The sequence below is a fragment of the Synchiropus splendidus genome, chromosome 13, assembly GCF_027744825.2.
Source record: "Synchiropus splendidus isolate RoL2022-P1 chromosome 13, RoL_Sspl_1.0, whole genome shotgun sequence".
NCBI lineage: Eukaryota > Metazoa > Chordata > Actinopteri > Syngnathiformes > Callionymidae > Synchiropus > Synchiropus splendidus.
In genome coordinates this window covers 23,114,291-23,258,469 of record NC_071346.1, presented here as the reverse complement: position 1 = coordinate 23,258,469, position 144,179 = coordinate 23,114,291, and positions in this window count along the sequence as shown.

The window sequence follows — 144,179 nt, the reverse complement described above, 5'->3', positions numbered from 1 at the left end:
CTGGCTTCCTGTACCTCCTTAGCATGCCTGGGCAAGGTTCCAGAAGTTGTAAAAATCCTCTTATTGTTGGTTAAATGCGGGTAGTTGTACACGTCTGGGCAGAATATTTTCCCCTTAGCCACTCTATCTTGTGGCCATATTTGCTCGGTCCACCACCTTCCCATGGAGGTGGATTCCCAATCTCTCTGGCTATAGCCTGGCAAGGATAGGCTCCCATCTCCAGACAAACGCAAGCCATCCTCCCACTTCCAAGGGAGAAAGTCTTCCCACTTCATGGTGGTATCCCTGGGGATGACTGAGAGTTTCTTTTCCTGTTTAGATGACAATTTGTCATAGCCAATAGTCATCACAGTCTGGTATATCAGAATGGGACAGTTCCAAGAATCTATGACACTGGCCCGTAAAGCAAACGGTGGCTGAGGAAGGTGATCGTTTGAGTGGAAACGATACCGCAGCGCCAAGAACTGTGCTGGGTTTATCTGCCAGGGGGTGCCAGTATCGCACACATTCCAAACCCCGTTACGTCGGCCACAGGTGCATGGCCCACAATGGGTGTCTTTGCGTAGTATTTGATATCGACATCCCCACGAGTCCCAGCAGCATTTGCGAAACGTGAAGGGGGCAGACCCCATTAATTCAATCCCGCACATCAAGTGTTCAGCGCCCACTTCCGCTCGCTTAGGACGGTGCTCATGCTTGTACTTTGCATCTCCAGACCAAATTAGGGCAAAAACGGGCGCAGCACAAAGGACACAGTCACCAGGCTCATAGTTAGACCATCTAGCACTGGTGGTGGGGTGAGTATAGGGCATAACAATCCCTTTTTTCCAGGAATGATTAACACCATCCCAGGCCATGACCAAAAGGCCATTATTTGGGAAGACTCGGTCGGGGAGCATCTTCACATAGTCCTCCCCAACCCCCTGAACCCAACCTGGCACATGGTCTCGGTCAGCTTCCATCCTGATTTTTATACTTAAGTCGTAGTTTCTTGGGGTGGTACCTGTGGCCATCTTTACCCGTAAGTACGTTCCCTTCGACTTTTACTATAGTGGTAGATTTTCCGGTGGCGAGTATCCACAACTCACTTCCCACCTATAACGATACAGAGGGCTTGTGAGAGTGGGCAGGGGTAGAACCCCGTAACTTGGGGAGACTGAGTTGTTGGTTAATGGCAAAGAGGTTTTCAGGTAAGTGCCATCTGTGCTTATACAGTAGTATTTGTGATTTTGCCGCGCGTACTGCACGTTCCGCGGACTCCGTTAGTGTTGGATTGATGCGGGATGGATAAGACATGTCGTATCCCTTCCTGCTCCAACCATGAACGAAAGTGCTTGGAAGTGCACACGGCGGCATTATCCATGGAAGCTCTTCTCGTAAGAGCTCCACCACTTTTTGGCACAACCTCTTTGCTCATTTCCATTTTTCAATCTAAGTCAAATTATTTTTAAGGAATTCACTTTACCGGCTATGAACAGTTTCCCGAACTATGCCGCTGCTTCCTGCTGCAGTTCCCCAGTTGTCCTTAGCGGACTCCTTACCATGGGGTGCCCGTTATAAGGCCTCACAGGACTTTTTGCTGTACTTCTGTATTCCAGCTATATTATATAGTTGTACTACAATTACCTTAATACTTTAACTATCCTGCTCGGGGTGATCAGTCCCAAGGGACAGTCTTTCGGTAGATTGTAGAGTCAACACGATCGTACGTTGTCGAGTGATAGAGCCTGAATCTTTCTCTTTGATTCAAAACTCAGAGATTGTAGGATCCATCTATTCACTACCGAACTTTTCCCGCCAGAATTTTAATCTGTGGTCCAGTTACTCACAAATAGATTGTACGTTTTTCAATCATGTCCCTGTTCGGGCGCCATGTCGTCGGGTTTAGGTTTTCAAGGTCTTGTATACAAGGCGATTAGCTATAACATAAGCCGTCCCTAGTTCCAAGCACACTACCTCCCTTTGCCTCTCTGGTAAAGGGCCCCTCGGTTGGTCAACTCAGTCAGCCTCTTGTTGCGGACACGGTTCTAAAACTATAATAAGCATATCAACTATACCTTATTATATTAGTGAGTAGTGTCGGCGCTTCACTGAGCGGGTTATTTAATTAGCCCGACCTGTTAAGAAACAGGTTCTTGACCTTACAATGCTACACCTCTTACCGTAGTCTCTTTACTTAACTTCGTTTAGGGACTCATGATCGGATCCTAAATCCATTCCTTTCAAATAACACTTTCCCCATAAATGCCTAAAACTACCACCTAATCATTGACGCAATAATTCAGGATGGAATAATGCTACCATGTGAGACACTCATTAAATGTGCAACAGGAGGAAATCAAACAATAACTCACCTATAACCCAATTGATGGTAGTAGGTAGGAGCCAGTTGATTCTTTAGTAGTCAGGGATCAACGCCGTTGTGCCTTTTCAGTACTTAATTCGTACTCAATTTTATTTTGTTTTTTGTCACAAAAATGTTTCTTCAAAAAATTAATAAAAGAATAGTAAAAACAGCAAAGTCAACCAAAAATAATAAAATCCATAAACTCAAGGGTATTGCCAGACGCTGATACCCAACAATATCAAAAGTACCGCCAGACGCTGGTACTAGTACATATACTTCAAAAACCATATAATCAAAAACACTTCAAAAACCGTATAATTAAGAATACTTCAAAACCATATAATCAAAACACTTCAATAAAAAGGATTAATTCAAAAATAGTAAAAGAGAAATAAAAGATGAGTTAAAATCAAATGGTCCGAGAGCAAACAGCAAGAGCACCGTCCCAAGATAAGATAAAAACTTACAGCGGACAGACGCGGGCGAAGATCCAAAAAGAGCAAGAAGCCAGGGTCACATCTCCGAGCGCTTATATAGCCACACACGGCTTTGAAGACATACCGACATCCGTTTTCTCACGCCAAGCCAATTAGTCATATCTATAACTTATCTTGTTTTTCTCCAGGTGGCCTTTTGAAGTCCTTCCCTCAAATGGATACATGTTCGGTGATAGATCATATTAGTGTCAATTGCGTCAGCACTTACATCATTTTTTACGTCACTGATGCCCGGTTCACCATATTAGGTCAGTACATCCACTCCATTTTGTCAGCACGTGCGCACAGGTTCAAACTAAGTTCAAGATGGCCACTTTGTCATGACTTCAAATGAGCGCGCCTTCAAGGTCATTCTCAGATCCAAGCACACAGCTGTTCGTGAGTTCAAACGCGCATGATCAAAAGCATACAGGTTCACTAAAGTTCGAAACATTAAACAATTAATGATAAAAAAAATCAGAAACAATATCAAATATTATTTAGCAGGTCCATTAATGATAAAAACAGAAACAATATCAAATATTATTTAGCAGGTTTTGATTATAATATTTTCGAACTTCCAGTGTATACAACAGCGTTCCGGAACCCACCTTATCTCAGGCTGAAAACGCGTTTTCTGCTTTGTGCCATAACTTTGCAGGGAAGCTTCAGAACATGAAATTTTCAACTCCCACTATAACAGACAGGGACTTTGTGGTCGTTGCACATCAAATCTGAGCTGTCTGAAGTGTTTATCGAAAGTTATCAACATTTTTGTTTGGCGTTCCGGAACCCACCTTATCTCAGGCTGTAAACGCGTTTTCTGCATTGTGCCACAACTTTGCAGGGAAGCTTCAGAACATGAAATTTTAACCACCCACTATAGCAGAAAGGGTCTTTCTAGTAGTTGCACATCATATCTAAGCTGTCTGAAGTGTTTTTCCAAAGTTATAAACATTTTTATGTTTGGCGTTCCGAAACCCACCTTATCTCAGGCTGAAAACGCGTTTTCTGCATTGTTCCTTAACTTTGCAGCGAAGCATCAGAACATTAAATTTTCAGCTCCCACTATGACAAACAAGTTCTTTCTAATAGTTGCACATCAAATATAATCTGTCTGAAGTGTTTTTCGTAAGTTATCAACATTTTTATGTTTGGCGTTCCGGAATCGACCTTATCTCAGGCTGAAAACGTGTTTTACGCATTGTCCCATAACTTTCCAGGGAAGCTTCAGAACATGAAATTTTGACCTCCCACTATGGCAAAAAGGGTCTTTCTATTAGTTGCACATCAAATCTAAGCTGTCTGAAGTGTTGTTCCAAAGTTATCAACATTTTTATGTTTGGCGTTCCGGATCCCACCTTATCTCAGGCTGAAAACGTGTTTTCTGCATTGTGCCATAACTTTGCAGGGAAGCTTCAGAAAATGAAATTTTAACCACCCACTGTAGCAGAAAGGCTCTTTCTAGTAGTTTCACATCAAATCTATGCTGTCTGAATTGTTTTACCAAAGTTATCAACAGTTTAATGTTTGGCGTTCCGGAACCCACCTTATCTCAGGCTGAAAACGCGTTTTCTACATTGTTCCTTAACTTTGCAGGGAAGCATCAGAACATAAAATTTTCAGCTCCCACTATGACAAACAGGGTCTTTCTAATAGTTGCACATCAAATCTAATCTGTCTGAAGTGTTTTTCGAAAGTTATCAACATTTTTATGTTTGGCGTTCCGGAACCCACCTTATCTCAGGCTGAAAATGTGTTTTCTTCATTGTCCCATAACTTTGAAGGAAAGCTTCACAACATGAAAGTTTCACCTCCCACTATAGCAGAAAGGGTTTTTCTAGTAGTTGCACATCAAATCTAAGCTGTCTGAAGTGTTTTTCGAAAGCTATCAACATTTTTATGTTTGGCGTTCTGGAACCCACCTTATCTCAGGCTGAAAACGCGTTTTTTGCATTGTGCCATAACTTTGCAGGGAAGCTTCAGAACATGAAATTTTGAACTTCCTCTAAAGCAGAAACAGTCTTTGTAGTAGTTGCACATCAAATCTAAGCTGTCTGAAGTGTTGTTCCAAAGTTATCAACATTTTTACGTTTGGCGTTCCGGAACCCACCTTATCTCAAGCTGAAAACGTGTTTTCCGCATTGTGCCATAACTTCTCAGGGAAGCTTCAGAACATGAAATTTTCACCTCCCACTATTGCAGAAAGGGTCTTTCTAGTAGTTGCACATCAAATCTAAGCTGTCTGAAGTGTTTTTCCAAAGATATCAACATTTTTGTGTTTGGCGTTCCGGAACCCACCTTATCTCAGGCTGAAAACGCGTTTTCTGCTTTGTGCCATAACTTTGCAGGGAAGCTTCAGAACATGAAATTTTCAACTCCCACTATAACAGACAGGGACTTTGTGGTCGTTGCACATCAAATCTAAGCTGTCTGAAGTGTTTTTCGAAAGTTATCAACATTTTTATGTTTGGCGTTCCGGAAACCACTTTGTCTCAGGCTGCAAACGCGTTTTCTGCATTGTGCCACAACTTTGCAGGGAAGCTTCAGAACATGAAATTTTCACCTCCCACTGTAGCAGAAAGGGTCTTTCTAGTAGTTGCACATCAAATCTAAGCTGTCTGAAGTGTTTTTCCAAAGTTATCATATTTCTATGTTTGGCGTTCCAGAATTGACCTTGTCTCATGCTGAAAACGTGTTTTCTGCATTGTGCCATAACTTTGCAGGGAAGTTTCAGAACATGAAATTTTCACCTCCCACTATAGCAGAAAGGGTCTTTCTAGTAGTTGCACATCAAATCTAAGCCGTCTGATGGGTTTTTCGAAAGTTATCAAAATTTTTTTGTTTTGCGTTCCGGAACCCACCTTATCACAGGCTGAAAACGCTTTTTCTGCCTTGTGCCATAACTTTGCATGGAAGCTTCAGAACATGACATTTTCACATCCCACTATAGCAGAAAGGGTCTTTCCAGTAGTTGCACATCAAATCTAAGCTGTTTGAAGTGTTTTTCCAAAGTTATCAACATTTTTATGTTTGGCGTTCCGGAACCCACCTTATCTCAGGCTGTGAGCGCGTTTTCTGCATTGTGCCATAACTTTGGAGGAAAGCTTCAGAACATGAAATTTTCAATTCCCATTATAGCAGAAAGGGTCTTTGTCGTACTTGCACTTCAAATCTAAACTGTCTGAAGTGTTTTTTGAAAGTTTTCAACATTTTTGTGTTTGGCGTTCCGCAATCGACCTTATTTCAGGCTGAAAACGCGTTTTCTGCAATGTGCCATAACTTTGCGGGGAAGCTTCAGAACATGACATTTTCAACTCCCACTATAGCAGAAAGGGTCTTTCTAGTAGTTGCACATCAAATCTAACCTGTCTGAAGTGTTTTTCCAAAGTTATCAATATTTTTATGCTTGGCGTTCTGAAACCCACCTTATCTCAGGCTGAAAACGCGTTTCCTGCATTGTGCCATAACATTGCAGGGAAGCTTCAGAACATGACATTTTCACATCCCACTATAGCAGAAAGGGTCTTTCTAGTAGATGCACATCAAATCTAAGCTGTTTGACGTGTTTTTCCAAAGTTATCAACATTTTTATGTTTGGCGTTCCGGAATCGACCTTATCTCAGGCTGAAAACGCGTTTTCTACATTGTTCCTTAACTTTGCAGGGAAGCATCAGAACATAAAATTTTCAGCTCCCACTATGACAAACAGGGTCTTTCTAATAGTTGCACATCAAATCTAATCTGTCTGAAGTGTTTTTCGAAAGTTATCAACATTTTTATGTTTGGCGTTCCGGAACCCACCTTATCTCAGGCTGAAAATGTGTTTTCTTCATTGTCCCATAACTTTGAAGGAAAGCTTCACAACATGAAAGTTTCACCTCCCACTATAGCAGAAAGGGTTTTTCTAGTAGTTGCACATCAAATCTAAGCTGTCTGAAGTGTTGTTCCAAAGTTATCAACATTTTTACGTTTGGCGTTCCGGAACCCACCTTATCTCAAGCTGAAAACGTGTTTTCCGCATTGTGCCATAACTTCTCAGGGAAGCTTCAGAACATGAAATTTTCACCTCCCACTATCGCAGAAAGGGTCTTTCTTTTAGTTGCACATCAAATCTAAGCTGTCTGAAGTGTTTTTCCAAAGATATCAACATTTTTGTGTTTGGCGTTCCGGAACCCACCTTATCTCAGGCTGAAAACGCGTTTTCTGCTTTGTGCCATAACTTTGCAGGGAAGCTTCAGAACATGAAATTTTCAACTCCCACTATAACAGACAGGGACTTTGTGGTCATTGCACATCAAATCTAAGCTGTCTGAAGTGTTTTTCGAAAGTTATCAACATTTTTATGTTTGGCGTTCCGGAAACCACTTTGTCTCAGGCTGTAAACGCGTTTTCTGCATTGTGCCACAACTTTGCAGGGAAGCTTCAGAACATGAAATTTTCACCTCCCACTGTAGCAGAAAGGGTCTTTCTAGTAGTTGCACATCAAATCTAAGCTGTCTGAAGTGTTTTTCCAAAGTTATCATATTTCTATGTTTGGCGTTCCGCAATCGACCTTATTTCAGGCTGAAAACGCGTTTTCTGCAATGTGCCATAACTTTGCGGGGAAGCTTCAGAACATGACATTTTCAACTCCCACTATAGCAGAAAGGGTCTTTCTAGTAGTTGCACATCAAATCTAAGCTGTCTGAAGTGTTTTTCCAAAGTTATCAATATTTTTATGCTTGGCGTTCTGAAACCCACCTTATCTCAGGCAGAAAACGCGTTTCCTGCATTGTGCCATAACATTGCAGGGAAGCTTCAGAACATGACATTTTCACATCCCACTGTAGCAGAAAGGGTCATTCTAGTAGATGCACATCAAATCTAAGCTGTTTGACGTGTTTTTCCAAAGTTATCAACATTTTTTTGTTTTGCGTTCTGGAACCCACCTTATCACAGGCTGAAAACGCTTTTTCTGCCTTGTGCCATAACTTTGCAGGGAAGCTTCAGAACATGACATTTTCACATCCCACTATAGCAGAAAGGGTCTTTCTAGTAGTTGCACATCAAATCTAAGCTGTTTGAAGTGTTTTTCCAAAGTTATCAACATTTTTATGTTTGGCGTTCCGGAATCAACCTTATCTCAGGCTGAAAACGCCTTTTCTGCATTGTGCCATAACTTTGCACGGAAGTATCAGAACATGAAATTTTCAACTCCCACTGTAGCAGAAAGGGTCTTTCTAGTAGTTGCACATCAAATCTAAGCTGTCTGAAGTGTTTTTCAAAATTTATCATATTTTTGTATTTAGCGTTCCGGAATTGACCTTATCTCTGGCTGAAAACGCGTTTTCTGCATTGTGCCATAACTTTGCAGGGAAGCTTCAGAACATGAAATTTTGAACTTCCTCTAAAGCAGAAACAGTCTTTGTAGTAGTTGCACATCAAATCTAAGCTGTCTGAAGTGTTGTTCCAAAGTTATCAACATTTTTACGTTTGGTGTTCCGGAACCCACCTTATCTCAAGCTGAAAACGTGTTTTCCGCATTGTGCCATAACTTCTCAGGGAAGCTTCAGAACATGACATTTTCAACTCCCACTATAGCAGAAAGGGTCTTTCTAGTAGTTGCACATCAAATCTAACCTGTCTGAAGTGTTTTTCCAAAGTTATCAATATTTTTATGCTTGGCGTTCTGAAACCCACCTTATCTCAGGCTGAAAACGCGTTTCCTGCATTGTGCCATAACATTGCAGGGAAGCTTCAGAACATGACATTTTCACATCCCACTATAGCAGAAATGGTCTTTCTAGTAGATGCACATCAAATCTAAGCTGTCTGAAGTGTTTTTCCAAAGTTATCAACATTTTTATGTTTGGCGTTCCGAAACCCACCTTATCTCACTCTGTAAGCGCGTTTTCTGCATTGTGCCATACCTTTGGAGGTAAGCTTCAGAATATGAAATTTTCACCTCCCACTATAGCAGAAAGGGTCTTTCTAGTGGTTGCACAACAAATTTAAGCTGTCTGAAGTGTTTTTCGAAAGTTCTCAAAATTTTTATGTTTGGCGTTTTGGAACCCACCTTATCTCAGGCTGAAAACGCGTTTTCTGCATTGTGCCATAACTTTGCAGGACAGCTGCAGAATATGAAATTTTCACTTCCCACTATAGCAGAAAGGGTCTTTCTAGTAGTTGCACATCAAATCTGAGCTGTTTGAAGTGTTTTTCCAAAGTTATTAACATTTTTAAGTTTGGCGTTCCGGAATCAACCTTATCTCAGGCTGAAAACGCGTTTTCTGCATTGTGCCATAACTTTGCAGGGAAGCTTCAGAACATTAAATTTTCAACTCCCACTATAGCAGAAAGGGTCTTTCTTGTAGTTGCACGTCAAATCTAAGCTGTCTGAAGTGTTTTTCCAAAGTTATCTACATTTTTATGTTTGGCATTCCAGAATCGACCTTATCTCTGGCTGAAAACGCGTTTTCTGCATTGTGATATAACTTTGCAGGGAAGCTTCAGAACATGAAATTTTAACCTGCCACTATAGCAGAAAGGGTCCTTCTAGTAGTTGCACATCAAATCTAACCTGTCTGAAGTGTTTTTCCAAAGTTATCAACAGTCTTATGTTTGGCGTTCAGTAATCAACCTTCTCTCAGGCTCAAAACGCGTTCTCTGCATTGTGCCATCACTTTGCAGGAAAGCTGCAGAATATGAAATTTTCACCTCCCACTATAGCAGAAAGGGTCTTTCTAGTAGTTGCACATCAAATCTGAGCTGTTTGAAGTGTTTATCCAAAGTTATTAACATTTTTATGTTTGGCGTTCTGAAATCAACCTCATCTCAGGCTGAAAATGCGTTTTCTGCATTGTGCCACAACTTTGCAGGGAAGCTTCAGAACATGATATTTTCATCTACCACTATAGCAGAAATTGTCTTTCTAGTCGTTGCACATCAAATCTAAGCTGTCTGAAGTGTTTTTCAAAAGTTAGCAACATTTTTATGTTTGCCGTTCTGAAATCAACCTCATCTCAGGCTGAAAACGAGTTTCACGCATTGTGCCAGAACTTTGCGGCGAAGCTTCAGAACATGAAATTTTCACCTCCCACTATAGCAGAAAGGGTCTTTCTCGTAGTTGCACATCAAATCTAAGCTGTCTGAAGTGTTTTTCGTAAGTTTTCAACATTTTTATGTTTGGTGTTCCTGAATCGACCTTATCTCAGGCTGAAAACGCATTTTACGCATTGTGCCATAACTTTGCAGGAAAGCTTCAGAACATGAAAATTTCACCTCCCACTATAGCAGAAAGGGTCTTTCTAGTAGTTGCACATCAAATCTAAGCTGTCTGAAGTGTTTTTACTAAGTTATCAACATTTTCATGTTTGGCGTTCCGGAATCGACCTTATGTGAGGCTGAAAACGCGTTTTCTGCATTGTGCCATAACTTTGCAGGGAAGCTTCAGAACAAAAATTTTTCACCTCACACTATAGCAGAAAGGGTCTCTCTAGTAGTTGCACATCAAATCTAACCTGTCTGAAGTGTTTTTCCAAAGTTATCAACATTTTTATGTTTGGCATTCCAGAATCGACCTTATCTCTGGCTGAAAGCGCGTTTTCTGCATTGTGCCATAACTTTGCAGGGAAACTGCAGAACATGAAATTTTCACCTCCCACTATAGCAGAAAGGGTCTTTCTAGTAGGTGCACATCAAATCAAAGCTGTTTGAAGTGTTTTTCCAAAGTTATCAACACTTTTATGTTTGGCGTTCCGGAATCGACCTTATCTCAGGCTGAAAACACGATTTACGCATTCTGCCATAACTTTGCAGGGAAGCTTCAGAACATGAAATTGTCATATCCCACTATAGCAGAAAGGGTCTTTCTAGTAGTTGCACATCAAATCTGAGCTGTTTGAAGTGTTTATCCAAAGTTATTAACATTTTTATGTTTGGCGTTCTGAAATCAACCTCATCTCAGGCTGAAAATGCGTTTTCTGCATTGTGCCACAACTTTGCAGGGAAGCTTCAGAACATGATATTTTCATCTACCACTATAGCAGAAATTGTCTTTCTAGTCGTTGCACATCAAATCTAAGCTGTCTGAAGTGTTTTTCCAAAGTTAGCAACATTTTTATGTTTGCCGTTCTGAAATCAACCTCATCTCAGGCTGAAAACGAGTTTCACGCATTGTGCCAGAACTTTGCGGCGAAGCTTCAGAACATGAAATTTTCACCTCCCACTATAGCAGAAAGGGTCTTTCTCGTAGTTGCACATCAAATCTAAGCTGTCTGAAGTGTTTTTCGAAAGTTTTCAACATTTTTATGTTTGGTGTTCCTGAATCGACCTTATCTCAGGCTGAAAACGCATTTTACGCATTGTGCCATAACTTTGCAGGAAAGCTTCAGAACATGAAAATTTCACCTCCCACTATAGCAGAAAGGGTCTTTCTAGTAGTTGCACATCAAATCTAAGCTGTCTGAAGTGTTTTTACTAAGTTATCAACATTTTCATGTTTGGCGTTCCGGAATCGACCTTATGTGAGGCTGAAAACGCGTTTTCTGCATTGTGCCATAACTTTGCAGGGAAGCTTCAGAACAAAAATTTTTCACCTCACACTATAGCAGAAAGGGTCTCTCTAGTAGTTGCACATCAAATCTAACCTGTCTGAAGTGTTTTTCCAAAGTTATCAACATTTTTATGTTTGGCATTCCAGAATCGACCTTATCTCTGGCTGAAAACGCGTTTTCTGCATTGTGCCATAACTTTGCAGGGAAACTGCAGAACATGAAATTTTCACCTCCCACTATAGCAGAAAGGGTCTTTCTAGTAGGTGCACATCAAATCAAAGCTGTTTGAAGTGTTTTTCCAAAGTTATCAACACTTTTATGTTTGGCGTTCCGGAATCGACCTTATCTCAGGCTGAAAACACGATTTACGCATTCTGCCATGACTTTGCAGGGAAGCTTCAGAACATGAAATTTTCATATCCCACTATAGCAGAAAGGGTCTTTCTAGTAGTCTCACATCAAATCTAAGCTGTCTGAAGTGTTTTTCCAAAGTTATCAACATTTTTATGTTTGGCGTTCTGGAACCCACCTTATCTCAGGCTGAAAACGTGTTTTCTGCATTGTGATATAACTTTGCAGGGAAGCTTCAGAACATGAAATTTTAACCTGCTACTATAGCAGAAAGGGTCCTTCTAGTAGTTGCACATCAAATCTAACCTGTCTGAAGTGTTTTTCCAAAGTTATCAACAGTCTTATGTTTGGCGTTCAGTAATCAACCTTCTCTCAGGCTCAAAACGCGTTCTCTGCATTGTGCCATCACTTTGCAGGAAAGCTGCAGAATATGAAATTTTCACCTCCCACTATAGCAGAAAGGGTCTTTCTAGTAGGTGCACATCAAATCTAAGCTGTCTGAAGTGTTTTTCGAAAGTTTTCAATATTTTTATGTTTGGTGTTCCTGAATCGACCTTATCTCAGGCTGAAAACGCATTTTACGCATTGTGCCATAACTTTGCAGGAAAGCTACAGAACATGAAAATTTCAACTCCCACTATATAAGAAATGGTCTTTCAAGTCGTTGCACATCAAATCTAAGCTGTCTGAAGTGTTTTTCCAAAGTTATAAACATTTTTATGTTTGGCGTTCCGGAACCCACCTTATCTCAGGCTGAAAACGCGTTTTCTGCATTGTTACTTAACTTTGCAGGGAAGCTTCAGAACATGAAATTTTCAACTCCCACCATAACAGACAGGGTCTTTCTAGTCGTTGCACATCAAATCTAATCTGTCTGAAGTGGTTTTCCAAAGTTATCAACATTTTTATGTTTGGCGTTCCAGAACCCACCTTATCTCAGGCTGAAAACGCGGTTTCTGCATTGTTCCTTAACTTTGCAGGGAAGCTTGAGACCATGAAATTTTCAACTCCCACTATAACAGACAGGGTCTTTCTAGTAGTTGCAGATCAAATCTAAGTTGTCTGAAGTGTTTTTCGAAAGCTATCAACATTTTTTAGGTTGGCGTTCCGGAAACGACCTTATCTCGGGCTGAAAACGCGTCTTCTGCATTGTGCCATAACTTTGCAAGGAAGCTTCAGAACATGAAATTTTAACCTCCCACTATAGCAGAAAGGGTCTTTCAAGTCGTTGCACATCAAATCTAAGCTGTCTGAAGTGTTTTTCCAAAGTTATAAACATTTTTATGTTTGGCGTTCCGGAACCCACCTTATCTCAGGCTGAAAACGCGTTTTCTGCATTGTTCCTTAACTTTGCAGGGACGCTACAGAACATGAAATTTTCAACTCCCACTATAACAGACAGGGTCTTTCTAGTAGTTGCACATCAAATCTAAGCTGTCTGAAGTGGTTTTCCAAAGTCATCAACATTTTTATGTTTGGCGTTCCGGAACCCACCTTATCTCAGGCTGAAAACGCGTTTTCTGCATTGTTCCTTAACTTTGCAGCGAAGCTTCAGAACATGAAATTTTCACCTCCCACTATAACAGACAGGGTCTTTCTAGTAGTTGCACATCAAATCTAAGTTGTCTGAAGTGTTTTTCGAAAGCTATCAACATTTTTTAGGTTGGCGTTCCGGAAACGACCTTATCTCGGGCGGAAAACGCGTCTTCTGCATTGTGCCATAATTTTGCAGGGAAGCTTCAGAACATGAAATTTTAACCTCCCACTATAGCAGAAAGGGTCTTTCAATTCGTTGCACATCAAATCTAAGCTGTCTGAATTGTTTTTCCAAAGTTATCAACATTTTTACGTTTGCCGCTCCGGAACCCACATTATCTCGGGCTGAAAACACGTTTTCTGCATTGTGCCATAACTTTGCGGGGAAGCATCAGAACATGAAATTGTCGGCTCCCACTATGACAAACAGGGTTCTTCTAATAGTTGCACATCAAATCTAATCTGTCTGAAGTGTTTTTCGAAAGTTATCAACATTTTTATGTTTGGCGTTCCGGAACCCACCTTGTCTCAGGCTGAAAACGCGTTTTCTGCTTTATGCCATAACTTTGCTGGGAATCTTCAGAACATGAAATTTTCACCTCCCACTATAGCAGAATGGGTCTTTCTAGTAGTTGCACATCAAATCTAAGCTGTCTGAAATGTTTTTTCCAAAGTTATCAACATTTTCATGTTTGGCGTTCCGGAACCCAACTTATCTCAGGCTGAAAACGCGTTTTCTGCATTGTGCCATAACTTTGCAGAGAAGTTCCAGAAAATGAAATTTTAACCTCCCACTATAGCAGAAAGGGTTTTTCTAGTAGTTGCACATCAAATCTAAGCTGTCTGAAGTGTTTTTCGAAAGTTATCAACATTTTTATGTTTGGTGTTCCGGAATCGACCTTATCTCAGGCTGAAAACGCGTTTTACGCATTGTCCCATAACTTTCCAGGGAAGCTTCAGAACATGAAATTTTTACCTCCCACTATGTCAGAAAGAGTCTTTCTAGTAGTTGCACATCAAATCTAAGCTGTCTGAAGTGTTGTTCCAAAGTTATCAACATTTTTACGTTTGGAGTTCCGGAACCCTCCCCCTGGAACTGCAACCTTATCGTGGTGGGGGAGTTTGTGTACCTTGAATGATCCTAGGAGCTATGTTGTCGGGGGCGTTATGCTCCTGGTAGGGTCTCCCATGGCAAACAGGTCCTAGGTGACGGGTCAGACTAAGAGCAGTTCAGAAGCCCCGATGACAAAACCAAAAACATCGAGGACCGTGACGTCGCCCGGCATGGCGCAGCCGGGGCCCCACCCTGGAGCCAGGCCTGGGGTTGGGGCTCGAATGCGAGCGCCTGGTGGCCGTGCCTCTGCCCATGGGGCCCGGCCGGGCCAAGCCCGAACGAATGACATGGGCCGTCCCTCCTGCGGACCCACCACCCACAGAGGGAGTCATAGGGGTCGGGTGCATAGAGAACTAGGTAGCAGTCGAGGCCGGGGGGCCCGACGACCTGGTTCGTGTGGACATTCTCTGGCTCTTGGGACATGGAATGTCACTTCGCTGGGGGGGAAAGAGCCTGAGCTTGTGCAGGAGGTTGAGAGGTACCGGCTAGATATAGTCGGGCTCTCCTCCACGCACAGCCTGGGCTCTGGAACCCAACTCCTTGAGAAAGGCTGGACCCTCTACTTTTCTGGAGTTGTCCGCGGGGAGAGGCGGCGGGCTGGCGTAGGCTTGCTCATAGCCCCGCAGCTCTGCAGCTTCGTGTTGGGGTTTACCCCGGTGAACGAGAGGGTCGCGTCCCTACGCCTACGGGTTGGGGACAGGTGTCTCACAGCGGTTGCGGCTTACGGGCCGAACAGCAGTGTAGACTACCCGGCTTTCTTGGAGTCAGTGGGAGGGGTACTCGACAGTGCCCCAAACCGGGACTCCATTGTTCTACTGGGAGACTTCAACGCCCACGTGGGCAATGACAGCAAGACCTGGAGGGGCGTGATTGGGAAGAACGGCCTACCCGATCTGAACCTGAGCGGTGTTCTATTACTGGACTTCTGTGCCACCCACAGTTTGTCCATAACGAACACCATGTTTGAGCACAAGGGTGTCCATAAGTGCTCATGGCACCAGGACACCCTTGGCCGGAGGTCTATGATAGACTTTGTGATCGTGTCATCTGACCTTCGGCCACGTGTCTCGGACACTCTGGTGAAGAGAGGGGCAGAGCTGTCAACCGATCACCACCTGGTGGTGACTGCGATCCGCTGGCAGGGGAGGAAGCCGGTCAGACCGGGCAGGCCCAAACGTATTGTGAGGGTCTGCTGGGAACGCCTGGCGGAACCCACTGTCAGTGGGGTCTTTAACTCCCACCTTCGGGAGAATTTCTCCCAGATCCCGAGGGAGGTAGGTGACATGGAGTCTGAGTGGTCCATGTTCTCCTCCTCCATTGTCAGTGCGGCTGCACGCAGTTGTGGTCGCTAGGTCTCCGGTGCCTGTCGCGGCGGCAATCCCCGAACCCGGTGGTGGACACCGAAAGTAAGGGATGCCGTCAGGCTGAAGAAGGAGTCCTATCGGGTCTTGATGGCCTGTGGGACTCCTGAGGCAGCTGACGTGTACCGGCAGGCCAGGCGTGCCGCTTCCCGTGCAGTCTTGGAGGCAAAAACTCGGGTCTGGGAGGAGTTCGGAGAGGCCATGGAGGAGGACTATTGGTCGGCCTCGAAGAAATTCTGGCAAACCGTCCGTCGCCTCAGAAGGGGGAAGCAGTGCCTCACCAGTGCTGTTTACAGCGAGGGTGGGAGACTGCTGACCTCGACTGGTGATGTTGTCGGGCGGTGGAAAGAATACTTCGAGGGTCTCCTCAATCCCGTCGTCACGTCTTCCACTCAGGAAGCGGGGACTGAGGACTCGGATGTCTCTCATCACCCGGGCCGAAGTCACCGAGGTTGTTCGTAAGCTCCTCGGTGGTAGGGCCCCGGGAGTGGATGAGATCCGTCCGGAGTATCTGAAATCCCTGGATGTTGTAGGGCTGTCGTGGCTGACACGTCTCTGCAACATCGCGTGGCAGTCGAGGACAGTGCCTCTGGATTGGCAGACCGGGGTGGTGGTCCCCCTGTTTAAGAAAGGGGACCGGAGGGTGTGTTCCAACTATAGGGGGATCACACTCCTCAGCCTCCCTGGAAAGGTCTATTCCAGGGTACTAGAGAGGAGACTTCGGCCAATAGTCGAACCTCGGATCCAGGAGGAACAGTGTGGTTTTCGTCCCGGTCGTGGAACACTGGACCAGCTCTATACCCTCCACCGGGTGCTCGAGGGTTCATGGGAGTTCGCCCAACCAGTCCACATGTGCTTTGTGGATTTGGAGAAGGCGTTCGACCGTGTCCCTCGCGATGTCCTGTGGGGGGTGCTCCGGGAATATGGGGTGCGGGACCCTCTGCTTGGGGCTGTCCGCTCCTTGTATGACCGGAGCAGGAGCATGGTTCGCATTGCCGGCAGGAAATCAGACCTGTTCCCGGTGCATGTTGGTCTCCGCCAGGGCTGCCCTTTGTCACCGGTTCTGTTCATCACTTTTATGGACAGAATTTCTAGGCGTAGCCAGGGGGCGGAGGGGATCCGGTTCGGGAACCACAGAATTTCATCTCTGCTATTTGCGGACGATGTTGTTCTGCTGGCCTCATCGGACCGGGACCTTCAGCATGCGCTGGGTCGGTTTGCAGCCGAGTGTGAAGCGGCCGGGATGAGGATCAGCACCTCCAAGTCTGAGGCCATGGTTCTCGGCCGGAACACGGTGGTTTGCTCTCTCCAGGTTGGTGGAGAGTTCTTGCCTCAAGTGGCGGAGTTTAAGTATCTCGGGGTCTTGTTCTCGAGTGAGGGAAAAAGGGAGCGTGAGATTGATAGACGGGTTGGTGCAGCGGCGGCAGTGATGCGGTCGCTGTATCGGACCGTCGTGGTGAAGAGAGAGCTGAGTCACAAGACGAAGCTCTCGATTTACCGATCGATCTACGTTCCCACCCTCACCTATGGTCACGAGCTTTGGGTAGTGACCAAAAGGATGAGATCGCGGATACAAGCGGCTGAGATGAGTTTCCTCCGCAGGGTGGCTGGGCGCACCCTTAGAGATAGGGTGAGGAGTTCGGTCATCCGGGAGGAGCTCGGGGTGGAGCCGCTGCTCCTCCACATCGAGAGGAACCAGCTGAGGTGGCTCGGGCATCTGATCCGGATGCCCCCTGGACGCCTCCCTGGGGAGGTGTTCCGGGCATGTCCTACCGGGAGGAGACCCCGGGGAAGACCCAGGACTCGCTGGAGAGATTATGTCTCCGGTCTGGCCTGGAAACGCCTCGGGATCCCCCGGGAGAGGCTGGAGGAGGTTTGTGCGGACCAGGAAGTTTGGGCTTCCTTGCTCCGAATGCTGCCTCCGCGACCCGACCCCGGATAAGCGGCAGAAGAAGGTGAAGGTGGTGAAGGTGAGTTCCGGAACCCACCTTATCTCAGGCTGAAAACGCATTTTGTGCATTGAGCCATTAATTCACAGGGAAGATTCAGAAAATGAAATTTTCACCCCCCACTATAGCAGAAAGGGTTTTTCTAGAAGTTGCACATCAAATCTAAGCTGTCTGAAGTGTTTTTCCAAAATTATCAACATTTTTATGTTTGGCGTTCCGGAACCCACCTTATCTCAGGCTGAAAACGCGTTTTCGGCATTGTGCCATAACTTTGCAGGGAAGCTTCAGAAAATGAAATTTTCACCTCCCACTACAGCAGAAAGGGTCTTTCTAGTAGTTGCAGATCAAATCTAAGTTGTCTGATGTGTTTTTCCAAAGTTATCAACATTTTTATTTTTGGCGTTCCGGAACCCACCTTATCTCAGGCTGAAAACGCGTTTTCGGCATTGTGCCATAACTTTGCAGGGAAGCTTCAGAAAATGAAATTTTCACCTCCCACTACAGCAGAAAGGGTCTTTCTAGTAGTTGCAGATCAAATCTAAGTTGTCTGATGTGTTTTTCCAAAGTTATCAACATTTTTATTTTTGGCGTTCCGGAATCGACCTTATCTTAGGCTGAAAACGCGTTTTAAGCATTGTGCCATAACTTTGCAGGGAAGCTTCAGAACATGAAATGTTCACCTCCCACTATAGCAGAAAGGGTCTTTCTAGTCGTTGCACATCAAATGTAAGCTGTCTGAAGTGTTTTTCCAAAGTTATCAACATTTTTATGTTTGGTGTTCCGGAATCGACCTTATCTCAGGCTGAAAACGCGTTTTACGCATTGTGCCATAACTTCGCAGGGAAGGTGCTGAAAATGAAATTTTCACCTCCCACTATAGCAGAAAGGGTATTTCTAGTAGTTGCACATTAAATCTAAGCTATCTGAAGTGTTGTTCCAAAGTTATCAACATTTTTACGTTTGGCCTTTCGGAAACCACCTTGTCTCAGGCTGAAAACGCGTTTTCTGCATTGTGCCATAACTTCTCAGGGAAGCTTCACAACATGAAATGTTCACCTCCTACTATAGCAGAAAGGGTCTTTCTAGTAGTTGCACCTCAAATCTAAGCTGTCTGATGTGTTTTTCGAAAGTTTTCAGCATTTTTATGTTTGGTGTTCCTGAATCGACCTTATCTCAGGCTGAAAACGCGTTTCCTGCATTGTGCCATAACTTTGCAAGGAATCTTCAGAACATGAAATTTTCACCTCCCACTACAGCAGAAAGGGTCTTTCTAGTAGTTGCACATCAAATCTAAGCTGTCTGAAATGTTTTTCCAAATTTATCAACATTTTTACGTTTGGCGTTCCAGAATCGACCTTATCTCAGGCTGAAAACGCGTTGTCTGCATTGTGCCATAACTTTGCATGGAAGCTTCAGAACATGAAATTTTCACGTCCCACTATAGCAGAAATGGTCTTTCTAGTAGTTGAACATCAAATCTAAGCTGTCTGAAGTGTTGTTCCAAAGTTATCAACATTTTTACGTTTGGCGTTTCGGAAACCACCTTATCTCAGGCTGAAAACGCGTTTTCGGCATTGTGCCATAACTTTGCTGGGAAGCTTCAGAACATGAAATTTTCACGTCCCACTATAGCAGAAAGGGTCTTTCTAGTATTTGCACATCAGATCTAAGCTGTCTGAAGTGTTTTTCGAAAGTTATCAACATTTTTATGTTTGGCGTTCCGGAATCGACCTTATCTCAGGATGAAAAATCGTTTTCTGCATTGTCCGATAACTTTGCAGGGAAGCTTCAGAACATGAAATTTTTACATCCCACTACAGCAGAAAGGGTCTTTCTAGTATTTGCACATGAAATCTAAGCTGTCTGAAGTGTTTTTCGAAAGATATCAACATTTTTATGTTTGGCGTTCCGGAACCCACGTTATCACAAGCTGAAAACGCGTTTTCTGCATTGTGCCATAACTTTGCAGGGAAGCTTCAGAACATGAAATTTTCAGGTCCCACTATAGCAGAATGGGTCTTTCTAGTAGATGCACATCAAATCTAAGCTGTATGAAGTGTTTTTCGAAAGTTATCAACATTTTTATGTTTGGCGTCCCGGAATCGACCTTATCTCAGACTGAAAATGCGTTTTCGGCATTGTGCCATAACTTTGCATGGAAGCTTTCGAACATGAAATTTTAACCTCCCACTATAGCAGAAAGGGTCTTTCTAGTATTTGAACATCAAATCTAAGCTGTCTAAAATGTTATTCGAAAGTTATCAACATTTTTATGTTTGGCGTTCTGGAACCCACCTTATCACAAGCTGAAAACGCGTTTTCTGCATTGTGCCATAACTTTGCAGGGAAGCTTCAGCACATGAAATTTTCACGTCCCACTATACCAGAAAGGGTCTTTCTAGTAGTTGCACATCAAATCTAAGCTGTCTGAAGTGTTTTTCGAAAGTTATGAACATTTTTATGTTTCGCGTTCCGTAATCGACCTTATCTGAGGATGAAAAATCGTTTTCTGCATTGTCCCATAACTTTCCATGGGAAGCTTCAGAACATGAAATTTTGACCTCCCACTATAGCAGAAAGGGTCTTTCTAGTAGTTGCACATTAAATCTAAGCTGTCAGAAGTGTTTTTCCAAAGTAATCAACATTTTTACCTTTGGCGATTTGGAAACCACCTTATCTCCGGCTGAAAACGCGTTTTCTGCATTGTGCCATAACTTCTCAGGGAAACTTCAGAACATGAAATGTTCACCTCCCACTATAGCAGAAAGGGTCTTTCTAGTAGTTGCACATCAAATCTAAGCTGTCTGAAGTGTTGTTCCAAAGTTATCAACATTTTTACGTTTGGCGTCCCGGAACCCACCTTATCTCAGGCTTAAAACGCGTTTTCTGCATTGTGCCATAACTTTGCAGGGAAGCTTCAGAACATGAAATTTTAACCTCCCACTATAGCAGAAAGGGTCCTTCTAGTAGTTGCACATCAAATCTAAGATGTCTGAAGTGTTTTTCGAAAGTTATCAACATTTTTATGTGTGGCTTTCCGGAATCTACCTTATCTCAGGATGAAAATGCATTTTCTGCATTGTCCCATAACTTTCCAGGGAAGCTTCAGAACATGAAATTTTGACCTCCCACTATAGCAGAAAGGGTCTTTCTAGTAGTTGCACGTCAAATCTCAGCTGTCTGAAGTGTTTTTCGAACCTTATCAACATTTTTATGTTTGGCGTTCCAGAATCGACCTTATCTCAGGCTGAAAACGCATTGTCTGCATTGTGACATAACTTTGCATGGAAGCTTCCGAACATGAAATTTTAACCTCCAACTATAGCAGAAAGGGTCTTTCTAGTAGTTGCACATCAAATCTAAGCTGTCTGAAGTGTTTTTCCAAAGTTATCAACATTTTTATGTTTGGCGTTCCGGAATCGACATTATCTCAGTCTGAAAACGCATTTTCTGCATTGTGCCATAACTTTGCAAGGAAGCTTCAGAACATCAAATTTTGACCTCCCACTATAGCAGAAAGGGTCTTTCTAGTAGTTGCACAGCAAATCTAAGCTGTCTGAAGTGTTTGTCGAAAGTTATCAACATTTTTTTGTTTGGCATTCCGGAATCGACCTTATCTCAGGATGAAAATGCATTTTCTGCATTGTCCCATAACTTTCCAGGGAAGCTTCAGAACATGAAATTTTGACCTCCCACTATAGCAGAAAGGGTCTTTCTAGTAGTTGCACGTCAAATCTCAGCTGTCTGAAGTGTTTTTCGAACCTTATCAACATTTTTATGTTTGGCGTTCCAGAATCGACCTTATCTCAGGCTGAAAACGCATTGTCTGCATTGTGACATAACTTTGCATGGAAGCTTCCGAACATGAAATTTTCACCCCCCACTATAGCAGAAAGGGTTTTTCTAGAAGTTGCACATCAAATCTAAGCTGTCTGAAGTGTTTTTCCAAAATTATCAACATTTTCATGTTTGGCGTTCCGGAACCCACCTTATCTCAGGCTGAAAACGCGTTTTCGGCATTGTGCCATAACTTTGCAGGGAAGCTTCAGAAAATGAAATTTTCACCTCCCACTACAGCAGAAAGGGTCCTTCTAGTAGTTGCAGATCAAATCTAAGTTGTCTGATGTGTTTTTCCAAAGTTATCAACATTTTTATTTTTGGCGTTCCGGAACCCACCTTATCTCAGGCTGAAAACGCGTTTTCGGCATTGTGCCATAACTTTGCAGGGAAGCTTCAGAAAATGAAATTTTCACCTCCCACTACAGCAGAAAGGGTCTTTCTAGTAGTTGCAGATCAAATCTAAGTTGTCTGATGTGTTTTTCCAAAGTTATCAACATTTTTATTTTTGGCGTTCCGGAATCGACCTTATCTTAGGCTGAAAACGCGTTTTACGCATTGTGCCATAACTTTGCAGGGAAGGTTCAGAAAATGAAATTTTCACCTCCCACTATAGCAGAAAGGGTATTTCTAGTAGTTGCACATTAAATCTAAGCTATCTAAAGTGTTGTTCCAAAGTTATCAACATTTTTACGTTTGGCCTTTCGGAAACCACCTTGTCTCAGGCTGAAAACGCGTTTTCTGCTTTGTGCCATAACTTCTCAGGGAAGCTTCACAACATGAAATGTTCACCTCCTACTATAGCAGAAAGGGTCTTTCTAGTAGTTGCACCTCGAATCTAAGCTGTCTGATGTGTTTTTCGAAAGTTTTCAACATTTTTATGTTTGGTGTTCCTGAATCGACCTTATCTCAGGCTGAAAACGCGTTTCCTGCATTGTGCCATAACTTTGCAAGGAATCTTCAGAACATGAAATTTTCACCTCCCACTACAGCAGAAAGGGTCTTTCTAGTAGTTGCACATCAAATCTAAGATGTCTGAAATGTTTTTCCAAATTTATTAACATTTTTACGTTTGGCGTTCCAGAATCGACCTTATCTCAGGCTGAAAACGCGTTGTCTGCATTGTGCCATAACTTTGCATGGAAGCTTCAGAACATGAAATTTTCACGTCCCACTATAGCAGAAATGGTCTTTCTAGTAGTTGCACATCAAATCTAAGCTGTCTGAAGTGTTGTTCCAAAGTTATCAACATTTTTACGTTTGGCGTTTCGGAAACCACCTTATCTCAGGCTGAAAACGCGTTTTCGGCATTGTGCCATAACTTTGCTGGGAAGCTTCAGAACATGAAATTTTCACGTCCCACTATAGCAGAAAGGGTCTTTCTAGTATTTGCACAACAGATCTAAGCTGTCTGAAGTGTTTTTCGAAAGTTATCAACATTTTTATGTTTGGCGTTCCGGAATCGACCTTATCTCAGGATGAAAAATCGTTTTCTGCATTGTCCGATAACTTTGCAGGGAAGCTTCAGAACATGAAATTTTCACATCCCACTACAGCAGAAAGGGTCTTTCTAGTATTTGCACATGAAATCTAAGCTGTCTGAAGTGTTTTTCGAAAGATATCAACATTTTTATGTTTGGCGTTCCGGAACCCACGTTATCACAAGCTGAAAACGCGTTTTCTGCATTGTGCCATAACTTTGCAGGGAAGCTTCAGAACATGAAATTTTCAGGTCCCACTATAGCAGAATGGGTCTTTCTAGTAGATGCACATCAAATCTAAGCTGTATGAAGTGTTTTTCGAAAGTTATCAACATTTTTATGTTTGGCGTCCCGGAATCGACCTTATCTCAGACTGAAAATGCGTTTTCGGCATTGTGCCATAACTTTGCATGGAAGCTTTCGAACATGAAATTTTAACCTCCCACTATAGCAGAAAGGGTCTTTCTAGTATTTGAACATCAAATCTAACCTGTCTAAAATGTTATTCGAAAGTTATCAACATTTTTATGTTTGGCGATCCGGAATCGACCTTATCTCAATCTGAAAACGCATTTTACGCATTGTGCCATAACTTTGCAGGGAACCTTTAGAACATGAAATTTTGACCTCCCACAATAGCAGAAAGGGTCTTTCCAGTAGTTGCACATCAAATCTAAGCTGTCTGAAGTGTTGTTCCAAAGTAATCAACATTTTTACGATTGGCGTTCCGGAACCCACCTTATCTCAGGCTGAAAGCGCTTTTTCTGCATTGTGCCATAGCTTCTCAGGGAAAGTTCAGAACATGAAATTTTCACCTCCCACTATAGCAGAAAGGGTCTTTCTAGTAGTTGCACATCAAATCTAAGCTGTCTGATGTGTTTTTCCAAAGTTATCAACATTTTTATGTATGGCGTTCCGGAATCGACCTTATCTCAGGCTGAAAACGCGTTTTCTGCATTGTGCCATGACTTCTCAGGGAAGCTTCAGAACATGAAATGTTCAACTCCCACTGTAGCAGAAAGTGTCTTTCTAGTAGTTGCACATCAAATCTAAGCTGTCTGAAGTGTTTTTCCAAAGTTATCAACATTTTTATGTTTGGCGTTCCGGAACCCACCTTATCTCAGGTTGAAAACGCATTTTCTGCATTGTGCCATAACTTTGCAGGGAAGCTTCAGAACATGAAATTTTAACCTCCCAGTATAGCAGAAAGGGTCTTTCTAGTAGTTGCACTTCAAATCTAAGCTGTCTGAAGTGTTTTTTGAAAGTTATCAACATTTTTATGTGTGGCGTTCTGGAATCTACCTTATCTCTGGATGAAAATGCATTTTCTGCATTGTCCCATAACTTTCCAGGGAAGCTTCAGAACATGAAATTTTGACCTCCCACTATAGCAGAAAGGTTCTTTCTAGTAGTTGCGCATCAAATCTAAGCTGTCTGAAGTGTTTTTCCAAAGCTTTCAACATTTTTATATTTGGCGTTCCGGAATCGACCTTATCTCAGTCTGAAAACGCGTTTTACGCATTGTGCCATAACTTTGCAGGGAACCTTTAGAACATGAAATTTTCACCTCCCACTATAGCAGAAAGGGTCTTTCTAGTAGTTGCACATCAAATCTGAGCTGCCTGAAGTGTTTTTCGAAAGTTATCAACATTTTTATGTTTGGCGTTCCGGAACCCACCTTATCTCAAGCTGAAAACGCGTTGTCTGCATTGTGCCATAACTTTGCAGGGAAGCTTCAGAACATGAAATGTTCACCTCCCACTATAGCAGAAAGGGTCTTTCTAGTAGTTGCACATCAGATCTAAGCTGTCTGAAGTGTTTTTCGAAAGTTATCAACATTTTAATGTTTGGCGTTACAGAATCGACCGTATCTCAGGATGAAAAATTGTTTTCTGCATTGTCCCATAACTTTCCAGGGAAGCTTCAGAACATGAAATTTTGACCTAACACTATAGCAGAAAGGGTCTTTCTAGTAGTTGCACATCAAATCTAAGCTGTCTGAAGTGTTTTTCGAAAGTTATCAACATTTTTATGTTTGTCGTTCCGGAATCGACCTTATCTCAGGCTGAAAATGCTTTTTAGGCTTTGTGCCATAACTTGGCATGGAAGCTTCCGAACATGAAATGTTCACCTCCCACTAAAGCAGAAAGGGTCTTTCTAGTAGTTGCACATCAAATCTAAGCTGTCTGAAGTGTTTTTCCAAAGTTATCAACATTTTTATGTTTGGCGTTCCGGAATCGACCTTATCTCTGGCTGAAAACGCGTTTTACGCATTGTGCCATAACTTTTCAGGGAAGCTTCAGAACATCAAATGTTCACCTAACATTATCGCAGAAAAGGTCTTTCCAGTAGTTGCACATCAAATCTAAGCTGTCTGAAGTGTTTTTCCAAAGTTTTGAACATTTTTATGTTTGGCGTTCCGGAATCGACCTTATCTCAGGCTGAAAACGCGTTTTACGTATTGTGCCATAACTTAGCAGGGAAGCTTCAGGACCTTGAATTTTCACCATCCACGATATCAGAAAGGGTCTTTCTAGTAGTTGCACCTCAAATCTAAGCTGTCTGAAGTGTTGTTCCAAAGTTATCAACATTTTTAAGTTTGGCGTTTCGGAAACCACCTTGTCTCAGGCTGAAAACGCGTTTTCTGCATTGTGCCATAACTTCTCAGGGAAGCTTCAGAACATGAAATGTTCACCTCCCACTATAGCAGAAAGGGTCTTTCTAGTAGTTGCACATCAAATCTAAGCTGTCTGAAGTGTTTTTCGAAAGTTTTCAACATTTTTATGTTTGGTGTTCCTGAATCGACCTTATCTCAGGCTGAAAACGCGTTTCCTGCATTGTGCCATAACTTTGCAGGGAATCTTCAGAACATGAAATTTTCACCTCCCACTACAGCAGAAAGGGTCTTTCTAGTAGTTGCACATCAAATCTAAGCTGTCTGAAATGTTTTTCCAAAGTTATCAACATTTTTACGTTTGGCGTTTCAGAATCGACCTTATCTCAGGCTGAAAACGCGTTGTCTGCATTGTGCCATAACTTTGTAGGGAAGGTTCAGAAAATGAAATTTTCACCTCCCACTATAGCAGAAAGGGTATTTCTAGTAGTTGCACATTAAATCTAAGCTGTCTGAAGTGTTGTTCCAAAGTTATCAACATTTTTACGTTTGGCGTTTCGGAAACCACCTTGTCTCAGGCTGAAAACGCGTTTTCTGCATTGTGCCATAACTTCTCAGGGAAGCTTCAGAACATGAAATGTTCACCTCCCACTATAGCAGAAAGGGTCTTTCTAGTAGTTGCACATCAAATCTAAGCTGTCTGAAGTGTTTTTCCAAAATTATCAACATTTTTATGTTTGGCGTTCCGTAACCCACCTTATCTCAGGCTGAAAACGCGTTTTCGGCATTGTGCCATAACTTTGCAGGGAAGCTTCAGAACATGAAATTTTCACCTCCCACTACAGCAGAAAGGGTCTTTCTAGTAGTTGCACATCAAATCTAAGCTGTCTGATGTGTTTTTCAAAAGTTATCAACATTTTTATGTTTGGTGTTCCGGAATCGACCTTATCTTAGGCTGAAAACGCGTTTTACGCATTGTGCATTAACTTTGCAGGGAAGCTTCAGAACATGAAATTTTAACCTCCAACTATAGCAGAAAGGGTCTTTCTAGTAGTTGCACATCAAATCTAAGCTGTCTGAAGTGTTTTTCCAAAGTTATCAACATTTTTATGTTTGGCGATCCGGAATCGACATTATCTCAGTCTGAAAACGCATTTTCTGCATTGTGCCATAACTTTGCAAGGAAGCTTCAGAACATCAAATTTTGACCTCCCACTATAGCAGAAAGGGTCTTTCTAGTAGTTGCACAGCAAATCTAAGCTGTCTGAAGTGTTTTTCGAAAGTTATCAACATTTTTTTGTTTGGCATTCCGGAATCGACCTTATCTCAGGATGAAAATGCATTTTCTGCATTGTCCCATAACTTTCCAGGGAAGCTTCAGAACATGAAATGTTGACCTCCCACTATAGCAGAAAGGGTCTTTCTAGTAGTTGCACGTCAAATCTCAGCTGTCTGAAGTGTTTTTCGAACCTTATCAACATTTTTATGTTTGGCGTTCCAGTTTCGACCTTATCTCAGGCTGAAAACGCATTGTCTGCATTGTGACATAACTTTGCATGGAAGCTTCCGAACATGAAATTTTAACCTCCAACTATAGCAGAAAGGGTCTTTCTAGTAGTTGCACATCAAATCTAAGCTGTCTGAAGTGTTTTTCGAAAGTTATCAACATTTTTATGTTTGTCGTTCCGGAATCGACCTTATCTCAGGCTGAAAATGCTTTTTAGGCTTTGTGCCATAACTTGGCATGGAAGCTTCCGAACATGAAATGTTCACCTCCCACTAAAGCAGAAAGGGTCTTTCTAGTAGTTGCACATCAAATCTAAGCTGTCTGAAGTGTTTTTCCAAAGTTATCAACATTTTTATGTTTGGCGTTCCGGAATCGACCTTATCTCTGGCTGAAAACGCGTTTTACGCATTGTGCCATAACTTTTCAGGGAAGCTTCAGAACATCAAATGTTCACCTAACATTATCGCAGAAAAGGTCTTTCCAGTAGTTGCACATCAAATCTAAGCTGTCTGAAGTGTTTTTCCAAAGTTTTGAACATTTTTATGTTTGGCGTTCCGGAATCGACCTTATCTCAGGCTGAAAACGCGTTTTACGTATTGTGCCATAACTTAGCAGGGAAGCTTCAGGACCTTGAATTTTCACCATCCACGATATCAGAAAGGGTCTTTCTAGAAGTTGCACCTCAAATCTAAGCTGTCTGAAGTGTTGTTCCAAAGTTATCAACATTTTTAAGTTTGGCGTTTCGGAAACCACCTTGTCTCAGGCTGAAAACGCGTTTTCTGCATTGTGCCATAACTTCTCAGGGAAGCTTCAGAACATGAAATGTTCACCTCCCACTATAGCAGAAAGGGTCTTTCTAGTAGTTGCACATCAAATCTAAGCTGTCTGAAGTGTTTTTCGAAAGTTTTCAACATTTTTATGTTTGGTGTTCCTGAATCGACCTTATCTCAGGCTGAAAACGCGTTTTCGGCATTGTGCGATAACTTTGCAGGGAAGGTTCAGAACATGAAATTTTCACCTCCCACTACAGCAGAAAGGGTCTTTCTAGTAGTTGCACATCAAATCTAAGCTGTCTGATGTGTTTTTCCAAAGTTATCAACATTTTTATGTTTGGTGTTCCGGAATCGACCGTATCTTAGGCTGAAAACGCGTTTTACGCATTGTGCCATAACTTTGCAGGGAAGCTTCAGAACATGAAATGTTCACCTCCCACTATAGCAGAAAGGGTCTTTCTAGTAGTTGCACATCAAATGTAAGCTGTCTGAAGTGTTTTTCCAAAGTTATCAACATTTTTATGTTTAGCGTTCCGGAATCGACATTATCTCAGGCTTAAAACGCGTTTCACGCATTGTGGCATAACTTTGCAGCGAAGGTTCAGAAAATGAAATTTTCACCTCCCACTATAGCAGAAAGGGTCTTTCTAGTAGTTGCACATTAAATCTAAGCTGTCTGAAGTGTTTTTCCTAAATTATCAACATTTTTATGTTTGGCGTTCCGGAACCCACCTTATCTCAGGCTGAAAACGCGTTTTCTGCATTGTGCCATAACTTTGCAGGGAAGCTTCAGGACATGAAATTTTCACCTCCCACTATACCAGAAAGGGTATTTCTAGTAGTTGCACCTCAAATCTAAGCTGTCTGATGTGTTTTTCGAAAGTTTTCAACATTTTTATGTTTGGTGTTCCTGAATCGACCTTATCTCAGGCTGAAAACGCGTTTCCTGCATTGTGACATAACTTTGCAGGGAAGCTTCAGAACATGAAATTTTAACCTCCCACTGTAGCAGAAAGGGTCTTTCTAGTAGTTGCACATCAAATCTAAGCTGTCTGAAGTGTTTTTCGAAAGTTTTCAACATTTTTATGTTTGGCGTTCCGGAATCGACCTTATCTTAGGCTGAAAACGTGTTTTACGCATTGTGCCATAACTTTGCAGGGAAGGTTCAGAAAATGAAATGTTCACCTCCCACTATAGCAGAAAGGGTATTTCTAGTAGTTGCACATCAAATCTAAGCTGTCTGAAATGTTTTTCCAAAGTTATCAACATTTTTACGTTTGGCGTTTCAGAATCGACCTTATCTCAGGCTGAAAACGCGTTGTCTGCATTGTGCCATAACTTCTCAGGGAAGCTTCAGAACATGAAATGTTCACCTCCCACTATAGCAGAAAGGGTCTTTCTAGTAGTTGCACATCAAATCTAAGCTGTCTGAAGTGTTTTTCGAAAGTTTTCAACATTTTTATGTTTGGTGTTCCTGAATCGACCTTATCTCAGGCTGAAAACGCGTTTCCTGCATTGTGCCATAACTTTGCAGGGAATCTTCAGAACATGAAATTTTCACCTCCCACTACAGCAGAAAGGGTCTTTCTAGTAGTTGCACATCAAATCTAAGCTGTCTGAAATGTTTTTCCAAAGTTATCAACATTTTTACGTTTGGCGTTTCAGAATCGACCTTATTTCAGGCTGAAAACGCGTTGTCTGCATTGTGCCATAACTTTGCAGGGAAGGTTCAGAAAATGAAATTTTCACCTCCCACTATAGCAGAAAGGGTATTTCTAGTAGTTGCACATTAAATCTAAGCTGTCTGAAGTGTTGTTCCAAAGTTATCAACATTTTTACGTTTGGCGTTTCGGAAACCACCTTGTCTCAGGCTGAAAACGCGTTTTCTGCATTGTGCCATAACTTCTCAGGGAAGCTTCAGAACATGAAATGTTCACCTCCCACTATAGCAGAAAGGGTCTTTCTAGTAGTTGCACATCAAATCTAAGCTGTCTGAAGTGTTTTTCCAAAATTATCAACATTTTTATGTTTGGCGTTCCGGAACCCACCTTATCTCAGGCTGAAAACGCGTTTTCGGCATTGTGCCATAACTTTGCAGGGAAGCTTCAGAACATGAAATTTTCACCTCCCACTACAGCAGAAAGCGTCTTTCTAGTAGTTGCACATCAAATCTAAGCTGTCTGATGTGTTTTTCCAAAGTTATGAACATTTTTGTGTTTGGTGTTCCGGAATCGACCTTATCTCAGGATGAAAAATCGTTTTCTGCATTGTCCCATAACTTTGCAGGGAATCTTCAGAACATGAAATTTTCACCTCCCACTACAGCAGAAAGGCTCTTTCTAGTAGTTGCACATCAAATGTAAGCTGTCTGAAGTGTTTTTCCAAAGTTATCAACATTTTTATGTTTGGCGTTCCGGAATCGACCTTATCTCAGGCTGAAAACGCGTTTCACGCATTGTACCATAACTTTGCAGGGAAGGTTCAGAAAATGAAATTTTCACCTCCCACTATAGCAGAAAGGGTCTTTCTAGTAGTTGCACATTAAATCTAAGCACTCTGAAGTGTTGTTCCAAAGTTATCAACATTTTTACGTTTGGCGTTTCGGAAACCACCTTGTCTCAGGCTGAAAACGCGTTTTCTGCATTGTGCCATAACTTCTCAGGGAAGCTTCAGAACATGAAATGTTCACCTCCTACTATAGCAGAAAGGGTCTTTCTAGTAGTTGCACATCAAATCTAAGCTGTCTGAAGTGTTTTTCCTAAATTATCAACATTTTTATGTTTGGCGTTCCGGAACCCACCTTATCTCAGGCTGAAAACGCGTTTTCTGCATTGTGCCATAACTTTGCAGGGAAGCTTCAGAACATGAAATTTTCAGCTGCCACTATAGCAGAAAGGGTCTTTCTAGTAGTTGCACATGAAATCTAAGCTGTCTGAAGTGTTTTTCGAAAGTTATCAACATTTTTATGTTTGGCGTTCCGGAATCGACCTTATCTCAGGATGAAAAATCGTTTTCTGCATTGTCCCATAACTTTGCAGGGAAGCTTCAGAACATGAAATTTTCACCTCCCACTACAGCAGAAAGGGTCTTTCTAGTAGTTGCACATCAAATCTAAGCTGTCTGATGTGTTTTTCCAAAGTTATCAACATTTTTATGTTTGGTGTTCCGGAATCGACCTTATCTTAGGCTGAAAACGCGTTTTACGCATTGTGCCATAACTTTGCAGGGAAGCTTCAGAACATGAAATGTTCACCTCCCACTATAGCAGAAAGGGTCTTTCTAGTAGTTGCACATCAAATGTAAGCTGTCTGAAGTGTTTTTCCAAAGTTATCAACATTTTTATGTTTGGCGTTCCGGAATCGACCTTATCTCAGGCTGAAAACGCGTTTCACGCATTGTGCCATAACTTTGCAGGGAAGGTTCAGAAAATGAAATTTTCACCTCCCACTATAGCAGAAAGGGTCTTTCTAGAAGTGGCACATTAAATCTAAGCTCTCTGAAGTGTTGTTCCAAAGTTATCAACATTTTTACGTTTGGCGTTTCGGAAACCACCTTGTCTCAGGCTGAAAACGCGTTTTCTGCATTGTGCCATAACTTCTCAGGGAAGCTTCAGAACATGAAATGTTCACCTCCTACTATAGCAGAAAGGGTCTTTCTAGTAGTTGCACATCAAATCTAAGCTGTCTGAAGTGTTTTTCCTAAATTATCAACATTTTTATGTTTGGCGTTCCGGAACCCACCTTATCTCAGGCTGAAAACGCGTTTTCTGCATTGTGCCATAACTTTGCAGGGAAGCTTCAGAACATGAAATTTTCAGCTCCCACTATAGCAGAAAGGGTCTTTCTAGTAGTTGCACATGAAATCTAAGCTATCTGAAGTGTTTTTCGAAAGTTATCAACATTTTTACGTTTGGCGTTCCGGAATCGACCTTATCTCAGGATGAAAAATCGTTTTCTGCATTGTGCCATAACTTTGCAGGGAAGCTTCAGAACATGAAATTTTCACCTCCCACTATACCAGAAAGGGTCTTTCTAGTAGTTGCACCTCAAATCTAAGCTGTCTGATGTGTTTTTCGAAAGTTTTCAACATTTTTATGTTTGGTGTTCCTGAATCGACCTTATCTCAGGCTGAAAACGCGTTTCCTGCATTGTGCCATAACTTTGCAAGGAATCTTTAGAACATGAAATTTTCACCTCCCACTACAGCAGAATGGGTCTTTCTAGTAGTTGCACTTCAAATCTAAGCTGTCTGTAGAGTTTTTCCTGAGTTATCAACATTTTTATGTTTGGCGTTCCGGAATCGACCTTATCTCAGGCTGAAAACACGATTTACGCATTCTGCCATAACTTTGCAGGGAAGCTTCAGAACATGAAATTTTCACCTCCCACTATAGCAGAAAGGGTCTTTCTAGTAGTTGCACATCAAATCTAAGCTGTCTGAAGTGTTTTTCCAAAGTTATCAACATTCTTATGTTTGGCGTTCCGGAATCAACCTTATCTCAGGCTAAAAACGCCTTTTACGCATTGTGCCATAACTTTGCAGGAAAGCTTCAGAACATGAAATTTTCAACTCCCACTATAGCAGAAAGGGTCTTTCTAGTAGTTGCACATCAAATCTAAGCTGTCTGAAGTGTTTTTCCAAAGTTATCAATATTTTTATGTTTGGCGTTCCGGAATCAACCTTATTTCAGGCAGAAAACGCGTTTCCTGCATTATGGCATAACTTTGTAGGGAAGCTTCAGAACATGAAATTTTCACCTCCCACAGTAGCAGAAAGGGTCTTTCTAGTAGTTGCACATCAAATCTAAGCTGTCTGTAGAGTTTTTCCTGAGTTATCAACATTTTTATGTTTGGGGTTCTGAATTCAACCTCATCTCAGGCTGAAAACGCGTTTTCTGCATTGTGCCATAAATTTGCAGGGAGACTTCAGAACATGAAATTTTCTCCTCCCACTATACCAGAAACGGTTTTTCTAATGGTTGCACGTTAAATCTAAGCTGTTTGAAGTGTTTTTCCAAAGTTATCAACGTTTTTATGTTTGGTGTTCCGGAATGGACCTTATCTCAGGCTGAAAACGTGTTTTACGCATTGTGCTATAACTTTGCAGGGAAGCTTCAGAACATGAAATTTTCACCTCCCACAATAGCATATAGGGTTTTTCTAATAGTTGCACATCAAATCTAAGCTGTCTGAAGTGTTTTTCCAATGTTATCAACATTTTTTTGTTTGGCGTTCCAGAATCGACCTTATCTCAGGCTAAAAACGCCTTTTAGACATTGTTTCATAACTTTGCAGGGAAGCTTCAGAACATCAAATTTTCACCTCCCACTATAGTAGAAAGGGTCTTTCTAGTAGTTGCACATCAAATCTAAGCTGTCTGAAGTGTTTTTCCAAAGCTATAAACATTTTTATGTTTGGCGTTCCGGAATCGACCTTATCTCAGGCTCAAAACGTGTTTTACGCATTGTCCCATAACTTTGCAGGGAAGCTTCAGAACATGAAATTTTCAAATCCCACTATAGCAGAAAGGGTCTTTCTAGTAGTTGCACATCAAATCTAAGCTGTCTGAAGTGTTCTTCCAAAGTTATCAAAATTTTAATGTTTGGCGTTCCGGAACCCACCTTATCTCAGGCTGAAAACGCGTTTTCTGCATTGTGGCATAACTTTGGAGGAAAGCTTCAGAACATGAAATTTTAAATTCCCATTATAGCAGAAAGGGTCTTTCTCGTGCTTGCACATCAAATCTAAGCTGTATGAAGTGTTTTTTGAAAGTTTTCAACATTTTTATGTTTGGCGTTCCTGAATCGACCTTATCTCAGGCTGAAAATGCGTTTTCTGCAATGTGCCATAACTTTGCAGGGAAGTTTCAGAACATGAAATTTTCCACTCCCACTATAGCAGAATGGGTCTTTCTAGTAGTTGCACATCAAATCTAAGCTGTCTGAAGTGTTTTTCCAAAGTTATCAACATTTTTATGTTTGGCGTTCCGGAATCGACCTTATCTCAGGCTGAAAACGCGTTTTACGCATTGTGCCATAACTTTGCATAAAGCTTCAGAACATTACATTTTCACATCCCACTATAGCAGAAAGGGTCTTTCTCGTAGTTGCACGTCAAATCTAAGCTGACTGATGTGTTTTTCCGAAGTTATCAACATTTTTATGTTTGGCGTTCCGGAATCAACCTTATCTCAGGCTGAAAACGCGTTTTACGCATTGTGCCATAACTTTGCAGGAAAGCTTCAGAACCTGAAATTTTCAATTCCCACTAAAGCAGAAAGGGCTTTTCTCCTACTTGCACATCAAATCTAAGCTGTCTGAAGTGTTTTTCGATAGTTTTAAACATTTTTATATTTGGCGTTCCTGAATCGACCTTATCTCAGGCTGAAAACACGTTTTCTGCATTGTGCCATAACTTTGCAGGGAAGCTTCAGAACATGAAATTTTCAACTCCCACTACAGCAGAAAGTGTCTTTCCAGTAGTTGCACGTCAAATCTAAGCTGTCTGAAGTGTTTTTCCAAAGTTATCAACATTTTTATGTTTGGCATTCCAGAATCGACGGTATCTCTGGCTGAAAACGCATTTTCTGCATTGTGCCATAACTTTGCAGGGAAACTTCAGAACATGAAATTTACACCTCCCACTATAGCAGAAAGGGTCTTTCTAGTAGTTGCACATCAAATCTAAGCTGTCTGAAGTGTTTTTTCAAAGTTATCATATTATTATGTTTGGCGTTCCGTAATTGACCTTGTCTCATGCTGAAAACGCGTTTTCTGCATTGTGCCATAACTTTGCAGGGAAGCTTCAGAACATGAAATTTTCAACTCCCACTATAGCAGAAAGGCTTTTTCCAGTAGTTGCACATTAAATCTAAGCTGTCTGAAGTGTTTTTCCAAAGTTATCAACATTTTTATGTTTGGCTTTCCGGAATCGACCTCATCTCTGGCTGAAAACGCGTTTTCAGCATTGTGCCATAACTTTGCAGGGAAGCCTCAAAACATGAAATTTTCACCTCCCACTATAGCAGAAAGGGTCTTTCTAGTAGTTGCACGTCAAATCTAAGCTGTCTGAAGTGTTTTTCCAAAGTTATCAACATTTTTATGTTTGGCATTCCAGAATCGACCTTATCTCTGGCTGAAAACGCGTTTTCTGCATTGTGCCATAATTTTGCAGGGAAACTTCAGAACATGAAATTTTCACCTCCCACTATAGCAGAAAGGGTCTTTCTAGTAGTTGCACATCAAATCTAAGCTGTCTGAAGTGTTTTTTCAAAGTTATCATATTTTTATGTTTGGCGTTCCGTAATTGACCTTGTCTCATGCTGAAAACGCGTTTTCTGCATTCTGCCATAACTTTGCAGGGAAGCTTCAGAACATGAAATTTTCAACTCCCACTATAGCAGAAAGGGTCTTTCTAGTAGTTGCACACCAAATCTAAGCTGTTTGAAGTGTTTTTCCAAAGTTAACACCATTTTTATGTTTGGCGTTCCAGAAACAACCTTATCTCAGGTTGAAAACGCGTTCTACGCAATTTGCCCTAACTTTGCAGGAAAGCTTCAGAACATGAAATTTTCACCTCCCACTATAGCAGAAAGTGTCTTTCTAGTAGTTGCACATCAAATCTAAGCTGTCTGAAGTGTTTTTCCAAAGTTATCAACATTTTTATGTTTGGCGTTCTGGAACCCACCTTATCTCAGGCTGAAAACGTGTTTTCTGCATTGTGCCATAACTTTGGAGGGAAACTTCAGATCATGAAATTTTCACCTCCAACTATAGCAGAAAGGTTCTTTCTAGTAGTTGCACATCAAATCTAAGCTGTCTGAAGTGTTTTTCCAAAGTTGTCAACATTTTTATGTTTGGCTTTCCGGAATCGACCTTATCTCAGGCTGAAAACGCGTTTCCTGCATTGTGGCATTACTTTGCAGGGATGCTTCAGAACATGAAATTTTCACCTCCCACTGTAGCAGAAAGGGTCTTTCTAGTAGTTGCACATCAAATCTAAGCTGTCTGAAGTGTTTCTCCAAAGTTATCAACATTTTTATGTTTGGCGTCCCGGAACCCTCCTAATCTCAGGCTGAAAACGCGTTTTCTGCATTGTGCCATAACTTTTCAGGGAAGCTTCAGAACATGAAATGTTAACCTACCACTATAGCGGATAGGGTCTTTCTAGTAGTTGCACATCAAATCTAAGCTGTCTGAAGTGTTTTTCCAAAGTTATCAACATTTTTATATTTGGCGTTCCGGAATCAACCTTATCTCAGACTGAAAACGTGTTTTCTGCATTGTGCCATAACTTTGCAGGGAAACTTCAGAACATGAAATTTTCAACTCCCACTATAGCAGAAAGGGTCTTTCTAGTAGTTGCACATCAAATCTAAGCTGTCTGAAGGGTTTTTCCAAAGTTATCATATTTTTATGTTTGGCGTTCCGTAATTGACCTTGTCTCATGCTGAAAACGCGTTTTCTGCATTCTGCCATAACTTTGCAGGGAAGCTTCAGAACATGAAATTTTCAACTCCCACTATAGCAGAAAGGCTTTTTCCAGTAGTTGCACATCAAATCTAAGCTGTCTGAAGTGTTTTTCCAAAGTTATCAACATTTTTATGTTTGGCTTTCCGGAACCCACCTTATCTCAGGCTGTAAAAGCGTTTTCTGCATTGTGCCATCACTTTGCAGGGAAGCTTAAGAACATGAAATTTTCACCTCCCACTATAGCAGAAAGGGTCTTTCTAGTAGTTGCACACCAAATCTAAGCTGTTTGAAGTGTTTTTCCAAAGTTAACACCATTTTTATGTTTGGCGTTCCAGAAACAACCTTATCTCAGGTTGAAAACGCGTTCTACACATTTTGCCCTAACTTTGCAGGAAAGCTTCAGAACATGAAATTTTCACCTCCCACTATAGCAGAAAGTGTCTTTCTAGTAGTTGCACATCAAATCTAAGCTGTCTGAAGTGTTTTTCCATAGTTATCAACATTTTTATGTTTGGCGTTCTGGAACCCACCTTATCTCAGGCTGAAAACGTGTTTTCTGCATTGTGCCATAACTTTGGAGGGAAACTTCAGATCATGAAATTTTCACCTCCAACTATAGCAGAAAGGTTCTTTCTAGTAGTTGCACATCAAATCTAAGCTGTCTGAAGTGTTTTTCCAAAGTTATCAACATTTTTATGTTTGGCGTTCCGGAATCAACCTTATCTCAGACTGAAAACGTGTTTTCTGCATTGTGCCATAACTTTGCAGGGAAACTTCAGAACATGAAATTTTCAACTCCCACTATAGCAGAAAGGGTCTTTCTAGTAGTTGCACATCAAATCTAAGCTGTCTGAAATGTTTTTCCAAAGTTATCAACATTTTTACGTTTGGCGTTTCAGAATCGACCTTATCTCAGGCTGAAAACGCGTTGTCTGCATTGTGCCATAACTTTGCAGGGAAGGTTCAGAAAATGAAATTTTCACCTCCCACTATAGCAGAAAGGGTATTTCTAGTAGTTGCACATTAAATCTAAGCTGTCTGAAGTGTTTTTCCAAAGTTATCAACATTTTTATGTTTGGCTTTCCGGAATCGACCTCATCTCTGGCTGAAAATGCGTTTTCAGCATTGTGCCATAACTTTGCAGGGAAGCCTCAAAACATGAAATTTTCACCTCCCACTATAGCAGAAAGGGTCTTTCTAGTAGTTGCACGTCAAATCTAAGCTGTCTGAAGTGTTTTTCCAAAGTTATCAACATTTTTATGTTTGGCATTCCAGAATCGACCTTATCTCTGGCTGAAAACGCGTTTTCTGCATTGTGCCATAATTTTGCAGGGAAACTTCAGAACATGAAATTTTCACCTCCCACTATAGCAGAAAGGGTCTTTCTAGTAGTTGCACATCAAATCTAAGCTGTCTGAAGTGTTTTTTCAAAGTTATCATATTTTTATGTTTGGCGTTCCGTAATTGACCTTGTCTCATGCTGAAAACGCGTTTTCTGCATTCTGCCATAACTTTGCAGGGAAGCTTCAGAACATGAAATTTTCAACTCCCACTATAGCAGAAAGGGTCTTTCTAGTAGTTGCACACCAAATCTAAGCTGTTTGAAGTGTTTTTCCAAAGTTAACACCATTTTTATGTTTGGCGTTCCAGAAACAACCTTATCTCAGGTTGAAAACGCGTTCTACGCAATTTGCCCTAACTTTGCAGGAAAGCTTCAGAACATGAAATTTTCACCTCCCACTATAGCAGAAAGTGTCTTTCTAGTAGTTGCACATCAAATCTAAGCTGTCTGAAGTGTTTTTCCAAAGTTATCAACATTTTTATGTTTGGCGTTCTGGAACCCACCTTATCTCAGGCTGAAAACGTGTTTTCTGCATTGTGCCATAACTTTGGAGGGAAACTTCAGATCATGAAATTTTCACCTCCAACTATAGCAGAAAGGTTCTTTCTAGTAGTTGCACATCAAATCTAAGCTGTCTGAAGTGTTTTTCCAAAGTTGTCAACATTTTTATGTTTGGCTTTCCGGAATCGACCTTATCTCAGGCTGAAAACGCGTTTCCTGCATTGTGGCATTACTTTGCAGGGATGCTTCAGAACATGAAATTTTCACCTCCCACTGTAGCAGAAAGGGTCTTTCTAGTAGTTGCACATCAAATCTAAGCTGTCTGAAGTGTTTCTCCAAAGTTATCAACATTTTTATGTTTGGCGTCCCGGAACCCTCCTAATCTCAGGCTGAAAACGCGTTTTCTGCATTGTGCCATAACTTTTCAGGGAAGCTTCAGAACATGAAATGTTAACCTACCACTATAGCGGATAGGGTCTTTCTAGTAGTTGCACATCAAATCTAAGCTGTCTGAAGTGTTTTTCCAAAGTTATCAACATTTTTATATTTGGCGTTCCGGAATCAACCTTATCTCAGACTGAAAACGTGTTTTCTGCATTGTGCCATAACTTTGCAGGGAAACTTCAGAACATGAAATTTTCAACTCCCACTATAGCAGAAAGGGTCTTTCTAGTAGTTGCACATCAAATCTAAGCTGTCTGAAGGGTTTTTCCAAAGTTATCATATTTTTATGTTTGGCGTTCCGTAATTGACCTTGTCTCATGCTGAAAACGCGTTTTCTGCATTCTGCCATAACTTTGCAGGGAAGCTTCAGAACATGAAATTTTCAACTCCCACTATAGCAGAAAGGCTTTTTCCAGTAGTTGCACATCAAATCTAAGCTGTCTGAAGTGTTTTTCCAAAGTTATCAACATTTTTATGTTTGGCTTTCCGGAACCCACCTTATCTCAGGCTGTAAAAGCGTTTTCTGCATTGTGCCATCACTTTGCAGGGAAGCTTAAGAACATGAAATTTTCACCTCCCACTATAGCAGAAAGGGTCTTTCTAGTAGTTGCACACCAAATCTAAGCTGTTTGAAGTGTTTTTCCAAAGTTAACACCATTTTTATGTTTGGCGTTCCAGAAACAACCTTATCTCAGGTTGAAAACGCGTTCTACACATTTTGCCCTAACTTTGCAGGAAAGCTTCAGAACATGAAATTTTCACCTCCCACTATAGCAGAAAGTGTCTTTCTAGTAGTTGCACATCAAATCTAAGCTGTCTGAAGTGTTTTTCCATAGTTATCAACATTTTTATGTTTGGCGTTCTGGAACCCACCTTATCTCAGGCTGAAAACGTGTTTTCTGCATTGTGCCATAACTTTGGAGGGAAACTTCAGATCATGAAATTTTCACCTCCAACTATAGCAGAAAGGTTCTTTCTAGTAGTTGCACATCAAATCTAAGCTGTCTGAAGTGTTTTTCCAAAGTTATCAACATTTTTATGTTTGGCGTTCCGGAATCAACCTTATCTCAGACTGAAAACGTGTTTTCTGCATTGTGCCATAACTTTGCAGGGAAACTTCAGAACATGAAATTTTCAACTCCCACTATAGCAGAAAGGGTCTTTCTAGTAGTTGCACATCAAATCTAAGCTGTCTGAAATGTTTTTCCAAAGTTATCAACATTTTTACGTTTGGCGTTTCAGAATCGACCTTATCTCAGGCTGAAAACGCGTTGTCTGCATTGTGCCATAACTTTGCAGGGAAGGTTCAGAAAATGAAATTTTCACCTCCCACTATAGCAGAAAGGGTATTTCTAGTAGTTGCACATTAAATCTAAGCTGTCTGAAGTGTTGTTCCAAAGTTATCAACATTTTTACGTTTGGCGTTTCGGAAACCAAATTGTCTCAGGCTGAAAACGCGTTTTCTGCATTGTGCCATAACTTCTCAGGGAAGCTTCAGAACATGAAATGTTCACCTCCCACTATTGCAGAAAGGGTCTTTCTAGTAGTTGCACATCAAATCTAAGCGGTCTGAAGTGTTTTTCCAAAATTATCAACATTTTTATGTTTGGCGTTCCGGAACCAACCTTATCTCAGGCTGAAAACGCGTTTTCGGCATTGTGCCATAACTTTGCAGGGAAGCTTCAGAACATGAAATTTTCACCTCCCACTACAGCAGAAAGGGTCTTTCTAGTAGTTGCACATCAAATCTAAGCTGTCTGATGTGTTTTTCCAAAGTTATCAACATTTTTATGTTTGGTGTTCCGGAATCGACCTTATCTTAGGCTGAAAACGCGTTTTACGCATTGTGCCATAACTTTGCAGGGAAGCTTCAGAACATGAAATGTTCAACTCCCACTACAGCAGAAAGGGTCTTTCTAGTAGTTGCACATTAAATCTAAGCTCTCTGAAGTGTTGTTCCAAAGTTATCAACATTTTTACGTTTGGCGTTTCGTAAACCACCTTGTCTCAGGCTGAAAACGCGTTTTCTGCATTGTGCCATAACTTCTCAGGGAAGCTTCAGAACATGAAATGTTCACCTCCTACTATAGCAGAAAGGGTCTTTCTAGTAGTTGCACAGCAAATCTAAGCTGTCTGAAGTGTTTTTCCTAAATTATCAACATTTTTATGTTTGGCGTTCCGGAACCCACCTTATCTCAGGCTGAAAACGCGTTTTCTGCATTGTGCCATAACTTTGCAGGGAAGCTTCAGAACATGAAATTTTCAGCTCCCACTATAGCAGAAAGGGTCTTTCTAGTAGTTGCACATCAAATCTAAGCTGTCTGAAGTGTTTTTCGAAAGTTATCAACATTTTTATGTTTGGCGTTCCGGAATCGACCTTATCTCAGGATGAAAAATCGTTTTCTGCATTGTCCCATAACTTTGCTGGGAAGCTTCAGGACATGAAATTTTCACCTCCCACTATACCAGAAAGGGTATTTCTAGTAGTTGCACCTCAAATCTAAGCTGTCTGATGTGTTTTTCGAAAGTTTTCAACATTTTTATGTTTGGTGTTCCTTAATCGACCTTATCTCAGGCTGAAAACGCGTTTCCTGCATTGTGCCATAACTTTGCAGGGAAGCTTCAGAACATGAAATTTTAACCTCCCACTGTAGCAGAAAGGGTCTTTCTAGTAGTTGCACATCAAATCTAAGCTGTCTGAAGTGTTTTTCGAAAGTTTTCAACATTTTTATGTTTGGCGTTCCGGAATCGACCTTATCTTAGGCTGAAAACGTGTTTTACGCATTGTGCCATAACTTTGCAGGGAAGGTTCAGAAAATGAAATGTTCACCTCCCACTATAGCAGATAGGGTATTTCTAGTAGTTGCACACCAAATCTAAGCTGTCTGAAATGTTTTTCCAAAGTTATCAACATTTTTACGTTTGGCGTTTCCGAATCGACCTTATCTCAGGCTGAAAACGCGTTGTCTGCATTGTGCCATAACTTCTCAGGGAAGCTTCAGAACATGAAATGTTCACCTCCCACTATAGCAGAAAGGGTCTTTCTAGTAGTTGCACATCAAATCTAAGCTGTCTGAAGTGTTTTTCGAAAGTTATCAACATTTTTATGTTTGGTGTTCCTGAATCGACCTTATCTCAGGCTGAAAACGCGTTTCCTGCATTGTGCCATAACTTTGCAGGGAATCTTCAGAACATGAAATTTTCACCTCCCACTACAGCAGAAAGGGTCTTTCTAGTAGTTGCACATCAAATCTAAGCTGTCTGAAATGTTTTTCCAAAGTTATCAACATTTTTACGTTTGGCGTTTCAGAATCGACCATATTTCAGGCTGAAAACGCGTTGTCTGCATTGTGCCATAACTTTGCAGGGAAGGTTCAGAAAATGAAATTTTCACCTCCCACTATAGCAGAAAGGGTATTTCTAGTAGTTGCACATTAAATCTAAGCTGTCTGAAGTGTTGTTCCAAAGTTATCAACATTTTTACGTTTGGCGTTTCGGAAACCACCTTGTCTCAGGCTGAAAACGCGTTTTCTGCATTGTGCCATAACTTCTCAGGGAAGCTTCAGAACATGAAATGTTCACCTCCCACTATAGCAGAAAGGGTCTTTCTAGTAGTTGCACATCAAATCTAAGCTGTCTGAAGTGTTTTTCCAAAATTATCAACATTTTTATGTTTGGCGTTCCGGAACCCACCTTATCTCAGGCTGAAAACGCGTTTTCGGCATTGTGCCATAACTTTGCAGGGAAGCTTCAGAACATGAAATTTTCACCTCCCACTACAGTAGAAAGGGTCTTTCTAGTAGTTGCACATCAAATCTAAGCTGTCTGATGTGTTTTTCCAAAGTTATCAACATTTTTATGTTTGGCGTTCCGGAATCGACCTTATCTCAGGCTGAAAACGCGTTTCACGCATTGTACCATAACTTTGCAGGGAAGGTTCAGAAAATGAAATTTTCACCTCCCACTATAGCAGAAAGGGTCTTTCTAGTAGTTGCACATTAAATCTAAGCTCTCTGAAGTGTTGTTCCAAAGTTATCAACATTTTTACGTTTGGCGTTTCGGAAACCACCTTGTCTCAGGCTGAAAACGCGTTTTCTGCATTGTGCCATAACTTCTCAGGGAAGCTTCAGAACATGAAATGTTCACCTCCTACTATAGCAGAAAGGGTCTTTCTAGTAGTTGCACATCAAATCTAAGCTGTCTGAAGTGTTTTTCCTAAATTATCAACATTTTTATGTTTGGCGTTCCGGAACCCACCTTATCTCAGGCTGAAAACGCGTTTTCTGCATTGTGCCATAACTTTGCAGGGAAGCTTCAGAACATGAAATTTTCATCTCCCACTATAGCAGAAATGGTCTTTCTAGTAGTTGCACATGAAATCTAAGCTGTCTGAAGTGTTTTTCGAAAGTTATCAACATTTTTATGTTTGGCGTTCCGGAATCGACCTTATCTCAGGATGAAAAATCGTTTTCTGCATTGTCCCATAACTTTGCAGGGAAGCTTCAGAACATGAAATTTTCACCTCCCACTACAGCAGAAAGGGTCTTTCTAGTAGTTGCACATCAAATCTAAGCTGTCTGATGTGTTTTTCCAAAGTTATCAACATTTTTATGTTTGGTGTTCCGGAATCGACCTTATCTTAGGCTGAAAACGCGTTTTACGCATTGTGCCATAACTTTGCAGGGAAGCTTCAGAACATGAAATGTTCACCTCCCACTATAGCAGAAAGGGTTTTTCTAGTAGTTGCACATCAAATGTAAGCTGTCTGAAGTGTTTTTCCAAAGTTATCAACATTTTTATGTTTGGCGTTCCGGAATCGACCTTATCTCAGGCTGAAAACGCGTTTCACGCATTGTGCCATAACTTTGCAGGGAAGGTTCAGAAAATGAAATTTTCACCTCCCACTATAGCAGAAAGGGTCTTTCTAGTAGTTGCACATTAAATCTAAGCTCTCTGAAGTGTTGTTCCAAAGTTATCAACATTTTTACGTTTGGCGTTTCGGAAACCACCTTGTCTCAGGCTGAAAACGCGTTTTCTGCATTGTGCCATAACTTCTCAGGGAAGCTTCAGAACATGAAATGTTCACCTCCTACTATAGCAGAAAGGGTCTTTCTAGTAGTTGCACATCAAATCTAAGCTGTCTGAAGTGTTTTTCGAAAGTTATCAACATTTTTATGTTTGGCGTTCCGGAATCGACCTTATCTCAGGATGAAAAATCGTTTTCTGCATTGTGCCATAACTTTGCAGGGAAGCTTCAGAACATGAAATTTTCACCTCCCACTATACCAGAAAGGGTCTTTCTAGTAGTTGCACCTCAAATCTAAGCTGTCTGATGTGTTTTTCGAAAGTTTTCAACATTTTTATGTTTGGTGTTCCTGAATCGACCTTATCTCAGGCTGAAAACGCGTTTCCTGCATTGTGCCATAACTTTGCAAGGAATCTTCAGAACATGAAATTTTCACCTCCCACTACAGCAGAATGGGTCTTTCTAGTAGTTGCACGTCAAATCTAAGCTGTCTGTAGAGTTTTTCCTGAGTTATCAACATTTTTATGTTTGGCGTTCCGGAATCGACCTTATCTCAGGCTGAAAACACGATTTACGCATTCTGCCATAACTTTGCAGGGAAGCTTCAGAACATGAAATTTTCACCTCCCACTATAGCAGAAAGGGTCTTTCTAGTAGTTGCACATCAAATCTAAGCTGTCTGAAGTGTTTTTCCAAAGTTATCAACATTCTTATGTTTGGCGTTCCGGAATCAACCTTATCTCAGGCTAAAAACGCGTTTTACGCATTGTGCCATAACTTTGCAGGAAAGCTTCAGAACATGAAATTTTCAACTCCCACTATAGCAGAAAGGGTCTTTCTAGTAGTTGCACATCAAATCTAAGCTGTCTGAAGTGTTTTTCCAAAGTTATCAATATTTTTATGTTTGGCGTTACGGAATCAACCTTATTTCAGGCAGAAAAAGCGTTTCCTGCATTATGGCATAACTATGTAGGGAAGCTTCAGAACATGAAATTTTCACCTCCCACAGTAGCAGAAAGGGTCTTTCTAGTAGTTGCACATCAAATCTAAGCTGTCTGTAGAGTTTTTCCTGAGTTATCAACATTTTTATGTTTGGGGTTCTGAATTCAACCTCATCTCAGGCTGAAAACGCGTTTTCTGCATTGTGCCATAACTTTGCAGGGAGACTTCAGAACATGAAATTTTCTCCTCCCACTATACCAGAAACGGTTTTTCTAATGGTTGCACGTAAAATCTAAGCTGTTTGAAGTGTTTTTCCAAAGTTATCAATATTTTTATGTTTGGTGTTCCGGAATGGACCTTATCTCAGGCTGAAAACGCGATTTACGCATTCTGCCATAACTTTGCAGGGAAGCTTCTGAACATGAAATTTTCAAATCCCACTATAGCAGAAAGGGTCTTTCTAGTAGTTGCACAACAAATCTAAGCTGTCTGAAGTGTTTTTCCAAAGTTATCAACATTCTTATGTTTGGCGTTCCGGAATCAACCTTATCTCAGGCTGAAAACGCGTTTTACGCATTGTGCTATAACTTTGCAGGAAAGCTTCAGAACATGAAATTTACACCTCCCACTATAGCAGAAAGGGTCTTTCTAGTAGTTGCACATCAAATCTAAGCAGTCTGAAGTGTCTGTCATAAGTTATCAACATTTTTATGTTTGGCGTTCCGGAATCAACCTTATCTCAGGCTGAAAACGCTTTTTCGACATTGTGCCATAACTTTGCAGGGATGCATCAGTACATGAAATTTTCACCTCCCACAATAGCATATAGGGTTTTTCTAATAGTTGCACATCAAATCTAAGCTGTCTGAAGTGTTTTTCCAATGTTATCAACATTTTTTTGTTTGGCGTTCCAGAATCGACCTTATCTCACGCTGAAAACGCCTTTTACACATTGTTTCATAACTTTGCAGGGAAGCTTCAGAACATCAAATTTTCACCTCCCACTATAGTAGAAAGGGTCTTTCTAGTAGTTGCACATCAAATCTAAGCTGTCTGAAGTGTTTTTCCAAAGCTATAAACATTTTTATGTTTGGCGTTCCGGAATCGACCTTATCTCAGGCTGAAAACGTGTTTTACGCATTGTCCCATAACTTTGCAGGGAAGCTTCAGAACATGAAATTTTCAAATCCCACTATCGCAGAAAGGGTCTTTCTAGTAGTTGCACATCAAATCTAAGCTGTCTGAAGTGTTCTTCCAAAGTTATCAAAATTTTTATGTTTGGCGTTCCGGAACCCACCTTATCTCAGGCTGAAAACGCTTTTTCTGCATTGTGGCATAACTTTGGAGGAAAGCTTCAGAACATGAAATTTTCAATTCCCATTATAGCAGAAAGGGTCTTTCTCGTGCTTGCACATCAAATCTAAGCTGTATGAAGTGTTTTTTGAAAGTTTTCAACATTTTTATGTTTGGCGTTCCTGAATCGACCTTATCTCAGGCTGAAAATGCATTTTCTGCAATGTGCCATAACTTTGCAGGGAAGTTTCAGAACATGAAATTTTCCACTCCCACTAAAGCAGAAAGGGTCTTTCTAGTAGTTGCACATGAAATCTAAGCTGTCTGAAGTGTTTTTCGAAAGTTATCAACATTTTTATGTTTGGCGTTCCGGAATCGACCTTATCTCAGGATGAAAAATCGTTTTCTGCATTGTGCCATAACTTTGCAGGGAAGCTTCAGAACATGAAATTTTCACCTCCCACTATACCAGAAAGGGTCTTTCTAGTAGTTGCACCTCAAATCTAAGCTGTCTGATGTGTTTTTCGAAAGTTTTCAACATTTTTATGTTTGGTGTTCCTGAATCGACCTTATCTCAGGCTGAAAACGCGTTTCCTGCATTGTGCCATAACTTTGCAAGGAATCTTCAGAACATGAAATTTTCACCTCCCACTACAGCAGAATGGGTCTTTCTAGTAGTTGCACGTCAAATCTAAGCTGTCTGTAGAGTTTTTCCTGAGTTATCAACATTTTTATGTTTGGCGTTCCGGAATCGACCTTATCTCAGGCTGAAAACACGATTTACGCATTCTGCCATAACTTTGCAGGGAAGCTTCAGAACATGAAATTTTCACCTCCCACTATAGCAGAAAGGGTCTTTCTAGTAGTTGTACATCAAATCTAAGCTGTCTGAAGTGTTTTTCCAAAGTTATCAACATTCTTATGTTTGGCGTTCCGGAATCAACCTTATCTCAGGCTAAAAACGCGTTTTACGCATTGTGCCATAACTTTGCAGGAAAGCTTCAGAACATGAAATTTTCAACTCCCACTATAGCAGAAAGGGTCTTTCTAGTAGTTGCACATCAAATCTAAGCTGTCTGAAGTGTTTTTCCAAAGTTATCAATATTTTTATGTTTGGCGTTCCGGAATCAACCTTATTTCAGGCAGAAAACGCGTTTCCTGCATTATGGCATAACTATGTAGGGAAGCTTCAGAACATGAAATTTTCACCTCCCACAGTAGCAGAAAGGGTCTTTCTAGTAGTTGCACATCAAATCTAAGCTGTCTGTAGAGTTTTTCCTGAGTTATCAACATTTTTATGTTTGGGGTTCTGAATTCAACCTCATCTCAGGCTGAAAACGCGTTTTCTGCATTGTGCCATAACTTTGCAGGGAGACTTCAGAACATGAAATTTTCTCCTCCCACTATACCAGAAACGGTTTTTCTAATGGTTGCACGTAAAATCTAAGCTGTTTGAAGTGTTTTTCCAAAGTTATCAACATTTTTATGTTTGGTGTTCCGGAATGGACCTTATCTCAGGCTGAAAACGCGATTTACGCATTCTGCCATAACTTTGCAGGGAAGCTTCTGAACATGAAATTTTCAAATCCCACTATAGCAGAAAGGGTCTTTCTAGTAGTTGCACAACAAATCTAAACTGTCTGAAGTGTTTTTCCAAAGTTATCAACATTCTTATGTTTGGCGTTCCGGAATCAACCTTATCTCAGGCTGAAAACGCGTTTTACGCATTGTGCTATAACTTTGCAGGAAAGCTTCAGAACATGAAATTTACACCTCCCACTATAGCAGAAAGGGTCTTTCTAGTAGTTGCACATCAAATCTAAGCAGTCTGAAGTGTCTGTCATAAGTTATCAACATTTTTATGTTTGGCGTTCCGGAATCAACCTTATCTCAGGCTGAAAACGCTTTTTCGACATTGTGCCATAACTTTGCAGGGATGCATCAGTACATGAAAATTTCACCTCCCACAATAGCATATAGGGTTTTTCTAATAGTTGCACATCAAATCTAAGCTGTCTGAAGTGTTTTTCCAATGTTATCAACATTTTTTTGTTTGGCGTTCCAGAATCGACCTTATCTCAGGCTGAAAACGCCTTTTACACATTGTTTCATAACTTTGCAGGGAAGCTTCAGAACATCAAATTTTCACCTCCCACTATAGTAGAAAGGGTCTTTCTAGTAGTTGCACATCAAATCTAAGCTGTCTGAAGTGTTTTTCCAAAGCTATAAACATTTTTATGTTTGGCGTTCCGGAATCGACCTTATCTCAGGCTGAAAACGTGTTTTACGCATTGTCCCATAACTTGGCAGGGAAGCTTCAGAACATGAAATTTTCAAATCCCACTATAGCAGAAAGGGTCTTTCTAGTAGTTGCACATCAAATCTAAGCTGTCTGAAGTGTTCTTCCAAAGTTATCAAAATTTTTATGTTTGGCGTTCCGGAACCCACCTTATCTCAGGCTGAAAACGCGTTTTCTGCATTGTGGCATAACTTTGGAGGAAAGCTTCAGAACATGAAATTTTCAATTCCCATTATAGCAGAAAGGGTCTTTCTCGTGCTTGCACATCAAATCTAAGCTGTATGAAGTGTTTTTTGAAAGTTTTCAACATTTTTATGTTTGGCGTTCCTGAATCGACCTTATCTCAGGCTGAAAATGCGTTTTCTGCAATGTGCCATAACTTTGCAGGGAAGTTTCTGAACATGAAATTTTCCACTCCCACTATAGCAGAATGGGTCTTTCTAGTAGTTGCACATCAAATCTAAGCTGTCTGAAGTGTTTTTCCAAAGTTATCAACATTTTTATGTTTGGCGTTCCGGAATCGACCTTATCTCAGGCTGAAAACGCCTTTTACACATTGTTTCATAACTTTGCAGGGAAGCTTCAGAACATCAAATTTTCACCTCCCACTATAGTAGAAAGGGTCTTTCTAGTAGTTGCACATCAAATCTAAGCTGTCTGAAGTGTTTTTCCAAAGCTATAAACATTTTTATGTTTGGCGTTCCGGAATCGACCTTATCTCAGGCTGAAAACGTGTTTTACGCATTGTCCCATAACTTTGCAGGGAAGCTTCAGAACATGAAATTTTCAAATCCCACTATCGCAGAAAGGGTCTTTCTAGTAGTTGCACATCAAATCTAAGCTGTCTGAAGTGTTCTTCCAAAGTTATCAAAATTTTTATGTTTGGCGTTCCGGAACCCACCTTATCTCAGGCTGAAAACGCTTTTTCTGCATTGTGGCATAACTTTGGAGGAAAGCTTCAGAACATGAAATTTTCAATTCCCATTATAGCAGAAAGGGTCTTTCTCGTGCTTGCACATCAAATCTAAGCTGTATGAAGTGTTTTTTGAAAGTTTTCAACATTTTTATGTTTGGCGTTCCTGAATCGACCTTATCTCAGGCTGAAAATGCATTTTCTGCAATGTGCCATAACTTTGCAGGGAAGTTTCAGAACATGAAATTTTCCACTCCCACTAAAGCAGAAAGGGTCTTTCTAGTAGTTGCACATGAAATCTAAGCTGTCTGAAGTGTTTTTCGAAAGTTATCAACATTTTTATGTTTGGCGTTCCGGAATCGACCTTATCTCAGGATGAAAAATCGTTTTCTGCATTGTGCCATAACTTTGCAGGGAAGCTTCAGAACATGAAATTTTCACCTCCCACTATACCAGAAAGGGTCTTTCTAGTAGTTGCACCTCAAATCTAAGCTGTCTGATGTGTTTTTCGAAAGTTTTCAACATTTTTATGTTTGGTGTTCCTGAATCGACCTTATCTCAGGCTGAAAACGCGTTTCCTGCATTGTGCCATAACTTTGCAAGGAATCTTCAGAACATGAAATTTTCACCTCCCACTACAGCAGAATGGGTCTTTCTAGTAGTTGCACGTCAAATCTAAGCTGTCTGTAGAGTTTTTCCTGAGTTATCAACATTTTTATGTTTGGCGTTCCGGAATCGACCTTATCTCAGGCTGAAAACACGATTTACGCATTCTGCCATAACTTTGCAGGGAAGCTTCAGAACATGAAATTTTCACCTCCCACTATAGCAGAAAGGGTCTTTCTAGTAGTTGTACATCAAATCTAAGCTGTCTGAAGTGTTTTTCCAAAGTTATCAACATTCTTATGTTTGGCGTTCCGGAATCAACCTTATCTCAGGCTAAAAACGCGTTTTACGCATTGTGCCATAACTTTGCAGGAAAGCTTCAGAACATGAAATTTTCAACTCCCACTATAGCAGAAAGGGTCTTTCTAGTAGTTGCACATCAAATCTAAGCTGTCTGAAGTGTTTTTCCAAAGTTATCAATATTTTTATGTTTGGCGTTCCGGAATCAACCTTATTTCAGGCAGAAAACGCGTTTCCTGCATTATGGCATAACTATGTAGGGAAGCTTCAGAACATGAAATTTTCACCTCCCACAGTAGCAGAAAGGGTCTTTCTAGTAGTTGCACATCAAATCTAAGCTGTCTGTAGAGTTTTTCCTGAGTTATCAACATTTTTATGTTTGGGGTTCTGAATTCAACCTCATCTCAGGCTGAAAACGCGTTTTCTGCATTGTGCCATAACTTTGCAGGGAGACTTCAGAACATGAAATTTTCTCCTCCCACTATACCAGAAACGGTTTTTCTAATGGTTGCACGTAAAATCTAAGCTGTTTGAAGTGTTTTTCCAAAGTTATCAACATTTTTATGTTTGGTGTTCCGGAATGGACCTTATCTCAGGCTGAAAACGCGATTTACGCATTCTGCCATAACTTTGCAGGGAAGCTTCTGAACATGAAATTTTCAAATCCCACTATAGCAGAAAGGGTCTTTCTAGTAGTTGCACAACAAATCTAAACTGTCTGAAGTGTTTTTCCAAAGTTATCAACATTCTTATGTTTGGCGTTCCGGAATCAACCTTATCTCAGGCTGAAAACGCGTTTTACGCATTGTGCTATAACTTTGCAGGAAAGCTTCAGAACATGAAATTTACACCTCCCACTATAGCAGAAAGGGTCTTTCTAGTAGTTGCACATCAAATCTAAGCAGTCTGAAGTGTCTGTCATAAGTTATCAACATTTTTATGTTTGGCGTTCCGGAATCAACCTTATCTCAGGCTGAAAACGCTTTTTCGACATTGTGCCATAACTTTGCAGGGATGCATCAGTACATGAAAATTTCACCTCCCACAATAGCATATAGGGTTTTTCTAATAGTTGCACATCAAATCTAAGCTGTCTGAAGTGTTTTTCCAATGTTATCAACATTTTTTTGTTTGGCGTTCCAGAATCGACCTTATCTCAGGCTGAAAACGCCTTTTACACATTGTTTCATAACTTTGCAGGGAAGCTTCAGAACATCAAATTTTCACCTCCCACTATAGTAGAAAGGGTCTTTCTAGTAGTTGCACATCAAATCTAAGCTGTCTGAAGTGTTTTTCCAAAGCTATAAACATTTTTATGTTTGGCGTTCCGGAATCGACCTTATCTCAGGCTGAAAACGTGTTTTACGCATTGTCCCATAACTTGGCAGGGAAGCTTCAGAACATGAAATTTTCAAATCCCACTATAGCAGAAAGGGTCTTTCTAGTAGTTGCACATCAAATCTAAGCTGTCTGAAGTGTTCTTCCAAAGTTATCAAAATTTTTATGTTTGGCGTTCCGGAACCCACCTTATCTCAGGCTGAAAACGCGTTTTCTGCATTGTGGCATAACTTTGGAGGAAAGCTTCAGAACATGAAATTTTCAATTCCCATTATAGCAGAAAGGGTCTTTCTCGTGCTTGCACATCAAATCTAAGCTGTATGAAGTGTTTTTTGAAAGTTTTCAACATTTTTATGTTTGGCGTTCCTGAATCGACCTTATCTCAGGCTGAAAATGCGTTTTCTGCAATGTGCCATAACTTTGCAGGGAAGTTTCTGAACATGAAATTTTCCACTCCCACTATAGCAGAATGGGTCTTTCTAGTAGTTGCACATCAAATCTAAGCTGTCTGAAGTGTTTTTCCAAAGTTATCAACATTTTTATGTTTGGCGTTCCGGAATCGACCTTATCTCAGGCTGAAAACGCGTTTTACGCATTGTGCCATAACTTTGCATAAAGCTTCAGAACATTACATTTTCACATCCCACTATAGCAGAAAGGGTCTTTCTCGTAGTTGCTCGTCAAATCTAAGCTGACTGATGTGTTTTTCCGAAGTTATCAACATTTTTATGTTTGGCGTTCCGGAATCAACCTTATCTCAGGCTGAAAACGCGTTTTACGCATTGTGCCATAACTTTGCAGGAAAGCTTCAGAACATGAAATTTTCAATTCCCACTAAAGCAGAAAGGGTTTTTCTCCTACTTGCACATCAAATCTAAGCTGTCTGAAGTGTTTTTCGATAGTTTTAAACATTTTTATATTTGGCGTTCCTGAATCGACCTTATCTCAGGCTGAAAACACGTTTTCTGCATTGTGCCATAACTTTGCAGGGAAGCTTCAGAACATGAAATTTTCAACTCCCACTACAGCAGAAAGTGTCTTTCTAGTAGTTGCACGTCAAATCTAAGCTGTCTGAAGTGTTTTTCCAAAGTTATCAACATTTTTATGTTTGGCATTCCAGAATCGACGGTATCTCTGGCTGAAAACGCATTTTCTGCATTGTGCCATAACTTTGCAGGGAAACTTCAGAACATGAAATTTACACCTCCCACTATAGCAGAAAGGGTCTTTCTAGTAGTTGCACATCAAATCTAAGCTGTCTGAAGTGTTTTTTCAAAGTTATCATATTTTTATGTTTGGCGTTCCGTAATTGACCTTGTCTCATGCTGAAAACGCGTTTTCTGCATTGTGCCATAACTTTGCAGGGAAGCTTCAGAACATGAAATTTTCAACTCCCACTATAGCAGAAAGGCTTTTTCCAGTAGTTGCACATCAAATCTAAGCTGTCTGAAGTGTTTCTCCAAAGTTATCAAGATTTTTATGTTTGGCTTTCCGGAATCGACCTTATCTCAGGCTGAAAACGCGTTTTCTGCATTGTGCCATAACTTTGCAGGGAAGCCTCAGAACATGAAATTTTCACCTCCCACTATAGCAGAAAGGGTTTTTCTAATAGTTGCACATCAAATCTAAGCTGTTTGAAGTGTTTTTCCAAAGTTATCAACATTTTTATGTTTGGCGTTCCGGAACCCACCTTATCTCAGGTTGTAAAAGCGTTTTCTGCATTGTGCCATAACTTTGGAGGGAAGCTTCAGAACATGAAATTTTCAACTCCCACTATAGCAGAAAGGCTTTTTCCAGTAGTTGCACATTAAATCTAAGCTGTCTGAAGTGTTTTTCCAAAGTTATCAACATTTTTATGTTTGGCTTTCCGGAATCGACCTTATCTCTGGCTGAAAACGCGTTTTCAGCATTGTGCCATAACTTTGCAGGGAAGCCTCAGAACATGAAATTTTCACCTCCCACTATAGCAGAAAGGGTCTTTCTAGTAGTTGCACGTCAAATCTAAGCTGTCTGAAGTGTTTTTCCAAAGTTATCAACATTTTTATGTTTGGCATTACAGAATCGACCTTATCTCTGGCTGAAAACGCGTTTTCTGCATTGTGCCATAACTTTGCAGGGAAACTTCAGAACATGAAATTTTCACCTCCCACTATAGCAGAAAGGGTCTTTCTAGTAGTTGCACATCAAATCTAAACTGTCTGAAGTGTTTTTTCAAAGTTATCATATTTTTATGTTTGGCGTTCCGTAATTGACCTTGTCTCATGCTGAAAACGCGTTTTCTGCATTCTGCCATAACTTTGCAGGGAAGCTTCAGAACATGAAATTTTCAACTCCCACTATAGCAGAAAGGCTTTTTCCAGTAGTTGCACATCAAATCTAAGCTGTCTGAAGTGTTTTTCCAAAGTTATCAACATTTTTATGTTTGGCTTTCCGGAACCCACCTTATCTCAGGCTGTAAAAGCGTTTTCTGCATTGTGCCATCACTTTGCAGGGAAGCTTAAGAACATGAAATTTTCACCTCCCACTATAGCAGAAAGGGTCTTTCTAGTAGTTGCACACCAAATCTAAGCTGTTTGAAGTGTTTTTCCAAAGTTAACACCATTTTTATGTTTGGCGTTCCAGAAACAACCTTATCTCAGGTTGAAAACGCGTTCTACGCAATTTGCCCTAACTTTGCAGGAAAGCTTCAGAACATGAAATTTTCACCTCCCACTATAGCAGAAAGTGTCTTTCTAGTAGTTGCACATCAAATCTAAGCTGTCTGAAGTGTTTTTCCAAAGTTATCAACATTTTTATGTTTGGCTTTCCGGAATCGACCTCATCTCTGGCTGAAAACGCGTTTTCAGCATTGTGCCATAACTTTGCAGGGAAGCCTCAAAACATGACATTTTCACCTCCCACTATAGCAGAAAGGGTCTTTCTAGTAGTTGCACGTCAAATCTAAGCTGTCTGAAGTGTTTTTCCAAAGTTATCAACATTTTTATGTTTGGCATTCCAGAATCGACCTTATCTCTGGCTGAAAACGCGTTTTCTGCATTGTGCCATAATTTTGCAGGGAAACTTCAGAACATGAAATTTTCACCTCCCACTATAGCAGAAAGGGTCTTTCTAGTAGTTGCACATCAAATCTAAGCTGTCTGAAGTGTTTTTTCAAAGTTATCATATTTTTATGTTTGGCGTTCCGTAATTGACCTTGTCTCATGCTGAAAACGCGTTTTCTGCATTCTGCCATAACTTTGCAGGGAAGCTTCAGAACATGAAATTTTCAACTCCCACTATAGCAGAAAGGGTCTTTCTAGTAGTTGCACACCAAATCTAAGCTGTTTGAAGTGTTTTTCCAAAGTTAACACCATTTTTATGTTTGGCGTTCCAGAAACAACCTTATCTCAGGTTGAAAACGCGTTCTACGCAATTTGCCCTAACTTTGCAGGAAAGCTTCAGAACATGAAATTTTCACCTCCCACTATAGCAGAAAGTGTCTTTCTAGTAGTTGCACATCAAATCTAAGCTGTCTGAAGTGTTTTTCCAAAGTTATCAACATTTTTATGTTTGGCGTTCTGGAACCCACCTTATCTCAGGCTGAAAACGTGTTTTCTGCATTGTGCCATAACTTTGGAGGGAAACTTCAGATCATGAAATTTTCACCTCCAACTATAGCAGAAAGGTTCTTTCTAGTAGTTGCACATCAAATCTAAGCTGTCTGAAGTGTTTTTCCAAAGTTGTCAACATTTTTATGTTTGGCTTTCCGGAATCGACCTTATCTCAGGCTGAAAACGCGTTTCCTGCATTGTGGCATTACTTTGCAGGGATGCTTCAGAACATGAAATTTTCACCTCCCACTGTAGCAGAAAGGGTCTTTCTAGTAGTTGCACATCAAATCTAAGCTGTCTGAAGTGTTTCTCCAAAGTTATCAACATTTTTATGTTTGGCGTCCCGGAACCCTCCTAATCTCAGGCTGAAAACGCGTTTTCTGCATTGTGCCATAACTTTTCAGGGAAGCTTCAGAACATGAAATGTTAACCTACCACTATAGCGGATAGGGTCTTTCTAGTAGTTGCACATCAAATCTAAGCTGTCTGAAGTGTTTTTCCAAAGTTATCAACATTTTTATGTTTGGCGTTCCGGAATCAACCTTATCTCAGACTGAAAACGTGTTTTCTGCATTGTGCCATAACTTTGCAGGGAAACTTCAGAACATGAAATTTTCAACTCCCACTATAGCAGAAAGGGTCTTTCTAGTAGTTGCACATCAAATCTAAGCTGTCTGAAGGGTTTTTCCAAAGTTATCATATTTTTATGTTTGGCGTTCCGTAATTGACCTTGTCTCATGCTGAAAACGCGTTTTCTGCATTCTGCCATAACTTTGCAGGGAAGCTTCAGAACATGAAATTTTCAACTCCCACTATAGCAGAAAGGCTTTTTCCAGTAGTTGCACATCAAATCTAAGCTGTCTGAAGTGTTTTTCCAAAGTTATCAACATTTTTATGTTTGGCTTTCCGGAACCCACCTTATCTCAGGCTGTAAAAGCGTTTTCTGCATTGTGCCATCACTTTGCAGGGAAGCTTAAGAACATGAAATTTTCACCTCCCACTATAGCAGAAAGGGTCTTTCTAGTAGTTGCACACCAAATCTAAGCTGTTTGAAGTGTTTTTCCAAAGTTAACACCATTTTTATGTTTGGCGTTCCAGAAACAACCTTATCTCAGGTTGAAAACGCGTTCTACACATTTTGCCCTAACTTTGCAGGAAAGCTTCAGAACATGAAATTTTCACCTCCCACTATAGCAGAAAGTGTCTTTCTAGTAGTTGCACATCAAATCTAAGCTGTCTGAAGTGTTTTTCCATAGTTATCAACATTTTTATGTTTGGCGTTCTGGAACCCACCTTATCTCAGGCTGAAAACGTGTTTTCTGCATTGTGCCATAACTTTGGAGGGAAACTTCAGATCATGAAATTTTCACCTCCAACTATAGCAGAAAGGTTCTTTCTAGTAGTTGCACATCAAATCTAAGCTGTCTGAAGTGTTTTTCCAAAGTTATCAACATTTTTATGTTTGGCGTTCCGGAATCAACCTTATCTCAGACTGAAAACGTGTTTTCTGCATTGTGCCATAACTTTGCAGGGAAACTTCAGAACATGAAATTTTCAACTCCCACTATAGCAGAAAGGGTCTTTCTAGTAGTTGCACATCAAATCTAAGCTGTCTGAAATGTTTTTCCAAAGTTATCAACATTTTTACGTTTGGCGTTTCAGAATCGACCTTATCTCAGGCTGAAAACGCGTTGTCTGCATTGTGCCATAACTTTGCAGGGAAGGTTCAGAAAATGAAATTTTCACCTCCCACTATAGCAGAAAGGGTATTTCTAGTAGTTGCACATTAAATCTAAGCTGTCTGAAGTGTTGTTCCAAAGTTATCAACATTTTTACGTTTGGCGTTTCGGAAACCAAATTGTCTCAGGCTGAAAACGCGTTTTCTGCATTGTGCCATAACTTCTCAGGGAAGCTTCAGAACATGAAATGTTCACCTCCCACTATTGCAGAAAGGGTCTTTCTAGTAGTTGCACATCAAATCTAAGCGGTCTGAAGTGTTTTTCCAAAATTATCAACATTTTTATGTTTGGCGTTCCGGAACCCACCTTATCTCAGGCTGAAAACGCGTTTTCGGCATTGTGCCATAACTTTGCAGGGAAGCTTCAGAACATGAAATTTTCACCTCCCACTACAGCAGAAAGGGTCTTTCTAGTAGTTGCACATCAAATCTAAGCTGTCTGATGTGTTTTTCCAAAGTTATCAACATTTTTATGTTTGGTGTTCCGGAATCGACCTTATCTTAGGCTGAAAACGCGTTTTACGCATTGTGCCATAACTTTGCAGGGAAGCTTCAGAACATGAAATGTTCACCTCCCACTACAGCAGAAAGGGTCTTTCTAGTAGTTGCACATTAAATCTAAGCTCTCTGAAGTGTTGTTCCAAAGTTATCAACATTTTTACGTTTGGCGTTTCGTAAACCACCTTGTCTCAGGCTGAAAACGCGTTTTCTGCATTGTGCCATAACTTCTCAGGGAAGCTTCAGAACATGAAATGTTCACCTCCTACTATAGCAGAAAGGGTCTTTCTAGTAGTTGCACAGCAAATCTAAGCTGTCTGAAGTGTTTTTCCTAAATTATCAACATTTTTATGTTTGGCGTTCCGGAACCCACCTTATCTCAGGCTGAAAACGCGTTTTCTGCATTGTGCCATAACTTTGCAGGGAAGCTTCAGAACATGAAATTTTCAGCTCCCACTATAGCAGAAAGGGTCTTTCTAGTAGTTGCACATCAAATCTAAGCTGTCTGAAGTGTTTTTCGAAAGTTATCAACATTTTTATGTTTGGCGTTCCGGAATCGACCTTATCTCAGGATGAAAAATCGTTTTCTGCATTGTCCCATAACTTTGCTGGGAAGCTTCAGGACATGAAATTTTCACCTCCCACTATACCAGAAAGGGTATTTCTAGTAGTTGCACCTCAAATCTAAGCTGTCTGATGTGTTTTTCGAAAGTTTTCAACATTTTTATGTTTGGTGTTCCTTAATCGACCTTATCTCAGGCTGAAAACGCGTTTCCTGCATTGTGCCATAACTTTGCAGGGAAGCTTCAGAACATGAAATTTTAACCTCCCACTGTAGCAGAAAGGGTCTTTCTAGTAGTTGCACATCAAATCTAAGCTGTCTGAAGTGTTTTTCGAAAGTTTTCAACATTTTTATGTTTGGCGTTCCGGAATCGACCTTATCTTAGGCTGAAAACGTGTTTTACGCATTGTGCCATAACTTTGCAGGGAAGGTTCAGAAAATGAAATGTTCACCTCCCACTATAGCAGAAAGGGTATTTCTAGTAGTTGCACACCAAATCTAAGCTGTCTGAAATGTTTTTCCAAAGTTATCAACATTTTTACGTTTGGCGTTTCCGAATCGACCTTATCTCAGGCTGAAAACGCGTTGTCTGCATTGTGCCATAACTTCTCAGGGAAGCTTCAGAACATGAAATGTTCACCTCCCACTATAGCAGAAAGGGTCTTTCTAGTAGTTGCACATCAAATCTAAGCTGTCTGAAGTGTTTTTCGAAAGTTATCAACATTTTTATGTTTGGTGTTCCTGAATCGACCTTATCTCAGGCTGAAAACGCGTTTCCTGCATTGTGCCATAACTTTGCAGGGAATCTTCAGAACATGAAATTTTCACCTCCCACTACAGCAGAAAGGGTCTTTCTAGTAGTTGCACATCAAATCTAAGCTGTCTGAAATGTTTTTCCAAAGTTATCAACATTTTTACGTTTGGCGTTTCAGAATCGACCATATTTCAGGCTGAAAACGCGTTGTCTGCATTGTGCCATAACTTTGCAGGGAAGGTTCAGAAAATGAAATTTTCACCTCCCACTATAGCAGAAAGGGTATTTCTAGTAGTTGCACATTAAATCTAAGCTGTCTGAAGTGTTGTTCCAAAGTTATCAACATTTTTACGTTTGGCGTTTCGGAAACCACCTTGTCTCAGGCTGAAAACGCGTTTTCTGCATTGTGCCATAACTTCTCAGGGAAGCTTCAGAACATGAAATGTTCACCTCCCACTATAGCAGAAAGGGTCTTTCTAGTAGTTGCACATCAAATCTAAGCTGTCTGAAGTGTTTTTCCAAAATTATCAACATTTTTATGTTTGGCGTTCCGGAACCCACCTTATCTCAGGCTGAAAACGCGTTTTCGGCATTGTGCCATAACTTTGCAGGGAAGCTTCAGAACATGAAATTTTCACCTCCCACTACAGTAGAAAGGGTCTTTCTAGTAGTTGCACATCAAATCTAAGCTGTCTGATGTGTTTTTCCAAAGTTATCAACATTTTTATGTTTGGCGTTCCGGAATCGACCTTATCTCAGGCTGAAAACGCGTTTCACGCATTGTACCATAACTTTGCAGGGAAGGTTCAGAAAATGAAATTTTCACCTCCCACTATAGCAGAAAGGGTCTTTCTAGTAGTTGCACATTAAATCTAAGCTCTCTGAAGTGTTGTTCCAAAGTTATCAACATTTTTACGTTTGGCGTTTCGGAAACCACCTTGTCTCAGGCTGAAAACGCGTTTTCTGCATTGTGCCATAACTTCTCAGGGAAGCTTCAGAACATGAAATGTTCACCTCCTACTATAGCAGAAAGGGTCTTTCTAGTAGTTGCACATCAAATCTAAGCTGTCTGAAGTGTTTTTCCTAAATTATCAACATTTTTATGTTTGGCGTTCCGGAACCCACCTTATCTCAGGCTGAAAACGCGTTTTCTGCATTGTGCCATAACTTTGCAGGGAAGCTTCAGAACATGAAATTTTCATCTCCCACTATAGCAGAAATGGTCTTTCTAGTAGTTGCACATGAAATCTAAGCTGTCTGAAGTGTTTTTCGAAAGTTATCAACATTTTTATGTTTGGCGTTCCGGAATCGACCTTATCTCAGGATGAAAAATCGTTTTCTGCATTGTCCCATAACTTTGCAGGGAAGCTTCAGAACATGAAATTTTCACCTCCCACTACAGCAGAAAGGGTCTTTCTAGTAGTTGCACATCAAATCTAAGCTGTCTGATGTGTTTTTCCAAAGTTATCAACATTTTTATGTTTGGTGTTCCGGAATCGACCTTATCTTAGGCTGAAAACGCGTTTTACGCATTGTGCCATAACTTTGCAGGGAAGCTTCAGAACATGAAATGTTCACCTCCCACTATAGCAGAAAGGGTCTTTCTAGTAGTTGCACATCAAATGTAAGCTGTCTGAACTGTTTTTCCAAAGTTATCAACATTTTTATGTATGGCGTTCCGGAATCGACCTTGTCTCAGGCTGAAAACGCGTTTCACGCATTGTGCCATAACTTTGCAGGGAAGGTTCAGAAAATGAAATTTTCACCTCCCACTATAGCAGAAAGGGTCTTTCTAGTAGTTGCACATTAAATCTAAGCTCTCTGAAGTGTTGTTCCAAAGTTATCAACATTTTTACGTTTGGCGTTTCGGAAACCACCTTGTCTCAGGCTGAAAACGCGTTTTCTGCATTGTGCCATAACTTCTCAGGGAAGCTTCAGAACATGAAATGTTCACCTCCTACTATAGCAGAAAGGGTCTTTCTAGTAGTTGCACATCAAATCTAAGCTGTCTGAAGTGTTTTTCGAAAGTTATCAACATTTTTATGTTTGGCGTTCCGGAATCGACCTTATCTCAGGATGAAAAATCGTTTTCTGCATTGTGCCATAACTTTGCAGGGAAGCTTCAGAACATGAAATTTTCACCTCCCACTATACCAGAAAGGGTCTTTCTAGTAGTTGCACCTCAAATCTAAGCTGTCTGATGTGTTTTTCGAAAGTTTTCAACATTTTTATGTTTGGTGTTCCTGAATCGACCTTATCTCAGGCTGAAAACGCGTTTCCTGCATTGTGCCATAACTTTGCAAGGAATCTTCAGAACATGAAATTTTCACCTCCCACTACAGCAGAATGGGTCTTTCTAGTAGTTGCACGTCAAATCTAAGCTGTCTGTAGAGTTTTTCCTGAGTTATCAACATTTTTATGTTTGGCGTTCCGGAATCGACCTTATCTCAGGCTGAAAACACGATTTACGCATTCTGCCATAACTTTGCAGGGAAGCTTCAGAACATGAAATTTTCACCTCCCACTATAGCAGAAAGGGTCTTTCTAGTAGTTGCACATCAAATCTAAGCTGTCTGAAGTGTTTTTCCAAAGTTATCAACATTCTTATGTTTGGCGTTCCGGAATCAACCTTATCTCAGGCTAAAAACGCGTTTTACGCATTGTGCCATAACTTTGCAGGAAAGCTTCAGAACATGAAATTTTCAACTCCCACTATAGCAGAAAGGGTCTTTCTAGTAGTTGCACATCAAATCTAAGCTGTCTGAAGTGTTTTTCCAAAGTTATCAATATTTTTATGTTTGGCGTTACGGAATCAACCTTATTTCAGGCAGAAAAAGCGTTTCCTGCATTATGGCATAACTATGTAGGGAAGCTTCAGAACATGAAATTTTCACCTCCCACAGTAGCAGAAAGGGTCTTTCTAGTAGTTGCACATCAAATCTAAGCTGTCTGTAGAGTTTTTCCTGAGTTATCAACATTTTTATGTTTGGGGTTCTGAATTCAACCTCATCTCAGGCTGAAAACGCGTTTTCTGCATTGTGCCATAACTTTGCAGGGAGACTTCAGAACATGAAATTTTCTCCTCCCACTATACCAGAAACGGTTTTTCTAATGGTTGCACGTAAAATCTAAGCTGTTTGAAGTGTTTTTCCAAAGTTATCAATATTTTTATGTTTGGTGTTCCGGAATGGACCTTATCTCAGGCTGAAAACGCGATTTACGCATTCTGCCATAACTTTGCAGGGAAGCTTCTGAACATGAAATTTTCAAATCCCACTATAGCAGAAAGGGTCTTTCTAGTAGTTGCACAACAAATCTAAGCTGTCTGAAGTGTTTTTCCAAAGTTATCAACATTCTTATGTTTGGCGTTCCGGAATCAACCTTATCTCAGGCTGAAAACGCGTTTTACGCATTGTGCTATAACTTTGCAGGAAAGCTTCAGAACATGAAATTTACACCTCCCACTATAGCAGAAAGGGTCTTTCTAGTAGTTGCACATCAAATCTAAGCAGTCTGAAGTGTCTTTCATAAGTTATCAACATTTTTATGTTTGGCGTTCCGGAATCAACCTTATCTCAGGCTGAAAACGCTTTTTCGACATTGTGCCATAACTTTGCAGGGATGCATCAGTACATGAAATTTTCACCTCCCACAATAGCATATAGGGTTTTTCTAATAGTTGCACATCAAATCTAAGCTGTCTGAAGTGTTTTTCCAATGTTATCAACATTTTTTTGTTTGGCGTTCCAGAATCGACCTTATCTCACGCTGAAAACGCCTTTTACACATTGTTTCATAACTTTGCAGGGAAGCTTCAGAACATCAAATTTTCACCTCCCACTATTGTAGAAAGGGTCTTTCTAGTAGTTGCACATCAAATCTAAGCTGTCTGAAGTGTTTTTCCAAAGCTATAAACATTTTTATGTTTGGCGTTCCGGAATCGACCTTATCTCAGGCTGAAAACGTGTTTTACGCATTGTCCCATAACTTTGCAGGGAAGCTTCAGAACATGAAATTTTCAAATCCCACTATAGCAGAAAGGGTCTTTCTAGTAGTTGCACATCAAATCTAAGCTGTCTGAAGTGTTCTTCCAAAGTTATCAAAATTTTTATGTTTGGCGTTCCGGAACCCACCTTATCTCAGGCTGAAAACGCTTTTTCTGCATTGTGGCATAACTTTGGAGGAAAGCTTCAGAACATGAAATTTTCAATTCCCATTATAGCAGAAAGGGTCTTTCTCGTGCTTGCACATCAAATCTAAGCTGTATGAAGTGTTTTTTGAAAGTTTTCAACATTTTTATGTTTGGCGTTCCTGAATCGACCTTATCTCAGGCTGAAAATGCGTTTTCTGCAATGTGCCATAACTTTGCAGGGAAGTTTCAGAACATGAAATTTTCCACTCCCACTATAGCAGAAAGGGTCTTTCTAGTAGTTGCACATGAAATCTAAGCTGTCTGAAGTGTTTTTCGAAAGTTATCAACATTTTTATGTTTGGCGTTCCGGAATCGACCTTATCTCAGGATGAAAAATCGTTTTCTGCATTGTGCCATAACTTTGCAGGGAAGCTTCAGAACATGAAATTTTCACCTCCCACTATACCAGAAAGGGTCTTTCTAGTAGTTGCACCTCAAATCTAAGCTGTCTGATGTGTTTTTCGAAAGTTTTCAACATTTTTATGTTTGGTGTTCCTGAATCGACCTTATCTCAGGCTGAAAACGCGTTTCCTGCATTGTGCCATAACTTTGCAAGGAATCTTCAGAACATGAAATTTTCACCTCCCACTACAGCAGAATGGGTCTTTCTAGTAGTTGCACGTCAAATCTAAGCTGTCTGTAGAGTTTTTCCTGAGTTATCAACATTTTTATGTTTGGCGTTCCGGAATCGACCTTATCTCAGGCTGAAAACACGATTTACGCATTCTGCCATAACTTTGCAGGGAAGCTTCAGAACATGAAATTTTCACCTCCCACTATAGCAGAAAGGGTCTTTCTAGTAGTTGTACATCAAATCTAAGCTGTCTGAAGTGTTTTTCCAAAGTTATCAACATTCTTATGTTTGGCGTTCCGGAATCAACCTTATCTCAGGCTAAAAACGCGTTTTACGCATTGTGCCATAACTTTGCAGGAAAGCTTCAGAACATGAAATTTTCAACTCCCACTATAGCAGAAAGGGTCTTTCTAGTAGTTGCACATCAAATCTAAGCTGTCTGAAGTGTTTTTCCAAAGTTATCAATATTTTTATGTTTGGCGTTCCGGAATCAACCTTATTTCAGGCAGAAAACGCGTTTCCTGCATTATGGCATAACTATGTAGGGAAGCTTCAGAACATGAAATTTTCACCTCCCACAGTAGCAGAAAGGGTCTTTCTAGTAGTTGCACGTAAAATCTAAGCTGTTTGAAGTGTTTTTCCAAAGTTATCAACATTTTTATGTTTGGTGTTCCGGAATGGACCTTATCTCAGGCTGAAAACGCGATTTACGCATTCTGCCATAACTTTGCAGGGAAGCTTCTGAACATGAAATTTTCAAATCCCACTATAGCAGAAAGGGTCTTTCTAGTAGTTGCACAACAAATCTAAACTGTCTGAAGTGTTTTTCCAAAGTTATCAACATTCTTATGTTTGGCGTTCCGGAATCAACCTTATCTCAGGCTGAAAACGCGTTTTACGCATTGTGCTATAACTTTGCAGGAAAGCTTCAGAACATGAAATTTACACCTCCCACTATAGCAGAAAGGGTCTTTCTAGTAGTTGCACATCAAATCTAAGCAGTCTGAAGTGTCTGTCATAAGTTATCAACATTTTTATGTTTGGCGTTCCGGAATCAACCTTATCTCAGGCTGAAAACGCTTTTTCGACATTGTGCCATAACTTTGCAGGGATGCATCAGTACATGAAAATTTCACCTCCCACAATAGCATATAGGGTTTTTCTAATAGTTGCACATCAAATCTAAGCTGTCTGAAGTGTTTTTCCAATGTTATCAACATTTTTTTGTTTGGCGTTCCAGAATCGACCTTATCTCAGGCTGAAAACGCCTTTTACACATTGTTTCATAACTTTGCAGGGAAGCTTCAGAACATCAAATTTTCACCTCCCACTATAGTAGAAAGGGTCTTTCTAGTAGTTGCACATCAAATCTAAGCTGTCTGAAGTGTTTTTCCAAAGCTATAAACATTTTTATGTTTGGCGTTCCGGAATCGACCTTATCTCAGGCTGAAAACGTGTTTTACGCATTGTCCCATAACTTGGCAGGGAAGCTTCAGAACATGAAATTTTCAAATCCCACTATAGCAGAAAGGGTCTTTCTAGTAGTTGCACATCAAATCTAAGCTGTCTGAAGTGTTCTTCCAAAGTTATCAAAATTTTTATGTTTGGCGTTCCGGAACCCACCTTATCTCAGGCTGAAAACGCGTTTTCTGCATTGTGGCATAACTTTGGAGGAAAGCTTCAGAACATGAAATTTTCAATTCCCATTATAGCAGAAAGGGTCTTTCTCGTGCTTGCACATCAAATCTAAGCTGTATGAAGTGTTTTTTGAAAGTTTTCAACATTTTTATGTTTGGCGTTCCTGAATCGACCTTATCTCAGGCTGAAAATGCGTTTTCTGCAATGTGCCATAACTTTGCAGGGAAGTTTCTGAACATGAAATTTTCCACTCCCACTATAGCAGAATTGGTCTTTCTAGTAGTTGCACATCAAATCTAAGCTGTCTGAAGTGTTTTTCCAAAGTTATCAACATTTTTATGTTTGGCGTTCCGGAATCGACCTTATCTCAGGCTGAAAACGCGTTTTACGCATTGTGCTATAACTTTGCATAAAGCTTCAGAACATTACATTTTCACATCCCACTATAGCAGAAAGGGTCTTTCTCGTAGTTGCTCGTCAAATCTAAGCTGACTGATGTGTTTTTCCGAAGTTATCAACATTTTTATGTTTGGCGTTCCGGAATCAACCTTATCTCAGGCTGAAAACGCGTTTTACGCATTGTGCCATAACTTTGCAGGAAAGCTTCAGAACATGAAATTTTCAATTCCCACTAAAGCAGAAAGGGTTTTTCTCCTACTTGCACATCAAATCTAAGCTGTCTGAAGTGTTTTTCGATAGTTTTAAACATTTTTATATTTGGCGTTCCTGAATCGACCTTATCTCAGGCTGAAAACACGTTTTCTGCATTGTGCCATAACTTTGCAGGGAAGCTTCAGAACATGAAATTTTCAACTCCCACTACAGCAGAAAGTGTCTTTCTAGTAGTTGCACGTCAAATCTAAGCTGTCTGAAGTGTTTTTCCAAAGTTATCAACATTTTTATGTTTGGCATTCCAGAATCGACGGTATCTCTGGCTGAAAACGCATTTTCTGCATTGTGCCATAACTTTGCAGGGAAACTTCAGAACATGAAATTTACACCTCCCACTATAGCAGAAAGGGTCTTTCTAGTAGTTGCACATCAAATCTAAGCTGTCTGAAGTGTTTTTTCAAAGTTATCATATTTTTATGTTTGGCGTTCCGTAATTGACCTTGTCTCATGCTGAAAACGCGTTTTCTGCATTGTGCCATAACTTTGCAGGGAAGCTTCAGAACATGAAATTTTCAACTCCCACTATAGCAGAAAGGCTTTTTCCAGTAGTTGCACATCAAATCTAAGCTGTCTGAAGTGTTTCTCCAAAGTTATCAAGATTTTTATGTTTGGCTTTCCGGAATCGACCTTATCTCAGGCTGAAAACGCGTTTTCTGCATTGTGCCATAACTTTGCAGGGAAGCCTCAGAACATGAAATTTTCACCTCCCACTATAGCAGAAAGGGTTTTTCTAATAGTTGCACATCAAATCTAAGCTGTTTGAAGTGTTTTTCCAAAGTTATCAACATTTTTATGTTTGGCGTTCCGGAACCCACCTTATCTCAGGTTGTAAAAGCGTTTTCTGCATTGTGCCATAACTTTGGAGGGAAGCTTCAGAACATGAAATTTTCAACTCCCACTATAGCAGAAAGGCTTTTTCCAGTAGTTGCACATTAAATCTAAGCTGTCTGAAGTGTTTTTCCAAAGTTATCAACATTTTTATGTTTGGCTTTCCGGAATCGACCTTATCTCTGGCTGAAAACGCGTTTTCAGCATTGTGCCATAACTTTGCAGGGAAGCCTCAGAACATGAAATTTTCACCTCCCACTATAGCAGAAAGGGTCTTTCTAGTAGTTGCACGTCAAATCTAAGCTGTCTGAAGTGTTTTTCCAAAGTTATCAACATTTTTATGTTTGGCATTACAGAATCGACCTTATCTCTGGCTGAAAACGCGTTTTCTGCATTGTGCCATAACTTTGCAGGGAAACTTCAGAACATGAAATTTTCACCTCCCACTATAGCAGAAAGGGTCTTTCTAGTAGTTGCACATCAAATCTAAACTGTCTGAAGTGTTTTTTCAAAGTTATCATATTTTTATGTTTGGCGTTCCGTAATTGACCTTGTCTCATGCTGAAAACGCGTTTTCTGCATTCTGCCATAACTTTGCAGGGAAGCTTCAGAACATGAAATTTTCAACTCCCACTATAGCAGAAAGGCTTTTTCCAGTAGTTGCACATCAAATCTAAGCTGTCTGAAGTGTTTTTCCAAAGTTATCAACATTTTTATGTTTGGCTTTCCGGAACCCACCTTATCTCAGGCTGTAAAAGCGTTTTCTGCATTGTGCCATCACTTTGCAGGGAAGCTTAAGAACATGAAATTTTCACCTCCCACTATAGCAGAAAGGGTCTTTCTAGTAGTTGCACACCAAATCTAAGCTGTTTGAAGTGTTTTTCCAAAGTTAACACCATTTTTATGTTTGGCGTTCCAGAAACAACCTTATCTCAGGTTGAAAACGCGTTCTACGCAATTTGCCCTAACTTTGCAGGAAAGCTTCAGAACATGAAATTTTCACCTCCCACTATAGCAGAAAGTGTCTTTCTAGTAGTTGCACATCAAATCTAAGCTGTCTGAAGTGTTTTTCCAAAGTTATCAACATTTTTATGTTTGGCGTTCTGGAACCCACCTTATCTCAGGCTGAAAACGTGTTTTCTGCATTGTGCCATAACTTTGGAGGGAAACTTCAGATCATGAAATTTTCACCTCCAACTATAGCAGAAAGGTTCTTTCTAGTAGTTGCACATCAAATCTAAGCTGTCTGAAGTGTTTTTCCAAAGTTGTCAACATTTTTATGTTTGGCTTTCCGGAATCGACCTTATCTCAGGCTGAAAACGCGTTTCCTGCATTGTGGCATAACTTTGCAGGGATGCTTCAGAACATGAAATTTTCACCTCCCACTGTAGCAGAAAGGGTCTTTCTAGTAGTTGCACATCAAATCTAAGCAGTCTGAAGTGTTTCTCCAAAGTTATCAACATTTTTATGTTTGGCGTCCTGGAACCCTCCTAATCTCAGGCTGAAAACGCGTTTTCTGCATTGTGCCATAACTTTTCAGGGATGCTTCAGAACATGAAATGTTAACCTACCACTATAGCGGATAGGGTCTTTCTAGTAGTTGCACATCAAATCTAAGCTGTCCGAAGTGTTTTTCCAAAGTTATCAACATTTTTATGTTTGGCGTTCCGGAATCAACCTTATCTCAGACTGAAAACGTGTTTTCTGTATTGTGCCATAACTTTGCAGCGAAACTTCAGAACATGAAATTTTCAACTCCCACTATAGCAGAAAGGGTCTTTCAAGTAGTTGCACATCAAATCTAAGCTGTCTGAAGTGTTTTTCCAAAGTTATCAACATTTTTATGTTTGGCTATCCGGAACCCACCTTATATCAGGCTGTAAAAGCGTTTTCTGCATTGTGCCATCACTTTGCAGGGAAGCTTAAGAACATGAAATTTTCACCTCCCACTATAGCAGAAAGGGTCTTTCTAGTAGTTGCACACCAAATCTAAGCTGTTTGAAGTGTTTTTCCAAAGTTAACACCATTTTTATGTTTGCCGTTCCAGAAACAACCTTATCTCAGGTTGAAAACACGTTCTACGCAATTTGCCCTAACTTTCAGGAAAGCTTCAGAACATGAAATTTTCACCTCCCACTATAGCAGAAAGTGTCTTTCTAGTAGTTGCACATCAAATCTAAGCTGTCTGAAGTGTTTTTCCAAAGTTATCAACATTTTTATGTTTGGCGTTCTGGAACCCACCTTATCTCAGGCTGAAAACGTGTTTTCTGCATTGTGCCATAACTTTGGAGGGAAACTTCAGATCATGAAATTTTCACCTCCAACTATAGCAGAAAGGTTCTTTCTAGTAGTTGCACATCAAATCTAAGCTGTCTGAAGTGTTTTTCCAAAGTTGTCAACATTTTTATGTTTGGCTTTCCGGAATCGACCTTATCTCAGGCTGAAAACGCGTTTCCTGCATTGTGGCATAACTTTGCAGGGATGCTTCAGAACATGAAATTTTCACCTCCCACTGTAGCAGAAAGGGTCTTTCTAGTAGTTGCACATCAAATCTAAGCTGTCTGAAGTGTTTCTCCAAAGTTATCAACATTTTTATGTTTGGCGTCCTGGAACCCTCCTAATCTCAGGCTGAAAACGCGTTTTCTGCATTGTGCCATAACTTTTCAGGGAAGTTTCAGAACATGAAATGTTAACCTACCACTATAGCGGATAGGGTCTTTCTAGTAGTTGCACATCAAATCTAAGCTGTCTGAAGTGTTTTTCCAAAGTTATCAACATTTTTATGTTTGGCGTTCCGGAATCAACCTTATCTCAGACTGAAAACATGTTTTCTGCATTGTGCCATAACTTTGCAGGGAAACTTCAGAACATGAAATTTTCAACTCCCACTATAGCAGAAAGGGTCTTTCTAGTAGTTGCACATCAAATCTAAGCTGTCTGAAGTGTTTCTCCAAAGTTATCAACATTTTTATGTTTGGCGTCCTGGAACCCTCCTAATCTCAGGCTGAAAACGCGTTTTCTGCATTGTGCCATAACTTTTCAGGGAAGCTTCAGAACATGAAATGTTAACCTACCACTATAGCGGATAGGGTCTTTCTAGTACTTGCACATCAAATCTAAGCTGTCTGAAGTGTTTTTCCAAAGTTATCAACATTTTTATGTTTGGCGTTCCGGAATCAACCTTATCTCAGACTGAAAACGTGTTTTCTGCATTGTGCCATAACTTTGCAGGGAAACTTCAGAATATGAAATTTTCAACTCCCACTATAGCAGAAAGGGTCTTTCTAGTAGTTGCACATCAAATCTAAGCTGTCTCAAGTGTTTTTCCAAAGTTATCAATATTTTTATGTTTGGCGTTCCGGAATCGACCTTATCTCAGGCTGAAAACGCGTTTCCTGCATTGTGGCATAACTTTGCAGGGATGCTTCAGAACATGAAATTTTCACCTCCCACTGTAGCAGAAAGGGTCTTTCTAGTAGTTGCACATCAAATCAATGCTGTCTGTAGAGTTTTTCCTGAGTTATCAACATTTTTATGTTTGGCGTTCTGAAATCAACCTCATCTCAGGCTGAAAACGCGTTTTACGCATTGTGCCATAACTTTGCAGGGAAGCTTCAGAACATGATATTTTCACCTCCCACTGTAGCGGAAAGGTTCTTTCCAGTCGTTGCACATCAAATCTAAGCTGTCTGAAGTGTTTTTCGAAAGTTTTCAACATTTTTTTTGTTTGGTGTTCCTGAATCGACCTTATCTCAGGCCGAAAACGCGTTTTGTGCATTGTGCCATAACTTTGCAAGGAAGCTTCAGAACATGAAATTTTCACCTCCCACTATGGCAAAAATGGTCTTTCTAGTAGTTGCACTTCAAATCTAAGCTGTCTGAAGTGTTTTTCCAAAGTTATCAACATTTTAATGTTTGGCGTTACAGAATCGACCGTATCTCAGGATGAAAAATTATTTTCTGCATTGTCCCATAACTTTCCAGGGAAGCTACAGAACATGAAATTTTGACCTAACACTATAGCAGAAAGGGTCTTTCCAGTAGTTGCACATCAAATCTAAGCTGTCTGAAGTGTTTTTCCAAAGTTATCAACATTTTTATGTTTGGCTTTCCGGAACCCACCTTATCTCAGGCTGTAAAAGCGTTTTCTGCATTGTGCCATCACTTTGCAGGGAAGCTTAAGAACATGAAATTTTCACCTCCCACTATAGCAGAAAGGGTCTTTCTAGTAGTTGCACACCAAATCTAAGCTGTTTGAAGTGTTTTTCCAAAGTTAACACTATTTTTATGTTTGGCGTTCCAGAAACAACCTTATCTCTGGTTGAAAACGCGTTTTACGCAATTTGCCCTAACTTTGCAGGAAAGCTTCAGAACATGAAATTTTCATCTCCCACTATAGCAGAAAGTGTCTTTCTAGTAGTTGCACATCAAATCTAAGCTGTCTGAAGTGTTTTTCCAAAGTTATCAACATTTTTATGTTTGGCGTTCTGGAACCCACCTTATCTCTGGCTGAAAACGTGTTTTCTGCATTGTGCCATAACTTTGGAGGGAAACTTCAGATCATGAAATTTTCACCTCCAACTATAGCAGAAAGGTTCTTTCTAGTAGTTGCACATCAAATCTAAGCTGTCTGAAGTGTTTTTCCAAAGTTGTCAACATTTTTATGTTTGGTTTTCCGGAATCGACCTTATCTCAGGCTGAAAACGCGTTTCCTGCATTGTGGCATAACTTTGCAGGGATGCTTCAGAACATGAAATTTTCACCTCCCACTGTAGCAGAAAGGGTCTTTCTAGTAGTTGCACATCAAATCTAAGCTGTCTGAAGTGTTTCTCCAAAGTTATCAACATTTTTATGTTTGGCGTCCTGGAACCCTCCTAATCTCAGGCTGAAACCGCGTTTTCTGTTTTGTGCCATAACTTTTCAGGGAAGCTTCAGAACATGAAATGTTAACCTGCCACTATAGCGGATAGGGTCTTTCTAGTAGTTGCACATCAAATCTAAGCTGTCTGAAGTGTTTTTCCAAAGTTATCAACATTTTTATGTATGGCGTTCCGGAATCAACCTTATCTCAGACTGAAAACGTGTTTTCTGCATTGTGCCATAACTTTAAAGGGAAGCTTCAGAACATGAAATTTTGACCTAACACTATAGCAGAAAGGGTCTTTCCAGTAGTTGCACATCAAATCTAAGCTGTCTGAAGTGTTGTTGCAAAGTTATCAACATTTTTACGTTTGGCGTTCCAGAATCGACCTTATCTCAGGCTGAAAACACGTTTTACGCATTGTGCCATAACTTTGCAGGGAAGCTTCAGAACATGAAATTTTCACCTCCCACTATAGCAGAAAGGGTCTTTCTAGTACTTGTACATCAAATCCTAGCTGTCTGAAGTGTTTTTCCGAAGTTATGAACATTTTTATGTTTGGCGTTCCGGAATTGACCTTATGTGAGGCTGAAAACGCGTTTTCTGCATTGTGACATAACTTTGTAGGGAATCTTCAGAACATGAAATTTTAACCTCCCACTATAGCAGAAAGGGTCTTTCTAGTAGTTGCACATCAAATCTAAGCTGTCTAAAGAGTTTTTCCAAAGTTATCAATATTTTTATGTTTGGCGTTTCGGAACCCACCTTATCTCTGGCTGAAAACGCGTTTTCTGCATGGTCCCATAACTTTCCATGGAAGATTGAGAACATGAAATTTTGACCTCCCACTATAGCAGAAAGGGTCTTTCTAATAGTTGCACATCAAATCTAAGCTGTCTGAGGTGTTTTTCCAAAGCTATCAACATTGTTATGTTTGGCGTTCCGGAAACGACATTATCTCGGGCTGAAAACGCGTTTTCTGCATTGTGCCATAACTTTGCAGGGAAGGTTCAGAACATGAAATTTTCACCTCCGACTATAGCAGAAAGGGTTTTTATAGTAGTTGCTCATCAAATCTAAGCTGTCTGAAGTGTTTTTCCAAAGTTATCAACATTTTTATGTTTGGCGTTCCGGAACTCACCTTATCTCAGGCTGAAAACGCGTTTTCTGCATTGTTCCTTAACTTTGCAGAGAAGCTTCAGAACATGAAATTTTCAACTCCCACTATAACAGACAGGGTCTATCGAGTAGTTGCACATCAAATATAAGTTGTCTGAAGTGTTTCTCGAAAGCTATCAACATTTTTATGTTTGGCGTTCCGGAAACGACCTTCTCTCGGGCTGAAAACGCGTTTTCTGCATTGTGCCATAACTTTGCAGGGAAGCTTCAGAACATGAAATTTTCACCTCCCACTATAACAGACAGGGTCTTTCTAGTAGTTGCACATCAAATCTAAGCTGTCTGAAGTGGTTTTCCAAAGTTATCAACATTTTTATGTTTGGCGTTCCGGAATCCACCTTATCTCAGGCTGAAAACGCGTTTTCTGCATTGTTCCTTAACTTTGCAGAGAAGCTTCAGAACATGAAATTTTCAACTCCCACTATAACAGACAGGGTCTTTCGAGTAGTTGCACATCAAATATAAGTTGTCTGAAGTGTTTCTCGAAAGCTATCAACATTTTTATGTTTGGCGTTCCGGAAACGACCTTATCTCGGGCTGAAAACGCGTTTTCTGCATTGTGCCATAACTTTGCAGGGAAGCTTCAGAACATGAAATTTTCACCTCCCACTATAACAGACAGGGTCTTTCTAGTAGTTGCACATCAAATCTAAGCTGTCTGAAGTGGTTTTCCAAAGTTATCAACATTTTTATGTTTGGCGTTCCGGAATCCACCTTATCTCAGGCTGAAAACGCGTTTTCTGCATTGTGCGATAACTTTGCAGGGAAGCTTCAGAACATGAAATTTTCACCTTCCACTACAACAGACAGGGTCTTTGTAGTAGTTGCACATCAAATCTAAGCTGTCTGAAGTGTTTTTCGAAAGTTATCAACATTTTTATGTTTGGCGTTCCGGAACCAACCTTATCTCAGGCTGAAAACGCGATTTCTGCATTGTGCCATAACTTTGCAGGGAAGCTTCAGAACATGAAATTTTCACCTCCCACTATAGCAGAAAGGGTCTTTCTAGTAGTTGCACATCAAATCTAAGCTGTCTGAAGTGTTTTTCGAAAGTTATCAACATTTTTATGTTTGGCGTTCCGGAATCGACCTTATCTCAGGCTGAAAACGCGTTTCACGCATTGTCCCATAGCTTTCCAGGGAAGCTTCAGAACATGAAATTTTGACCTCCCACTATAGCAGAAAGGGTCTTTCTAGTAGTTGCACATCAAATCTAAGCTGTCTGAAGTGTTGTTCCAAAGTTATCAACATTTTTACGTTTGGCGTTCCGGAACCCACCTTATCTCAGGCTGAAAACGTGTTTTCTGCATTGTGCCATAACTTCTCAGGGAAGCTTCAGAACATGAAATGTTCACCTCCCACTATCGCAGAAAGGGTCTTTCTAGTAGTTGCACATCAAATCTAAGCTGTCTGAAGTGTTTTTCCAAAGATATCAACATTTTTGTGTTTGGCGTTCCGGGAACCCACCTTATCTCAGGCTGAAAATGCGTTTTCTGCATTGTGCCATAACTTTGCAGGGAGGCTTAAGAACATGAAATGTTCACCTCCCACTGTAGCAGAAAGGGTCTTTCTAGTAGTTGCACATCAAATCTAAGCTGTCTGAAGTGTTTTTCCAAAGTTATCAACATTTTTCTGTTTGGCGTTCCAGAACCCACCTTGTCTAAGGCTGAAAACGTGTTTTCTGCATTGTGCCATAACTTTGACGGAAAGTTTCAGAACATGAAAGTTTCACCTCCCACTATAGCAGAAAGAGTCTTTTTAGTAGTTACACATCAAATCTAAACTGTCTGAAGTGTTTTTCCAAAGTTATCAACATTTTTATGTTTGGCGTTCCTGAACCCACCTTATCTCTGGCTGAAAACGCGTTTTCTGCTTTATGCCATAACTTTGCTGGGAATCTTCAGAACATGAAATTTTGACATCCCACTATAGCAGAAAGGGTCTTTCTAGTAGTTGCACATCAAATCTAAGCTGTCTGAAGCGTTTTTCGAAAATTATCAACATTTTTATGTTTGGCGTTCCGGAACACACCTTATCTCAAACTGAAAACGCGTTTTCTGCATTGTGCCATTACTTTGCAGGGAAGCTTCGGAACATGAAATGTTCACCTCCCACTATAGCAGAAAGGGTCTTTCGAGTAGTTGCACATAAAATCTAAGCTGTCTGAAGTGTTTTTCCAAAGTTAACAACATTTTTATGTATGGCGTTCCGGAATCGACCATATCTCAGGCTGAAAACGCGTTTTACGCATTGTGCCATAACTTTGCAGGGAAGCTTCAGAAAATGAAATTTCCACGTCCCACTATAGCAGAAAGGGTCTTTCTAGTAGTTGCACATCAAATCTAAGCTGTATGAAGTTTTTTTCCAAAGTTATCAACATTTTTATGTTTGGCGTTCCGGAATCAACCTTATCTCAGGCTGAAAACGCGTTTTCTGCATTTTGCCATAACTTTGCAAGGAAGTTTCAGAACATGAAATTTTCACCTCCCACTATAGCAGAAAGGGTCTTTCTAGTAGTTGCACATCAAATCTAAGCTGTCTGAAGTGTTGTTCCAAAGTTATCAACATTTTTACGTTTGGCGTTCCGGAACCCACCTTATCTCAGGCTGAAAACGCGTTTTCTGCTTTATGCCATAACTTTGCTGGGAATCTTCAGAACATGAAATTTTCACCTCCCACTATAGCAGAAAGGGTCTTTCTAGTAGTTGCACATCAAATTTAAGCTGTCTGAAGTGTTTTTCCAAAGTTATCAACATTTTTATGTTTGGCGTTCCGGAATCGACCTTATCTCAGGCTGAAAACGCGTTTCACGCATTGTCCCATAACTTTCCAGGGAAGCTTCAGAACATGAAATTTTGACCTCCCACTATAGCAGAAAGGGTCTTTCTAGTAGTTGCACATCAAATCTAAGCTGTCTGAAGCGTTTTTCGAAAATTATTAACATTTTTATGTTTGGCGTTCCGGAACCCACCTTATCTCAGGCTGAAAACGTGTTTTCTGCAATGTGCCATAACTTCTCAGGGAAGCTTCAGAACATGAAATGTTCACCTCCCACTATCGCAGAAAGGGTCTTTCTAGTAGTTGCACATCAAATCTAAGCTGTCTGAAATGTTTTTTCCAAAGTTATCAACATTTTTATGTTTGGCGTTCCGGAACCCACCTTATCTCTGGCTGAAAACGCGTTTTCTGCTTTATGCCATAACTTTGCTGGGAATCTTCAGAACATGAAATTTTCACCTCCCACTATAGCAGAAAGGGTCTTTCTAGTAGTTGCACATCAAATCTAAGCTGTCTGAAGTGTTTTTGGAAAGTTATCCACATTTTTATGTTTGGCGTTCCGGAATCGACCTTATCTCAGGCTGAAAACGCGTTTCACGCATTGTCGCATAACTTTCCAGGGAAGCTTCAGAACATGAAATTTTGACCTCCCACTATAGCAGAAAGGGTCTTTCTAGTAGTTGCACATCAAATCTAAGCTGTCTGAAGCGTTTTTCGAAAATTATTAACATTTTTATGTTTGGCGTTCCGGAACACACCTTATCTCAAACTGAAAAGGCGTTTTCTGCATTGTGCCATAACTTTGCAGGGAAGCTTCAGAAAATGAAAATTTCACCTCCCACTATAGCAGAAAGGGTCTTTCTAGTAGTTGCACATCAAATCTAAGCTGTCTGAAATGTTTTTACCAAAGTTATCAACATTTTTATGTTTGGCGTTCCGGAACCAACCTTATCTCAGGCTGAAAACGCGATTTCTGCATTGTGCCATAACTTTGCAGGGAAGCTTCAGAACATGAAATTTTCACCTCCCACTATAGCAGAAAGGGTCTTTCTAGTAGATGCACATCAAATCTAAGCTGTCTGAAGTGTTTTTGGAAAGTTATCAACATTTTTATGTTTGGCGTTCCGGAATTGACCTTATCTCAGGCTGAAAACCCGTTTCACGCATTGTCCCATAACTTTCCAGGGAAGCTTCAGAACATGAAATTTTGACCTCACACTATAGCAGAAAGGGTCTTTCTAATAGTTGCACATCAAATCTAAGCTGTCTGAAGTGTTGTTCCAAAGTTATCAACATTTTTACGTTTGGCGTTCCGGAACCCACCTTATCTCAGGCTGAAAACGTGTTTTCTGCAATGTGCCATAACTTCTCAGGGAAGCTTCAGAACATGAAATGTTCACCTCCCACTATCGCAGAAAGGGTCTTTCTAGTAGTTGCACATCAAATCTAAGCTGTCTGAAGTGTTTTTCCAAAGATATCAACATTTTTGTGTTTGGCGTTCCGGAACCCACCTTATCTCAGGCTGAAAACGCGTTTTCTGCATTGTGCCATAACTTTGCAGGGAAGCTTTAGAACATGAAATGTTCACCTCCCACTATAGCAGAAAGGGTCTTTCTAGTAGTTGCACATCAAATCTAAGCTGTCTGAAATGTTTTTTCCAAAGTTATCAACATTTTTATGTTTGGCTTTCCGGAACCCACCTTATGTCAGGCTGAAAACGCGATTTCTGCATTGTGCCATAACTTTGCAGGGAAGCTTCAGAACATGAAATTTTCACCTCCCACTATAGCAGAAAGGGTCTTTCTAGTAGTTGCACATCAAATCTAAGCTGTCTGAAGTGTTTTTGGAAAGTTATCAACATTTTTATGTTTGGCGTTCCGGAATTGACCTTATCTCAGGCTGAAAACCCGTTTCACGCATTGTCCCATAACTTTCCAGGGAAGCTTCAGAACATGAAATTTTGACCTCACACTATAGCAGAAAGGGTCTTTCTAATAGTTGCACATCAAATCTAAGCTGTCTGAAGTGTTGTTCCAAAGTTATCAACATTTTTACGTTTGGCGTTCCGGAACCCACCTTATCTCAGGCTGAAAACGTGTTTTCTGCAATGTGCCATAACTTCTCAGGGAAGCTTCAGAACATGAAATGTTCACCTCCCACTATCGCAGAAAGGGTCTTTCTAGTAGTTGCACATCAAATCTAAGCTGTCTGAAGTGTTTTTCCAAAGATATCAACATTTTTGTGTTTGGCGTTCCGGAACCCACCTTATCTCAGGCTGAAAACGCGTTTTCTGCATTGTGCCATAACTTTGCAGGGAAGCTTTAGAACATGAAATGTTCACCTCCCACTATAGCAGAAAGGGTCTTTCTAGTAGTTGCACATCAAATCTAAGCTGTCTGAAATGTTTTTTCCAAAGTTATCAACATTTTTATGTTTGGCTTTCCGGAACCCACCTTATGTCAGGCTGAAAACGCGATTTCTGCATTGTGCCATAACTTTGCAGGGAAGCTTCAGAACATGAAATTTTGACCTCCCACTATAGCAGAAAGGGTCTTTCTAGTAGTTGCACATCAAATCTAAGCTGTCTGAAGTGTTTTTGGAAAGTTGTCAACATTTTTATGTTTGGCGTTCCGGAACCCACCTTATCTCAGGCTGAAAACGTGTTTTCTGCATTGTGCCATTACTTTGCAGGGAAGCTTCGGAACATGAAATGTTCACCTCCCACTATAGCAGAAAGGGTCTTTCGAGTAGTTGCACATCAAATCTAAGCTGTATGAAGTGTTTTTCCAAAGTTATAAACATTTTTATGTTTGGCGTTCCGGAATCAACCTTATCTCAGGCTGAAAACGCGTTTTCTGCATTTTGCCATAACTTTGCAAGGAAGTTTCAGAACATGAAATTTTCATCTCCCACTATAGCAGAAAGGGTCTTTCTAGTAGTTGCACATCAAATCTAAGCTGTCTGAAGTGTTGTTCCAAAGTTATCAACATTTTTACGTTTGGCGTTCCGGAACCCACCTTATCTCAGGCTGAAAACGTGTTTTCTGCATTGTGCCATAACTTCTCAGGGAAGCTTCAGAACATGAAATGTTCACCTCCCACTATCGCAGAAAGGGTCTTTCTAGTAGTTGCACATCAAATCTAAGCTGTCTGAAGTGTTTTTCGTAAGATATCAACATTTTTGTGTTTGGCGTTCCGGAACCCACCTTATCTCAGGCTGAAAACGCGTTTTCTGCATTGTGCCATAACCTTGCAGGGAAGCTTCAGAACATGAAATGTTCACCTCCCACTATAGCAGAAAGGGTCTTTCTAGTAGTTGCACATCAAATCTAAGCTGTCTGATGTGTTTTTCCAAAGTTATCAACATTTTTATGTTTGGCGTTCTGGAATCAATCTTATCTCAGGCTGAAAACGCGTTTTCTGCATTGTGCCATAACTTTGCAGGGAAGCTTCAGATCATGAAAGTTTCACCTCCCACAATAGCAGAAAGGGTCTTTCTAGTAGTTACACATCAAATCTCAGCTGTTTGAAGTGTTTTCCCAAAGTTATCAACATTTTTATGTTTGCCGTTCCGGAACCCACCTTATCTCAGGCTGAAAACGCGTTTTCTGCTTCATGCCATAACTTTGCTGGGAATCTTCAGAACATGAAATTTTAACCACCCACTGTAGCAGAAAGGCTCTTTCTAGTAGTTGCACATCAAATCTAAGCTTTCTGAAGTGTTTTTCTGAAGTTATCAACATTTTTATGTTTGGCGTTCCGGAACCCACCTTATCTCAGGCTGAAAACGCGTTTTGTGCATTGAGCCATTAATTCTCAGGGAAGATTCAGAAAATGAAATTTTCACCTCCCACTATAGCAGAAAGGATCTTTCGAGTAGTTGCACATCAAATCTAAGCTGTCTGAAGTGTTTTTCCAAAGTTATCAACATTTTTATGTTTGGCGTTCTGGAATCGACCTTATCTCAGGCTGAAAACGCATTTTCTGCATTGTGCCATAACTTTGCAGGGAAGCTTCAGAACATGAAATTTTAACCTCCCACTATTGCAGAAAGGGTCTTTCGAGTAGTTGCACATCAAATCTAAGCTGTCTGAAATGTTTTTCCAAAGTTATCAACATTTTTATGTTTGGCGTTCCGGAATCAACCTTATCTCAGGCTGAAAACGCGTTTTCTGCATTGTGCCATAACTTTGCAGGGAAGCTTCAGAACATGAAATTTTCACCCCCTACTATAGCAGAAAGGGTCTTTCTAGTAGTTGCACATCAAATCTAAGCTGTCTGAAGTGTTGTTCCAAAGTTATCAACATTTTTACGTTTGGCGTTCCGGAACCCACCTTATCTCAGGCTGAAAACGCGTTTTGTGCATGTGCCATTAATTCTCAGGGAAGATTCAGTAAATGAAATTTACACCTCCCACTATAGCAGAAAGGGTTTTTCTAGTAGTTGCACATCAAATCTAAGCTGTCTGAAGTGTTTTTCGAAAGTTATCAACATTTTTATGTTTGGCGTCCCGGAATCGGCCTTATGTCAGGTTGAAAAATTGTTTTCTGCATTGTCCCATAATTTTCCAGGGAAGCTTCAGAACATGAAATTTTGACCTCCCACTATAGCAGAAAGGGTCTCTCTAGTAGTTGCACATCAAATCTAAGCTGTCTAAAGTGCTTTTCGAAAAATATCAACATTTTTATGTTTGGCGTTCCGGAATCGACCTTATCTCAGGCTGAAAACGCGTTTTACGCATTGTGCCATAACTTTGCAGGGAAGCTTCAGAAAATGAAATTTTCACCTCCCACTATAGCAGAAAGGCTAGTAGTTGCACATCAAATCAAAGCTGTCTGAAGTGGTTTTCCAAAGTTATCAACATTTTTATGTTTGGCGTTCCGGAACCCACCTTGTCTCAGGCTGAAAACGCGTTTTCTGCTTTATGCCATAACTTTGCTGGGAATCTTCAGAACATGAAATTTTCACCTCCCACTATAGCAGAAAGGGTCTTTCTAGTAGTTGCACATCAAATCTAAGCTGTCTGAAATGTTTTTTCCAAAGTTATCAACATTTTCATGTTTGGCGTTCCGGAACCAACCTTGTCTCAGGCTGAAAACGCGTTTTCTGCTTTATGCCATAACTTTGCTGGGAATCTTCAGAACAAGAAATTTTAACGTCCCACAATAGCATTAAGGGTCTTTCTAGTAGTTGCACATCAAATCTAATCTGTCTGAAGTGTTTTTCCAAAGTTATCAACATTTTTATGTTTGGAGTTCCGGAACCCACGTTATCTCAGGCTGAAAACGCGTTTTGTGCATTGAGCCATTAATTCTCAGGGAAGATTCAGAAAATGAAATTTTCACCTCCCACTATAGCAGAAAGGCTAGTAGTTGCACATCAAATCTAAGCTGTCTGAAGTGGTTTTCCAAAGTTATCAACATTTTTATGTTTGGCGTTCCGGAACCCACCTTGTCTCAGGCTGAAAACGCGTTTTCTGCTTTATGCCATAACTTTGCTGGGAATCTTCAGAACATGAAATTTTCACCTCCCACTATAGCAGAAAGGGTCTTTCTAGTAGTTGCACATCAAATCTAAGCTGTCTGAAATGTTTTTTCCAAAGTTATCAACATTTTCATGTTTGGCGTTCCGGAATCAACCTTGTCTCAGGCTGAAAACGCGTTTTCTGCTTTATGCCATAACTTTGCAAGGAAGCTTCAGAACATGAAATTTTAACCACCCACTGTAGCAGAAAGGCTCTTTCTAGTAGTTGCGCATCAAATCTAAGCTGTCTGAAGTGTTTTTACAAAGTTATCAACAGTTTTATGTTTGGCGTTCCGGAACCCACCTCATCTCAGGCTGAAAACGCGTTTTCTGCATTGTTCCTTAACTTTGCAGGGAAGCATCAGAACATAAAATTTTCAGCTCCCACTATGACAAACAGGGTCTTTCTAATAGTGGCACATCAAATCTAATCAGTCTGAAGTGTTTTTCGAAAGTTATCCACATTTTTATGTTTGGCGTTACGGAACCCACCTTATCTCAGGCTGAAAATGCGTTTTCTGCATTGTCCCATAACTTTGAAGGAAAGCTTCAGAACATGAAAGTTTCACCTCCCACTATAGCAGAAAGGGTCTTTCTAGTAGTTGCACATCAAATATAAGCTGTCTGAAATGTTTTTTCAAAGTTATCAACATTTTTATGTTTGGCGTTCCGGAATCGACCTTATCTCAGGCTGAAGACGCGTTTTACGCATTGTGCCATAACTTTGCACGGAAGTTCCAGAAAATGAAATTTTCACCTCCTACTATAGCAGAAGGGGTTTTCCTAGCAGTTGCACATCAAATCTAAGCTGTCTGAAGTGTTTTTCGAAAGTTATCAACATTTTTATGTTTGGCGTTCCGGAATCGACCTTATCTCAGGCTGAAAACGCGTTTTACGCATTGTCCCATAACTTTCCAGGGAAGCTTCAGAACATGAAATTTTTACCTCCCACTATGGCAGAAAGAGTCTTTCTAATAGTTGGACATGAAATCTAAGCTGTCTGAAGTGTTGTTCCAAAGTTGTCAACATTTTTACGTTTGGCGTTCCGGAACCCACCTTATCTCAGGCTGAAAACGCGTTTTGTGCATTGAGCCATTAATTCTCAGGGAAGATTCAGAAAATGAAATTTTCACCTCCCACTATAGCAGAACGGGTCTTTCTAGTAGTTGCACATCAAATCTAAGCTGTCTGCAGTGTTTTTCCAAAGTTATCAACATTTTTATGTTTGGCGTTCTGGAATCGACCTTATCTCAGGCTGAAAACGCATTTTCTGCATTGTGCCATAACTTTTTAGGGAAGCTTCAGAACATGAAATTTTAACCTCCCTCTATTGCAGAAAGGGTCTTTCGAGTAGTTGCACATCAAATCTAAGCTGTCTGAAATGTTTTTCCAAAGTTATCAACATTTTTATGTTTGGCGTTCCGGAATCAACCTTATCTCAGGCTGAAGACGCGTTTTACGCATTGTGCCATAACTTTGCAGGGAAGTTCCAGAAAATGAAAATTTCACCTCCCACTATAGCAGAAAGGGTTTTTCTAGTAGTTGCACATCAAATCTAAGCTGTCTGAAGTGTTTTTCGAAAGTTATCAACATTTTTATGTTTGGCGTTCCGGAATCGACCTTATCTCAGGCTGAAGACGCGTTTTACGCATTGTGCCATAACTTTGCACGGAAGTTCCAGAAAATGAAATTTTCACCTCCAACTATAGCAGAAGGGGTTTTCCTAGCAGTTGCGCATCAAATCTAAGCTGTCTGAAGTGTTTTTCGAAAGTTATCAACATTTTTATGTTTGGCGTTCTGGAATCAATCTTATCTCAGGCTGAAAATGCGTTTTCTGCATTGTGCCATAACTTTGCAGGGAAGCTTCAGATCATGAAAGTTTCACCTCCCACAATAGCAGAAAGGGTCTTTCTAGTAGTTACACATCAAATCTCAGCTGTTTGAAGTGTTTTTCCAAAGTTATCAACATTTTTATGTTTGGCGTTCCGGAACCCACCTTATCTCAGGCTGAAAACGCGTTTTCTGCTTCATGCCATAACTTTGCTGGGAATCTTCAGAACAAGAAATTTTAACCTCCCACAATAGCATAAAGGGTCTTTCTCGTAGTTGCACATCAAATCTAAGCTGTCTGAAGTGTTTTTCCAAAGTTATCAACACTTTTATGTTTGGCGTTCCGAAACCCACCTTATCTCAGGCTGAAAAGCGTTTTTACGCATTGTGCCATTAATTCTCAGGTAAGATTCAGAAAATGAAATTTTCACCTCCCACTATAGCAGAAAGGATCTTTCGAGTAGTTGCACATCAAATCTAAGCTGTCTGAAGTGTTTTTCCTAAGTTATCAACATTTTTATTTTTGGCGTTCTGGAATCGACCTTATCTCAGGCTGAAAACGCATTTTCTGCATTGTGCCATAACTTTGCAGGGAAGCTTCAGAACATGAAATTTTAACCTCCCACTTTTGCAGAAAGGGTCTTTCGAGTAGTTGCACATCAAATCTAAGCTGTCTGAAATGTTTTTCCAAAGTTATCAACATTTTTATGTTTGGCGTTCCGGAATCAACCTTATCTCAGGCTGAAAACGCATTTTCTGCATTGTGCCATAACTTTGCAGGGAAGCTTCGGAACATGAAATTTTCACCTCCCACTATAGCAGAAAGGGTCTTTCTAGTAGTTGCACATCAAATCTAAGCTGTCTGAAGTGTTGTTCCAAAGTTATCAACATTTTTACGTTTGGCGTTCCGGAACCCACCTTATCTCAGGCTGAAAACGCGTTTTGTGCATGTGCCATTAATTCTCAGGGAAGATTCAGTAAATGAAATTTATACCTCCCACTATAGCAGAAAGGGTTTTTCTAGTAGTTGCACATCAAATCTAAGCTGTCTGAAGTGTTTTTCGAAAGTTATCAACATTTTTATGTTTGGCGTCCCGGAATCGGCCTTATGTCAGGTTGAAAAATTGTTTTCTGCATTGTCCCATAACTTTCCAGGGAAGCTTCAGAACATGAAATGTTGACCTCCCACTATAGCAGAAAGGGTCTTTCTAGTAGTTGCACATCAAATCTAAGCTGTCTAAAGTGCTTTTCGAAAAATATCAACATTTTTATGTTTGGCGTTCCGGAATCGACCTTATCTCAGGCTGAAAACGCGTTTTACGCATTGTGCCATAACTTTGCAGGGAAGCTTCAGAAAATGAAATTTTCACCTCCCACTATAGCAGAAAGGCTAGTAGTTGCACATCAAATCTAAGCTGTCTGAAGTGGTTTTCCAAAGTTATCAACATTTTTATGTTTGGCGTTCCGGAACCCACCTTGTCTCAGGCTGAAAACGCGTTTTCTGCTTTATGCCATAACTTTGCTGGGAATCTTCAGAACATGAAATTTTCACCTCCCACTATAGCAGAAAGGGTCTTTCTAGTAGTTGCACATCAAATCTAAGCTGTCTGAAATGTTTTTTCCAAAGTTATCAACATTTTCATGTTTGGCGATCCGGAACCAACCTTGTCTCAGGCTGAAAACGCGTTTTCTGCTTTATGCCATAACTGTGCAAGGAAGCTTCAGAACATGAAATTTTAACCACCCACTGTAGCAGAAAGGCTCTTTCTAGTAGTTGCACATCAAATCTAAGCTGTCTGAAGTGTTTTTACAAAGTTATCAACAGTTTTATGTTTGGCGTTCCGGAACCCACCTTATCTCAGGCTGAAAACGCGTTTTCTGCATTGTGGCATAACTTTGGAGGAAAGCTTCAGAACATGAAATTTTCAATTCCCATTATAGCAGAAAGGGTCTTTCTCGTGCTTGCACATCAAATCTAAGCTGTATGAAGTGTTTTTTGAAAGTTTTCAACATTTTTATGTTTGGCGTTCCTGAATCGACCTTATCTCAGGCTGAAAATGCGTTTTCTGCAATGTGCCATAACTTTGCAGGGAAGTTTCAGAACATGAAATTTTCCACTCCCACTATAGCAGAATGGGTCTTTCTAGTAGTTGCACATCAAATCTAAGCTGTCTGAAGTGTTTTTCCAAAGTTATCAACATTTTTATGTTTGGCGTTCCGGAATCGACCTTATCTCAGGCTGAAAACGCGTTTTACGCATTGTGCCATAACTTTGCATAAAGCTTCAGAACATTACATTTTCACATCCCACTATAGCAGAAAGGGTCTTTCTCGTACTTGCACGTCAAATCTAAGCTGACTGATGTGTTTTTCCGAAGTTATCAACATTTTTATGTTTGGCGTTCCGGAATCAACCTTATCTCAGGCTGAAAACGCGTTTTACGCATTGTGCCATAACTTTGCAGGAAAGCTTCAGAACCTGAAATTTTCAATTCCCACTAAAGCAGAAAGGGCTTTTCTCCTACTTGCACATCAAATCTAAGCTGTCTGAAGTGTTTTTCGATAGTTTTAAACATTTTTATATTTGGCGTTCCTGAATCGACCTTATCTCAGGCTGAAAACACGTTTTCTGCATTGTGCCATAACTTTGCAGGGAAGCTTCAGAACATGAAATTTTCAACTCCCACTACAGCAGAAAGTGTCTTTCTAGTAGTTGCACGTCAAATCTAAGCTGTCTGAAGTGTTTTTCCAAAGTTATCAACATTTTTATGTTTGGCATTCCAGAATCGACGGTATCTCTGGCTGAAAACGCATTTTCTGCATTGTGCCATAACTTTGCAGGGAAACTTCAGAACATGAAATTTACACCTCCCACTATAGCAGAAAGGGTCTTTCTAGTAGTTGCACATCAAATCTAAGCTGTCTGAAGTGTTTTTTCAAAGTTATCATATTTTTATGTTTGGCGTTCCGTAATTGACCTTGTCTCATGCTGAAAACGCGTTTTCTGCATTGTGCCATAACTTTGCAGGGAAGCTTCAGAACATGAAATTTTCAACTCCCACTATAGCAGAAAGGCTTTTTCCAGTAGTTGCACATCAAATCTAAGCTGTCTGATGTGTTTCTCCAAAGTTATCAAGATTTTTATGTTTGGCTTTCCGGAATCGACCTTATCTCAGGCTGAAAACGCGTTTTCTGCATTGTGCCATAACTTTGCAGGGAAGCCTCAGAACATGAAATTCTCACCTCCCACTATAGCAGAAAGGGTTTTTCTAATAGTTGCACATCAAATCTAAGCTGTTTGAAGTGTTTTTCCAAAGTTATCAACATTTTTATGTTTGGCGTTCCGGAACCCACCGTATCTCAGGTTGTAAAAGCGTTTTCTGCATTGTGCCATAACTTTGGAGGGAAGCGTCAGAACATGAAATTTTCAACTCCCACTATAGCAGAAAGGCTTTTTCCAGTAGTTGCACATTAAATCTAAGCTGTCTGAAGTGTTTTTCCAAAGTTATCAACATTTTTATGTTTGGCTTTCCGGAATCGACCTTATCTCTGGCTGAAAACGCGTTTTCAGCATTGTGCCATAACTTTGCAGGGAAGCCTCAAAACATGAAATTTTCACCTCCCACTATAGCAGAAAGGGTCTTTCTAGTAGTTGCACGTCAAATCTAAGCTGTCTGAAGTGTTTTTCCAAAGTTATCAACATTTTTATGTTTGGCATTCCAGAATCGACCTTATCTCTGGCTGAAAACGCGTTTTCTGCATTGTGCCATAACTTTGCAGGGAAACTTCAGAACATGAAATTTTCACCTCCCACTATAGCAGAAAGGGTCTTTCTAGTAGTTGCACATCAAATCTAAGCTGTCTGAAGTGTTTTTTCAAAGTTATCATATTTTTATGTTTGGCGTTCCGTAATTGACCTTGTCTCATGCTGAAAACGCGTTTTCTGCATTCTGCCATAACTTTGCAGGGAAGCTTCAGAACATGAAATTTTCAACTCCCACTATAGCAGAAAGGGTCTTTCTAGTAGTTGCACACCAAATCTAAGCTGTTTGAAGTGTTTTTCCAAAGTTAACACCATTTTTATGTTTGGCGTTCCAGAAACAACCTTATCTCAGGTTGAAAACGCGTTCTACGCAATTTGCCCTAACTTTGCAGGAAAGCTTCAGAACATGAAATTTTCACCTCCCACTATAGCAGAAAGTGTCTTTCTAGTAGTTGCACATCAAATCTAAGCTGTCTGAAGTGTTTTTCCAAAGTTATCAACATTTTTATGTTTGGCGTTCTGGAACCCACCTTATCTCAGGCTGAAAACGTGTTTTCTGCATTGTGCCATAACTTTGGAGGGAAACTTCAGATCATGAAATTTTCACCTCCAACTATAGCAGAAAGGTTCTTTCTAGTAGTTGCACATCAAATCTAAGCTGTCTGAAGTGTTTTTCCAAAGTTGTCAACATTTTTATGTTTGGCTTTCCGGAATCGACCTTATCTCAGGCTGAAAACGCGTTTCCTGCATTGTGGCATTACTTTGCAGGGATGCTTCAGAACATGAAATTTTCACCTCCCACTGTAGCAGAAAGGGTCTTTCTAGAAGTTGCACATCAAATCTAAGCTGTCTGAAGTGTTTCTCCAAAGTTATCAACATTTTTATGTTTGGCGTCCCGGAACCCTCCTAATCTCAGGCTGAAAACGCGTTTTCTGCATTGTGCCATAACTTTTCAGGGAAGCTTCAGAACATGAAATGTTAACCTACCACTATAGCGGATAGGGTCTTTCTAGTAGTTGCACATCAAATCTAAGCTGTCTGAAGTGTTTTTCCAATGTTATCAACATTTTTATGTTTGGCGTTCCGGAATCAACCTTATCTCAGACTGAAAACGTGTTTTCTGCATTGTGCCATAACTTTGCAGGGAAACTTCAGAACATGAAATTTTCAACTCCCACTATAGCAGAAAGGGTCTTTCTAGTAGTTGCACATCAAATCTAAGCTGTCTGAAGTGTTTTTCCAAAGTTATCATATTTTTATGTTTGGCGTTCCGTAATTGACCTTGTCTCATGCTGAAAACGCGTTTTCTGCATTCTGCCATAACTTTGCAGGGAAGCTTCAGAACATGAAATTTTCAACTCCCACTATAGCAGAAAGGCTTTTTCCAGTAGTTGCACGTCAAATCTAAGCTGTCTGAAGTGTTTTTCCAAAGTTATCAACATTTTTATGTTTGGCTTTCCGGAACCCACCTTATCTCAGGCTGTAAAAGCGTTTTCTGCATTGTGCCATCACTTTGCAGGGAAGCTTAAGAACATGAAATTTTCACCTCCCACTATAGCAGAAAGGGTCTTTCTAGTAGTTGCACACCAAATCTAAGCTGTTTGAAGTGTTTTTCCAAAGTTAACACCATTTTTATGTTTGGCGTTCCAGAAACAACCTTATCTCAGGTTGAAAACGCGTTCTACGCAATTTGCCCTAACTTTGCAGGAAAGCTTCAGAACATGAAATTTTCACCTCCCACTATAGCAGAAAGTGTCTTTCTAGTAGTTGCACATCAAATCTAAGCTGTCTGAAGTGTTTTTCCAAAGTTATCAACATTTTTATGTTTGGCGTTCTGGAACCCACCTTATCTCAGGCTGAAAACGTGTTTTCTGCATTGTGCCATAACTTTGGAGGGAAACTTCAGATCATGAAATTTTCACCTCCAACTATAGCAGAAAGGTTCTTTCTAGTAGTTGCACATCAAATCTAAGCTGTCTGAAGTGTTTTTCCAAAGTTATCAACATTTTTATGTTTGGCGTTCCGGAATCAACCTTATCTCAGACTGAAAACGTGTTTTCTGCATTGTGCCATAACTTTGCAGGGAAACTTCAGAACACGAAATTTTCAACTCCCACTATAGCAGAAAGGGTCTTTCTAGTAGTTGCACATCAAATCTAAGCTGTCTGAAGTGTTTTTCCAAAGTTATCATATTTTTATGTTTGGCGTTCCGTAATTGACCTTGTCTCATGCTGAAAACGCGTTTTCTGCATTCTGCCATAACTTTGCAGGGAAGCTTCAGAACATGAAATTTTCAACTCCCACTATAGCAGAAAGGCTTTTTCCAGTAGTTGCACATCAAATCTAAGCTGTCTGAAGTGTTTTTCCAAAGTTATCAACATTTTTATGTTTGGCTTTCCGGAACCCACCTTATCTCAGGCTGTAAAAGCGTTTTCTGCATTGTGCCATCACTTTGCAGGGAAGCTTAAGAACATGAAATTTTCACCTCCCACTATAGCAGAAAGGGTCTTTCTAGTAGTTGCACACCAAATCTAAGCTGTTTGAAGTGTTTTTCCAAAGTTAACACCATTTTTATGTTTGGCGTTCCAGAAACAACCTTATCTCAGGTTGAAAACGCGTTCTACGCAATTTGCCCTAACTTTGCAGGAAAGCTTCAGAACATGAAATTTTCACCTCCCACTATAGCAGAAAGTGTCTTTCTAGTAGTTGCACATCAAATCTAAGCTGTCTGAAGTGTTTTTCCAAAGTTATCAACATTTTTATGTTTGGCGTTCTGGAACCCACCTTATCTCAGGCTGAAAACGTGTTTTCTGCATTGTGCCATAACTTTGGAGGGAAACTTCAGATCATGAAATTTTCACCTCCAACTATAGCAGAAAGGTTCTTTCTAGTAGTTGCACATCAAATCTAAGCTGTCTGAAGTGTTTTTCCAAAGTTATCAACATTTTTATGTTTGGCGTTCCGGAATCAACCTTATCTCAGACTGAAAACGTGTTTTCTGCATTGTGCCATAACTTTGCAGGGAAACTTCAGAACAAGAAATTTTCAACTCCCACTATAGCAGAAAGGGTCTTTCTAGTAGTTGCACATCAAATCTAAGCTGTCTGAAATGTTTTTCCAAAGTTATCAACATTTTTACGTTTGGCGTTTCAGAATCGACCTTATCTCAGGCTGAAAACGCGTTGTCTGCATTGTGCCATAACTTTGCAGGGAAGGTTCAGAAAATGTAATTTTCACCTCCCACTATAGCAGAAAGGGTATTTCTAGTAGTTGCACATTAAATCTAAGCTGTCTGAAGTGTTGTTCCAAAGTTATCAACATTTTTACGTTTGGCGTTTCGGAAACCAAATTGTCTCAGGCTGAAAACGCGTTTTCTGCATTGTGCCATAACTTCTCAGGGAAGCTTCAGAACATGAAATGTTCACCTCCCACTATTGCAGAAAGGGTCTTTCTAGTAGTTGCACATCAAATCTAAGCGGTCTGAAGTGTTTTTCCAAAATTATCAACATTTTTATGTTTGGCGTTCCGGAACCCACCTTATCTCAGGCTGAAAACGCATTTTCGGCATTGTGCCATAACTTTGCAGGGAAGCTTCAGAACATGAAATTTTCACCTCCCACTACAGCAGAAAGGGTCTTTCTAGTAGTTGCACATCAAATGTAAGCTGTCTGAAGTGTTTTTCCAAAGTTATCAACATTTTTATGTTTGGCGTTCTGGAATCAACCTTATCTCAGACTGAAAACGTGTTTTCTGCATTGTGCCATAACTTTGCAGGGAAACTTCAGAACACGAAATTTTCAACTCCCACTATAGCAGAAAGGGTCTTTCTAGTAGTTGCACATCAAATCTAAGCTGTCTGAAGTGTTTTTCCAAAGTTATCATATTTTTATGTTTGGCGTTCCGTAATTGACCTTGTCTCATGCTGAAAACGCGTTTTCTGCATTCTGCCATAACTTTGCAGGGAAGCTTCAGAACATGAAATTTTCAACTCCCACTATAGCAGAAAGGCTTTTTCCAGTAGTTGCACATCAAATCTAAGCTGTCTGAAGTGTTTTTCCAAAGTTATCAACATTTTTATGTTTGGCTTTCCGGAACCCACCTTATCTCAGGCTGTAAAAGCGTTTTCTGCATTGTGCCATCACTTTGCAGGGAAGCTTAAGAACATGAAATTTTCACCTCCCACTATAGCAGAAAGGGTCTTTCTAGTAGTTGCACACCAAATCTAAGCTGTTTGAAGTGTTTTTCCAAAGTTAACACCATTTTTATGTTTGTCGTTGCAGAAACAACCTTATCTCAGGTTGAAAACGCGTTCTACGCAATTTGCCCTAACTTTGCAGGAAAGCTTCAGAACATGAAATTTTCACCTCCCACTATAGCAGAAAGTGTCTTTCTAGTAGTTGCACATCAAATCTAAGCTGTCTGAAGTGTTTTTCCAAAGTTATCAACATTTTTATGTTTGGCGTTCTGGAACCCACCTTATCTCAGGCTGAAAACGTGTTTTCTGCATTGTGCCAAAACTTTGGAGGGAAACTTCAGATCATGAAATTTTCACCTCCAACTATAGCAGAAAGGTTCTTTCTAGTAGTTGCACATCAAATCTAAGCTGTCTGAAGTGTTTTTCCAAAGTTATCAACATTTTTATGTTTGGCGTTCCGGAATCAACCTTATCTCAGACTGAAAACGTGTTTTCTGCATTGTGCCATAACTTTGCAGGGAAACTTCAGAACATGAAATTTTCAACTCCCACTATAGCAGAAAGGGTCTTTCTAGTAGTTGCACATCAAATCTAAGCTGTCTGAAATGTTTTTCCAAAGTTATCAACATTTTTACGTTTGGCGTTTCAGAATCGACCTTATCTCTGGCTGAAAACGCGTTGTCTGCATTGTGCCATAACTTTGCAGGGAAGGTTCAGAAAATGAAATTTTCACCTCCCACTATAGCAGAAAGGGTATTTCTAGTAGTTGCACATTAAATCTAAGCTGTCTGAAGTGTTGTTCCAAAGTTATCAACATTTTTACGTTTGGCGTTTCGGAAACCAAATTGTCTCAGGCTGAAAACGCGTTTTCTGCATTGTGCCATAACTTCTCAGGGAAGCTTCAGAACATGAAATGTTCACCTCCCAGTATTGCAGAAAGGGTCTTTCTAGTAGTTGCACATCAAATCTAAGCGGTCTGAAGTGTTTTTCCAAAATTATCAACATTTTTATGTTTGGCGTTCCGGAACCCACCTTATCTCAGGCTGAAAACGCGTTTTCGGCATTGTGCCATAACTTTGCAGGGAAGCTTCAGAACATGAAATTTTCACCTCCCACTACAGCAGAAAGGGTCTTTCTAGTAGTTGCACATCAAATGTAAGCTGTCTGAAGTGTTTTTCCAAAGTTATCAACATTTTTATGTTTAGCGTTCCGGAATCGACATTATCTCAGGCTGAAAACGCGTTTCACGCATTGTGGCATAACTTTGCAGCGAAGGTTCAGAAAATGACATTTTCACCTCCCACTATAGCAGAAAGGGTCTTTCTAGTAGTTGCACATTAAATCTAAGCTCTCTGAAGTGTTGTTCCAAAGTTATCAACATTTTTACGTTTGGCGTTTCGTAAACCACCTTGTCTCAGTCTGAAAACGCGTTTTCTGCATTGTGCCATAACTTCTCAGGGAAGCTTCAGAACATGAAATGTTCACCTCCTACTATAGCAGAAAGGGTCCTTCTAGTAGTTGCACAGCAAATCTAAGCTGTCTGAAGTGTTTTTCCTAAATTATCAACATTTTTATGTTTGGCGTTCCGGAACCCACCTTATCTCAGGCTGAAAACGCGTTTTCTGCATTGTGCCATAACTTTGCAGGGAAGCTTCAGAACATGAAATTTTCAGCTCCCACTATAGCAGAAAGGGTCTTTCTAGTAGTTGCACATGAAATCTAAGCGGTCTGAAGTGTTTTTCGAAAGTTATCAACATTTTTATGTTTGGCGTTCCGGAATCGACCTTATCTCAGGATGAAAAATCGTTTTCTGCATTGTCCCATAACTTTGCAGGGAAGCTTCAGGACATGAAATTTTCACCTCCCACTATACCAGAAAGGGTATTTCTAGTAGTTGCACCTCAAATCTAAGCTGTCTGATGTGTTTTTCGAAAGTTTTCAACATTTTTATGTTTGGTGTTCCTGAATCGACCTTATCTCAGGCTGAAAACGCGTTTCCTGCATTGTGCCATAACTTTGCAGGGAAGCTTCAGAACATGAAATTTTAACCTCCCACTGTAGCAGAAAGGGTCTTTCTAGTAGTTGCACATCAAATCTAAGCTGTCTGAAGTGTTTTTCCAAAGTTTTCAACATTTTTATGTTTGGCGTTCCGGAATCGACCTTATCTTAGGCTGAAAACGTGTTTTACGCATTGTGCCATAACTTTGCAGGGAAGGTTCAGAAAATGAAATGTTCACCTCCCACTATAGCAGAAAGGGTATTTCTAGTAGTTGCACATCAAATCTAAGCTGTCTGAAATGTTTTTCCAAAGTTATCAACATTTTTACGTTTGGCGTTTCCGAATCGACCTTATCTCAGGCTGAAAACGCGTTGTCTGCATTGTGCCATAACTTCTCAGGGAAGCTTCAGAACATGAAATGTTCACCTCCCACTATAGCAGAAAGGGTCTTTCTAGTAGTTGCACATCAAATCTAAGCTGTCTGAAGTGTTTTTCGAAAGTTTTCAACATTTTTATGTTTGGTGTTCCTGAATCGACCTTATCTCAGGCTGAAAACGCGTTTCCTGCATTGTGCCATAACTTTGCAGGGAATCTTCAGAACATGAAATTTTCACCTCCCACTACAGCAGAAAGGGTCTTTCTAGTAGTTGCACATCAAATCTAAGCTGTCTGAAATGTTTTTCCAAAGTTATCAACATTTTTACGTTTGGCGTTTCAGAATCGACCTTATTTCAGGCTGAAAACGCGTTGTCTGCATTGTGCCATAACTTTGCAGGGAAGGTTCAGAAAATGACATTTTCACCTCCCACTATAGCAGAAAGGGTATTTCTAGTAGTTGCACATTAAATCTAAGCTGTCTGAAGTGTTGTTCCAAAGTTATCAACATTTTTACGTTTGGCGTTTCGGAAACCACCTTGTCTCAGGCTGAAAACGCGTTTTCTGCATTGTGCCATAACTTCTCAGGGAAGCTTCAGAACATGAAATGTTCACCTCCCACTATAGCAGAAAGGGTCTTTCTAGTAGTTGCACATCAAATCTAAGCTGTCTGAAGTGTTTTTCCAAAATTATCAACATTTTTATGTTTGGCGTTCCGGAACCCACCTTATCTCAGGCTGAAAACGCGTTTTCGGCATTGTGCCATAACTTTGCAGGGAAGCTTCAGAACATGAAATTTTCACCTCCCACTACAGCAGAAAGGGTCTTTCTAGTAGTTGCACATCAAATCTAAGCTGTCTGATGTGTTTTTCCAAAGTTATCAACATTTTTATGTTTGGCGTTCCGGAATCGACCTTATCTCAGGCTGAAAACGCGTTTCACGCATTGTACCATAACTTTGCAGGGAAGGTTCAGAAAATGAAATTTTCACCTCCCACTATAGCAGAAAGGGTCTTTCTAGTAGTTGCACATTAAATCTAAGCTCTCTGAAGTGTTGTTCCAAAGTTATCAACATTTTTACGTTTGGCGTTTCGGAAACCACCTTGTCTCAGGCTGAAAACGCGTTTTCTGCATTGTGCCATAACTTCTCAGGGAAGCTTCAGAACATGAAATGTTCACCTCCAACTATAGCAGAAAGGGTCTTTCTAGTAGTTGCACATCAAATCTAAGCTGTCTGAAGTGTTTTTCCTAAATTATCAACATTTTTATGTTTGGCGTTCCGGAACCCACCTTATCTCAGGCTGAAAACGCGTTTTCTGCATTGTGCCATAACTTTGCAGGGAAGCTTCAGAACATGAAATTTTCAGCTCCCACTATAGCAGAAATGGTCTTTCTAGTAGTTGCACATGAAATCTAAGCTGTCTGAAGTGTTTTTCGAAAGTTATCAACATTTTTATGTTTGGCGTTCCGGAATCGACCTTATCTCAGGATGAAAAATCGTTTTGTGCATTGTCCCATAACTTTGCAGGGAAGCTTCAGAACATGAAATTTTCACCTCCCACTACAGCAGAAAGGGTCTTTCTAGTAGTTGCACATCAAATCTAAGCTGTCTGATGTGTTTTTCCAAAGTTATCAACATTTTTATGTTTGGTGTTCCGGAATCGACCTTATCTTAGGCTGAAAACGCGTTTTACGCATTGTGCCATAACTTTGCAGGGAAGCTTCAGAACATGAAATGTTCACCTCCCACTATAGCAGAAAGGGTCTTTCTAGTAGTTGCACATCAAATGTAAGCTGTCTGAAGTGTTTTTCCAAAGTTATCAACATTTTTATGTTTGGCGTTCCGGAATCGACCTTATCTCAGGCTGAAAACGCGTTTCACGCATTGTGCCATAACTTTGCAGGGAAGGTTCAGAAAATGAAATTTTCACCTCCCACTATAGCAGAAAGGGTCTTTCTAGTAGTTGCACATTAAATCTAAGCTCTCTGAAGTGTTGTTCCAAAGTTATCAACATTTTTACGTTTGGCGTTTCGGAAACCACCTTGTCTCAGGCTGAAAACGCGTTTTCTGCATTGTGCCATAACTTCTCAGGGAGACTTCAGAACATGAAATTTTCTCCTCCCACTATACCAGAAACGGTTTTTCTAATGGTTGCACGTAAAATCTAAGCTGTTTGAAGTGTTTTTCCAAAGTTATCAACATTTTTATGTTTGGTGTTCCGGAATGGACCTTATCTCAGGCTGAAAACGCGATTTACGCATTCTGCCATAACTTTGCAGGGAAGCTTCTGAACATGAAATTTTCAAATCCCACTATAGCAGAAAGGGTCTTTCTAGTAGTTGCACAACAAATCTAAGCTGTTTGAAGTGTTTTTCCAAAGTTATCAACATTCTTATGTTTGGCGTTCCGGAATCAACCTTATCTCAGGCTGAAAACGCGTTTTACGCATTGTGCTATAACTTTGCAGGAAAGCTTCAGAACATGAAATTTACACCTCCCACTATAGCAGAAAGGGTCTTTCTAGTAGTTGCACATCAAATCTAAGCAGTCTGAAGTGTCTTTCATAAGTTATCAACATTTTTATGTTTGGCGTTCCGGAATCAACCTTATCTCAGGCTGAAAACGCTTTTTCGACATTGTGCCATAACTTTGCAGGGATGCATCAGTACATGAAATTTTCACCTCCCACAATAGCATATAGGGTTTTTCTAATAGTTGCACATCAAATCTAAGCTGTCTGAAGTGTTTTTCCAATGTTATCAACATTTTTTTGTTTGGCGTTCCAGAATAGACCTTATCTCAGGCTGAAAACGCCTTTTACACATTGTTTCATAACTTTGCAGGGAAGCTTCAGAACATCAAATTTTCACCTCCCACTATAGTAGAAAGGGTCTTTCTAGTAGTTGCACATCAAATCTAAGCTGTCTGAAGTGTTTTTCCAAAGCTATAAACATTTTTATGTTTGGCGTTCCGGAATCGACCTTATCTCAGGCTGAAAACGTGTTTTACGCATTGTCCCATAACTTTGCAGGGAAGCTTCAGAACATGAAATTTTCAAATCCCACTATAGCAGAAAGGGTCTTTCTAGTAGTTGCACATCAAATCTAAGCTGTCTGAAGTGTTCTTCCAAAGTTATCAAAATTTTTATGTTTGGCGTTCCGGAACCCACCTTATCTCAGGCTGAAAACGCGTTTTCTGCATTGTGGCATAACTTTGGAGGAAAGCTTCAGAACATGAAATTTTCACCTCCCACTATAGCAGAAAGTGTCTTTCTAGTAGTTGCACATCAAATCTAAGCTGTCTGAAGTGTTTTTCCAAAGTTATCAACATTTTTATGTTTGGCGTTCTGGAACCCACCTTATCTCAGGCTGAAAACGTGTTTTCTGCATTGTGCCATAACTTTGGAGGGAAACTTCAGATCATGAAATTTTCACCTCCAACTATAGCAGAAAGGTTCTTTCTAGTAGTTGCACATCAAATCTAAGCTGTATGAAGTGTTTTTTGAAAGTTTTCAACATTTTTATGTTTGGCGTTCCTGAATCGACCTTATCTCAGGCTGAAAATGCGTTTTCTGCAATGTGCCATAACTTTGCAGGGAAGTTTCAGAACATGAAATTTTCCACTCCCACTATAGCAGAAAGGGTCTTTCTAGTAGTTGCACATGAAATCAAAGCTGTCTGAAGTGTTTTTCGAAAGTTATCAACATTTTTATGTTTGGCGTTCCGGAATCGACCTTATCTCAGGATGAAAAATCGTTTTCTGCATTGTGCCATAACTTTGCAGGGAAGCTTCAGAACATGAAATTTTCACCTCCCACTATACCAGAAAGGGTCTTTCTAGTAGTTGCACCTCAAATCTAAGCTGTCTGATGTGTTTTTCCAAAGTTATCAATATTTTTATGTTTGGCGTTACGGAATCAACCTTATTTCAGGCAGAAAACGCGTTTCCTGCATTATGGCATAACTATGTAGGGAAGCTTCAGAACATGAAATTTTCACCTCCCACAGTAGCAGAAAGGGTCTTTCTAGTAGTTGCACATCAAATCTAAGCTGTCTGTAGAGTTTTTCCTGAGTTATCAACATTTTTATGTTTGGGGTTCTGAATTCAACCTCATCTCAGGCTGAAAACGCGTTTTCTGCATTGTGCCATAACTTTGCAGGGAGACTTCAGAACATGAAATTTTCTCCTCCCACTATACCAGAAACGGTTTTTCTAATGGTTGCACGTAAAATCTAAGCTGTTTGAAGTGTTTTTCCAAAGTTATCAACATTTTTATGTTTGGTGTTCCGGAATGGACCTTATCTCAGGCTGAAAACGCGATTTACGCATTCTGCCATAACTTTGCAGGGAAGCTTCTGAACATGAAATTTTCAAATCCCACTATAGCAGAAAGGGTCTTTCTAGTAGTTGCACAACAAATCTAAGCTGTCTGAAGTGTTTTTCCAAAGTTATCAACATTCTTATGTTTGGCGTTCCGGAATCAACCTTATCTCAGGCTGAAAACGCGTTTTACGCATTGTGCTATAACTTTGCAGGAAAGCTTCAGAACATGAAATTTACACCTCCCACTATAGCAGAAAGGGTCTTTCTAGTAGTTGCACATCAAATCTAAGCAGTCTGAAGTGTTCTTCCAAAGTTATCAAAATTTTTATGTTTGGCGTTCCGGAACCCACCTTATCTCAGGCTGAAAACGCGTTTTCTGCATTGTGGCATAACTTTGGAGGAAAGCTTCAGAACATGAAATTTTCACCTCCCACTATAGCAGAAAGTGTCTTTCTAGTAGTTGCACATCAAATCTAAGCTGTCTGAAGTGTTTTTCCAAAGTTATCAACATTTTTATGTTTGGCGTTCTGGAACCCACCTTATCTCAGGCTGAAAACGTGTTTTCTGCATTGTGCCATAACTTTGGAGGGAAACTTCAGATCATGAAATTTTCACCTCCAACTATAGCAGAAAGGTTCTTTCTAGTAGTTGCACATCAAATCTAAGCTGTATGAAGTGTTTTTTGAAAGTTTTCAACATTTTTATGTTTGGCGTTCCTGAATCGACCTTATCTCAGGCTGAAAATGCGTTTTCTGCAATGTGCCATAACTTTGCAGGGAAGTTTCAGAACATGAAATTTTCCACTCCCACTATAGCAGAAAGGGTCTTTCTAGTAGTTGCACATGAAATCAAAGCTGTCTGAAGTGTTTTTCGAAAGTTATCAACATTTTTATGTTTGGCGTTCCGGAATCGACCTTATCTCAGGATGAAAAATCGTTTTCTGCATTGTGCCATAACTTTGCAGGGAAGCTTCAGAACATGAAATTTTCACCTCCCACTATACCAGAAAGGGTCTTTCTAGTAGTTGCACCTCAAATCTAAGCTGTCTGATGTGTTTTTCCAAAGTTATCAATATTTTTATGTTTGGCGTTACGGAATCAACCTTATTTCAGGCAGAAAACGCGTTTCCTGCATTATGGCATAACTATGTAGGGAAGCTTCAGAACATGAAATTTTCACCTCCCACAGTAGTAGAAAGGGTCTTTCTAGTAGTTGCACATCAAATCTAAGCTGTCTGTAGAGTTTTTCCTGAGTTATCAACATTTTTATGTTTGGGGTTCTGAATTCAACTTCATCTCAGGCTGAAAACGCGTTTTCTGCATTGTGCCATAACTTTGCAGGGAGACTTCAGAACATGAAATTTTCTCCTCCCACTATACCAGAAACGGTTTTTCTAATGGTTGCACGTAAAATCTAAGCTGTTTGAAGTGTTTTTCCAAAGTTATCAACATTTTTATGTTTGGTGTTCCGGAATGGACCTTATCTCAGGCTGAAAACGCGATTTACGCATTCTGCCATAACTTTGCAGGGAAGCTTCTGAACATGAAATTTTCAAATCCCACTATAGCAGAAAGGGTCTTTCTAGTAGTTGCACAACAAATCTAAGCTGTCTGAAGTGTTTTTCCAAAGTTATCAACATTCTTATGTTTGGCGTTCCGGAATCAACCTTATCTCAGGCTGAAAACGCGTTTTACGCATTGTGCTATAACTTTGCAGGAAAGCTTCAGAACATGAAATTTACACCTCCCACTATAGCAGAAAGGGTCTTTCTAGTAGTTGCACATCAAATCTAAGCAGTCTGAAGTGTTCTTCCAAAGTTATCAAAATTTTTATGTTTGGCATTCCGGAACCCACCTTATCTCAGGCTGAAAACGCGTTTTCTGCATTGTGGCATAACTTTGGAGGAAAGCTTCAGAACATGAAATTTTCACCTCCCACTATAGCAGAAAGTGTCTTTCTAGTAGTTGCACATCAAATCTAAGCTGTCTGAAGTGTTTTTCCAAAGTTATCAACATTTTTATGTTTGGCGTTCTGGAACCCACCTTATCTCAGGCTGAAAACGTGTTTTCTGCATTGTGCCATAACTTTGGAGGGAAACTTCAGATCATGAAATTTTCACCTCCAACTATAGCAGAAAGGTTCTTTCTAGTAGTTGCACATCAAATCTAAGCTGTATGAAGTGTTTTTTGAAAGTTTTCAACATTTTTATGTTTGGCGTTCCTGAATCGACCTTATCTCAGGCTGAAAATGCGTTTTCTGCAATGTGCCATAACTTTGCAGGGAAGTTTCAGAACATGAAATTTTCCACTCCCACTATAGCAGAAAGGGTCTTTCTAGTAGTTGCACATGAAATCAAAGCTGTCTGAAGTGTTTTTCGAAAGTTATCAACATTTTTATGTTTGGCGTTCCGGAATCGACCTTATCTCAGGATGAAAAATCGTTTTCTGCATTGTGCCATAACTTTGCAGGGAAGCTTCAGAACATGAAATTTTCACCTCCCACTATACCAGAAAGGGTCTTTCTAGTAGTTGCACCTCAAATCTAAGCTGTCTGATGTGTTTTTCGAAAGTTTTCAACATTTTTATGTTTGGTGTTCCTGAATCGACCTTATCTCAGGCTGAAAACGCGTTTCCTGCATTGTGCCATAACTTTGCAAGGAATCTTCAGAACATGAAATTTTCACCTCCCACTACAGCAGAACGGGTCTTTCTAGTAGTTGCAAGTCAAATCTAAGCTGTCTGTAGAGTTTTTCCTGAGTTATCAACATTTTTATGTTTGGCGTTCAGGAATCGACCTTATCTCAGGCTGAAAACACGATTTACGCATTCTGCCATAACTTTGCAGGGAAGCTTCAGAACATGAAATTTTCACCTCCCACTATAGCAGAAAGGGTCTTTCTAGTAGTTGCACATCAAATCTAAGCTGTCTGAAGTGTTTTTCCAAAGTTATCAACATTCTTATGTTTGGCGTTCCGGAATCAACCTTATCTCAGGCTAAAAACGCGTTTTACGCATTGTGCCATAACTTTGCAGGAAAGCTTCAGAACATGAAATTTTCAACTCCCACTATAGCAGAAAGGGTCTTTCTAGTAGTTGCACATCAAATCTAAGCTGTCTGAAGTGTTTTTCCAAAGTTATCAATATTTTTATGTTTGGCGTTCCGGAATCAACCTTATTTCAGGCAGAAAACGCGTTTCCTGCATTATGGCATAACTATGTAGGGAAGCTTCAGAACATGAAATTTTCACCTCCCACAGTAGCAGAAAGGGTCTTTCTAGTAGTTGCACATCAAATCTAAGCTGTCTGTAGAGTTTTTCCTGAGTTATCAACATTTTTATGTTTGGGGTTCTGAATTCAACCTCATCTCAGGCTGAAAACGCTTTTTCTGCATTGTGCCATAACTTTGCAGGGAGACTTCAGAACATGAAATTTTCTCCTCCCACTATACCAGAAACGGTTTTTCTAATGGTTGCACGTAAAATCTAAGCTGTTTGAAGTGTTTTTCCAAAGTTATCAACATTTTTATGTTTGGTGTTCCGGAATGGACCTTATCTCAGGCTGAAAACGCGATTTACGCATTCTGCCATAACTTTGCAGGGAAGCTTCTGAACATGAAATTTTCAAATCCCACTATAGCAGAAAGGGTCTTTCTAGTAGTTGCACAACAAATCTAAACTGTCTGAAGTGTTTTTCCAAAGTTATCAACATTCTTATGTTTGGCGTTCCGGAATCAACCTTATCTCAGGCTGAAAACGCGTTTTACGCATTGTGCTATAACTTTGCAGGAAAGCTTCAGAACATGAAATTTACACCTCCCACTATAGCAGAAAGGGTCTTTCTAGTAGTTGCACATCAAATCTAAGCAGTCTGAAGTGTCTTTCATAAGTTATCAACATTTTTATGTTTGGCGTTCCGGAATCAACCTTATCTCAGGCTGAAAACGCTTTTTCGACATTGTGCCATAACTTTGCAGGGATGCATCAGTACATGAAATTTTCACCTCCCACTATAGCATATAGGGTTTTTCTAATAGTTGCACATCAAATCTAAGCTGTCTGAAGTGTTTTTCCAATGTTATCAACATTTTTTTGTTTGGCGTTCCAGAATCGACCTTATCTCAGGCTGAAAACGCCTTTTACACATTGTTTCATAACTTTGCAGGGAAGCTTCAGAACATCAAATTTTCACCTCCCACTATAGTAGAAAGGGTCTTTCTAGTAGTTGCACATCAAATCTAAGCTGTCTGAAGTGTTTTTCCAAAGCTATAAACATTTTTATGTTTGGCGTTCCGGAATCGACCTTATCTCAGGCTGAAAACGTGTTTTACGCATTGTCCCATAACTTGGCAGGGAAGCTTCAGAACATGAAATTTTCAAATCCCACTATAGCAGAAAGGGTCTCTCTAGTAGTTGCACATCAAATCTAAGTTGTCTGAAGTGTTCTTCCAAAGTTATCAAAATTTTTATGTTTGGCGTTCCGGAACCCACCTTATCTCAGGCTGAAAACGCGTTTTCTGCATTGTGGCATAACTTTGGAGGAAAGCTTCAGAACATGAAATTTTCAATTCCCATTATAGCAGAAAGGGTCTTTCTCGTGCTTGCACATCAAATCTAAGCTGTATGAAGTGTTTTTTTAAAGTTTTCAACATTTTTATGTTTGGCGTTCCGGAATCGACCTTATCTCAGGCTGAAAACGCGTTTTACGCATTGTGCCATAACTTTGCATAAAGCTTCAGAACATTACATTTTCACATCCCACTATAGCAGAAAGGGTCTTTCTCGTAGTTGCTCGTCAAATCTAAGCTGACTGATGTGTTTTTCCGAAGTTATCAACATTTTTATGTTTGGCGTTCCGGAATCAACCTTATCTCAGGCTGAAAACGCGTTTTACGCATTGTGCCATAACTTTGCAGGAAAGCTTCAGAACATGAAATTTTCAATTCCCACTAAAGCAGAAAGGGTTTTTCTCCTACTTGCACATCAAATCTAAGCTGTCTGAAGTGTTTTTCGATAGTTTTAAAAATTTTTAAATTTGGCGTTCCTGAATCGACCTTATCTCAGGCTGAAAACACGTTTTCTGCATTGTGCCATAACTTTGCAGGGAAGCTTCAGAACATGAAATTTTCAACTCCCACTACAGCAGAAAGTGTCTTTCTAGTAGTTGCACGTCAAATCTAAGCTGTCTGAAGTGTTTTTCCAAAGTTATCAACATTTTTATGTTTGGCATTCCAGAATCGACGGTATCTCAGGCTGAAAACGCATTTTCTGCATTGTGCCATAACTTTGCAGGGAAACTTCAGAACATGAAATTTACACCTCCCACTATAGCAGAAAGGGTCTTTCTAGTAGTTGCACATCAAATCTAAGCTGTCTGAAGTGTTTTTTCAAAGTTATCATATTTTTATGTTTGGCGTTCCGTAATTGACCTTGTATCATGCTGAAAACGCGTTTTCTGCATTGTGCCATAACTTTGCAGGGAAGCTTCAGAACATGAAATTTTCAACTCCCACTATAGCAGAAAGGCTTTTTCCAGTAGTTGCACATCAAATCTAAGCTGTCTGAAGTGTTTCTCCAAAGTTATCAAGATTTTTATGTTTGGCTTTCTGGAATCGACCTTATCTCAGGCTGAAAACGCGTTTTCTGCATTGTGCCATAACTTTGCAGGGAAGCCTCAGAACATGAAATTTTCACCTCCCACTATAGCAGAAAGGGTTTTTCTAATAGTTGCACATCAAATCTAAGCTGTTTGAAGTGTTTTTCCAAAGTTATCAACATTTTTATGTTTGGCGTTCCGGAACCCACCTTATCTCAGGTTGTAAAAGCGTTTTCTGCATTGTGCCATAACTTTGGAGGGAAGCTTCAGAACATGAAATTTTCAACTCCCACTATAGCAGAAAGGCTTTTTCCAGTAGTTGCACATTAAATCTAAGCTGTCTGAAGTGTTTTTCCAAAGTTATCAACATTTTTATGTTTGGCTTTCCGGAATCGACCTTATCTCTGGCTGAAAACGCGTTTTCAGCATTGTGCCATAACTTTGCAGGGAAGCCTCAGAACATGAAATTTTCACCTCCCACTATAGCAGAAAGGGTCTTTCTAGTAGTTGCACGTCAAATCTAAGCTGTCTGAAGTGTTTTTCCAAAGTTATCAACATTTTTATGTTTGGCATTACAGAATCGACCTTATCTCTGGCTGAAAACGCGTTTTCTGCATTGTGCCATAACTTTGCAGGGAAACTTCAGAACATGAAATTTTCACCTCCCACTATAGCAGAAAGGGTCTTTCTAGTAGTTGCACATCAAATCTAAGCTGTCTGAAGTGTTTTTTCAAAGTTATCATATTTTTATGTTTGGCGTTCCGTAATTGACCTTGTCTCATGCTGAAAACGCGTTTTCTGCATTCTGCCATAACTTTGCAGGGAAGCTTCAGAACATGAAATTTTCAACTCCCACTATAGCAGAAAGGCTTTTTCCAGTAGTTGCACATCAAATCTAAGCTGTCTGAAGTGTTTTTCCAAAGTTATCAACATTTTTATGTTTGGCTTTCCGGAACCCACCTTATCTCAGGCTGTAAAAGCGTTTTCTGCATTGTGCCATCACTTTGCAGGGAAGCTTAAGAACATGAAATTTTCACCTCCCACTGTAGCAGAAAGGGTCTTTCTAGTAGTTGCACACCAAATCTAAGCTGTTTGAAGTGTTTTTCCAAAGTTAACACCATTTTTATGTTTGGCGTTCCAGAAACAACCTTATCTCAGGTTGAAAACGCGTTCTACGCAATTTGCCCTAACTTTGCAGGAAAGCTTCAGAACATGAAATTTTCACCTCCCACTATAGCAGAAAGTGTCTTTCTAGTAGTTGCACATCAAATCTAAGCTGTCTGAAGTGTTTTTCCAAAGTTATCAACATTTTTATGTTTGGCGTTCTGGAACCCACCTTATCTCAGGCTGAAAACGTGTTTTCTGCATTGTGCCATAACTTTGGAGGGAAACTTCAGATCATGAAATTTTCACCTCCAACTATAGCAGAAAGGTTCTTTCTAGTAGTTGCACATCAAATCTAAGCTGTCTGAAGTGTTTTTCCAAAGTTGTCAACATTTTTATGTTTGGCTTTCCGGAATCGACCTTATCTCAGGCTGAAAACGCGTTTCCTGCATTGTGGCATAACTTTGCAGGGATGCTTCAGAACATGAAATTTTCACCTCCCACTGTAGCAGAAAGGGTCTTTCTAGTAGTTGCACATCAAATCTAAGCTGTCTGAAGTGTTTCTCCAAAGTTATCAACATTTTTATGTTTGGCGTCCTGGAACCCTCCTAATCTCAGGCTGAAAACGCGTTTTCTGCATTGTGCCATAACTTTTCAGGGATGCTTCAGAACATGAAATGTTAACCTACCACTATAGCGGATAGGGTCTTTCTAGTAGTTGCACATCAAATCTAAGCTGTCCGAAGTGTTTTTCCAAAGTTATCAACATTTTTATGTTTGGCGTTCCGGAATCAACCTTATCTCAGACTGAAAACGTGTTTTCTGCATTGTGCCATAACTTTGCAGGGAAACTTCAGAACATGAAATTTTCAACTCCCACTATAGCAGAAAGGGTCTTTCAAGTAGTTGCACATCAAATCTAAGCTGTCTGAAGTGTTTTTCCAAAGTTATCAACATTTTTATGTTTGGCTATCCGGAACCCACCTTATCTCAGGCTGTAAAAGCGTTTTCTGCATTGTGCCATCACTTTGCAGGGAAGCTTAAGAACATGAAATTTTCACCTCCCACTATAGCAGAAAGGGTCTTTCTAGTAGTTGCACACCAAATCTAAGCTGTTTGAAGTGTTTTTCCAAAGTTAACACCATTTTTATGTTTGGCGTTCCAGAAACAACCTTATCTCAGGTTGAAAACACGTTCTACGCAATTTGCCCTAACTTTCAGGAAAGCTTCAGAACATGAAATTTTCACCTCCCACTATAGCAGAAAGTGTCTTTCTAGTAGTTGCACATCAAATCTAAGCTGTCTGAAGTGTTTTTCCAAAGTTATCAACATTTTTAGGTTTGGCGTTCTGGAACCCACCTTATCTCAGGCTGAAAACGTGTTTTCTGCATTGTGCCATAACTTTGGAGGGAAACTTCAGATCATGAAATTTTCACCTCCAACTATAGCAGAAAGGTTCTTTCTAGTAGTTGCACATCAAATCTAAGCTGTCTGAAGTGTTTTTCCAAAGTTGTCAACATTTTTATGTTTGGCTTTCCGGAATCGACCTTATCTCAGGCTGAAAACGCGTTTTCTGCTTTGTGGCATAACTTTGCAGGGATGCTTCAGAACATGAAATTTTCACCTCCCACTGTAGCAGAAAGGGTCTTTCTAGTAGTTGCACATCAAATCTAAGCTGTCTGAAGTGTTTCTCCAAAGTTATCAACATTTTTATGTTTGGCGTCCTGGAACCCTCCTAATCTCAGGCTGAAAACGCGTTTTCTGCATTGTGCCATAACTTTTCAGGGAAGTTTCAGAACATGAAATGTTAACCTACCACTATAGCGGATAGGGTCTTTCTAGTAGTTGCACATCAAATCTAAGCTGTCTGAAGTGTTTTTCCAAAGTTATCAACATTTTTATGTTTGGCGTTCCGGAATCAACCTTATCTCAGACTGAAAACGTGTTTTCTGCATTGTGCCATAACTTTGCAGGGAAACTTCAGAACATGAAATTTTCAACTCCCACTATAGCAGAAAGGGTCTTTCTAGTAGTTGCACATCAAATCTAAGCTGTCTGAAGTGTTTCTCCAAAGTTATCAACATTTTTATGTTTGGCGTCCTGGAACCCTCCTAATCTCAGGCTGAAAACGCGTTTTCTGCATTGTGCCATAACTTTTCAGGGAAGCTTCAGAACATGAAATGTTAACCTACCACTATAGCGGATAGGGTCTTTCTAGTACTTGCACATAAAATCTAAGCTGTCTGAAGTGTTTTTCCAAAGTTATCAACATTTTTATGTTTGGCGTTCCGGAATGAACCTTATCTCAGACTGAAAACGTGTTTTCTGCATTGTGCCATAACTTTGCAGGGAAACTTCAGAACATGAAATTTTCAACTCCCACTATAGCAGAAAGGGTCTTTCTAGTAGTTGCACATCAAATCTAAGCTGTCTCAAGTGTTTTTCCAAAGTTATCAATATTTTTATGTTTGGCGTTCCGGAATCGACCTTATCTCAGGCTGAAAACGCGTTTCCTGCGTTGTGGCATAACTTTGCAGGGATGCTTCAGAACATGAAATTTTCACCTCCCACTGTAGCAGAAAGGGTCTTTCTAGTAGTTGCACATCAAATCAATGCTGTCTGTAGAGTTTTTCCTGAGTTATCAACATTTTTATGTTTGGCGTTCTGAAATCAACCTCATCTCAGGCTGAAAACGCGTTTTACGCATTGTGCCATAACTTTGCAGGGAAGCTTCAGAACATGATATTTTCACCTCCCACTGTAGCAGAAAGGTTCTTTCCAGTCGTTGCACATCAAATCTAAGCTGTCTGAAGTGTTTTTCGAAAGTTTTCAACATTTTTTTTGTTTGGTGTTCCTGAATCGACCTTATCTCAGGCCGAAAACGCGTTTTGTGCATTGTGCCATAACTTTGCAAGGAAGCTTCAGAACATGAAATTTTCACCTCCCACTATGGCAGAAATGGTCTTTCTAGTAGTTGCACTTCAAATCTAAGCTGTCTGAAGTGTTTTTCCAAAGTTATCAACATTTTAATGTTTGGCGTTACAGGATCGACCGTATCTCAGGATGAAAAATTATTTTCTGCATTGTCCCATAACTTTCCAGGGAAGCTTCAGAACATGAAATTTTGACCTAACACTATAGCAGAAAGGGTCTTTCCAGTAGTTGCACATCAAATCTAAGCTGTCTGAAGTGTTTATCCAAAGTTATCAACATTTTTATGTTTGGCTTTCCGGAACCCACCTTATCTCAGGCTGTAAAAGCGTTTTCTGCATTGTGCCATCACTTTGCAGGGAAGCTTAAGAACATGAAATTTTCACCTCCCACTATAGCAGAAAGGGTCTTTCTAGTAGTTGCACACCAAATCTAAGCTGTTTGAAGTGTTTTTCCAAAGTTAACACCATTTTTATGTTTGGCGTTCCAGAAACAACCTTATCTCAGGTTGAAAACGCGTTTTACGCAATTTGCCCTAACTTTGCAGGAAAGCTTCAGAACATGAAATTTTCATCTCCCACTATAGCAGAAAGTGTCTTTCTAGTAGTTGCACATCAAATCTAAGCTGTCTGAAGTGTTTTTCCAAAGTTATCAACATTTTTACGTTTGGCGTTCTGGAACCCACCTTATCTCTGGCTGAAAACGTGTTTTCTGCATTGTGCCATAACTTTGGAGGGAAACTTCAGATCATGAAATTTTCACCTCCAACTATAGCAGAAAGGTTCTTTCTAGTAGTTGCACATCAAATCTAAGCTGTCTGAAGTGTTTTTCCAAAGTTGTCAACATTTTTATGTTTGGTTTTCCGGAATCGACCTTATCTCAGGCTGAAAACGCGTTTCCTGCATTGTGGCATAACTTTGCAGGGATGCTTCAGAACATGAAATTTTCACCTCCCACTGTAGCAGAAAGGGTCTTTCTAGTAGTTGCACATCAAATCTAAGCTGTCTGAAGTGTTTCTCCAAAGTTATCAACATTTTTATGTTTGGCGTCCTGGAACCCTCCTAATCTCAGGCTGAAACCGCGTTTTCTGCATTGTGCCATAACTTTTCAGGGAAGCTTCAGAACATGAAATGTTAACCTACCACTATAGCGGATAGGGTCTTTCTAGTAGTTGCACATCAAATCTAAGCTGTCTGAAGTGTTTTTCCAAAGTTATCAACATTTTTATGTTTGGCGTTCCGGAATCAACCTTATCTCAGACTGAAAACGTGTTTTCTGCATTGTGCCATAACTTTCCAGGGAAGCTTCAGAACATGAAATTTTGACCTAACACTATAGCAGAAAGGGTCTTTCCAGTAGTTGCACATCAAATCTAAGCTGTCTGAAGTGTTGTTGCAAAGTCATCAACATTTTTACGTTTGGCGTTCCAGAATCGACCTTATCTCAGGCTGAAAACACGTTTTACGCATTGTGCCATAACTTTGCAGGGAAGCTTCAGAACATGAAATTTTCACCTCCCACTATAGCAGAAAGGGTCTTTCTAGTACTTGTACATCAAATCCTAGCTGTCTGAAGTGTTTTTCCGAAGTTATGAACATTTTTATGTTTGGCGTTCCGGAATTGACCTTATGTGAGGCTGAAAACGCGTTTTCTGCATTGTGACATAACTTTGTAGGGAATCTTCAGAACATGAAATTTTAACCTCCCACTATAACAGAAAGGGTCTTTCTAGTAGTTGCACATCAAATCTAAGCTGTCTAAAGAGTTTTTCCAAAGTTATCAATATTTTTATGTTTGGCGTTTCGGAACCCACCTTATCTCTGGCTGAAAACGCGTTTTCTGCATTGTCCCATAACTTTCCATGGAAGATTGAAAACATGAAATTTTGACCTCCCACTATAGCAGAAAGGGTCTTTCTAATAGTTGCACATCAAATCTAAGCTGTCTGAGGTGTTTTTCCAAAGTTATCAACATTGTTATGTTTGGCGTTCCGGAAACGACATTATCTCGGGCTGAAAACGCGTTTTCTGCATTGTGCCATAACTTTGCAGGGAAGGTTCAGAACATGAAATTTTCACCTCCGACTATAGCAGAAAGGGTTTTTATAGTAGTTGCTCATCAAATCTAAGCTGTCTGAAGTGTTTTTCCAAAGTTATCAACATTTTTATGTTTGGCGTTCCGGAACTCACCTTATCTCAGGCTGAAAACGCGTTTTCTGCATTGTTCCTTAACTTTGCAGAGAAGCTTCAGAACATGAAATTTTCAACTCCCACTATAACAGACAGGGTCTATCGAGTAGTTGCACATCAAATATAAGTTGTCTGAAGTGTTTCTCGAAAGCTATCAACATTTTTATGTTTGGCGTTCCGGAAACGACCTTATCTCGGGCTGAAAACGCGTTTTCTGCATTGTGCCATAACTTTGCAGGGAAGCTTCAGAACATGAAATTTTCACCTCCCACTATAACAGACAGGGTCTTTCTAGTAGTTGCACATCAAATCTAAGCTGTCTGAAGTGGTTTTCCAAAGTTATCAACATTTTTATGTTTGGCGTTCCGGAATCCACCTTATCTCAGGCTGAAAACGCGTTTTCTGCATTGTTCCTTAACTTTGCAGAGAAGCTTCAGAACATGAAATTTTCAACTCCCACTATAACAGACAGGGTCTTTCGAGTAGTTGCACATCAAATATAAGTTGTCTGAAGTGTTTCTCGAAAGCTATCAACATTTTTATGTTTGGCGTTCCGGAAACGACCTTATCTCGGGCTGAAAACGCGTTTTCTGCATTGTGCCATAACTTTGCAGGGAAGCTTCAGAACATGAAATTTTCACCTCCCACTATAACAGACAGGGTCTTTCTAGTAGTTGCACATCAAATCTAAGCTGTCTGAAGTGGTTTTCCAAAGTTATCAACATTTTTATGTTTGGCGTTCCGGAATCCACCTTATCTCAGGCTGAAAACGCGTTTTCTGCATTGTGCGATAACTTTGCAGGGAAGCTTCAGAACATGAAATTTTCACCTTCCACTACAACAGACAGGGTCTTTGTAGTAGTTGCACATCAAATCTAAGCTGTCTGAAGTGTTTTTCGAAAGTTATCAACATTTTTATGTTTGGCGTTCCGGAACCAACCTTATCTCAGGCTGAAAACGCGATTTCTGCATTGTGCCATAACTTTGCAGGGAAGCTTCAGAACATGAAATTTTCACCTCCCACTATAGCAGAAAGGGTCTTTCTAGTAGTTGCACATCAAATCTAAGCTGTCTGAAGTGTTTTTCGAAAGTTATCAACATTTTTATGTTTGGCGTTCCGGAATCGACCTTATCTCAGGCTGAAAACGCGTTTCACGCATTGTCCCATAGCTTTCCAGGGAAGCTTCAGAACATGAAATTTTGACCTCCCACTATAGCAGAAAGGGTCTTTCTAGTAGTTGCACATCAAATCTAAGCTGTCTGAAGTGTTGTTCCAAAGTTATCAACATTTTTACGTTTGGCGTTCCGGAACCCACCTTATCTCAGGCTGAAAACGTGTTTTCTGCATTGTGCCATAACTTCTCAGGGAAGCTTCAGAACATGAAATGTTCACCTCCCACTATCGCAGAAAGGGTCTTTCTAGTAGTTGCACATCAAATCTAAGTTGTCTGAAGTGTTTTTCCAAAGATATCAACATTTTTGTGTTTGGCGTTCCGGGAACCCACCTTATCTCAGGCTGAAAATGCGTTTTCTGCATTGTGCCATAACTTTGCAGGGAGGCTTAAGAACATGAAATGTTCACCTCCCACTGTAGCAGAAAGGGTCTTTCTAGTAGTTGCACATCAAATCTAAGCTGTCTGAAGTGTTTTTCCAAAGTTATCAACATTTTTCTGTTTGGCGTTCCAGAACCCACCTTGTCTAAGGCTGAAAACGTGTTTTCTGCATTGTGCCATAACTTTGACGGAAAGCTTCAGAACATGAAAGTTTCACCTCCCACTATAGCAGAAAGAGTCTTTTTAGTAGTTACACATCAAATCTAAACTGTCTGAAGTGTTTTTCCAAAGTTATCAACATTTTTATGTTTGGCGTTCCTGAACCCACCTTATCTCTGGCTGAAAACGCGTTTTCTGCATTGTGCCATTACTTTGCAGGGAAGCTTCGGAACATGAAATGTTCACCTCCCACTATAGCAGAAAGGGTCTTTCGAGTAGTTGCACATAAAATCTAAGCTGTCTGAAGTGTTTTTCCAAAGTTAACAACATTTTTATGTATGGCGTTCCGGAATCGACCATATCTCAGGCTGAAAACGCGTTTTACGCATTGTGCCATAACTTTGCAGGGAAGCTTCAGAAAATGAAATTTCCACGTCCCACTATAGCAGAAAGGGTCTTTCTAGTAGTTGCACATCAAATCTAAGCTGTCTGAAGTTTTTTTCCAAAGTTATCAACATTTTTATGTTTGGCGTTCCGGAATCAACCTTATCTCAGGCTGAAAACGCGTTTTCTGCATTTTGCCATAACTTTGCAAGGAAGTTTCAGAACATGAAATTTTCACCTCCCACTATAGCAGAAAGGGTCTTTCTAGTAGTTGCACATCAAATCTAAGCTGTCTGAAGTGTTGTTCCAAAGTTATCAACATTTTTACGTTTGGCGTTCCGGAACCCACCTTATCTCAGGCTGAAAACGCGTTTTCTGCTTTATGCCATAACTTTGCTGGAAATCTTCAGAACATGAAATTTTCACCTCCCACTATAGCAGAAAGGGTCTTTCTAGTAGTTGCACATCAAATCTAAGCTGTCTGAAGTGTTTTTCCAAAGTTATCAACATTTTTATGTTTGGCGTTCCGGAATCGACCTTATCTCAGGCTGAAAACGCGTTTCACGCATTGTCCCATAACTTTCCAGGGAAGCTTCAGAACATGAAATTTTGACCTCCCACTATAGCAGAAAGGGTCTTTCTAGTAGTTGCACATCAAATCTAAGCTGTCTGAAGCGTTTTTCGAAAATTATTAACATTTTTATGTTTGGCGTTCCGGAACCCACCTTATCTCAGGCTGAAAACGTGTTTTCTGCAATGTGCCATAACTTCTCAGGGAAGCTTCAGAACATGAAATGTTCACCTCCCACTATCGCAGAAAGGGTCTTTCTAGTAGTTGCACATCAAATCTAAGCTGTCTGAAATGTTTTTTCCAAAGTTATCAACATTTTTATGTTTGGCGTTCCGGAACCCACCTTATCTCTGGCTGAAAACGCGTTTTCTGCTTTATGCCATAACTTTGCTGCGAATCTTCAGAACATGAAATTTTCACCTCCCACTATAGCAGAAAGGGTCTTTCTAGTAGTTGCACATCAAATCTAAGCTGTCTGAAGTGTTTTTGGAAAGTTATCAACATTTTTATGTTTGGCGTTCCGGAATCGACCTTGTCTCAGGCTGAAAACGCGTTTCACGCATTGTCCCATAACTTTCCAGGGAAGCTTCAGAACATGAAATTTTGACCTCCCACTATAGCAGAAAGGGTCTTTCTAGTAGTTGCACATCAAATCTAAGCTGTCTGAAGTGTTTTTCCAAAGATATCAACATTTTTGTGTTTGGCGTTCCGGAACCCACCTTATCTCAGGCTGAAAACGCGTTTTCTGCATTGTGCCATAACTTCGCAGGGAAGCTTTAGAACATGAAATGTTCACCTCCCACTATAGCAGAAAGGGTCTTTCTAGTAGTTGCACATCAAATCTAAGCTGTCTGAAATGTTTTTTCCAAAGTTATCAACATTTTTATGTTTGGCTTTCCGGAACCCACCTTATGTCAGGCTGAAAACGCGATTTCTGCATTGTGCCATAACTTTGCAGGGAAGCTTCAGAACATGAAATTTTGACCTCCCACTATAGCAGAAAGGGTCTTTCTAGTAGTTGCACATCAAATCTAAGCTGTCTGAAGTGTTTTTGGAAAGTTATCAACATTTTTATGTTTGGCGTTCCGGAATTGACCTTATCTCAGGCTGAAAACCCGTTTCACGCATTGTCCCATAACTTTCCAGGGAAGCTTCAGAACATGAAATTTTGACCTCACACTATAGCAGAAAGGGTCTTTCTAATAGTTGCACATCAAATCTAAGCTGTCTGAAGTGTTGTTCCAAAGTTATCAACATTTTTACGTTTGGCGTTCCGGAACCCACCTTATCTCAGGCTGAAAACGTGTTTTCTGCAATGTGCCATAACTTCTCAGGGAAGCTTCAGAACATGAAATGTTCACCTCCCACTATCGCAGAAAGGGTCTTTCTAGTAGTTGCACATCAAATCTAAGCTGTCTGAAGTGTTTTTCCAAAGATATCAACATTTTTGTGTTTGGCGTTCCGGAACCCACCTTATCTCAGGCTGAAAACGCGTTTTCTGCATTGTGCCATAACTTTGCAGGGAAGCTTTAGAACATGAAATGTTCACCTCCCACTATAGCAGAAAGGGTCTTTCTAGTAGTTGCACATCAAATCTAAGCTGTCTGAAGTGTTTCTCCAAAGTTATCAACATTTTTATGTTTGGCGTCCTGGAACCCTCCTAATCTCAGGCTGAAAACGCGTTTTCTGCATTGTGCCATAACTTTTCAGGGAAGTTTCAGAACATGAAATGTTAACCTACCACTATAGCGGATAGGGTCTTTCTAGTAGTTGCACATCAAATCTAAGCTGTCTGAAGTGTTTTTCCAAAGTTATCAACATTTTTATGTTTGGCGTTCCGGAATCAACCTTATCTCAGACTGAAAACGTGTTTTCTGCATTGTGCCATAACTTTGCAGGGAAACTTCAGAACATGAAATTTTCAACTCCCACTATAGCAGAAAGGGTCTTTCTAGTAGTTGCACATCAAATCTAAGCTGTCTGAAGTGTTTCTCCAAAGTTATCAACATTTTTATGTTTGGCGTCCTGGAACCCTCCTAATCTCAGGCTGAAAACGCGTTTTCTGCATTGTGCCATAACTTTTCAGGGAAGCTTCAGAACATGAAATGTTAACCTACCACTATAGCGGATAGGGTCTTTCTAGTACTTGCACATAAAATCTAAGCTGTCTGAAGTGTTTTTCCAAAGTTATCAACATTTTTATGTTTGGCGTTCCGGAATGAACCTTATCTCAGACTGAAAACGTGTTTTCTGCATTGTGCCATAACTTTGCAGGGAAACTTCAGAACATGAAATTTTCAACTCCCACTATAGCAGAAAGGGTCTTTCTAGTAGTTGCACATCAAATCTAAGCTGTCTCAAGTGTTTTTCCAAAGTTATCAATATTTTTATGTTTGGCGTTCCGGAATCGACCTTATCTCAGGCTGAAAACGCGTTTCCTGCATTGTGGCATAACTTTGCAGGGATGCTTCAGAACATGAAATTTTCACCTCCCACTGTAGCAGAAAGGGTCTTTCTAGTAGTTGCACATCAAATCAATGCTGTCTGTAGAGTTTTTCCTGAGTTATCAACATTTTTATGTTTGGCGTTCTGAAATCAACCTCATCTCAGGCTGAAAACGCGTTTTACGCATTGTGCCATAACTTTGCAGGGAAGCTTCAGAACATGATATTTTCACCTCCCACTGTAGCAGAAAGGTTCTTTCCAGTCGTTGCACATCAAATCTATGCTGTCTGAAGTGTTTTTCGAAAGTTTTCAACATTTTTTTTGTTTGGTGTTCCTGAATCGACCTTATCTCAGGCCGAAAACGCGTTTTGTGCATTGTGCCATAACTTTGCAAGGAAGCTTCAGAACATGAAATTTTCACCTCCCACTATGGCAGAAATGGTCTTTCTAGTAGTTGCACTTCAAATCTAAGCTGTCTGAAGTGTTTTTCCAAAGTTATCAACATTTTAATGTTTGGCGTTACAGAATCGACCGTATCTCAGGATGAAAAATTATTTTCTGCATTGTCCCATAACTTTCCAGGGAAGCTTCAGAACATGAAATTTTGACCTAACACTATAGCAGAAAGGGTCTTTCCAGTAGTTGCACATCAAATCTAAGCTGTCTGAAGTGTTTTTCCAAAGTTATCAACATTTTTATGTTTGGCTTTCCGGAACCCACCTTATCTCAGGCTGTAAAAGCGTTTTCTGCATTGTGCCATCACTTTGCAGGGAAGCTTAAGAACATGAAATTTTCACCTCCCACTATAGCAGAAAGGGTCTTTCTAGTAGTTGCACACCAAATCTAAGCTGTTTGAAGTGTTTTTCCAAAGTTAACACCATTTTTATGTTTGGCGTTCCAGAAACAACCTTATCTCAGGTTGAAAACGCGTTTTACGCAATTTGCCCTAACTTTGCAGGAAAGCTTCAGAACATGAAATTTTCATCTCCCACTATAGCAGAAAGTGTCTTTCTAGTAGTTGCACATCAAATCTAAGCTGTCTGAAGTGTTTTTCCAAAGTTATCAACATTTTTACGTTTGGCGTTCTGGAACCCACCTTATCTCTGGCTGAAAACGTGTTTTCTGCATTGTGCCATAACTTTGGAGGGAAACTTCAGATCATGAAATTTTCACCTCCAACTATAGCAGAAAGGTTCTTTCTAGTAGTTGCACATCAAATCTAAGCTGTCTGAAGTGTTTTTCCAAAGTTGTCAACATTTTTATGTTTGGTTTTCCGGAATCGACCTTATCTCAGGCTGAAAACGCGTTTTCTGCATTGTGCCATAACTTTGCAGGGAAGGTTCAGAACATGAAATTTTCACCTCCGACTATAGCAGAAAGGGTTTTTATAGTAGTTGCTCATCAAATCTAAGCTGTCTGAAGTGTTTTTCCAAAGTTATCAACATTTTTATGTTTGGCGTTCCGGAACTCACCTTATCTCAGGCTGAAAACGCGTTTTCTGCATTGTTCCTTAACTTTGCAGAGAAGCTTCAGAACATGAAATTTTCAACTCCCACTATAACAGACAGGGTCTATCGAGTAGTTGCACATCAAATATAAGTTGTCTGAAGTGTTTCTCGAAAGCTATCAACATTTTTATGTTTGGCGTTCCGGAAACGACCTTATCTCGGGCTGAAAACGCGTTTTCTGCATTGTGCCATAACTTTGCAGGGAAGCTCCAGAACATGAAATTTTCACCTCCCACTATAACAGACAGGGTCTTTCTAGTAGTTGCACATCAAATGTAAGCTGTCTGAAGTGGTTTTCCAAAGTTATCAACATTTTTATGTTTGGCGTTCCGGAATCCACCTTATCTCAGGCTGAAAACACGTTTTCTGCATTGTTCCTTAACTTTGCAGAGAAGCTTCAGAACATGAAATTTTCAACTCCCACTATAACAGACAGGGTCTTTCGAGTAGTTGCACATCAAATATAAGTTGTCTGAAGTGTTTCTCGAAAGCTATCAACATTTTTATGTTTGGCGTTCCGGAAACGACCTTATCTCGGGCTGAAAACGCGTTTTCTGCATTGTGCCATAACTTTGCAGGGAAGCTTCAGAACATGAAATTTTCACCTCCCACTATAACAGACAGGGTCTTTCTAGTAGTTGCACATCAAATCTAAGCTGTCTGAAGTGGTTTTACAAAGTTATCAACATTTTTATGTTTGGCGTTCCGGAATCCACCTTATCTCAGGCTGAAAACGCGTTTTCTGCATTGTGCCATAACTTTGCAGGGAAGCTTCAGAACATGAAATTTTCACCTCCCACTATAGCAGAAAGGGTCTTTCTAGTAGTTGCACATCAAATCTAAGCTGTCTGAAGTGTTTTTCGAAAGTTATCAACATTTTTATGTTTGGCGTTCCGGAATCGACCTTATCTCTGGCTGAAAACGCGTTTCACGCATTGTCCCATAGCTTTCCAGGGAAGCTTCAGAACATGAAATTTTGACCTCCCACTATAGCAGAAAGGGTCTTTCTAGTAGTTGCACATCAAATCTAAGCTGTCTGAAGTGTTGTTCCAAAGTTATCAACATTTTTACGTTTGGCGTTCCGGAACCCACCTTATCTCAGGCTGAAAACGTGTTTTCTGCATTGTGCCATAACTTCTCAGGGAAGCTTCAGAACATGAAATGTTCACCTCCCACTATCGCAGAAAGGGTCTTTCTAGTAGTTGCACATCAAATCTAAGCTGTCTGAAGTGTTTTTCCAAAGATATCAACATTTTTGTGTTTGGCGTTCCGGGAACCCACCTTATCTCAGGCTGAAAATGCGTTTTCTGCATTGTGCCATAACTTTGCAGGGAGGCTTAAGAACATGAAATGTTCACCTCCCACTGTAGCAGAAAGGGTCTTTCTAGTAGTTGCACATCAAATCTAAGCTGTCTGAAGTGTTGTTCCAAAGTTATCAACATTTTTACGTTTGGCGTTCCGGAACCCACCTTATCTCAGGCTGAAAACGTGTTTTCTGCATTGTGCCATAACTTCTCAGGGAAGCTTCAGAACATGAAATGTTCACCTCCCACTATCGCAGAAAGGGTCTTTCTAGTAGTTGCACATCAAATCTAAGCTGTCTGAAGTGTTTTTCGTAAGATATCAACATTTTTGTGTTTGGCGTTCCGGAACCCACCTTATCTCAGGCTGAAAACGCGTTTTCTGCATTGTGCCATAACTTTGCAGGGAAGCTTCAGAACATGAAATGTTCACCTCCCACTATAGCAGAAAGGGTCTTTCTAGTAGTTACACATCAAATCTCAGCTGTTTGAAGTGTTTTCCCAAAGTTATCAACATTTTTATGTTTGCCGTTCCGGAACCCACCTTATCTCAGGCTGAAAACGCGTTTTCTGCTTCATGCCATAACTTTGCTGGGAATCTTCAGAACAAGAAATTTTAACCTCCCACAATAGCATTAAGAGTCTTTCTAGTAGTTGCACATCAAATCTAAGCTGTCTGAAGTGTTTTTCCAAAGTTATCAACATTTTTATGTTTGGCGTTCCGGAACCCACCTTATCTCAGGCTGAAAACGCGTTTTCTGCATTGTGCCACAACTTTGCAGGGAAGCTTCAGAACATGAAATTTTAACCACCCACTGTAGCAGAAAGGCTCTTTCTAGTAGTTGCACATCAAATCTAAGCTTTCTAAAGTGTTTTTCTGAAGTTATCAACATTTTTATGTTTGGCGTTCCGGAACCCACCTTATCTCAGGCTGAAAACGCGTTTTGTGCATTGAGCCATTAATTCTCAGGGAAGATTCAGAAAATGAAATTTTCACCTCCCACTATAGCAGAAAGGATCTTTCGAGTAGTTGCACATCAAATCTAAGCTGTCTGAAGTGTTTTTCCAAAGTTATCAACATTTTTATGTTTGGCGTTCTGGAATCGACCTTATCTCAGGCTGAAAACGCATTTTCTGCATTGTGCCATAACTTTGCAGGGAAGCTTCAGAACATGAAATTTTAACCTCCCACTATTGCAGAAAGGGTCTTTCGAGTAGTTGCACAACAAATCTAAGCTGTCTGAAATGTTTTTCCAAAGTTATCAACATTTTTATGTTTGGCGTTCTGGAATCGACCTTATCTCAGGCTGAAAACGCATTTTCTGCATTGTGCCATAACTTTGCAGGGAAGCTTCAGAACATGAAATTTTAACTTCCCACTATTGCAGAAAGGGTCTTTCGAGTAGTTGCACATCAAATCTAAGCTGTCTGAAGTGTTGTTCCATAGTTATCAATATTTTTACGTTTGGCGTTCCGGAACCCACCTTATCTCAGGCTGAAAACGCGTTTTGTGCATGTGCCATTAATTCTCAGGGAAGATTCAGTAAATGAAATTTACACCTCCCACTATAGCAGAAAGGGTTTTTCTAGTAGTTGCACATCAAATCTAAGCTGTCTGAAGTGTTTTTCGAGAGTTATCAACATTTTTATGTTTGGCGTCCCGGAATCGGCCTTATGTCAGGTTGAAAAATTGTTTTCTGCATTGTCCCATAATTTTCCAGGGAAGCTTCAGAACATGAAATTTTGACCTCCCACTATAGCAGAAAGGGTCTCTCTAGTAGTTGCACATCAAATCTAAGCTGTCTAAAGTGCTTTTCGAAAAATATCAACATTTTTATGTTTGGCGTTCCGGAATCGACCTTATCTCAGGCTGAAAACGCGTTTTACGCATTGTGCCATAACTTTGCAGGGAAGCTTCAGAAAATGAAATTTTCACCTCCCACTATAGCAGAAAGGCTAGTAGTTGCACATCAAATCAAAGCTGTCTGAAGTGGTTTTCCAAAGTTATCAACATTTTTATGTTTGGCGTTCCGGAACCCACCTTGTCTCAGGCTGAAAACGCGTTTTCTGCTTTATGCCATAACTTTGCTGGGAATCTTCAGAACATGAAATTTTCACCTCCCACTATAGCAGAAAGGGTCTTTCTAGTAGTTGCACATCAAATCTAAGCTGTCTGAAATGTTTTTTCCAAAGTTATCAACATTTTCATGTTTGGCGTTCCGGAACCAACCTTGTCTCAGGCTGAAAACGCGTTTTCTGCTTTATGCCATAACTTTGCTGGGAATCTTCAGAACAAGAAATTTTAACCTCCCACAATAGCATTAAGGGTCTTTCTAGTAGTTGCACATCAAATCTAATCTGTCTGAAGTGTTTTTCCAAAGTTATCAACATTTTTATGTTTGGAGTTCCGGAACCCACGTTATCTCAGGCTGAAAACGCGTTTTCTGCATTGTGCCACAACTTTGCAGGGAAGCTTCAGAACATGAAATTTTAACCACCCACTGGAGCAGAAAGGCTCTTTCTAGTAGTTGCACATCAAATCTAAGCTGTCTGAAGTGTTTTTCTGAAGTTATCAACATTTTTATGTTTGGCGTTCCGGAACCCACCTTATCTCAGGCTGAAAACGCGTTTTGTGCATTGAGCCATTAATTCTCAGGGAAGAGTCAGAACATGAAATTTTAACCTCCCACTATTGCAGAAAGGGTCTTTCGAGTAGTTGCACATCAAATCTAAGCTGTCTGAAATGTTTTTCCAAAGTTATCAACATTTTTATGTTTGGCGTTCCGGAATCAACCTTATCTCAGGCTGAAAACGCGTTTTCTGCATTGTGCCATAACTTTGCAGGGAAGCTTCAGAACATGAAATTTTCACCTCCCACTATAGCAGAAAGGGTCTTTCTAGTAGTTGCACATCAAATCTAAGCTGTCTGAAATGTTGTTCCAAAGTTATCAACATTTTTACGTTTGGCGTTCCGGAACCCACCTTATCTCAGGCTAAAAACGCATTTTGTGCATGTGCCATTAATTCTCAGGGAAGATTCAGTAAATGAAATTTACACCTCCCACTATAGCAGAAAGGGTTTTTCTAGTAGTTGCACATCAAATCTATGCTGTCTGAAGTGTTTTTCGAAAGTTATCAACATTTTTATGTTTGGCGTCCCGGAATCGGCCTTATGTCAGGTTGAAAAATTGTTTTCTGCATTGTCCCATAATTTTCCAGGGAAGCTTCAGAACATGAAATTTTGACCTCCCACTATAGCAGAAAGGGTCTTTCTAGTAGTTGCACATCAAATCTAAGCTGTCTAAAGTGCTTTTCGAAAAATATCAACATTTTTATGTTTGGCGTTCCGGAATCGACCTTATCTCAGGCTGAAAACGCGTTTTACGCATTGTGCCATAACTTTGCAGGGAAGCTTCAGAAAATGAAATTTTCACCTCCCACTATAGCAGAAAGGCTAGTAGTTGCACATCAAATCTAAGCTGTCTGAAGTGGTTTTCCAAAGTTATCAACATTTTTATGTTTGGCGTTCCGGAACCCACCTTGTCTCAGGCTGAAAACGCGTTTTCTGCTTTATGCCATAACTTTGCTGGGAATCTTCAGAACATGAAATTTTCACCTCCCACTATAGCAGAAAGGGTCCTTCTAGTAGTTGCACATCAAATCTAAGCTGTCTGAAATGTTTTTTCCAAAGTTATCAACATTTTCATGTTTGGCGTTCCGGAATCAACCTTGTCTCAGGCTGAAAACGCGTTTTCTGCTTTATGCCATAACTTTGCAAGGAAGCTTCAGAACATGAAATTTTAACCACCCACTGTAGCAGAAAGGCTCTTTCTAGTAGTTGCACATCAAATCTAAGCTGTCTGAAGTGTTTTTACAAAGTTATCAACAGTTTTATGTTTGGCGTTCCGGAACCCACCTTATCTCAGGCTGAAAACGCGTTTTCTGCATTGTTCCTTAACTTTGCAGGGAAGCATCAGAACATAAAATTTTCAGCTCCCACTATGACAAACAGGGTCTTTCTAATAGTGGCACATCAAATCTAATCAGTCTGAAGTGTTTTTCGAAAGTTATCCACATTTTTATGTTTGGCGTTACGGAACCCACCTTATCTCAGGCTGAAAATGCGTTTTCTGCATTGTCCCATAACTTTGAAGGAAAGCTTCAGAACATGAAAGTTTCACCTCCCACTATAGCAGAAAGGGTCTTTCTAGTAGTTGCACATCAAATATAAGCTGTCTGAAATGTTTTTTCAAAGTTATCAACATTTTTATGTTTGGCGTTCCGGAATCGACCTTATCTCAGGCTGAAGACGCGTTTTACGCATTGTGCCATAACTTTGCACCGAAGTTCCAGAAAATGAAATTTTCACCTCCTACTATAGCAGAAGGGGTTTTCCTAGCAGTTGCACATCAAATCTAAGCTGTCTGAAGTGTTTTTCGAAAGTTATCAACATTTTTATGTTTGGCGTTCCGGAATCGACCTTATCTCAGGCTGAAAACGCGTTTTACGCATTGTCCCATAACTTTCCAGGGAAGCTTCAGAACATGAAATTTTTACCTCCCACTATGGCAGAAAGAGTCTTTCTAGTAGTTGGACATGAAATCTAAGCTGTCTGAAGTGTTGTTCCAAAGTTGTCAACATTTTTACGTTTGGCGTTCCGGAACCCACCTTATCTCAGGCTGAAAACGCGTTTTGTGCATTGAGCCATTAATTCTCAGGGAAGATTCAGAAAATGAAATTTTCACCTCCCACTATAGCAGAAAGGGTCTTTCTAGTAGTTGCACATCAAATCTAAGCTGTCTGCAGTGTTTTTCCAAAGTTATCAACATTTTTATGTTTGGCGTTCTGGAATCGACCTTATCTCAGGCTGAAAACGCATTTTCTGCATTGTGCCATAACTTTTTAGGGAAGCTTCAGAACATGAAATTTTAACCTCCCTCTATTGCAGAAAGGGTCTTTCGAGTAGTTGCACATCAAATCTAAGCTGTCTGAAATGTTTTTCCAAAGTTATCAACATTTTTATGTTTGGCGTTCCGGAATCAACCTTATCTCAGGCTGAAGACGCGTTTTACGCATTGTGCCATAACTTTGCAGGGAAGTTCCAGAAAATGAAATTTTCACCTCCCACTATAGCAGAAAGGGTTTTTCTAGTAGTTGCACATCAAATCTAAGCTGTCTGAAGTGTTTTTCGAAAGTTATCAACATTTTTATGTTTGGCGTTCCGGAATCGACCTTATCTCAGGCTGAAGACGCGTTTTACGCATTGTGCCATAACTTTGCACGGAAGTTCCATAAAATGAAATTTTCACCTCCAACTATAGCAGAAGGGGTTTTCCTAGCAGTTGCGCATCAAATCTAAGCTGTCTGAAGTGTTTTTCGAAAGTTATCAACATTTTTATGTTTGGCGTTCTGGAATCAATCTTATCTCAGGCTGAAAATGCGTTTTCTGCATTGTGCCATAACTTTGCAGGGAAGCTTCAGATCATGAAAGTTTCACCTCCCACAATAGCAGAAAGGGTCTTTCTAGTAGTTACACATCAAATCTCAGCTGTTTGAAGTGTTTTTCCAAAGTTATCAACATTTTTATGTTTGGCGTTCCGGAACCCACCTTATCTCAGGCTGAAAACGTGTTTTCTGCTTCATGCCATAACTTTGCTGGGAATCTTCAGAACAAGAAATTTTAACCTCCCACAATAGCATAAAGGGTCTTTCTCGTAGTTGCACATCAAATCTAAGCTGTCTGAATTGTTTTTCCAAAGTTATCAACACTTTTATGTTTGGCGTTCCGAAACCCACCTTATCTCAGGCTGAAAAGCGTTTTTACGCATTGTGCCATTAATTCTCAGGTAAGATTCAGAAAATGAAATTTTCACCTCCCACTATAGCAGAAAGGATCTTTCGAGTAGTTGCACATCAAATCTAAGCTGTCTGAAGTGTTTTTCCTAAGTTATCAACATTTTTATTTTTGGCGTTCTGGAATCGACCTTATCTCAGGCTGAAAACGCATTTTCTGCATTGTGCCATAACTTTGCAGGGAAGCTTCAGAACATGAAATTTTAACCTCCCACTTTTGCAGAAAGGGTCTTTCGAGTAGTTGCACATCAAATCTAAGCTGTCTGAAATGTTTTTCCAAAGTTATCAACATTTTTATGTTTGGCGTTCCGGAATCAACCTTATCTCAGGCTGAAAACGCATTTTCTGCATTGTGCCATAACTTTGCAGGGAAGCTTCGGAACATGAAATTTTCACCTCCCACTATAGCAGAAAGGGTCTTTCTAGTAGTTGCACATCAAATCTAAGCTGTCTGAAGTGTTGTTCCAAAGTTATCAACATTTTTACGTTTGGCGTTCCGGAACCCACCTTATCTCAGGCTGAAAACGCGTTTTGTGCATGTGCCATTAATTCTCAGGGAAGATTCAGTAAATGAAATTTATACCTCCCACTTTAGCAGAAAGGGTTTTTCTAGTAGTTGCACATCAAATCTAAGCTGTCTGAAGTGTTTTTCGAAAGTTATCAACATTTTTATGTTTGGCGTCCCGGAATCGGCCTTATGTCAGGTTGAAAAATTGTTTTCTGCATTGTCCCATAACTTTCCAGGGAAGCTTCAGAACATGAAATGTTGACCTCCCACTATAGCAGAAAGGGTCTTTCTAGTAGTTGCACATCAAATCTAAGCTGTCTAAAGTGCTTTTCGAAAAATATCAACATTTTTATGTTTGGCGTTCCGGAATCGACCTTATCTCAGGCTGAAAACGCGTTTTACGCATTGTGCCATAACTTTGCAGGGAAGCTTCAGAAAATGAAATTTTCACCTCCCACTATAGCAGAAAGGCGAGTAGTTGCACATCAAATCTAAGCTGTCTGAAGTGGTTTTCCAAAGTTATCAACATTTTTATGTTTGGCGTTCCGGAACCCACCTTGTCTCAGGCTGAAAACGCGTTTTCTGCTTTATGCCATAACTTTGCTGGGAAATTTCAGAACATGAAATTTTCACCTCCCACTATAGCAGAAAGGGTCTTTCTAGTAGTTGCACATCAAATCTAAGCTGTCTGAAATGTTTTTTCCAAAGTTATGAACATTTTCATGTTTGGCGATCCGGAACCAACCTTGTCTCAGGCTGAAAACGCGTTTTCTGCTTTATGCCATAACTTTGCAAGGAAGCTTCAGAACATGAAATTTTAACCACCCACTGTAGCAGAAAGGCTCTTTCTAGTAGTTGCACATCAAATCTAAGCTGTCTGAAGTGTTTTTACAAAGTTATCAACAGTTTTATGTTTGGCGTTCCGGAACCCACCTTATCTCAGGCTGAAAACGCGTTTTCTGCATTGTTCCTTAACTTTGCAGGGAAGCATCAGAACATAAAATTTTCAGCTCCCACTATGACAAACAGGGTCTTTCTAATAGTGGCACATCAAATCTAATCTGTCTGAAGTGTTTTTCGAAAGTTATCAACATTTTTATGTTTGGCGTTACGGAACCCACCTTATCTCAGGCTGAAAATGCGTTTTCTGCATTGTCCCATAACTTTGAAGGAAAGCTTCAGAACATGAAAGTTTCACCTCCCACTATAGCAGAAAGGGTCTTTCTAGTAGTTGCACATCAAATATATGCTGTCTGAAATGTTTTTTCAAAGTTATCAACATTTTTATGTTTGGCGTTCCGGAATCGGCCTTATCTCAGGCTGAAAACGCGTTTTACGCATTGTCCCATAACTTTCCAGGGAAGCTTCAGAACATGAAATTTTTACCTCCCACTATGGCAGAAAGAGTCTTTCTAGTAGTTGGACATGAAATCTAAGCTGTCTGAAGTGTTGTTCCAAAGTTATCTACATTTTTACGTTTGGCGTTCCGGAACCCACCTTATCTCAGGCTGAAAACGCGTTTTGTGCATTTAGCCATTAATTCTCAGGGAAGATTCAGAAAATGAAATTTTCACCTCCCACTATAGCAGAAAGGGTCTTTCTAGTAGTTGCACATCAAATCTAAGCTGTCTGCAGTGTTTTTCCAAAGTTATCAACATTTTTATGTTTGGCGTTCTGGAATCGACCTTATCTCAGGCTGAAAACGCATTTTCTGTATTGTGCCATAACTTTTTAGGGAAGCTTGAGAACATGAAATTTTAACCTCCCTCTATTGCAGAAAGGGTCTTTCGAGTAGTTGCACATCAAATCTAAGCTGTCTGAAATGTTTTTCCAAAGTTATCAACATTTTTATGTTTGGCGTTCCGGAATCAACCTTATCTCAGGCTGAAGACGCGTTTTACGCATTGTGCCATAACTTTGCAGGGAAGTTCCAGAAAATGAAATTTTCACCTCCCACTATAGCAGAAAGGGTTTTTCTCGTAGTTGCAGATCAAATCTAAGCTGTCTGAAGTGTTTTTCGAAAGTTATCAACATTTTTATGTTTGGCGTTTCGGAACCCACCTTATCTCAGGCTGAATACGCGTTTTCTGCATTGTGCCATAACTTTGCAGGGAAGCTTCAGAACATGAAATTTTCAACTCCCACTATAGCAGAAAGGGTCTTTCTAGTAGTTGCACATCAAATCTAAGCTGTCTGAAGTGTTGTTCCAAAGTTCTCAACATTTTTACGTTTGGCGTTCCGGAACCCACCTTATCTCAGGCTGAAAACGCGTTTTGTGCATGTGCCATTAATTCTCAGGGAAGATTCAGTAAATGAAATTTTCACCTCCCACTATAGCAGAAAGGGTTTTTCTAGTAGTTTCACATCAAATCTAAGCTGTCTGAAGTGTTTTTCGAAAGTTATCAACATTTTTATGTTTGGCGTCCCGGAATCGACCTTATGTCAGGTTGAAAAATTGTTTTCTGCATTGTCCCATAACTTTCCAGGGAAGCTTCAGAACATGAAATTTTGACCTCCCACTATAGCAGAAAGGGTCTTTCTAGTAGTTGCACATCAAATCTAAGCTGTCTGAAGTGCTTTTCGAAAATTATCAACATTTTTATGTTTGGCGTTCCGGAATCGACCTTATCTCAGGCTGAAAACGCGTTTTACGCATTGTGCCATAACTTTGCAGGGAAGCTTCAGAAAATGAAATTTTCACCTCCCACTATAGCAGAAAGGCTAGTAGTTGCACATCAAATCTAAGTTGTCTGAAGTGTTTTTCGAAAGCTATCAACATTTTTTAGGTTAGCGTTCCGGAAACGACCTTATCTCGGGCTGAAAACGCATTTTCTGCATTGTGCCATAACTTTGAAGGAAAGCTTCAGAACATGAAAGTTTCACCTCCCACTATAGCAGAAAGGATCTTTCTAATAGTTACACATCAAATCTAAGCTGTCTGAATTGTTGTTCCAAAGTTATCAACATTTTTACGTTTGGCGCTCCGGAACCCTCCTTATCTCAGGCTGAAAACGCGTTTTGTGCATTGTGCCATAACTTTGCAGGGAAGCTTCAGAACATGAAATTTTAACCTCCCACTGTAGCAGAAAGGGTCTTTCTAGTAGTTGCACATCAAATCTAAGCTGTCTGAAGTGTTTTTCTAAAGTTATCAACATTTTTATGTTTGGCGTTCCGGAACCCACCTTACCTCAGGCTGAAAACGCGTTTTCTGCGTTGTTCCTTAACTTTGCAGGGAAGCTTCAGAACATGAAAGTTTGAACTCCCACTATAATAGACAGGGTCTTTCTAGTAGTTGCACATCAAATCTAAGTTGTCTGAAGTGTTTTTCGAAAGCTATCAACATTTTTATGTTTGGCGTTCCGGAAACGACCTTATCTCGGGCTGAAAACGCGTTTTCCGCATTGTGCCATAACATTGCAGGGAAGCTTCAGAACATGAAATTTTCACCTCCCACTATAGCAGAAAGGGTCTTTCTAGTCGTTGTACATCACATCTAAGCTGTCTGAAATGTTTTTTCCAAAGTTATCAACATTTTTATGTTTGGCGTTCCGGAACCCTCCTTATCTCAGGCTGAATACGCGTTTTCTGCATTGTGCCATAACTTTGCAGGGAAGCTTCAGAACATGAAATTTTAACCTCCCACTGTAGCAGAAAGGGTCTTTCTAGTAGTTGCACATCAAATCCAAGCTGTCTGAAATGTTTTCCGAAAGTTATTAACATTTTTATGTTTGGCGTTCCGGAATTGACCTTATCTCAGCCTGAAAACGCGTTTTACGCATTGTGCCATAACTTCTCAGGGAAGCTTCAGAACATGAAATGTTCACCTCCCACGATAGCAGAAAGGGTCTTTCTAGTAGTTGCACATCAAATCTAAGCATTCTTAAGTGTTTTTCCATAGTTATCAACATTTTTATGTTTGGCGTTCCGGAATCGACCTTATCTGAGGCTGAAAACGCGTTTTCTGCATTGTTCCATAACTTCTCAGGGAAGCTTCAGAACATGAAATGTTCACCTCCCACTATAGCAGAAACGGTCTTTCTAGTAGCTGCACATCAAATCTAAGCTGTCTGAAGTGTTTTTCGAAAGTTATCAACATTTTTATGTTTGGCGTTCCAGAATCGACCTTATCTCATGCTGAAAACGCGTTTTCTGCATTGTGCCATAACTTCTCAGGGAAGCTTCAGAACATGAAATGTTCACCTCCCACTATAGCAGAAAGGGTCTTTCTAGTAGTTGCACATCAAATCTAATCTGTCTGAAGTGTTTTTCCAAAGTGATCAACATTTTTATGTTTGGCGTTCCGGAACCCACCTTATCTCAGGCTGAAAACGCGTTTTCTGCATTGTGCCACAACTTTGCAGGGAAGCTTCAGAACATGAAATTTTAACCACCCACTGTAGCAGAAAGGCTATTTCTAGTAGTTGCACATCAAATCTAAGCTGTCTGAAGTGTTTTTACAAAGTTATCAACAGTTTTATGTTTGGCGTTCCGGAACCCATCTTATCTCAGGCTGAAAACGCGTTTTCTGCATTGTTCCTTAACTTTGCAGGGAAGCATCAGAACATAAAATTTTCAGCTCCCACTATGACAAACAGGGTCTTTCTAATAGTGGCACATCAAATCTAATCTGTCTGAAGTGTTTTTCGAAAGTTATCAACATTTTTATGTTTGGCGTTACAGAACCCACCTTATCTCAGGCTGAAAATGCGTTTTCTGCATTGTCCCATAACTTTGAAGGAAAGCTTCAGAACATGAAAGTTTCACCTCCCACTATAGCAGAAAGGGTCTTTCTAGTAGTTGCACATCAAATATAAGCTGTCTGAAATGTTTTTTCAAAGTTATCAACATTTTTATGTTTGGCGTTCCGGAATCGACCTTATCTCAGGCTGAAGACGCGTTTTACGCATTGTGCCATAACTTTGCAGGGAAGTTCCAGAAAATGAAATTTTCACCTCCAACTATAGCAGAAAGGGTTTTTCTAGCAGTTGCACATCAAATCTAAGCTGTCTGAAGTGTTTTTCGAAAGTTATCAACATTTTTATGTTTGGCGTTCCGGAATCGACCTTATCTCAGGCTGAAAACGCGTTTTACGCATTGTCCCATAACTTTCCAGGGAAGCTTCAGAACATGAAATTTTTACCTCCCACTATGGCAGAAAGAGTCTTTCTAGTAGTTGGACATGAAATCTAAGCTGTCTGAAGTGTTGTTCCAAAGTTATCAACATTTTTACGTTTGGCGTTCCGGAACCCACCTTATCTCAGGCTGAAAACGCGTTTTGTGCATTGAGCCATTAATTCTCAGGGAAGATTCAGAAAATGAAATTTTCACCTCCCACTATAGCAGAAAGGGTCTTTCTAGTAGTTGCACATCAAATCTAAGCTGTCTGCAGTGTTTTTCCAAAGTTATCAACATTTTTATGTTTGGCGTTCTGGAATCAACCTTATCTCAGGCTGAAGACGCGTTTTACGCATTGTGCCATAACTTTGCAGGGAAGTTCCAGAAAATGAAATTTTCACCTCCCACTATAGCAGAAAGGGTTTTTCTAGTAGTTGCACATCAAATCTAAGCTGTCTGAAGTGTTTTTCGAAAGTTATCAACATTTTTATGTTTGGCGTTCCGGAACCCACCTTATCTCAGGCTGAATACGCGTTTTCTGCATTGTGCCATAACTTTGCAGGGAAGCTTCAGAACATGAAATTTTCAACTCCCACTATAGCAGAAAGGGTCTTTCTAGTAGTTGCACATCAAATCTAAGCTGTCTGAAGTGTTGTTCCAAAGTTCTCAACATTTTTACGTTTGGCGTTCCGGAACCCACCTTATCTCAGGCTGAAAATGCGTTTTGTGCATGTGCCATTAATTCTCAGGGAAGATTCAGTAAATGAAATTTTCACCTCCCACTATAGCAGAAAGGGTTTTTCTAGTAGTTTCACATCAAATCTAAGCTGTCTGAAGTGTTTTTCGAAAGTTATCAACATTTTTATGTTTGGCGTCCCGGAATCGACCTTATGTCAGGTTGAAAAATTGTTTTCTGCATTGTCCCATAACTTTCCAGGGAAGCTTCAGAACATGAAATTTTGACCTCCCACTATAGCAGAAAGGGTCTTTCTAGTAGTTGCACATCAAATCTAAGCTGTCTGAAGTGCTTTTCGGAAATTATCAACATTTTTATGTTTGGCGTTCCGGAATCGACCTTATCTCAGGCTGAAAACGCGTTTTACGCATTGTGCCATAACTTTGCAGGGAAGCTTCAGAAAATGAAATTTTCACCTCCCACTATAGCAGAAAGGCTAGTAGTTGCACATCAAATCTAAGTTGTCTGAAGTGTTTTTCGAAAGCTATCAACATTTTTTTAGGTTAGCGTTCCGGAAACGACCTTATCTCGGGCTGAAAACGCGTTTTCTGCATTGTGCCATAACTTTGAAGGAAAGCTTCAGAACATGAAAGTTTCACCTCCCACTATAGCAGAAAGGATCTTTCTAATAGTTACACATCAAATCTAAGCTGTCTGAATTGTTGTTCCAAAGTTATCAACATTTTTACGTTTGGCGCTCCGGAACCCTCCTTATCTCAGGCTGAAAACGCGTTTTGTGCATTGTGCCATAACTTTGCAGGGAAGCTTCAGAACATGAAATTTTAACCTCCCACTGTAGCAGAAAGGGTCTTTCTAGTAGTTGCACATCAAATCTAAGCTGTCTGAAGTGTTTTTCTAAAGTTATCAACATTTTTATGTTTGGCGTTCCGGAACCCACCTTACCTCAGGCTGAAAACGCGTTTTCTGCGTTGTTCCTTAACTTTGCAGGGAAGCTTCAGAACATGAAAGTTTGAACTCCCACTATAATAGACAGGGTCTTTCTAGTAGTTGCTCATCAAATCTGAGTTGTCTGAAGTGTTTTTCGAAAGCTATCAACATTTTTATGTTTGGCGTTCCGGAAACGACCTTATCTCAGGCTGAAAACGCGTTTTCCGCATTGTGCCATAACATTGCAGGGAAGCTTCAGAACATGAAATTTTCACCTCCCACTATAGCAGAAAGGGTCTTTCTAGTCGTTGTACATCACATCTAAGCTGTCTGAAATGTTTTTTCCAAAGTTATCAACATTTTTATGTTTGGCGTTCCGGAACCCTCCTTATCTCAGGCTGAAAACGCGTTTTCTGCATTGTGCCATAACTTTGCAGGGAAGCTTCAGAACATGAAATTTTAACCTCCCACTGTAGCAGAAAGGGTCTTTCTAGTAGTTGCACATCAAATCCAAGCTGTCTGAAATGTTTTCCGAAAGTTATTAACATTTTTATGTTTGGCGTTCCGGAATTGACCTTATCTCAGCCTGAAAACGCGTTTTACGCATTGTGCCATAACTTCTCAGGGAAGCTTCAGAACATGAAATGTTCAACTCCCACGATAGCAGAAAGGGTCTTTCTAGTAGTTGCACATCAAATCTAAGCATTCTTAAGTGTTTTTCCATAGTTATCAACATTTTTATGTTTGGCGTTCCGGAATCGACCTTATCTCAGGCTGAAAACGCGTTTTCTGCATTGTGCCATAACTTCTCAGGGAAGCTTCAGAACATGAAATGTTCACCTCCCACTATAGCAGAAACGGTCTTTATAGTAGCTGCACATCAAATCTAAGCTGTCTGAAGTGTTTTTCGAAAGTTATCAACATTTTTATGTTTGGCGTTCCAGAATCAACCTTATCTCATCCTGAAAACGCGTTTTCTGCATTGTGCCATAACTTCTCAGGGAAGCTTCAGAACATGAAATGTTCACCTCCCACTATAGCAGAAAGGGTCTTTCTAGTAGTTGCACATCAAATCTAAGCTGTCTGAAGTGTTTTTCCAAAGTGATCAACATTTTTACGTTTGGCGTTTCAGAACCCACCTTATCTCAGGCTGAAAACACCTTGTCGGCATTGTGCCATAACTTTGCGGGGAAGCTTCAGAAAATGAAATGTTCACCTCCCACTATAGCAGAAAGGGTCTTTCTAGTAGTTGCACATCAAATCTAAGCTGTCTGAAGTGTTTTTCCAAAGTTATCAACATTTTTCTGTTTGGCGTTCCGGAATCGACCTTATCTCAGGCTGAAAACGCTTTTTACGCTTTGTGCCATAACTTTGCAGGGAAGCTTCAGAAAATGAAATTTTCACCTCCCCCCTATCGCAGAAAGGGTTTTTCTAGTAGTTGCACATCAAATCTAAGCTGTTTGAAGGGTTTTTCCAAAGTTATCAACATTTTAATGTTTGGCGTTCCGGAATCAACCTTATCTCAGGCTGAAAACGCATTTTCTGCATTGTGCCATAACATCTCAGGGAAGCTTCAGAACATGAAATGTTCACCTCCCACGATAGCAGAAAGGGTCTTTCTAGTAGTTGCACATCAGATCTAAGCTGTCTGAAGTGTTTTTCCAAAGTTATCAACATTTTTATGTTTGGTGCTCCTGAATCGACCTTATCTCAGGCTGAAAACACGTTTTACGCATCGTGCCATAACTTTGCAGGGAAGCTTCAGAACATGAAATTTTCACCTCCCACTATAACAGAAAGGGTCTTTCTAGTACTTGCACATCAAATCTAAGCTGTCTGAAGTGTTGTTCCAAAGTGATCAACATTTTTACGTTTGGCGTTTCAGAACCCACCTTATCTCAGGATGAAAAATCGTTTTCTGCATTGTCCCATAACTTTCCAGGGAAGCTTCAGAACATGAAATTTTGACCTCCCACTGTAGCAGAAAGGGTCTTTCTAGTAGTTGCACATCAAATCTAAGCTGCCTGATGTGTTTTTCCAAAGTTATCAACATTGTTATGTATGGCGTTCCGGAATCGACCTTATCTCAGGCTGAAAACGCGTTTTACGCATTGTGCCATAACTTTGCAGGGAAGCTTCAGAACATGAAATGTTCACCTCCCACTATTGCAGAAAGGGTCTTTCTCGTAGTTGCACATCAAATCTAAGCTGTCTGAAGTGTTTTTCCAAAGTTATCAACATTTTTATGTTTGGCGTTCCGGAATCGACCTTATCACAGGCTGAAAACGCTTTTTACGCTTTGAGCCATAACTTTGCAGGGAAGCTTCAAAAAATGAAAATTTAACCTCCCACTATAGCAGAAAGGGTCTTTCTCGTAGTTGCACATCAAATCTAAGCTGTCTGAAGTGTTTTTCCAAAGTTATCAACATTTTTACGTTTGGCGTTCCGGAATCAACATTATCTCAGGCTGAAAACGCATTTTCTGCATTGTGCCATAACTTTGTAAGGAAGCTTCAGAACATGAAATTTTCACCTCCCTCTATAGCAGAAAGGGTCTTTCTAGTAGTTGCACATCAAATCTAAGCTGTCTGAAGTGTTTTTGGAAAGTTATCAACATTTGTCTGTTTGGCGTTCCAGAATCGACCTTATCTCAGGCTGAAAACGCGTTGTCTGCATTGTGCCATAACTTTGCATGGAAGCTTCCGAACATGAAATTTTAACCTACCACTATAGCAGAAATGGTCTTTCTAGTAGTTGCACATCAAATCTAAGCTGTCTGATGTGTTTTTCCAAAGTTATCAACATTGTTATGTATGGCGTTCCGGAATCAACCTTATCTCAGGCTGAAAACGCGTTTTACGCATTGTGCCATAACTTTGCAGGGAAGCTTCAGAACATGAAATGTTCACCTCCCACTACAGCAGAAAGGGTCTTTCTAGTAGTTGCACATCAAATCTAAGCAGTCTGAAGTGTTTTTCCAAAGTTATCAACATTTTTATGTTTGGCGTTCCGGAACCCACCTTATCTCAGGCTGAAAACGCGTTTTCTGCATTGTGCCATATCTTTGCAGGGAAGCTTCAGAACATGAAATTTTAACCTCCCACTATAGCAGAAAGGGTCCTTCAAGTAGTTGCACATCAAATCTAAGCTGTCTGAAGAGTTTTTCCAAACTTTTCAACATTTTTATGTTTGGCGTTCGGGAACCCACCTTATCTCAAGCTGAAAACGCGTTTTCTGCATTGTGCCATAACTTTGCAGGAAACTTCAGAATATGAAATTTTAACCTCCCACTATTGCAGAAAGGGTCTGTCTTGTTGTTGCACATCAAATCTAAGCTGTCTGAAGTGTTTTTCCAAAGTTATCAACATTTTCATGTTTGGCGTTCCGGAATCGACCTTATCTCAGGCTGAAAACGCCTTTTACACATTGTTTCATAACTTTGCAGAGAAGCTTCAGAACATCAAATTTTCACCTCCCACTATAGTAGAAAGGGTTTTTCTAGTAGTTGCACATCAAATCTAAGCTGTCTGAAGTGTTCTTCCAAAGTTATCAACATTTTTATGTTTGGCGTTCCGGAACCCACCTTATCTCAGGCTGTGAACGCGTTTTCTGCATTGTGGCATAACTTTGGAGGAAAGCTTCAGAACATGAAATTTTCAATTCCCATTATAGCAGAAACGGTCTTTCTAGTAGTTGCACATCAAATCTAAGCTGTCTAAAGAGTTTTTCCAAAGTTATCAACACTTTCATGTTTGGTGTTCCGGAATCAACCTTATCTCAGGCTGAAAACGCGTTTTACGCATTGTGCCATAACTTTGCAGGAAAGCTTCAGAACATGAAATTTTCAACTCCCACTATAGCAGAAAGGGTCTTTCGAGTAGTTGCACATCAAATCTAAGCTGTCTAAAGAGTTTTTCCAAAGTTATCAATATTTTTATGTTTGGCGTTCCGGAATCGACCTTATCTCAGGCTGAAAACGTGTTTTACGCATGGTGCCATAACTTTGCAGGGAAGCTTCAGACCATGAAATTTTAAACTTCCACTATAGCAGAAAGGGTCTTTCTCGGAGTTGCACATCAAATCTAAGCTGTCTGAAGTGTTTTTCGAAAGTTTTCAACATTTTTATGTTTGGCGTTCCGGAACCCAACTTATCTCAGGCTGTAAACGCGTTTTCTGCAATGTGCCATAACTTTGCAGGGAAGCTTCAGAACATGAAATTTTCAACTTCCACTATAGCAGATAGGCTCTTTCCAGCAGTTGCACATCAAATCTAAGCTGTCTGAAGTGTTTTTCCAAAGTTATCAACATTTTTATGTTTGGCTTTCCGGAATCGACCTTATCTCAGGCTGTAAACGCGTTTTCTGCATTGTGCCATAACTTTGGAGGGATGCTTCAGAACATGAAATTTTAACCTGCCACTATTGCAGAAAGGGTCCTTCTAGTAGTTGCACATCAAATCTAACCTGTCTGAAGTCTTTTTCCAAAGTTATCAACATTCTTATGTGTGGCGTTCCGGAATCAACCTTATCTCAGGCTGAAAACGCGTTTTCTGCATGGTGTCATCACTTTGCAGGAAAGCTGCAGAATATGAAATTTTCACCTCCCACTATAGCAGAAAGGGTCTTTCTAGTAGTTGCACAACAAATCTAAGCTGTCTGAAGTGCTTTTCGAAAGTTATCAACATTTTTATGTTTGGCGTTCCGGATCGCACCTTATTGAAAACGCATTTTCTGCATTGTGCCATAACTTTGCAGGGAAACTTCAGAACATGAAATTTTCACCTCCCACTATAGCAGAAAGGGTCTTTCTAGTAGTTGCACATCAAATCTAAGCTGTTTGAAGTGTTTTTCGAAAGTTATCAACATTTTTATGTTTGGCGTTCTGAAATCAACCTTATGTCAGGCTGAAAACGCGTTTTCTGCATTGTGCCATAACTTTGCAGGGAAGCTTCAGAACAAGAAATTTTCACCTCCCACTATATCAGAAAGGGTCTTTCTAGTAGTTGCACATCAAATCTAAGCTGTTTGAAGTGTTTTTTGAAAGTTATCAACATTTTTATGTTTGGCGTTCCGGAATGGACCTTATCTCAGGCTGAAAACACGATTTACGCATTCTGCCATAACTTTGCAGGAAAGCTTCAGAACATGAATTTTCACCTCCCACTATAGCAGAAAGGGTCTTTCTAGTAGTTGCACATCAAATCTAATCTGTTTGAAGTGTTTTTCCAAAGTTATCAACATTTTTATGTTTGGCGTTCTGAAATCAACCTCATCTCTGGCTGAAAACGAGTTTTACGCATTGTGCCATAACTTTGCAGCGAAGCTTCAGAACATGAAATTTTAACTTCCCACTATAGCAGAAAGGGTCTTTCTAGTAGTTGCACATCAAATCTAATCTGTTTGAAGTGTTTTTCCAAAGTTATCAACATTTTTATGTTTGGCGTTCTGGAACCCACCTTATCTCAGGCTGAAAACGCGTTTTCAGCATTGTGCCAAAACTTTGTAGGTAAGCTCCAGAACATGAAATTTTCACCTCCCACTATAGCAGAAAGGGTCTTTCTAGTAGGTGCACATCAAATCGAAGCTTTCTGAAGTGTTTTTCCAAAGTTATCAACACTTTTATGTTTGGCGTTCCGGAATCGACCTTATCTCAGGCTGAAAACGCGTTTCCTGCATTGTGACATGACATTGCAGGGAAGCTTCAGAACATGAAATTTTAACCTCCCACGATAGCATAAAGGGTCTTTCTAGTAGTTGCACATCAAATCGAAGCTGTTTGAATTGTTTTTCCAAAGTTATCAACACTTTTATGTTTGGTTTTCCGGAATCAACCTTATCACAGGCTGAAAACGCGTTTTACACATTGTGCCATAACTTTGCAGGAAAGCTTCAGAACATGAAATTTTCAACTCCCACTATAGCAGAAAGGGTCTTTCTAGTAGTTGCACATCAAATCTAAGCTGTCTAAAGAGTTTTTCCAAAGTTATCAATATTTTTATTTTTGGCGTTCCGGAATCGGCCTTATCTCAGGCTGAAAACGCGTTTTACACATGGTGCCATAACTTTGCAGGGAAACTTCAGAACATCGAATTTTCACCTCCCACTAAAGCAGAAACGGTCTTTCTAGTAGTTGCACATCAAATCTAAGCTGTCTGAAGTGTTTTTCCAAAGTTATCAACATTTTTATGTTTGGCGTTCCGGAATCGACCTTATCTCAGGCTGAAAACGCGTTTTACGCATTGTGCCATAACTTTGGTGGGAAGCTTCAGATCATCAAATATTCACCACCCACTATTGCAGAAAGGGCCTGTCTTGTAGTTGCACATCAAATCTTAGCTGTCTGAAGTGTTTTTCCAAAGTTATCAACACTTTTATGTTTGGCGTACCAGAATCTATCTTATCTCAGGCTGAAGACGTGTTTTCTGCATTGTGCCATAACTTTGCAGGGAAGCTTCAAAACATGAAATTTTAAACTTGCGCTATAGCAGAAAGGGTCCTTCTAGTAGTTGCACATCAAATCTAACCTGTCTGAAGTCTTTTTCCAAAGTTATCAACATTCTTATGTGTGGCGTTCCGGAATCAACCTTATCTCAGGCTGAAAACGCGTTTTCTGCATGGTGTCACCACTTTGCAGGAAAGCTGCAGAATATGAAATTTTCACCTCCCACTATAGCAGAAAGGGTCTTTCTAGTACTTGCACAACAAATCTAAGCTGTCTGAAGTGCTTTTCGAAAGTTATCAACATTTTTATGTTTGGCGTTCCAGATCGCACCTTATTGAAAACGCATTTTCTGCATTGTGCCATAACTTTGCAGGGAAACTTCAGAACATGAAATTTTCACCTCCCACTATAGCAGAAAGGGTCTTTCTAGTAGTTGCACATCAAATCTAAGCTGTTTGAAGTGTTTTTCGAAAGTTATCAACATTTTTATGTTTGGCGTTCTGAAATCAACCTTATGTCAGGCTGAAAACGCGTTTTCTGCATTGTGCCATAACTTTGCAGGGAAGCTTCAGAACAAGAAATTTTCACCTCCCACTATATCAGAAAGGGTCTTTTTTGTAGTTGCACATCAAATCTAAGCTGTTTGAAGTGTTTTTTGAAAGTTATCAACATTTTTATGTTTGGCGTTCCGGAATGGACCTTATCTCAGGCTGAAAACACGATTTACGCATTCTGCCATAACTTTGCAGGAAAGCTTCAGAACATGAATTTTCACCTCCCACTATAGCAGAAATGGTCTTTCTAGTAGTTGCACATCAAATCTAATCTGTTTGAAGTGTTTTTCCAAAGTTATCAACATTTTTATGTTTGGCGTTCTGAAATCAACCTCATCTCAGGCTGAAAACGAGTTTTACGCATTGTGCCATAACTTTGCAGCGAAGCTTCAGAACATGAAATTTTAACTTCCCACTATAGCAGAAAGGGTCTTTCTAGTAGTTGCACATCAAATCTAAGCTGTCTGAAGTGTTTTTCCAAAGTTATCAACATTTTTATGTTTGGCGTTCTGGAACCCACCTTATCTCAGGCTGAAAACGCGTTTTCTGCATTGTGCCAAAACTTTGTAGGTAAGCTCCAGAATATGAAATTTTCACCTCCCACTATAGCAGAAAGGGTCTTTCTTGTAGGTGCACATCAAATCGAAGCTTTCTGAAGTGTTTTTCCAACGTTATCAACACTTTTATGTTTGGCGTTCTGAAATCAACCTCATCTCAGGCTGAAAACGAGTTTTACGCATTGTGCCATCACTTTGCAGCGAAGCTTCAGAACATGAAATTTTAACTTCCCACTATAGCAGAAAGAGTCATTCTAGTAGTTGCACATCAAATCTAAGCTGTCGAAATTGTTTTTCCAAAGTTATCAACATTTTTATGTTTGGCGTTCTGGAACCCACCTTATCTCAAGCTAAAAACGCGTTTTCTGGATAGTGCCATAACTTTGCAGGGAGACTTCAGAACATGAAATTTTAACATCCCACTATAGCAGAAAGGGTCTTTCTAGTAGTTGCACATCAAATCTAAGCTGTTTGAAGTGTTTTTCGAAAGTTATCAACATTTTTATGTTTGGCGTTCTGAAATCAACCTTATGTCAGGCTGAAAACGCGTTTTCTGCATTGTGCCATAACTTTGCACGGAAGCTTCAGAACAAGAAATTTTCGCCTCCCACTATATCAGAAAGGGTCTTTCTAGTAGTTGCACATCAAATCTAAGCTGTTTGAAGTGTTTTTTGAAAGTTATCAACATTTTTATGTTTGGCGTTCCGGAATGGACCTTATCTCAGGCTGAAAACACGATTTACGCATTCTGCCATAACTTTGCAGGAAATCTTCAGAACATGAATTTTCACCACCCACTATAGCAGAAAGGGTCTTTCTAGTAGTTGCACATCAAATCTAATCTGTTTGAAGTGTTTTTCCAAAGTTATCAACATTTTTATGTTTGGCGTTCTGGAACCCACCTTATCTCAGGCTGAAAACGCGTTTTCAGCATTGTGCCAAAACTTTGTAGGTAAGCTCCAGAACATGAAATTTTCACCTCCCACTATAGCAGAAAGGGTCTTTCTAGTAGGTGCACATCAAATCGAAGCTTTCTGAAGTGTTTTTCCAAAGTTATCAACACTTTTATGTTTGGCGTTCCGGAATCGACCTTATCTCAGGCTGAAAACGCGTTTCCTGCATTGTGGCATAACTTTGCAGTGAAGCTTCAGTACATGAAATTTTCTCCTCCCACGATAGCAGAAAGGGTCTTTCTAGTAGTTGCACATCAAATCTAAGCTGTCTGAAGTGTTTTTCCAAAGTTATCAACATTTTTATGTTTGGCTTTCCGGAATCGACCTTATCTCAGGCTGTAAACGTGTTTTCTGCATTGTGCCATAACTTTGGAGGGATGCTTCAGAACATGAAATTTTAACCTGCCACTATTGCAGAAAGGGTCCTTCTAGTAGTTGCACATCAAATCTAACCTGTCTGAAGTGTTTTTCCAAAGTTATCAACATTTTTATGTGTGGCGTTCCGGATCGCACCTTATTGAAAACGCATTTTCTGCATTGTGCCATAACTTTGCAGGGAAACTTCAGAACATGAAATTTTCACCTCCCACTATAGCAGAAAGGGTCTTTCTAGTAGTTGCACATCAAATCTAAGCTGTATGAAGTGTTTTTCGAAAGTTATCAACATTTTTATGTTTGGCGTTCTGAAATCAACCTTATGTCAGGCTGAAAACGCGTTTTCTGCATTGTGCCATACCTTTGCAGGGAAGCTTCAGAACAAGAAATTTCCACCTCCCACTATATCAGAAAGGGTCTTTCTAGTAGTTGCAGATCAAATGTAAGCTGTTTGAAGTGTTTTTGGAAAGTTATCAACATTTTTATGTTTGGCGTTCCGGAATGGACCTTATCTCAGGCTGAAAACACGATTTACGCATTCTGCCATAACTTTGCAGGAAAGCTTCAGAACATGAATTTTCACCTCCCACTATAGCAGAAAGGGTCTTTCTAGTAGTTGCACATCAAATCTAATCTGTTTGAAGTGTTTTTCCAAAGTTATCAACATTTTTATGTTTGGCGTTCTGAAATCAACCTCATCTCAGGCTGAAAACGAGTTTTACGCATTGTGCCATAACTTTGCAGCGAAGCTTCAGAACATGAAATTTTAACTTCCCACTATAGCAGAAAGGGTCATTCTAGTAGTTGCACATCAAATCTAAGCTGTCGAAATTGTTTTTCCAAAGTTATCAACATTTTTATGTTTGGCGTTCTGGAACCCACCTTATCTCAAGCTAAAAACGCGTTTTCTGGATAGTGCCATAACTTTGCAGGGAGACTTCAGAACATGAAATTTTAACATCCCACTATAGCAGAAAGGGTCTTTCTAGTAGTTGCACATCAAATCTAAGCTGTCGAAATTGTTTTTCCAAAGTTATCAACATTCATTTGTTTTGCGTTCCGGAATCAACCTTATCTCAGGCTGAAAACGCGTTTTACGCATTGTGCCATAACTTTGCTGGAAAGCTTCAGAACATGAAATTTTCTACTCCCACTATAGCAGAAAGGGTCTTTCCAGTGGTTGCACATCAAATCAAAGCTGTCTGAAGTGTTTTTCCAAAGTTATCAATATATTTATGTTTGGCGTTCCGGAATCGACCTTATCTCAGGCTGAAAACGCGTTTCTTGCATTGTGGCATAACTTTGCAGGGAAGCTTCAGAACATGAAATTTTCACCTCCCACTGTAGCAGAAAGGGTCTTTCTAGTACTTGCACATCAAATCTAAGCTGTCTCAAGTGTTTTTCCAAAGTTATCAACACTTTTATGTTTGGCGTTCCTGAATCAACCTTATCTCAGGCTGAAAACGCGTTTTACGCATTGTGCCATAACTTTGCTGGAAAGCTTCAGAACATGAAATTTTCTACTCCCACTATAGCAGAAAGGGTCTTTCTAGTAGTTGCACATCAAATCTAAGCTGTCTCAAGTGTTTTTCCAAAGTTATCAACACTTTTATGTTTGGCATTCCTGAATCAACCTTATCTCAGGCTGTAAACGCGTTTTCTGCATTGTGCCATAACTTTGGAGGGATGCTTCAGAACATGAAATTTTAACCTGCCACTATTGCAGAAAGGGTCCTTCTAGTAGTTGCACATCAAATCTAACCTGTCTGAAGTCTTTTTCCAAAGTTATCAACATTCTTATGTGTGGCGTTCCGGAATCAACCTTATCTCAGGCTGAAAACGCGTTTTCTGCATGGTGTCATCACTTTGCAGGAAAGCTGCAGAATATGAAATTTTCACCTCCCACTATAGCAGAAAGGGTCTTTCTAGTAGTTGCACAACAAATCTAAGGTGTCTGAAGTGTTTTTCGAAAGTTATCAACATTTTTATGTTTGGCGTTCCGGATCGCACCTTATTGAAAACGCATTTTCTGCATTGTGCCATAACTTTGCAGGGAAACTTCAGAACATGAAATTTTCACCTCCCACTATAGCAGAAAGGGTCTTTCTAGTAGTTGCACATCAAATCTAAGCTGTTTGAAGTGTTTTTCGAAAGTTATCAACATTTTTATGTTTGGCGTTCTGAAATCAACCTTATGTCAGGCTGAAAACGCGTTTTCTGCATTGTGCCATACCTTTGCAGGGAAGCTTCAGAACAAGAAATTTTCACCTCCCACTATATCAGAAAGGGTCTTTCTAGTAGTTGCAGATCAAATGTAAGCTGTTTGAAGTGTTTTTGGAAAGTTATCAACATTTTTATGTTTGGCGTTCCGGAATGGACCTTATCTCAGGCTGAAAACACGATTTACGCATTCTGCCATAACTTTGCAGGAAAGCTTCAGAACATGAATTTTCACCTCCCACTATAGCAGAAAGGGTCTTTCTAGTAGTTGCACATCAAATCTAAGCTGTTTGAAGTGTTTTTCCAAAGTTATCAACATTTTTATGTTTGGCGTTCTGAAATCAACCTCATCTCAGGCTGAAAACGAGTTTTACGCATTGTGCCATAACTTTGCAGCGAAGCTTCAGAACATGAAATTTTAACTTCCCACTATAGCAGAAAGGGTCATTCTAGTAGTTGCACATCAAATCTAAGCTGTCGAAATTGTTTTTCCAAAGTTATCAACATTCTTATGTTTTGCGTTCCGGAATCAACCTTATCTCAGGCTGAAAACGCGTTTTACGCATTGTGCCATAACTTTGCTGGAAAGCTTCAGAACATGAAATGGTCTACTCCCACTATAGCAGAAAGGGTCTTTCCAGTGGTTGCACATCAAATCAAAGCTGTCTGAAGTGTTTTTCCAAAGTTATCAATATTTTTATGTTTGGCGTTCCGGAATCGACCTTATCTCAGGCTGAAAACGCGTTTCTTGCATTGTGGCATAACTTTGCAGGGAAGCTTCAGAACATGAAATTTTCACCTCCCACTGTAGCAGAAAGGGTCTTTCTAGTAGTTGCACATCAAATCTAAGCTGTCTGAAGTGTTTTTCCAAAGTTATCAACACTTTTATGTTTGGCGTTCCTGAATCAACCTTATCTCAGGCTGAAAACACGTTTTCTGCATTGTGCCAAAACTTTGTAGGTAAGCTCCAGAACATGAAATTTTCACCTCCCACTATAGCAGAAAGGGTCTTTCTAGTAGGTGCACATCAAATCGAAGCTTTCTGAAGTGTTTTTCCAAAGTTATCAACACTTTTATGTTTGGCGTTCCGGAATCGACCTTATCTCAGGCTGAAAACGCGTTTCCTGCATTGTGGCATAACTTTGCAGTGAAGCTTCAGAACATGAAATTTTCTCCTCCCACGATAGCAGAAAGGGTCTTTCTAGTAGTTGCACATCATATCTAAGCTGTCTGAAGTGTTTTTCCAAAGTTATCAATATTTTTATGTTTGGCGTTCCGGAATCGACCTTATCTCAGGCTGAAAACGCGTTTCCTGCATTGTGGCATAACTTTGCAGTGAAGCTTCAGAACATGAAATTTTCACGTCCCACTGTAGCAGAAAGGGTCTTTCTAGTAGTTGCACATCAAATCTAAGCTGTCTGTAGAGTTTTTCCTGAGTTATCAACATTCTTATGTTTGGCGTTCCGGAATCAACCTTATCTCAGGCTGAAAACGCGTTTTACGCATTGTGCCATAACTTTGCAGGAAAGCTTCAGAACATGAAATTTTCAACTCCCACTATAGCAGAAAGGGTCTTTCTAGTAGGTGCACATCAAATCTAAGCTGTCTGAAGTGTTTTTCCAAAGTTATCAATATTTTTATGTTTGGCGTTCCGGAATCGACCTTATCTCAGGCTGAAAACGCGTTTTACGCATTGTGCCATAACTTTGCAGGAAAGCTTCAGAACATGAAATTTTCAACTCCCACTATAGCAGAAAGGGTCTTTCTAGTAGGTGCACATCAAATCAAAGCTGTTTGAAGTGTTTTTCCAAAGTTATCAACACTTTTATGTTTGGCGTTCCGGAATCGACCTTATCTCAGGCTGAAAACACGATTTACGCATTCTGCCATAACTTTGCAGGGAAGCTTCAGAACATGAAATTTTCACCTCCTACTATAGCAGAAAGGGTCTTTCTAGTAGTTGTACATCAAATCTAAGCTGTCTGAAGTGTTTTTCCAAAGTTATCAACATTCTTATGTTTGGAGTTCCGGAATCAACCTTATCTCAGGCTGAAAACGCGTTTTACGCATTGTGCCATGACTTTGCAGGAAAGCTTCAGAACATGAAATTTTCAACTCCCACTATAGCAGAAAGGGTCTTTCCAGTAGTTGCACATCAAATCTAAGCTGTCTGAAGTGTTTTTCCAAAGTTATCAATATTTTTATGTTTGGCGTTCCGGAATCGACCTTATCTCAGGCTGAAAACGCGTTTCCTGCATTGTCGCATAACTTTGCATAAAGCTTCAGAACATTAAATTTTCACCTCCCACTATAGCAGAAATGGTCTTTCTAGCACTTGCATATCAAATCTAAGCTGTCTGAAGTGTTTTTCCGAAGTTATTAACATTTTAATGTTTGGCGTTCCGGAATCGACCTCATCTCAGGCTGAAAACGCGTTTCCTGCATTGTGGCATAACTTTGCTGGGAAGCTTCAGAACATCGAATTTTCATCTCCCACAATGGCAGAAATGGTCTTTCTAGTAGTTGCACATCAAATCTAATCTGTCTGTAGAGTTTTTCCTGAGTTATCAACATTTTTATGTTTGGGGTTCTGAAATCAACCTCATCTCAGGCTGAAAACGCGTTTTACGCATTGTGCCATAACTTTGCAGGGAAGCTTCAGAACATGATATTTTCAACTCCCACTATAGCAGAAAGGGTCTTTCGAGTAGTTGCACATCAAATCTAAGCTGTCTGAAGTGTTTTCCCAAAGTTATCATATTTTTTTATTTGGCGTTCCGGAACCCACCTTATCTCAGGCTGAAAACTCGTTTTCTGCATTGTGCCATAACTTTGCAGGGAAGCTTCAACACATTAAAATTTCAACTCCCACTATAGCAGAAAGGGTCTTTCTTGTAGTTGCACGTCAAATCTAAGCTGTCTGAAGTGTTTTTCCAAAGTTATCTACATTTTTATGTTTGGCATTCCAGAATCGACCTTATCTCTGGCTGAAAACGCGTTTTCTGCATTGTGAT